The sequence below is a fragment of the Sodiomyces alcalophilus genome (genome assembly GCF_042370955.1).
Source record: "Sodiomyces alcalophilus JCM 7366 unplaced genomic scaffold ACRALscaffold_2, whole genome shotgun sequence".
Lineage (NCBI taxonomy): Eukaryota > Fungi > Ascomycota > Sordariomycetes > Glomerellales > Plectosphaerellaceae > Sodiomyces > Sodiomyces alcalophilus.
The window spans coordinates 5838646-5977768 of record NW_027263533.1 but is presented as its reverse complement, the minus strand read 5'-3'; the positions used below and the strand labels follow the sequence as shown (position 1 = coordinate 5977768).

The 139123-nt window shown below is 47.0% G+C and overlaps 23 protein-coding genes across 23 annotated transcripts; 16 read left to right on the top strand and 7 right to left on the bottom strand.

Annotated features, from left to right (window-relative positions):
• Window positions 1-36486: 36486 nt before the first annotated feature.
• On the top strand, window positions 36487-37107 carry ACRALDRAFT_1069286 (uncharacterized protein; the record flags this gene model as incomplete). The annotated part of the gene is made up of 1 exon (XM_071017652.1): window positions 36487-37107. One exon carries the CDS (start codon window positions 36487-36489, stop codon window positions 37105-37107), a length of 621 nt encoding a protein of 206 aa, XP_070878210.1.
• Window positions 37108-37565: 458 nt separating this feature from the next.
• On the bottom strand, window positions 37566-39253 carry ACRALDRAFT_2099973 (uncharacterized protein; the record flags this gene model as incomplete). Its single annotated transcript, XM_071022984.1, has 2 exons — window positions 37566-38655; window positions 38733-39253. 2 exons carry the CDS (start codon window positions 39251-39253, stop codon window positions 37566-37568), a joined length of 1611 nt encoding a protein of 536 aa, XP_070878209.1.
• A 7552-nt stretch (window positions 39254-46805) lies between these two features.
• ACRALDRAFT_2098697 (uncharacterized protein) lies at window positions 46806-49159 on the top strand (the record flags this gene model as incomplete). The annotated part of the gene is made up of 2 exons (XM_071022898.1): window positions 46806-47048; window positions 47120-49159. The coding sequence occupies 2 exons, from the start codon at window positions 46806-46808 to the stop codon at window positions 49157-49159; spliced, it is 2283 nt and encodes a 760-aa protein (XP_070878208.1).
• An 810-nt stretch (window positions 49160-49969) lies between these two features.
• Window positions 49970-51152, top strand: ACRALDRAFT_1069283 (uncharacterized protein; the record flags this gene model as incomplete). The annotated part of the gene is made up of 6 exons (XM_071017651.1): window positions 49970-50068; window positions 50163-50198; window positions 50294-50482; window positions 50564-50621; window positions 50697-50864; window positions 50938-51152. 6 exons carry the CDS (start codon window positions 49970-49972, stop codon window positions 51150-51152), a joined length of 765 nt encoding a protein of 254 aa, XP_070878207.1.
• A 44-nt stretch (window positions 51153-51196) lies between these two features.
• ACRALDRAFT_208233 (uncharacterized protein) lies at window positions 51197-51848 on the bottom strand (the record flags this gene model as incomplete). The annotated part of the gene is made up of 5 exons (XM_071022426.1): window positions 51197-51300; window positions 51342-51495; window positions 51573-51625; window positions 51700-51721; window positions 51789-51848. The coding sequence occupies 5 exons, from the start codon at window positions 51846-51848 to the stop codon at window positions 51197-51199; spliced, it is 393 nt and encodes a 130-aa protein (XP_070878206.1).
• Window positions 51849-51879: 31 nt separating this feature from the next.
• ACRALDRAFT_2041159 (uncharacterized protein) lies at window positions 51880-54081 on the top strand (the record flags this gene model as incomplete). Its single annotated transcript, XM_071021131.1, has 6 exons — window positions 51880-52015; window positions 52098-52308; window positions 52380-52597; window positions 52803-53026; window positions 53094-53405; window positions 53461-54081. 6 exons carry the CDS (start codon window positions 51880-51882, stop codon window positions 54079-54081), a joined length of 1722 nt encoding a protein of 573 aa, XP_070878205.1.
• An 850-nt stretch (window positions 54082-54931) lies between these two features.
• Window positions 54932-59339, top strand: ACRALDRAFT_1062221 (uncharacterized protein). The gene is made up of 4 exons (XM_071016555.1): window positions 54932-55573; window positions 55631-55927; window positions 55991-56908; window positions 56984-59339. The coding sequence occupies exons 1-4, from the start codon at window positions 55248-55250 to the stop codon at window positions 58587-58589; spliced, it is 3147 nt and encodes a 1048-aa protein (XP_070878204.1). The 5' UTR covers window positions 54932-55247; the 3' UTR covers window positions 58590-59339.
• Window positions 59340-81885: 22546 nt separating this feature from the next.
• Window positions 81886-82225, top strand: ACRALDRAFT_208229 (uncharacterized protein; the record flags this gene model as incomplete). Its single annotated transcript, XM_071022425.1, has 2 exons — window positions 81886-82002; window positions 82145-82225. 2 exons carry the CDS (start codon window positions 81886-81888, stop codon window positions 82223-82225), a joined length of 198 nt encoding a protein of 65 aa, XP_070878203.1.
• Window positions 82226-83790: 1565 nt separating this feature from the next.
• On the top strand, window positions 83791-88230 carry ACRALDRAFT_2098964 (uncharacterized protein; the record flags this gene model as incomplete). Its single annotated transcript, XM_071022916.1, has 2 exons — window positions 83791-84455; window positions 84582-88230. The coding sequence occupies 2 exons, from the start codon at window positions 83791-83793 to the stop codon at window positions 88228-88230; spliced, it is 4314 nt and encodes a 1437-aa protein (XP_070878202.1).
• A 1427-nt stretch (window positions 88231-89657) lies between these two features.
• ACRALDRAFT_2099743 (uncharacterized protein) lies at window positions 89658-90848 on the top strand (the record flags this gene model as incomplete). Its single annotated transcript, XM_071022972.1, has 2 exons — window positions 89658-89699; window positions 89817-90848. Coding segments are annotated over 2 exons (1074 nt in total), but the record flags the coding sequence as incomplete, so codon positions are not given.
• Window positions 90849-91185: 337 nt separating this feature from the next.
• ACRALDRAFT_1075432 (uncharacterized protein) lies at window positions 91186-92642 on the top strand. Its single transcript, XM_071018383.1, has 2 exons — window positions 91186-91486; window positions 91687-92642. The coding sequence occupies exons 1-2, from the start codon at window positions 91304-91306 to the stop codon at window positions 91942-91944; spliced, it is 441 nt and encodes a 146-aa protein (XP_070878200.1). The 5' UTR covers window positions 91186-91303; the 3' UTR covers window positions 91945-92642.
• Window positions 92643-93407: 765 nt separating this feature from the next.
• Window positions 93408-96788, top strand: ACRALDRAFT_1080702 (uncharacterized protein). Its single transcript, XM_071019066.1, has 3 exons — window positions 93408-93630; window positions 93801-96428; window positions 96506-96788. Exons 1-3 carry the CDS (start codon window positions 93529-93531, stop codon window positions 96605-96607), a joined length of 2832 nt encoding a protein of 943 aa, XP_070878199.1. The 5' UTR covers window positions 93408-93528; the 3' UTR covers window positions 96608-96788.
• A 201-nt stretch (window positions 96789-96989) lies between these two features.
• ACRALDRAFT_1062213 (uncharacterized protein) lies at window positions 96990-97944 on the bottom strand. Its single transcript, XM_071016554.1, has one exon. It carries the CDS (start codon window positions 97621-97623, stop codon window positions 97213-97215), a length of 411 nt encoding a protein of 136 aa, XP_070878198.1. The 5' UTR covers window positions 97624-97944; the 3' UTR covers window positions 96990-97212.
• A 3716-nt stretch (window positions 97945-101660) lies between these two features.
• Window positions 101661-102337, top strand: ACRALDRAFT_208226 (uncharacterized protein; the record flags this gene model as incomplete). Its single annotated transcript, XM_071022424.1, has 6 exons — window positions 101661-101773; window positions 101807-101896; window positions 101934-101955; window positions 102009-102079; window positions 102120-102261; window positions 102299-102337. 6 exons carry the CDS (start codon window positions 101661-101663, stop codon window positions 102335-102337), a joined length of 477 nt encoding a protein of 158 aa, XP_070878197.1.
• A 31-nt stretch (window positions 102338-102368) lies between these two features.
• ACRALDRAFT_208225 (uncharacterized protein) lies at window positions 102369-103691 on the bottom strand (the record flags this gene model as incomplete). Its single annotated transcript, XM_071022423.1, has 10 exons — window positions 102369-102390; window positions 102437-102527; window positions 102561-102606; window positions 102659-102767; window positions 102808-102829; window positions 102874-102992; window positions 103047-103109; window positions 103158-103521; window positions 103567-103635; window positions 103664-103691. 10 exons carry the CDS (start codon window positions 103689-103691, stop codon window positions 102369-102371), a joined length of 933 nt encoding a protein of 310 aa, XP_070878196.1.
• Window positions 103692-103851: 160 nt separating this feature from the next.
• Window positions 103852-104359, top strand: ACRALDRAFT_208224 (uncharacterized protein; the record flags this gene model as incomplete). The annotated part of the gene is made up of 5 exons (XM_071022422.1): window positions 103852-103870; window positions 103951-104074; window positions 104140-104181; window positions 104211-104303; window positions 104347-104359. The coding sequence occupies 5 exons, from the start codon at window positions 103852-103854 to the stop codon at window positions 104357-104359; spliced, it is 291 nt and encodes a 96-aa protein (XP_070878195.1).
• Window positions 104360-105701: 1342 nt separating this feature from the next.
• Window positions 105702-107834, top strand: ACRALDRAFT_2041152 (uncharacterized protein; the record flags this gene model as incomplete). Its single annotated transcript, XM_071021130.1, has 7 exons — window positions 105702-105736; window positions 105801-105833; window positions 105899-105940; window positions 105999-106298; window positions 106385-106612; window positions 106692-106728; window positions 106806-107834. The coding sequence occupies 7 exons, from the start codon at window positions 105702-105704 to the stop codon at window positions 107832-107834; spliced, it is 1704 nt and encodes a 567-aa protein (XP_070878194.1).
• A 3114-nt stretch (window positions 107835-110948) lies between these two features.
• Window positions 110949-112685, bottom strand: ACRALDRAFT_2099142 (uncharacterized protein; the record flags this gene model as incomplete). Its single annotated transcript, XM_071022929.1, has 3 exons — window positions 110949-111892; window positions 111980-112285; window positions 112430-112685. 3 exons carry the CDS (start codon window positions 112683-112685, stop codon window positions 110949-110951), a joined length of 1506 nt encoding a protein of 501 aa, XP_070878193.1.
• An 859-nt stretch (window positions 112686-113544) lies between these two features.
• On the top strand, window positions 113545-116115 carry ACRALDRAFT_1092717 (uncharacterized protein; the record flags this gene model as incomplete). The annotated part of the gene is made up of 12 exons (XM_071019626.1): window positions 113545-113728; window positions 113791-114171; window positions 114270-114391; window positions 114436-114516; window positions 114631-114781; window positions 114812-115452; window positions 115482-115500; window positions 115528-115586; window positions 115643-115704; window positions 115756-115897; window positions 115951-115986; window positions 116039-116115. The coding sequence occupies exons 2-12, from the start codon at window positions 114077-114079 to the stop codon at window positions 116113-116115; spliced, it is 1485 nt and encodes a 494-aa protein (XP_070878192.1). The 5' UTR covers window positions 113545-113728; window positions 113791-114076.
• A 674-nt stretch (window positions 116116-116789) lies between these two features.
• On the bottom strand, window positions 116790-117804 carry ACRALDRAFT_2026536 (uncharacterized protein; the record flags this gene model as incomplete). The annotated part of the gene is made up of 2 exons (XM_071020396.1): window positions 116790-117553; window positions 117672-117804. 2 exons carry the CDS (start codon window positions 117802-117804, stop codon window positions 116790-116792), a joined length of 897 nt encoding a protein of 298 aa, XP_070878191.1.
• Window positions 117805-118629: 825 nt separating this feature from the next.
• ACRALDRAFT_1048722 (uncharacterized protein) lies at window positions 118630-121403 on the top strand. Its single transcript, XM_071015556.1, has 4 exons — window positions 118630-119113; window positions 119263-120111; window positions 120199-120725; window positions 120880-121403. Exons 1-4 carry the CDS (start codon window positions 119096-119098, stop codon window positions 121139-121141), a joined length of 1656 nt encoding a protein of 551 aa, XP_070878190.1. The 5' UTR covers window positions 118630-119095; the 3' UTR covers window positions 121142-121403.
• On the bottom strand, window positions 121194-122097 carry ACRALDRAFT_2017984 (uncharacterized protein; the record flags this gene model as incomplete). Its single annotated transcript, XM_071019916.1, has 7 exons — window positions 121194-121338; window positions 121386-121601; window positions 121632-121701; window positions 121733-121838; window positions 121875-121924; window positions 121970-122001; window positions 122039-122097. 7 exons carry the CDS (start codon window positions 122095-122097, stop codon window positions 121194-121196), a joined length of 678 nt encoding a protein of 225 aa, XP_070878189.1.
• A 16284-nt stretch (window positions 122098-138381) lies between these two features.
• On the top strand, window positions 138382-138889 carry ACRALDRAFT_2033779 (uncharacterized protein). The gene has a single exon (XM_071020738.1). It carries the CDS (start codon window positions 138392-138394, stop codon window positions 138731-138733), a length of 342 nt encoding a protein of 113 aa, XP_070878188.1. The 5' UTR covers window positions 138382-138391; the 3' UTR covers window positions 138734-138889.
• Window positions 138890-139123: the final 234 nt, after the last annotated feature.

The following is a 139123-nucleotide window of genomic DNA, read 5'->3' as shown; positions in this document are numbered from 1 at the left end:
AGTTCGAACTAGGGGTCGATTACGACCTGGCTAGGGAGGGGGTCGCGGCTAGCTTATTTTAGGATATCGACATGGAAATAAGGATATATCCCTAAGGGTATATCTAACTTAATAATATAGGAGTTAATTACTTTTATTACTCTATAATTTTTAGTATAGCCAGCTTAGCTTCTTTAAGGGCCTAGGCGTAGAGTAGTTAGCTGTAAAAAGATAGGCGAGGTCTCCTACTTCGAAGCGCTCCGCTAGGAGTCGCCGATTATTTATAGATTCCTTATTCTATAGTTATTTTAAGGCTATAGCTGCTTATACGAACTCTATAGCCCCTTATAAGTGACTTAGTAGGTTATAAGCGGCGGCCTCCTTCGGGTATACGGGTATCGGGTCATGCATTTAGATAGGGTTAATATAAAACCCGTGTTCTAAGAAGAAAGGGCTTAGCTAGGTCGTTAAGCTCTTCCTGCTATTAAGTGATAACTACGCGGCGGGTAATAGGCGACCCTAGTTATCCTAAGAATAGTATATAAAGGCATAAAGGTAGGCTTAGATATCTTAGTTTAGCCTTTTAGGCCCTCTATTAGTTTAGGGGTAATAAGCCGTGCTAAGTCGTGACTTTATTATTATTATTATTATTATTCTCTTACTCCGCTATCCTAACCAGTCTAGGAGCCCGGCTTAGGCTATACGGTCCTTCTTAGCTAGCTATAGGGGGGAAAAACCCGCTTAGGTGAAAAACCCCTATACTCTCCTCGATAGGATCGGTGCCGTATCGGGGCCTTAGCGGTCCCGGCAATAACTCGATACGTATCTGGATCGCACCTCTAGTCTAGTGGCTAATAGGAAGGTAGCAGGCTAGGGATTTCGGGTTAGCCTAGGGTACGGTATACTATATAGGGGACCGAAAGAAGTCCGCGGCGGCTCCGCGTAATAGGAATCCTCCCTATATCGGGGTGGCCGGTTTTATTTACGCCTTCCTTTTAGGCGGGCGGTTTTAGCAGGGGCTCCTGCCTTTATTATACGCGCCTACCGAATTCGGCAGCCTTCTATAGCTATAGCTAGGTTAATAGAAAATTTTAAGGGCCTCTGCCCTTCTTCTTGTTTTTCCTCTTTTAACCCTCTTATCGTGATATTATAGGTTTCCTTTCGAGCCGCCCGCCCCTTTACTCCCGTCTCTATTCCCGGCTCTATACCGTAGTTACTAATAAAGCGTTAGGTGGTTTATTAATAGATTCGTTTTATTCGTGATTATTAATTTATAAATAGTAGCGCGGGTAGGAGGTCGGCGGTGATAGGGTAGGCTAACTAGAAGGGCTATAGTTAATTAAGTAATAATATAATCGATTAGTAGCGAGATAGCCGATATTAGTCTAAGGGGGTGCCGTGGGGGGGACGTATTAGTTCTAAGTTTTATACTAATAGTTACTAAGATACCGCCTAAGAAAAAACTATCTAAGAAAAAGAATAATTCCTGCTATTATAATACTAGGACTATACGGGTATTACTATAGGTATTACTAGAGGTGCCCCTTAGGGTGCCGTGGTAATACCGTTAAGTAGCCGACTCTAACTTCTAATAGATATCTTAGATATATTAAACGCCTCGGGGGCGATAAGCCCGAAGATATAAAAGTATATACTAATACTACCGGGAAAGGAGCGGTATACTATTAGTATACTAATAGTCGGCGAACTTATAAGGATAAAAGTCGGTCTTATAGTAGTGCCTTAGTAGTGCCGGAGCGGTGGTAATAGGGTTTTAATAATTAGTATAGGTTCCTATTATAGCCCTAAAGCATTAGCAGCGAGTCCTTAAGCGTTATAGGGAGTTTATAGCGGCTATTAGCGAGGGTAAAGACGGAGCGGTAGTAAGTCGTGTCCCTAGGGGTACTAAAATAATACCGCGCTAACTTTAGGTAGGCTCGGGGTCGGCTTATAGCGGCGGTGGTATTCTTTAAGCGCGCCGCTAGGCGTGCTCTCCCCGCTAGCCGCCGCCACGGTGGCGACGCTATATTAGCGAGTCTAGAGCGTTAACTAAATAGGCTAGAGGGGATAATCGCTATCCTATTAAAGGTGGCTATATATCCTTTAATGGTTTTTTAGCGGTCTCTTAGTAGTATAATGGTACTAATATAATAGGATAGGGAAGCGAGTATATTACTAATAGCGATAATACCTCTAAGAATAAGGGTAGAGAGGAGGATAACGGCGAGGCTAAGGCTAAGTAAAGGGTAGGTGCCGCTATAATACGCCCCTTCGGTACCGCCGGGGCCCTAGCTTATAGGGCCCTAGTAAATACGAAAGTCTAGATTAGGTGCTATCTTTATTTTATTTATCTCTATATTATTTATTTTATACCGGGGCGGTCCCGCTCCGGGGTCTTTAATATATAGTTTTTAGTGATTTCTAGGGTAAAGCGAAAGTTATTTAGGCGGCTAAGGCGAAGGAACTATTTCGTAATTACTTTTACCTCCTCGGGATAGTTTAGGGCGGCGAAGAGGTCCCCCTTAGTCGAGATTAGTCCTTTTATAATACTATAGAGGTCCCTTCGTGACTCCGGAGTAGTGTTTTAATACTATAGGATAATATATTTAGCTATCTCCGCCCCTCCGTCGCTATAGGGGTACCGGGCGGTAGCGAAGCCGGGGACCCTCGCTTTAAAAAGGAAGACCCTAAGGCCTAATTTCTTAGAGCGAATCTAGGTAAGGATAGAGCTTTACGACTTTAGGAGACGTTTATATCTCTAGAGGTCTTTTTTTTAGGGGTTTCGGTCCAGTTCCGCCGCGGCGTAGGTCGGGTTCCGCGTAAGCCCTATATCCCTTTACCTCTTTTTCTATTCCTTTTAGAAGGCGGTATCCGGGTTACTATTATTTACTTAGTTTTAGGCGGTAAAGGATTAGGTAGGCTAGGCGAGTGCTTACTAGGCGATATAGCGGCGTCTTAGTGCTACTAGTGCCCTTATAACGGGCTTAGAGCTAGCTAGGATAAGTCCCTTAGTTCCGGTATTTTAGTAGTTAAAAGCTCTTTTAGCTATAAGACGGGTAAGATATAGATTAAGGGGGGATATACGTCTTTTCTTCTAGGATCCGGATCGGCGTGGCCTTATAGGCTCCCGTAATAGTCCTAAGGCACTTATTCTAGGCCGAGCTAAGAGCCGTAGCGAGGCTATAGCGGGGCCTATTAGTGATTCTATAAAAAGTAGGGGTATAGTAGGAGATAGGTAGGCGGATTACGGCGATATAAAGGCGTCGGGTATCGGCGAAGCTATAGCCTTAGGCTATTATAGCGAGCCGGGTTAGGGTATAGTTCTATATCGCTAGCTTACTCTATATCTCCTTCCTATACTATAAGAAATTTAGTTTCCGGTTTAGTTATACCCCGAGGAACCTAGTTTTTATTAAGGGTAGTACCGGTATAGTGCTAAGGTAGAGGGGCGATAAAGACGGGGAGTAGGATTTTATAAAGGGTATAAACACGTATTTTAAGGGTTTAAATTAAAGACCGCTTACTTAGGACTAAGCCTTATATATCCGCTAGGCGGAGGCGAGTCGGTACCGTGTCTAGGCCTTTATACGGCTAAAAGCGATAATATTTATATTATCGGTAAAGCTAATAATAATAGTCCTCGCGGTATATTCGAGTTCTTCGTATAGGGTGGAAATATATAATATAAAGAGAATTAGGGAGACTAGGGATCCCTACGGTATACCGGCGCGGAGGGGCTATAGGGCTACCGCGTAGCTATTAAAAAGGAGGTGGACTATCCGGTCCTAGAGAAAGGTACTAGTTAGCTAGACAGTCTAGTCCGGGAATCCCTTACGCTTAAGGGACTTAAGTAGTCTAGTATAGGGAATAATATTAAAGGCCCCGTGTATATCTAGCTAGAGTATCGTAGGAGCGCCACCTAGGGCCTAGGCGGCCCTAATAGTCTTTATCGCGCGCTATATAGCCGTCTCTATACTACGCCTAGGTCTATTTCCTATTTAGCTACTAAGGAGTAGCCGGTATTCTTCCGCTATAGCTATAAAGCGGTCCGCTATAATACCCTTAAGCAGCTTTCTAATCGTATTAAGGAGGGAGATCGGCCTTTAGCCTTTCGCTATCTTATAGTCGCTTTATAAACGGCCCTCTTTTTAGATAATTATAATAATAGCGGTATAGTAATAGCGCGGGAAGTAACTTAGGGATAGGCAGGCTAAAAGGATTATAGCCAGGATCTAGTATAAAGCCGGACTATAGGCCTTTAGGAGGCCTACTAAAAAGCTATCCGGGCCGGGGGCGGCCTATGGTTTAGTTTAGCGAAGGCGGCCCTAGATATCCGCCGCGGTAACGCTTCGGTCTATATCCTACCCGGAGGGGTACTCTCGCCCTAGGGGCCTAGGATCTAAGTCTCTAGGGGGAGGGAAGAACTTAGCGTATAGGATATCTGCTTTCTTATTATAAAAGGTCGCTAGGTCGCCTTAGTTATAGTATAGCGGTAGTATAGTAAGGGGGCTAGGTGGTTAGTATCCCTTAGTTCGGGCCTACCTTTAAAGCCTTTAGAGGAGCCCGTTATTCGCTTAGGTCGAGTAAAAAAGGTAGCGCTAATACTGCCTTTTCGCTACCACGATAGCTTTATTACGGCGAAGCTCGGCTTACCTATACTCTTCCTACCTATTCCGTGATCTTCTTACTATATATCGCCTATATAGTCTACGCGCTTCTCGGGTTAGGGATATTAGCTTATTAGTCCACTACGGGCAGGGCGGGCGACTAGGGGGGCCGGATCGGCGTGGCAGGGCTATCTAGTTAGCGATAATAATAAGGTCCTAGGTTAGCTAGTTAAGGGCCCTATTAATATTAAAGGGCGTTAATAGGGGGCCTAGTTATATAAGAATCCTGGGGGCTGCCTAATAGATAAGAGAAGGTATAAATTCCTTTTAGACCTAGCGTAGGCGGTTAGGGGGGGCGGGGGGCCGTGGCGGGGCTAAATCGGCAGGGTGGTCTATGTTAAGGTAGATAGTCGCGGTTTAGGAGAGGTGGTTTAATCCGATAACCTTGCTATCCGTGCCGTTATAGCTATAGCGGAGCCCTTAGGACGCCTAGATAAGGTCGATAATACTTAGCCACCGGCCTAGCCTATACTAAGTGGTTATTCCGGGGAGGGTAATAAGGTTAAGGTTTTAGCGGGTAGTTAGTTCTAGGAGGGTACTAGACTTAAGATAGAATCCAGGGCAGCTAGCCTAAAGGGGATAGTGGAGATTAAAGTCTCTAAGAAGGATATAACGGCCCTAGGGGGGGACGCCTATAAGGTCTATAGTTAAAGGGGTATACTACGGGGTAAAGGCGGATTAATAGTTCTTAGAGTAAATTAACTAAATTATAACGGCTTAGTCGCCTACGCTAAAAGTGACCGTATAGGAGTCCCGGTAGGCCCGCTATATCCACGTGCTAGGGGGGTGCTATTTATAGATATAAAGCAGGGCTCTGCTACCTCCCTAAATTAGGAGGTACGGGGCCCTACTTAGGGCTTTTAGCCCCTTTATAAAAGGGTTAAGCCCTGGCTCTTAGATAGCTATTACGCTATACTCGGTATAGGCCCGTAACGGGAGCTCTGCTCGGGCCTATTTAGCTCTTATATTCTAGGTTAGGATATAGAGTTTTATTATTTAGAGAGGGAGGGGTCCGAGGTTAAGCCGGTAGGTATAGCCTCCTAGGTGTCTTATATCGGTGTCGGGTCGGTCCCGTAGGGGATAAGGAACGGCTCTAGTGGTTTAGAGGCCGGGGGGTGTTCGCGGGGTCTTATTAGTGGGCCGCTAGGACCGCGGCGGATAGGGGCGGCCTATAATAGGGTAGGGGAGGGGGAGGGTAAGGGATAACGGAAGCGGGGTCGCGGGTACGCCGCTTTAGTCTACCTTATAATATCGAATTCTTTTACCCGGTACTTATATACTTCTCGGGCTCTCGCAGCTTCCTATTTTTTAATTTAGTAGGTATTATTAAAGGCTTTATAGTTCCTATCGTATACGGTATACCTTCGGCTAGCCTTCGGGGCCGATACTAGGTAGTTATTAAACCTGTTCTAATAGGTGGACTTAGGTTTAGCGTAGTAGCGGCACCGCCTCTCCGTCTTTAGGTACTAGGCAGCTTTATACCTAAACTATAAGTAATTAAAGTATTATAGGAGGTTAATATCGGGGTTATAGGGCTTATATAAGTAGCTACCGCCCTTTAGTAGGAGGTTATTCTATATAAGGCTTTTTACGCCTTCCGGCAAGGTGGTTTTAATAAATAGTATCGCTATTTTACCGGTATCGTATCTCGGGAGCCGGGTCCTTGCTTAGTGTATTTTTATATCGGGGTTAGAGGTGTGTATAGATTATAGGAGCTTATTTTTAGATAGTGGGCCTAGGATCGAATAGGGGATAGCTTTTACTAAGACCGGGTAGGTACGGGTAGCTATTTTAGCTCCGGCGCTAAAGGCCTATTTAACCTAGTAGTTAGCGAAGGCGGATTACTACTACGCCCCTCTAGTAAAGGTTAGGTATATATCGCCGCTAGGTAATCTTTATACCGTTATAGCGTTATCGCAACTAATAGCCGTGTTTATAGCTTAGATAATCTTTTTTAGCGACCGGGCTTAGAGTGCTTAGTCCGGTTAATCCCCGTTTTTAATAATCAGCTCTTTATAGTATTAAGCTAGAATCACCTTACGGGGGGCTAGGTCCTATAGGGGTGCTATAGCGGGCGGTATCGCGGCCACCGCGGCCTAGGTCGGCTTTATTCCTCTTCGGAGTTCCTCTTTAATCGTACTCCGTATAGTAGCGTGGAGGTATATAATCGGGGCCGTTATGGTGCTCTGGCTATTAAGGAAGCGTAGCTTAATAAGCTCTTCTACTAGCTCCACGGCCTAATTAATTATATTCCTAGTAGCTAGTATACTTTAGATTAACGCCTTAACTTATTAGATCTTTATTCTAGGGGCCCGCGGAGCCCCCGTATCGGTCTTAGTTCGGTTATATACGGGATTACCCTAATTCGGGCGGTAGGAGTTAAGTAATAGTCGTTATCGGTGGAGGCGGTTTAAAGAGTTTTTCGGTGGTAGGCCGGTCACCACTACCCCTTCTATCGTATCCGCCCCCGCGTCCGCACTACGGCTTCTACTCGGTGCTATCACGGCGTAGAGGAGGGAGTTAGGTTCCTTCTTTAATTAGTTTCGTCGTTTTTACTTAAGTTACGTATCGGTTAGCTCTAAGTTATGATTATAGGCCTTTAAGAAACACGGTAAGTCGTTACTTAATCTCTATAAGTTTATAAAAGTATTATTAGAACCTCCTGGCTTAGTTAAAACCATAGTCGTTAACGATTAAGAGGGGTATACTATAGAACCTAAAATAATAGTTTAGGAAGCGTTCCGCGTAGGCCTCCGCTTTTATTATTTCTATCGCTTTTAATATTACTAACTTTATTAGCCTGTTTATAATCACCTATAGGAACCTCGCCCTGCCTTCGCTAGTAGGTAGTAGGTCCGTTATAAAGTTTATCGCGAGGTGGCTATAAATTCGTTTTAGTATAGGTAATAGTTTTAGTAGCCTATGCTCTATATTCCGCTACTAATTACCCCCGTTACACGGATTATAGTTATAAATAAACTTCTATATATCCTTATTTATACCGGGCTAAAAAGCCTATTAGACTATTATAGCGGTTATATTCTCCCTGCCTAGGTGGCCGCTGATAATAGAGTTATAGATCGCTTATACTAAGTATACTCTTAGTAGCGAGTCCTTTCCGGAGCTCGGAACCTAGAGACGATCCCGGAAGATTATATATCCCGTGGGGTTAAGGGAATATTCCGCGATCTATAGTTGTCAGAACACTAATATCGTACGAAGTGTGACTTATGTTTATTGCAGACTATGAAAGAGTACTAGTCTACGATGTCCTATATGTACCTTAATAGAGGGGAAATAACACTGTGATATATCTAATAGAAGTACCGCCGTATTCGGAGCAGTGCGTGACGTGGTTCTGCGAATATACCTAATAGGATATGGGGGTATTTGGGTATAAATGCCTGACACACCCCCCTAGAGCCGCAGGATTAATCCTGACGGTTCTGATTGAATTAAAGCTTAAAATCTAGGGTATTTAAGCCTAGATATTAATCTAAAGGTTAACGGCTTATTGAATAGCTTATGCCTTATTATGATCCTAAAATAGGTGGTTAAATTAACCCAAAAATAACGTGATAATTATTATATAATTATAGTTAATCTAATAATCGCGATCGCGATCGTAATCTAATCCAAACCACCGTTAAGTCGATAGTAATTAATCAGAACTAGCGTTAAGGCGGTGGTAATCGATCCGCTTAAACTAAGCCGGGAGGGCTTTTTTCTATCCTAAGTATCTTAACGAACGTAGCGTGCTTTTATAAAGGCAACGCCTTTATTATCCTATCGCTGACTATCTTATTAGTGGCGATCTAATTAATAATAATCTCCCGGCGTTATACGATCTGCCGGATCCATAGGGCCTATATATTAAGATACTTTAATTTCGATATCACCTATAGGCGCGGGCTTTCTAGTAACTAACGGGTCTGGTTATTATCGTAGTAAATAGTGATAGGGTTAACCTTAAAGGTTAACGTTAGGTCCTTTATTAAATATAGCGTCGCGATATACTGCCGGGCGGCGGCGCTAAGAGCTACGAGCTCTGCCTCTATACTAGATATAATAACGCTTATTTACTTATTCGCCTTCTAGTCGATAGGGCCTCTAAAAAGCATGGTTATATATCCCTGGGAGCTATACCGAGTCTCACGATCGTCTCTAAAGGCGGCGTCGCTTATATAAAAGAGGGCGTATTTAGCTAGGGTTTCTTCGGAATCCCGTGGCCTAAAGGATAGGTAAAGGGACCTTATTAAGTCGAGGTACTTAAGGCACCTGTTAGCGGCTTTATAATGCTCACCGGATGGATTAGTGGCGAATTCGGCTAGTCTGGAAGCAGCCTTCACGATATCCGGCCTTATTTAATAGGCTGCGTAGTTAATTAATCCGACCTTTTATAGATATAGGTAAATAGAGTCCTCTAACGCCTGCTGTTAACCGTTTGGTTCTAATGTATCGGGAAAGGCGAGCGGCGTGGTGACCCTCTGGCTAGTGGTAATATTCAACGCCTTTATCTTTTCGTTAATATAGTTATTAAGCGATAACCATAGCTTTCGGCGTTCACGATCCCTTATAACCCTAACGCTAAGGAACCACTTAATAGGACCTAAATCCCGGATCTGGAAGCGCTCTGGTAGCTGCTTAATTAGGTCTTCGGCGGCGTTAACATACTCTTTTCGATATAGTAGAACTATATCGTTAACGTAGAAGAATATAAGCAGCTTATCGCTTCTAAAGACGTAATCGTCCTCCTTTAACTACGTGAGACTATACTTGCCTAAAATAGAAGAGAGCTCCTGATGCTATAGCTTAGGGGAACGGCGCAGGCTATATAGGGCCCGGCGTAGCCGGTTGATCCCGCGGTTCGAGGGACGTGGGAGGCTTAAAAACGGTTTTAATCCGGCCTTATTAGTGACGTTTACGGCAGAGGCGGCCTATAGGATATTCTATCCCGGCGGGTCTCTAACGTAGACCTTTTCGTTAAGCCGGGCGTTCGTGAACGCATTAATAGTATTAAGTTAGCGGGTCTTTAGATCGAAGTGGGTAGTAATAGCTATAAGCGTTTTGAAGGTCCTGCCGGCCAGGGTGGAGGCGTAGGCGTTAAGGTGATTTTAAGGCTATTAATCGCCACGAACGCAGAGGCGTGCCTTGAATTTAGTGATGTAGCCGGATAGATTAACCTTATATTTAAATACCTATATTAGATCTAAAGGGCGGCTCGGAAGGGCAGAAGATAACGGCTTAATAACTTTAAAGGTACCTATCTTAATAAGGGCCTGCACCTCTTTAGAGGCGGCCATAACCCACTATGTTCTGTATAGTGACTGTATTATCTGGCCCTAATTAGACGGCTCTTCTGGTATATCGCGGCGTAGCAGCGGCTTCTTAGGTATATCGAAGCGATTAAGATAAAGGAAAGCAGAGTCGGCGTATCGTTATGGTAGCCGGCGGTTACGTTATAGCCGAGAGGAGGCTGCCGGGGTGGCAGCTAAAGATAGGGCACCCGCCGTGGTGGCCGTTAAAGATAAAGGGCTAGCCGGCGTTAAAGAGGCAGCCGGCGTTAAAGAGGTAGCCGGCGGTGGTAGCTATTAAGCAGCTGCCTTAGAAGAAGGGCTCGGGGCTGCCGTTATAGTTGCCGTGGCGGTAGTCGTTATTTTATCCTCTAGAACTAACTAACTGATCAGGGGATAATAAACCTATAGCCGTGGTGGTGCCGGCGGCGGCGCCGGCGGCAGGCGTAATAGTATCGTTAGAGTCGTCGGAATCGGAAGAGTCTTTATTCGAGTTATTATTATCGGAATCATCGTCGTCAGAGGCAGCTACGGTTGCTACTAACGTTGTGGGAGCTGGAGGCGGCAATTAGCTTGCAGCTGTAGCAGCTGGAATAGCTGCCGCAGGCGTTGATTGACGTGAAGCTGGAGGCGTTGTTGTAGGAGGGATTTTGGAAGAGGTTTTGGAGGCAATAGCAGCAATTGTGGCCGGCGTTGTGGGCGTTGTTGTGACCGAGCCCTTAGCTTGGGCTGTAGTGGCTGCTATAGTGGTAGGAGCAACCCGGGTGGCCCCTGTAGCTGCCGTTTTAGGCGGCTGTGATCGCTGTTATGACTTATCTACCCCCCCAGAATTAGGCGAGGGAGTCGAATTTTCTATTGCTTTAACAGCTGCTTCAACCTCTTCTTCTTTAACCTGTTCAACTGCTTTAACTGCAGCTGCAGCTCTCTTAATTACTTTAAGCTGTTCCGGCCTTCTAATATCCTGGAACGACTCTATTATCGTATTCTGCTACAACACAATGAATTGATCGTATACCGGTATTACTCTAATAGAAGCCAGGGCGTCCTTTTCGGTATCGTCAGGCAGATTAAGCTCTTTAAAAAGCTCTATTGCCATAGGTGGGTCCACGTCACGATCCTTATACAGGATCTTTTCGTTAAAGCTAACGTCTCTTATACGCAGGACCCTTCCAAGCTTTAGCACCTAAATCCGATATATATTAGTGCTTTCGTAACCGATTAGATAACTAATATAAGCCCTCTCCGCGAGCTTCTCGTTCTTCCGGCGCCTACGTAAATAGTTAGCAGTTAATAGATAGGCACGGTAGCCGTACCTCTTTATATAACCGATTAATAGGGTGCTAGTAATACGTTCGATACCTATCTTATTAACCTATTTACCTATATAACCCTTCGGCGACTTCTACCCGAGGTCACGGCGTGGAATCAGGTTATATAGGTATATCGCGGCGGCGATAATCTCCGGCTATATATCCTACTAGAACCCGGAGGCGATGGTAAGGGCCTGGCCGATAGCGTATATAACAGCCCCGTGGCGCTCGGCTCCGGCGTTCTGCGTGGCCGTATACGGTAATAACCTCTCGATTAGGATCCCTTTACTATAGGCCTAGTTATCGAGGTTGCTCTAAAGGGCTTGTTTATTATCCAGGCGTATCACTATAATAGGGTAGTGATACTGCCAAGCTATACGAAGCTCGAAGGAGGTGACCGATAGAAAAGCTAACTTAAGGTCCTTTAGGAAGTCCCCCACGATAAAGTGCGTATAGGGGTAGTAGTATAGTATTAGCTTTATAAGCCTGTTAAAGGACTCGTTGTTAGAGAAAAGATCGATATCTATACGCTGCTAAGGGCGTGTGGGTCGGTGGTTTAGTAGCCTTCGTGATATTAGCCTCCGGGCTTTACTGCCGGAGCAGCTCTCGCACTTAATTATAAGGGGAAAATCCTCCCCTCTAGAGACGGTGCCGCCTATATAGGCGGTCGTGATATGTTTAAGGGTATCGGCGCTTACGTGGCCTAGCCGCTTATACTATAAATAAGTATCGGCGAGGCTTATAATCGGGGCTCTTAAGCTATTAAAAAAGCTTAGTTATTATTAAGCCGTTGGTTAGAGGGTAAACTAACCTCCCACGTTCTTTAAAGGCAGGGTAACGGTCCTACCTTTTTCCTTGATTTCTAACGCCTATCTACCGGTAATAAGCGATCCTGTTAGAAGCAGGCGGAGGGCTGATATAAGGGTTATAGGATATCCCTTGATATACGCCATATCCTTTAAAATCAGCGTATACGGCTAACTATCCCGATCTTTAACTTATAGCCTTATAGTGCCGAATCCGGTAACCGGATCCGACTCTCCTCCGCCGGTATTAAACATCACGAGCTTTTCCGCGGGCCGGTAGTCTTCTAGAAGGTAACGCTTATTAGTAATATGCCTTATAGTGCCGGAATTAACTAATAGCTTATTTTTAAAGGGTCCGTCTACGGCTCCGGTTAATAAAAAGCTGTATATACTATACGATCCAGTTCTATCTTCCGAATCCGAGTCTAAAGAACCGGCGCCCCCGGTGGCCACGAAATTAGATAAATCCTTAGAAGGGTCTTTCGAGGGTAACTTCTATTAACCCTTATTTCCCTTACTTTCGGCGTCCTTTTTAAGGTTACTCTAGAACCTCTTTCGACGATCGTTATCCTAACTAGCGATAATCCGGTTATAGCGTTCTTCCGTCTCCTTAGATAGCTTAAAGTTCTTCCCTCTTCGGGCCGGGTTAATATTCGGGCAGGTCTAAATTAGCTTATAGTAGCTTCGGGTCTTCCGGGCTATACGGTAATCGTAGATAAATTCCCTTTTAGTACCCTATTAACAATCCTTTTAACGATCCGGTTACTAACCTTCTTTATCCTTTCCTAGGAACGTGGCTATATAGAACGACAACGATCCCGGCTTCCGATCCAAACATAGAGGGTGTCTATAACGTAACCAGGTGGTATATTCGTTAACAACGCTCTCGATATCCGGTAAATCGTCCTCGTCTTCCGTTAATATTATAAAAAACCGGGCTTCCGACTACTCCGGGGAAACTAATCCGATCGCGTTAAAAAATCCGTTAAGCTAGTCTATCTTTAAATCGATCGCGCGAACCTTATACGTCTTTACCTCTTTATATAACTTTCGGAAGTCGTTAAGCCAGCGTTAGTAAGGCATCTTCCTAATAGATTATATATAATCATCCTAACGGCGCTTAACAAGTAACCTCTAGGTAGCGTTAGTGGGCTTAAGGCGTGCCTTTAGGATTCGCAGGATTTCCTTTAGGTCGTCTTTACCGGCGAAGGACTCCGCGAGGCTCCGGTCTATAGTGGTGGTGATATAGTCTAGTATAGCCTTTATCGCGGCCTTTTCCTGCTTATATTCGTTATAGGCGAAGAGCCATAGCTTATACTTTTAATCCTAGCTTTCGTCTTTGCTTATAGCAGGAGGGTTAACCTTTTAGAGGCGTTTCGGATATTTAGTATCGTTAAGATCCGGATCCACGTGCTTTATAACCTTATTAGAGAGGGCGACTTCTATCACACGCAGATACCACTAGTGCTAGTCCTTAGAGGAGGTTAGTATAACCGAAGTTATCGTGACGACGTGGAAGGGTGGTTAATTGGATAGAAGGAGAAGGAGAAGGAGGAGGAGGCGGTTAAAGGGTTAGTAATAATAGGCAGGCGGACGGGCTGGTTAACGACTCTATTCGTAATAAAGCAGCACTTAAAAAGAGAGGTTCTAGTTAATTAAGAGCTTTAAAAAGAGGGCTTTAAAAGAGAGAGGCATAGAGCCTAGAACTGTTGGATCGACCGGAATAGAGTCGTTTTACCAGAGCGCCGGGCTTATAACTGTTAGGACACTAATATCGTATAAAGTGTGACTTATGTTTATTACAGACTATAAAAGAGTACTAGTCTATAATGTCCTATATATACCTTAATAGAGGGGAAATGACACTGTGATACATCTAATAGAAGTACCGCCGTATTCGGAGCAGTGCGTGACGTGGTTCTGCGAATATACCTAACAGGATATCGGGGCATTTGGGCACAAATGCCTGATAATAGTTATAGCCTAAGGGAGGGGTTAAAGCTATAAGCTCTTATAGTAATCGCGGCGAGGACTCCTTAGTACTAGGGGTCGGTCGCTATAGTCTTATCCTAAAGTCGTTAGAGGTTTTTATTTACTTTAAATACACGCTTAATAGATGTTTTCCGTATTATCGGCTTAGAGATCGTTTTTAGGATCGCGGAGTTAGGTATTAATTAAATTACCTGTCCCTATTCCTGGTTATCCGAGCTATTCTTCGGGGCGTCCTGTTTATAACAGGAGAGCGTATCCGCCACGAGGTTCTTAGTACCTTGCCGGTACTTTAGTATAAAGTTAAACTAGGCTAATTCGCCGGCCTAGCGGCTTTATTTTTCGGTAAGGGACCGTTTAGTTATAAAGTACTTAAGGGCCTTATAATCCGATAATATTATAAATTACTCGTAGCTAGTTAGTTCTGCCTTCTAGGCGAGTATATAGCTTATAATCGCTAATATCTCTTTATTATAAATAGGGTAGTTATACTCCGCCGGCGTAAGCTTATACGAGTAATACGCGACTATATAGCGATATCCTAGCTCGTCCACCTAGGACAGAATACTACCTAACGCGTAGCCCGAATAGTTAGTCTTTAATATAGTCTTACGGTCTGGATTCTATAACTATAGAACGGGTTCTATCTAGAAGAGTTATTTTAGCTCCTTAAAGGCGGCGTCTTCTTTAGCCCCCTACCTAAAAAGCCGATCCTTTTTTATTAATACTAAGAGGGGGGCCGTGATACCTATAAAATCGTAGATAAATATCCGGTAATAGTTCGCGAATCCTAAGAAACTTCGTACCCCCTTTACCGAGGTAGGGGCCTCCTAGTCGCGGATAGCCTTTAACTTCTCGGGGTTATAAGACACCCCCTTATTTACTATAACGATAAAGCCTAGGTATTTTACCGTTATTACGCTAAACTCGTACTTAGCCGGGTCTAGGTTTAGGCCGGTATCTATAAGCCTATATAACACTAACCGGACCTTCGCTTTATAGTCCTTATAAGATCTGCTAGAGTAAATTAGGACGTTATCGATATATACGGTAATAAAGTTATTAAGGAACTCTTATAAGGTCTACTTAATATAGCGTTAAAAGGTGGCGGGTACGCCGTTTAGTCCGAAGGGGTATACTAGCTACTTAAAAAGACTGAAGCGTGTTTTAAAGGCTATTTTATTCTTATACCCGGGGGCTATACGGATCTTATAAAAGGCGGCGATTATATTAAGCTTTATAAACCACTTAGCGCTAGCTAGGTTATATAGGGTCTCGGTAATTAGGGGAAGGGGGTAGCGATCCCGCTAAGTAATCGCGTTTAGGGCTCTATAATTATAGTAAAAGCATAGCCCGCCCCCTACCTTCTTTACGAATAAGACTAGCGCGGTAGCCGCTAAGCTACTAGCTTATATAAATCCCTTATCTATTAGGTCGTTAAGCGTCTTCTAGAGCACTAGTAACTCTTCCCTTAATATACCGTAAAGGGGCCTCTACGGTAAGGTTAGCTCGAGTCTATTAAGACCTTATTTTAGGGTGATTTCGTGGTCGACGCCTAGTCGGTAGGGGGGTAAGTCGTTAGCCTTATTAGGCGTAAAGAGGTCGCCGAACTCTTATAGTATATTCGTAGGGATATAGTCCTAAGGGTCTATAGGTTCCTTTTTATAGAGGGCCTTATTAATATCCTATATACTAACGGCCCGGATTAAGGCGTTGAACTCGTCTCTTTCTTTTCCTTTTAATCCCCTTCTTATTTATCGTATCGTAGCCACGAACACTAATCCGAAGACTAGCCTTACCTCGCGGATAGCTTATATATCGGCTAGTTCTTCCTCGCCTACTAGTTATAGGCTAATATCGGCGACTCTATAATATAACCTATAATTCTTTGCGTAATACATAATATCGTTATATTCTAGCCACGGTTTTCCTAGGAATATATCCTGGTCTAGTCCTTTTACTATATCGGCAAAGACTTATTATATATAGCCGCTAATCTTAAGCTTAAACGCGGCGATCCCGGCGCTAATAGCCGGCTCGGATATATCTAAGAATCCTTTTAATAGTCGTTTCTTTTATTAACTAATAATAACTAAAGTCTTTAGGTAAAGCGTTTATTTATAGTAGCGTAGTAGTTATAACCCGTATCTATAAGAGTATATATATATCTTTTATTTACTCGCGTTAATATTAGGGCTAAGTCGCCGCTAGCTAGGTATTTAAACGCCTCCTACTCCTGCTATAAGGCGGCTATCGGCTTTAACGCCCTTTTTATATTAAAGCTATTCTTTTCCCGACTCTTTATTATCTAAACCCTCCGAACTCGCGGCGATATCGCTATCTTCGGCCTAAACCTTCGCTACGTAGGCGCCCTTAGTCTTTAAGCCCTTATCCCGGGACTTATAGTTTATACGGATATATCCTTTTTTCCTATACCCCTAGTACTCCCGGTTATCGCGAGGTCGGTCCGTAATCGTGTCGGGCCGGACCTAGTTAATCCCGCTTATCGTAACGTCTTTATTAGCATTTATCTCTTGGTTCCGGGTTCGATTAGGTATATACGTATTCCGGTTAGTTAGGCGTAGGCCTTTTAGCTTCTAGGCGATACCCTAGACCTCGGTAACCTAGCTTAGGTAGTCGTGGGGTAACTTCGCGGTAACTAAGGCGCTATATAGCTTCTGGCTTAGGGCTCCCTTAAGGAAAGTGATCTTCGCTAAGTCTACCTACTCGCTACCACCTACTTAGGCGATCTATTTCTTAAATTTCGGTAGGAACTACACGAAGGTTTATTCTTTATATTATTAAAGGGAGCGGAGCGCGAGGGCCGCGTAAGGCTATTTATTTTAGTCCTTATATATACGGTCTAGATAGGTAAGGAACGATTCTAGGTCGCGGGTACCTCCTAGCCCCTTAACGGCGTAAAAGGCTAATACTACTTACTAAGCACTCCTTTCTAGGTATAAGTTAATATAATACTATATTTCGGCTCGGTTATTAAATAAGTGCTTATCTAGCCAGAGTTTATCGTGTATCTTCTACGATTAGGTAGCGTACTCTATTCGCCTTCTACTAAACTTCGCGGGTTATAACAAAGGCTTAGTATATAATGGATATAGCTCCTAGGGAACTTTGATTTAGGGGGGAGTAGAGGTTACTAGGGTAGGAGGGCCTATTACCGATTTTATAAAAGTGTTTATAGGGCTCCCTTTAAGGGGGGCGCGAGGTTAGGGGTGGGTTATTATAGGGCCTGGATATTCGCGAGGCCGTTTATAAGTCGTTAAAGTAGCTCTTATTATTAAGCTATCTATTCCTATAAGGGACTAAGCGTTGTATTAATAGCTTCGGTGATCCTTCTATCCGTCCACTTAGCTAGCTCGGCGGGGTTTATAGGACCGCCGCCGCTCAACGGCGCGTTCGTATCTGGCTTCATACTAACGTAGCACGTATGGTTCGCTAAATTCTAGCTATATAAACGGCTAGTTATAGGTTAATCGCACTAAGTAAGGCCGAATAATTATATTAGCTAGAATTAAGGAAAGGAAAGGAAAAGGTTTATAGAGAGGCGCAGGATTTACTAGGTTTATACGAATCCGCGGTAAGGGCAGCGCGAGGTCCGAGTATCGGTTCTGCGTGCTAATTAGCGGTTCCGGCCTTATACCGGAACTATATTTTCGAGGGGTTAACCCGTAATAATCGGCTCTTATTAATATTTAAATATCCAAGTACTGCTATAAGTATAGCTTCTACCGCCTAGTTATCTGCTTTCTACTATAGTAGGAAAGTTAGTTCTATATCTATAGCTCTGCTACAGTTACTACGTCTACTAGTACGATACTCTTTTTCGGCTTAGCTTTATAGTAAAGATCCTTTTTAGTAAATAATCGAGATTACTCTATCGGGTAATTATTACTATCTTACCTAGTTAGGCCGTGATTATATAAATTTATAGATATAGAAAAGCTCTTTTTTAGTAGTGGTCAGGGGTTCTATTTACAGTTAAGCTTCGGGCTAGCGGAGTTATAGGGAGAGGCTTATAGCCGAAGCGGGGTGTGTTTTAAGGTTTATAGCGGGGAGGGGTAAAACTATAGCTTATCGTGTAAGTTAGTAGCTATTATATCTACGTAGGAAAGTATACTCGGTCTAGTAGTAACGCGTTTATTTGGAATAAGGTTATAAGAGAATTATTAGGAAAAATAAAGGGAAAAAGTAGGAAAAACGGTAGGAAAAACGCTATACAAGCATAAAGAAAAGAAAAACGGCGGATAAACGACGTGTTAAACGTCTTTAAGTTACTAATATATATGTGTGTGTGTGTATCTATTTAACGCCTTGGCGGCGGCTAGTGAAGACTAGCGCCGCGTCCCGTTATCGGGATATCGGGCGGTGAGATATCTATATATCTATGCCCGGGCCGTATAGTGCTAATCGTTTAACTCTATGCCTCCTAAACCATAATAACTAACGATATCTATACTATGTTTTTAAAGAAAGTATATAAGATAAAAGAAAATTTCTGTGTCTCGCCGTATACCCTCGGGGGTCTGCGTGCCTATAGTTATCCTACTATCCACTAGTCTATCCTTCTAGCTAGTGCTCCTTCTATTCGAAGTAGTTAGGCAGATCCTATTAAGGAAGCCCGTTATATCCGCTAGCGCGGCGAAGGCCGCGCTGTTTATTAGGATCTTTATAAGGGCCTCCTAGGGGTTAAAGCGGCGAGTTTTCCTCCCGTCTTCGTAGTGCTAGAGCTTATCTAGCTATCTACGGGAGTTTCTAACCTTACAGTAGTAGGCGAAGTGCTCCGGAGTCTTTATATAGCCTTAGCTATAATAGGCCACGTAGCTATTATAATAAAACCTTTAGTAGTATTCTTTAAAGTCCCTATACCCTGTCCTTACTTAGATTAGGTGTATCAGAGTCTTTCGGGGGAGGGTTAGTTCTTTCGGTTCTCTTTAACTAAACCCTAGCTTCTTCTATATAGCCGCTTTATACTAGTATAGCCGGGACTTAGCGTGCTATTTCTAAAGCCTAGTCTTATAGCGGGCTATTTTAATAGCTTTTACCCCTACCTAGGTCGGCCTCTTATTTTCTAGTAGGATCCCCTAGGCGTATTCGCTTAAGCAGAGTTTATCCGCTTATTTATTACCCGGGATCCCTATATATCCCGGTAACCACCATAGGTAGGTCGGGTAAATCGCTACTAGGCGTTACTATTAGGAATTCTTACTACGATAACCTAGGTGCTATACTAGTAAGCCCCTGGATTACCGCTTAGTTATCGATATAATAAGTGATTTCTCCTATTCCGGGGAGGCGGACCACCGCGGCTAGTCCTCTAGCTACCCCGGTTACCTCCCTGTTAAAAACCACTATATAACGAATATATCCGCGATTAGAGATAATTTCTTTTCCGCCGCGCTTTATCGAAAAGGCCTAGGTTATATTTTAGCCTCTTTATAATCCGTCTAAGAATACTAGGGTATACTCCGGGTCTAGCTTATTAAGCCACCTATTAAAAGTCTTTATAGCTTCCTTTTTAGTCCTATTATTAAACGGGATCTTATCCTAATAGCTCCGTTCTATAAAACAGGGTCTTATTAGTCGGTATTATAGCAGTCTTATATATACTAGTTCCTTTATCCGTAGTACTCTTAAGCGCCGCGTCGGCGCCTTAGTCCGTCTTATATCTCCTCGAGTAATTAGGGAGATAGCTTATACCACGGGGTGGTCCTTCTTAAGTCCCGTGATCCGGGTTACGTACCTTTACTATAGGTACTCCGCGTAGTCTTTTACTATAGGGATTCCTAATTCCCGGTATAGGGCTAGTACCGGGACTGTTTTCTAGGCTAGGAGCACGGTTCTAATTATAGTTATCTATACTCGGGTTATTACCTTAGTTTTAGGTAGGTGTCCGGATAACGACCGGTATTATTTCCTATATATAATATTATAGCAGCCCTAGGCTAGAGCCCGGGGTCCTTCCTACTAGATCTCCGCCGCGTAGTAGGTAATAGTTAGGATATATATTAGTATAGCTTATTATAGTAGAGCTGGGTTCAGGCCGTAGGTGGCTCCGGCGAGGCCCCGTATATAGTTAGCGACCTTAAGTCCCTTCCTCGCCCACGTCTTTATATAGTCTTAGAAATTAAGGCGTTTATCTATATATATACTAAGCCACCTAATCGGGGCTAATAGCTTCCATCCCTATAAGTTAACGGTATAAGCGACTATAACCTTATAGTCGAATAAGGGTAGTTTTATCGTGGGGATCTAGGGGGTCCTCTAGTAAAAGAAGAGTTAGGCTTTGGCTTTACCATAGTCTAGCTTAACTCCATTATCTTTATACTATTAGAGTTACTATTATAGTATCTCCTCAATTATCTTTACTACTATCTTAGTATCGGTATACGCTATAATAATATATATATCATTAGCGTATCCGAAACGGTTCTCTTTATTAGGTAAACGGTGTATTTCTATAATACTAAATACGTATCCGATTAGTAAGGCCGGGGAGCCTTATAGAAGGCCTACTAGGTCTAGTAGGGTATATTCTTTAGGGCAGGAGGCTCCGAAGATCACTCTAGCGCTTTATACTAAGGTGAAGCTTTCCTATTATCGTATAGTCAGTTTATCCTAGCCTTATTTATATAGCCTATAAATAAACTAACCGTATAATACGGTATCGAATACCTCTTTTATATTATTAGTTATTATAATAACCTGCTTCCCCTATATAAGCTATAACTTAACCTTATATATTAGGATCGCTACTAGGTCGATTATAAACCGCCCTAGTAATACCCAGATATACTAAGGGTTTAGGATTTTAGCGTCTATCGCCCTATAGGCTATCCTTTTTGCTTTAATACGTTTTAGGCCTTTACCTAGTATACTAAGTAGCTAGATTAGCCTATAGCCGGCGATAAAGCTAGTATCCTTCCCTGGTTTATCGATTATTACCACCTCTCCTTTTCGGAAGGGTCGGGGGTAGTGGCCGGTTAGTCTATACGCTTCGAAGAGTTTTATAACCTCCTCCTCGGTTTCGGGCCAGATTAGTTAGAGTAGGGGGACGCTAGCGTTATTACTACCTAGGGCTATAGTATTAACCTTTACCGTATATCGTCTTATCTTATTCCTAAGGATAGGGTTATCCTCCGGAATAGCCCTAACCGGTCCCTTTAATAGGCGGTCCTATAGGTCTTCTAGGTCCGGGGTATCTAGCCGCCTAACTAGTTTTATCTTCTAAAGGAGTTCCCTCTTTCTAGCGTCTTCGAAGTAGCCTAGACCGTTATAAAAGATTAGGGGGGCGGCTATACCGTCCCCTATTTTATACTAGCCGACGATCTTATATAGTTTATCGGCGGTCTTAACGCCCCTAACCCTCTTATTTTATTATTATATATTACACTATTTTAACCTAATTATATAGGCTAGCCTTCTAGGCGATAGTCCTTCTCTGATTTAGGAGGGGGGAAAACCGGTTAGGATAAAAACCCCTCCCCTTATATAGTATAGTATAGGTGCCCCCGGGGCGGCCGCTATAATAGCGCTATACGGCCGTATATTAGCTTAGTGTGTGTTCCGGATCTTACCTCCGGTATAATAGCTAACGGGGTGTCTATTATCGGGTTTCGCCCGTGTTAAGGCGGCGCGTTACCGCTATAATGGCTCTACGGCCTTCTGGCCCCCTTTATTCCGTGTTATATAGTCGTCTTTATTACGTTCCTCCCTTATATAGTCCCCTTTATTCTATATACTTCTAGGTAGGGTACGGTTCTATTACGCTACCGCTCCGCCTATCCGTGACTACCTTCTTATAGGCGCTAGAATAGCGATCGCGCCTACCTTCCTTTATAGCCGCCTAGTTATAGGAGCCTTTTAATAGAAAAACCTTTCCTAACCTTTTCCCCTCTTCCCTCCTCTCTCTTTTTCTTTAAGCTATCTTATTAAAGTGAGTTCGGCGCCACCCTCGCGGGCAGCCTATATTATCCGTGTACCTAGTTCTAGCCCGTTTCGTTTAAGCTAACGTCTACTTAATCTAGATAACCTCCGTTATTAACTAATCCGCCGGTAATAGCGCCGATAACGCTAGTAACGCCCCCCTACCAGCTAGCTCTGCTAGTAATAAGAATATACGTTATCCGTGTACTATCCCTACGTGTATAGCGCGTCTAACTTAGGTAGGAGCTAATTCCCACGACTATCCAGGCCTCCCCTTATACTCGCTATATCTCCGCTATTATAGTTAATCTACTAGTCGATAAATACCGTAATATTACCGGTATAGGGGCTTATTATTACCGTTACGCTAAAGGAAAGAGAGGAGGCTATAAATCGGTATTAGTAACTTACCGTATAGCCCTAAACCGGTTAATATAGACTATCCGTCGTGTCCGGGTTAACGATACTACTACTATAAATATTAATTACGGGGTCGCTATATAGGCTTCTATTAATTATCTTAGACTCGCCGTGCTTATAAGGCCGTCGGTAAGCGTTAGTTACGAGCTTTACGCGCTAGCCGTAGCTCCTAGTATCGGGCTAGCGTTACCGCTAAAGCTATAGCTATAAACGATTATCCTATAACCTAGGCTTAGTTTACTAGAGTCGAACGGATAGTTAAGAATATTAGCTACTAAATAGTGGGTTAGCTTTATTCCCGTTACGTTCCTGCTATTAACCTGCCTAGAACTTCGCGATCCCCCCCGCCGCCGATCCTACTATCTCCGGTACGGAGGAAGATAATACCGATAACGACTAAAGTAAGGATAATAAGGCCTAGTTAGAGCGAGGTGCCGGTAGTAAGGCTACCTAGAGGATAGCTAAGATAGCGGGGGGTTAGCCGTGTATAGGCGCGGCGCCCTCTAAAAGACCTATTAACGCCTATACCGTTTATACCCTTCGCCGTATCCCCGTAATTATCCCTATATCGTTATTATCCCTCCGGGGTCCAGGGCTCTTACTAGGCGGAAATCCCGGAGCCTGCCTACTTATAGGAACTATTTCGCTACTGCTACCGCCCGCTTATCGTCCCTAAGGGCGCGGAGCCAGTCTGCCTTACTCCTTAGCTCCGCTCCCGCTATACCCTATAGTCCCTCCCGTGTCTAGTTATCTATATCTATATACTATAGTATAATATACTCGGCTATTTCTGCTCCCCTATCTATATAAAGGCAGCGCGGTGTTATTATATCGGGGACGCCGTATTAAAAAAGGAATTTACGGAGGCTAAGCTTCTCTGTCCGTATCTATATAAGGATTAAGCTCTAGGGTTTAGAGAGTCCCTTATATTTCCTAAGTGCCGTCTTCGAGAAGCGGGGCGTCCACGCCGCGGCTACGCTACTATATTATCGCGGGCTTATATTTTCCTATCTATACCGCTACTCGTCGCGTAGTCTGCGTCTTAGGCCTTGCCCTAGGTACCACGTCTATACTTAATCCTTTAGGTATTCCTATCCCCCCGGCGTGCGCCTGTCGGGGCCTCTACGCCTAACCCGCGTAGCCGCGTCGGCTATAGTTCTGGTTATTATTAGGAATTCCTCTATAGGGGTCCCCTCTATACGCTCCACTATTTTCGTAACTAGAAGGTTATAGTAAAGGTCGAGGGGGGGAACGCCCGCTTCCGTCTCTAGGACCTTAGTTACGGTGGCCTTATAGGCGCCGGTTACGATACGTAGGCACCACGCCTATTCTACGGCGAGCTGTTTCATAATACCTCTAGGTGTCTTACCCTTCTCTATAAGGGTATAGACCCTTTTTTATAAGGGTATAGAAAACTAGCGCTGCGTATATAGCCGTGCTCCTAGTAACACTTAAGTATAGCTTATATGCGTTTTCGATACGGTAGCCCTACGCTACCGCGGTAAGGCGGGTAAGAGCGTATTTCTATACCTAGATCTTCGCCTTAAGGTGGGTTAGGTAGGCTCGGAATAATAGTTTACGGTTAAGGATCACCCTAAGCAGGGCGGCCTCTTTTCTTTACAGTACCTATACGCCTTTAATACAGAAGTTAAGCGCCTCCGGTCTCCTAGCTCATGTAAAGTGTATTAGCTTATACTTTATGGCCTCGAATCGTAGCCTACTCCTCTCCGACTAGTCTTTGTATATTTCCTAGGCGCGTTATAAACGCGTTATTATAGCTGCGGTGTCGCGTCCGAACACGATGATGTTTGTGTCGTCTGCGAAGCCTACCACCCTCTTATTTTAGTATTCCCTGCTAACCCGTTTTACGGTTTTCTAGAAGGTATCCTATGCTTCGGTATCGTTAGGGTCGTAACGTCTACGTTTAATCGCTGCCCTATAGGCTACTCTATATTCGTCGTTCTACTATAGTTTTCTATTACTAGCCAGCCCGTGGTATTTCTTACCGAGCCATTAAAGCGGGCTTATAATAATATCGACTAGGTATTTAGCCTACCTAGTAATCGAATCTAGGGTCCTTACCTAAGGGCGGTTAACTAGCTATAGGCTATCTACGACCTCCTTCCGGATCGCGGCCCGCTTATCTATTTCTTCGGGCAGTTTATAGCAGTCCGGTCTAATAGCAGTATTCTCCGGGGTAATATATACGGTGCCAATTCATCCTATTAGGGGGTAATAGTATACTAGGGGGCCGGCCTTTACTTTTACTCTAATATCCGTAAGTAATACTATTAAAAAGACTAGGTTTATAACGGTGTATACGCCCCCCTGGCTATAGGTTACCTCTCCGGGGGTGTTATATAGGCTTAGCCTATACTATTCTATCCACTTAGTAATTTTATTACCCTTACCGGTAACCTAGGAGACTCCTGGTTCCTAGTTATAGTATCTTACGTTAAGTACCCTCTAATTATTATATTAATAGGGGGCGTTTATCCGGAGGCTTTAAAGTCTTCCTATATATCGGCATTACCTATTATACCTTAATAGATATTTAAGAAGCTTATGCTATTCACCTTAACCAGGAGCAGGTCCCTAGATCCGGGTAAGGGCGACTCTAGTTACTATAAGTATAGGCTCGCCTTCACGTATATAATAACCCTGGGTTCCTCCCCGGGGTTAGGCTATATACGTATCGGTAAGTATTTCTTATAGCCAGGAAGGTTAGGTAGCGTCTTATTCCTAGTATCTCCTTTTAGGGGCTCCTAGTATATTAGTATATTAAGGCGGGCCTTTTATACTATCGTAATACTACCCTAAGCAGCGCTTAGTTCTTATCTACGTTCTACTAAATATATATTAGAGCCGACTAGGTTATTCCGGCCCCCCCGGTGGCTATACTAGCGTCTAGGCTAACGATTCATTCTCTAGGGTTTTAGTCATCACGGCTCCGGTAATAGGGTCTCCGGCCTTTTCGGCCAGGGTCTTCTATAGCCACGCTTATATTAGCGTTAGTTTCTTATTCTACGCTAGAGTCGGGGTCTTATCGTCCCTCTTTATAGACTTTCTTTTAGGAGTCTATAGGGAGTGTTAGACCGGGTCCCCCTCGGGGGTCTTAGGGTCGTTAACGTTTATCTCGATACTGTTTTAGGTTTCCCTATTATCGCTAGCGTTTAATATCGTTATCCCCTTCGCTATTATTAATATTAGCTTCGCTAGCGTTAGAGACGGCTTTACCCTAGGTAGTATCGCTATCTTTAGGGGTATCGGCCTTATCTATAAAGGTTTAGGGCGGTACGCTAAGCTTTACTCGGAGGGCGTTACTCTTTACGCGAATCTTATTAAGCTCCGCCTTAAAGGGGGAGGTGACTTCCCTATTTACTCTCCTTAATCGGGCCGGGTAATTTAGATTATTCGCCGGGTAGGGTCTAAAGCAGTTAATATATCGGATCTTATAGGTATAGTCTTTAGTAATAAAGCTGTACCCCCTATATCGGGCCTTTATATTATAGGTATACTAGGGGTAAAAACCCTAGCACTTATCGTATTATACGATAAGGCGTTTATTTTCCTAGGGTTTTATAGTTATAAACGTCTTAAATAGGCGGAACCGATACTTTGGTTATATTTAGAATAAGATAAGCTAGCTTATAAGTCCGCTATAGTTTAGTCGGTTTTATCTCTAAACCCGTACCAGCTTAAGCCCGGTCCTTTATAGGGCTTCGTCTTTTATTATATCCTGTATAACCTTAAGGTTACCGATCTAGTTAACTACCTTATAGATTATATAGGAATACTAGACTTCCGCCCCTTATATACCTAGGACGTTAATTATAGTATTAATATTGTCCCCTACCTTTAGAATCTTCTATTTAGCTTAGGAGTTCCTCGGGTATAAGGCGACTCCGGTACGGGTATAGTTAATCCGGATAATATCCTAGTCGTCCACTTTCCGGGTCTCTATAATAGTCCGCCTAATAATTATAAATGCTTTACGGCGTTCTAATTCCGGGATAATCTAGGATAGGAATCAGAGGAAGACCCTAAGGTCCGCCTTCTGCTTTCCCCCTTATAGCTACTTCTCCGGGGGCTTTATAATGCCCTTCGGGGTTATATTCTTTTTGCCTTTCTTAACGACTATAGTCTATATCTAGGGGTTATCTTACTAGCTTAGTCCTGTTAGGGTACTAGGGGCTATACTAGCGGATATTAAACTAGGGTTAGTCTAGCCGGCCGGCTTCGTGCTAGTCGGTAGTTTAGTAAGGGGGGCCAGGGCACCCTCCTTTATCCTTATATCGGCTATAGTTCCTATAAGCAGGGTCGGGCCTTTAGTCCTAATTAGATCGATAAATTCGTTACTAAGTCGGGCTACTAGCGTTATATCGGTTTCTTTAGATACCTTCGCTTTTTCGATTCCTCCTTTAACCGCCTAAATAAGGATATTAATAGTATATCCTCGACGCTATAGCATTTCTAGGGCTTTATTTATAGTCTATTAGTATTATTTTCGGGCTTCATTCGCGAAAGTCTTATCTTATACTATTATACCCTATAGGGGGGGTCCGATAGTTATAGTAGTTAGTTACGTATAGCTAGCAGCTTAGGCGCTTAGGCCTTCTTCCGTCTAGCTATGATAGGTCCGTAGGAAGATTTTTCGTCTTTTCTAAGGGGAGGTAAGGTAGCACCGTAGCGTCCTTCTAAGGCGTTTATAGTACGGCGTAGGCGCCGTAGAGTGGTACGCGTAGTACCACTAAGAAGTGTGAATTAAAGGCTCTTAGCAGATACCCTTTTTCCCCTGTTTCTAGCGACTTCCCTAAACCTAAAGTCCAGGGTGGTGCCTAGGAGTAGGGTGGCTATTAAGGATTTAGCTAGGGAATCACCTCCTATACTAATAAAAGAGGGGGTGGTGGGTGGTAGATATAGGAAGGATATTTAAGTTACTAATAATAATAGTGACTCGTTCTGTTATGGTCGCGGGACGAGTTTACTTATAGGATATAGTCTCTGCTAATTTATATAGATAAATATAGGCTAGACTATCGGGTTAGTGTTATAGAGACGTTTATATAAACGTCAGATCGCTAGGAGAGAGGAAGAAAAGAAAAGTGAAGTTTATGGTATAGTATAGAGGCAAAACGATAGCAGACAAACAGTTACTACTATTTGCTATGCATAAATATATACGGGAGACCGATGGTCTATATAAAGGTTTTATTAGAAAAGAAGATATACATTCTAACTCTAAGCTCGTGGAGCTCTGCTATAGAGGCAGACTTTTATAAGTCTGCCGGCAGCTGACTAATCTAGCTATATACGTATATATAACTTTTGTGTAGCAAAGACTTTAACTTAAGGGATTAAACTAATCCCTTAACGTATATATAGAGATAGGGTCGGATCGGTAGTCCGTGCATGGCTATCGGTCCGACTATATGCTGATAGGTCTGCGATTATCTCGTTACACGTCGTTAATCTATAGATACAGGCAGCGCGTTCCGTTACCTTGTTATATAAAGTAAGAATAAGATAGCCGTGGTTACGTGGGCGTGGGTATAGACGTGGAAGACGAAGAGGAAGACGAAGTCCAAGACAAAGGAGTTACTGCTACTAGCTCGATTAATCGAATAAGCTATCTATTAATTACTTTAGTAAGTCCGAGCGATTAAATTAATAAAAAAAGACGTCGAAGTGGTTTACGACCGTGGTTACAAAGGGTCTATGTCTAAACTATAGTCGGAATAACCAAGTAGTATATTTTGATAAATTGGGCTACGAGTAGTAGGCTGTACGCGCGGAAGAGAGGAATCAAGCAAAAGCTGTTGAATTCGTAGAATCTTAGGATTACTGCTTGTTACGCAAAACGCGTAGGTTATGTGTATAGAACTGACTTCTGGGATTTCTTCCTGGATCCGGGGCTGGCAAAAGACCCTGAAAGATTGGGTGGCGACTGTTACGTTAACAGCCTACGCGACGGTTATCACGCCACGTTATTTACTTAAGTAATAACTAAGATATCGTATTTATAATACCTAGTATATTTTTAAGATTATTACTTATTATAAGTATAATATCAACACCCCCCTGTAAGCTGACTCTTATATAATAAGTGCAGCTTAGTCAGGTTATAGTTATAGTTATAGCGCAGTAATCCTAGTCTATCTAAGACTAGAATACATAGAGGAAAAATTTAAAAAACCTCTTCTTTTTAATTCAAGGGAAAATTCAAAAACCCTTGTTATTGTTATAGTATATTATGCAAAGGAAAATTCAGAAAAACCTTTAATATCTAGGAAAACCCGAAGGTAAAAAACCTAGTTATTCCCCTTGTAAAGAACTAAGAATACTAAGTATTAAAACCTAGTATTTTAATTCTTTAATATTATTATAAGGCGGCAAATCATACTCAGGCAACGTATTATCCTTATAACCTAGGTTCATATAACCGCAAAGAGTATTATAAGTCTCTTTTGCTAAACCCTTAGTCATTATATCAGCTATATTAAATTTCGTATTTATATATACGATTTTTATTTTATTATTTTATAGCTATTGCCTGCAGTAGTGATACTGCCTGTCGATATGCTTTACCCGTTTATGAAATTCAGGGTTTTCGGCGAGCTTCTTTGCACTCTCACTATCTATTAAGATAGTAGGAATCTCGAGAATATTATTATTATTATTATTATTTTTATTATTATTATTATTACCTCTTATATTAGAATCTAGACCTAGATTCTGTAGTATTTCTTTATATAGATTATAAAGATAGATTCCTTCTTTGGAAGCTTCTATAAGAGCCATATATTCGGCTTCTATTATTAATAAAGCAACGACCTTTTGTTTAGTTAAGGTCCAACTAACGGGGTTATTTACTCCTACGCAGTAAATATATCCTGAAGTCGAGGTTCTATCCTCGATTATATCTGAAAAGCTGGTATTAGAATAACCGTAAATACCAAGGTCTTCTTTATTACAGTTATATGAAAGACCGATATTAGGATATGTATTTATATAAGCCCAGATTCGATTCAACGCAGTAAAATGGTCTTACGAGGGATTACTTATATAGCGAGAATACTAGTTAACTACGTAAGTTATATCTGGTCTTAAATACAAGGCTAAATATAATAAAGCCCCGATTTCCTGTTAGTATTTATTTATATTATTAGTTAATGCTTATTTAGGATTTAGTACTAGGACCTTCTTATATATACAAGGGGCGTCAACCCTTTTCAGACTTCGTTTATTATACCTTTTAGGTATCTTATTAGTATAAGGCAACTGACTTATAGAAAGAGTCTTATTTTCTTTATTTATATTTATTATATAACCTAGAAAGGTATTTATTTCACCTAAGTCTTTAAGTGTAATATCTTTAGATATCTCCTTAAAGAAATAGTCTAAAGTATCCTTAGAAGGGCTTAGAGCCACTATATCGTCAACGTGGCATAAAAGAATAGCTCGTTCTTCTATTCTTTTAATTTTATTATATTTATAAAAGGTAAAAAGTCCGTTATTATATTCAGAGACCCGGTAACCTAGTTTAGTTAATATCTTAACTAGATAATTATACCAGAGTCTAGGACTTTATTTCAACCTGTACAAAGCTTTATTAAGCTTATAGAGTGTTATATAATTATTATTTTTATTTTTATTATTTTCTAAGCTATCTTCTCTTTCGAAGCCTGTGGGTTATATAGCGTATATCAGGGTATCTATATTAGCATAAACGAACGCGTTTTTAACGTCGAACTGCCTGAATTTCCAGCCGCGTAATACGCCTAGTATTAAAGCTAGTTTATAGCTTTCTGGCCGGCAGGTAGTTAAAAAGGTTTCTAGATAATTAAGACCTAGAACCTGATTAAACCCCTGAATAACCCACCAAGCCTTATATTGAATAGCTTCGCCAGAGCTATTATATTTGATTCTGAAGACCCAACAACCTCCTAGTACGTGGTAGTCTTCTTTTATTTTATTATAATTATTAGGCGTATTTCTTATATTTATTAAGTCCCAGGTCTTTCTCTTTTCGAGTTCTAATATTTCTGCTACCATCGCGTCTATCCATTTATTTTTATCTAGGCAGTTTATAGCCTGTTTATAGGTAGCTGGTTCGTTAATCGAATTTATAGTTAAAAGAAATAGGGAATTTTCTTAAAACTATAAGTTTCTAAGTATTATATCTTTTATATAATATAGTAAGTGCGCACTATTATTATAGGATATTAAATCCTTATAGTCCGGTTTTAATAGTTCTGAAGGCATTTAGACTTCTAGCCTGGTACTCTGGCTACTATTATTATTAGCCGGGCTATAGTTGATATTATTATTATTATTATTATTATTATTATTATTATTAACAGCTAGAACTTCACAGCCCGCTGCCCGGAGACTCTTTCGTCTATTATTCTCTTCTTCAGGTTAAATAGACTTAATAGAACGTTTCGAAACGCGCGAAGAAATATTTTATGAAAATTAACCGGTATTTTTACTAAAAGTGATTCCTTTATTATACTTAACGGGTTAATAAGGCCCGCGGTTAGAAACCTATTTATTATATGTCTGAGTATTAATATAAGGAGGGAGGTTATTATTATTTTTAGGCGTATAGTTATTATTATAGTTATCTAAAGAAGAGTAAAGAAACTGATTCTCTAAGATATAAACGTCTCGAAACCAACCAGTCTTTCTAGTTACTGGGTTATAAACCTTATAGTTATAGTCATTAAAACCTATTAAAGCACCTCGAAGTGCTCTTATATCTAGTTTCTTTATATTCGGGTCGTTATTTTTATAATAAATAATAGAATCCTAAACCCGTATATTATTAATATTAGGTTTCTGACCTTGTGAAAGCTTAAAGGGACTCTCATATTTAAGAGCTGAATTAGGTGATCTATTATATATATAAACAGCTAAGAGAACAGCTTCACCCTAAAGGTATCGAGGTAGCCCTGAGTGGAAAAGAAGAGCTCGAACATTTTCTATTATAGTTCTTATAACTCGTTTAATAGAGCCATAAGCTTTATGAGTGTACGGTGGCTTTATATTATGCTTTACACCTACGAAGAGGCGTTGAAAAGAGGCGTTATTAAATTCTTTTCCACCGTCTATATCTACTTCTTTCATAAAGAAGTGATATTTATTATTATTATTATTATTATTATTATTATTCTTATTTTCCACCTGAGCTTTCCACTCTTTTATAGCTATTACTACCGTCGTTTTAGACTTATCTAAGAGCAGTTATGCCTATAGAAACCGGGTGGAACGGTCTAGTATAAATAAAATCCAACGCTTTTTATTATAAGAAAGAGGTTCGATCGGTCCGTAAAGATCTATATAAACCTTTTCTAAATAGGAAAAGTCTTTATATTTATTAACTGAATCTTTATTCGTAAGTGTAATAGACTTACTCTTCTTATAGGCATCATAGCTCTGTATTTTAGTTAACTCTTCGTTAGTTATATTATAATCTTTTTTAAGAGTATTAGTATAAAGACTTTTTAAGGTAATAGGGTTAATATAACTTATCCTGTTATGCCATAGCGTTGTGTTTTCAGTTATAGAAGTAGTCCTTCGACGGTTATTACGGTCTCTTTATTTATAAAGCTCTTCTTAAGGTTAAAGAGGTTAAGGTTTCTTTATTATATTATTTCTTTATTAAGGTTTAACCAACCCCTTTTTTATATTTCTTTATTTATTTAGTTTCTTTAAAGCCTATTCTTTAAACCTCTAAAACCTCTTTATTCTAGTTAAGTCTCCTGACTGTTTCTTTAGTATAAAACCCTTTTACAGCTATTTCTTTATATTTATTATATTTATTTTTAGAGACTTAGCCCCCCCGTATAACAGTGCCCGTGCTATAGCCTAGTATAGCCCGTTATAAAGCAGAGCCGTTATATAAAGAAAGAGGGGCTCTTTATTATTAAATAATAAGAGCTTCTTATTTCTAGTAAGACCGCGAGCTTCACTATTAAGATAAGAGAGACTAATAATATTCGTGCCTATTTCCGGTATATAAAGGCACTCTTTTAAACGCAGAAGCTTTCTAGTATCCCTGAATTTTATAACGTAGTCTCCTTTACCTTATATCTTTATTTCCTTTGCCTGACCCTAACGAACAGTTCTTTTTTTGGAATTATAAGTAAAAAAGAGTCTTTTATTTATAATAATATACGCTATAGCCCCGCTATCTACATAGAAATTCAGATCTAATTTAATACTATTTTCTGCTTATATTTTATGAATCTTTTCTACTAACTAATCTATATTAAGGTTAGTATTATTTATATCTTTATTCTTAGAAGAGATAATAAATACCTGATCTATATCCATTAAATCCTGTGTGAAAGGATTAGGACGGTCTAGAAAAGGAAACGGAGGAGGGAGGACGTCTTTAAAAATAACGCCGGCCTTTTCGTTTTTATTATCGTCTTCCTATTCTTTTTCCTTTTCTTTTTCCTGCGGCTGATCCTGCTACTGATTCTGTTAATCTATAATTATATTAACCGTAGTAGACTCGTCGTTCTCCTCCTCTAAAGACGTATCTAAGGCGTGCTATTCCTTTACCTTTAGTATAAGGTTTATTATACGTTTCTCTCTTCGAGAGAGACTCGTCTTTCCTCCTTTCTTTTCCTTTAACTAAGACTTATTTACCCTATTTTAGGTATTTTTCCTTAATCCTGAATTATCCTTTATTACCTAGTTCTTAGGTGCTTTTTTAGGATAGAGAAAATAGCAGTTAGTCGGCGTATAGCCAGGCTTCTTATAGTTCTTATAGAATAAACCCTTAGTCTTTTTCCAGGGTTTTTTACTATTATTCTTCTATGATTTCGAACCTTATATAAGGAGGGTATTCGACGGCTAATCGACATTTCTTAAAGCGTCTATTAATTCCGCTATTAATTTATCTAGTATATAACTAATAATATCGTGACGGAGAGCTTAAGTTATTTACCCTACTATAGATTCGTACCTCTTATCGAGACTATTAAGAATCCAGGTAAAGATCACCTTATCAGAAAAGGATATACCTCTTTAATTTAAGGTAAGCAGTCTCTTTTATATTTTATATAAATACGCTTCCAGATTAGGGAATTCCGAAGGCGAGAGGTTAAAAAAAGCAGTCAGGACGATATAGTCGGCCTAGAATCCCTTTACTTTATATAAATCCTTTAGTTTTTCCTATACTTTTAAAGCTTCGTTTATTCCTTAAACCTAGGTTAAGGGACTATCTAAAAAAGCAGAGAGAATATCTCTAGCTACCTTTAGAGACTGCTCCTTCTGTTTTATAGAAGGATTTACTAGAAGGGGCTTTATAACGTCTTTAATATATTTTCCTTTACGAGTAAAGTAAGCGTGTATTTCTATAGTCCAGTTTTAATAGTCTATACTACCTTAGAGCTTCCGGACCGAAATTTCTTTGCCAGTCTCTTATTAAGCCATTTCCAAGCAGTAAAACAATATTTTTTATTATTTATTTAGGTTAAAATTAACTAAGTTATTTAACGATTTGTTTTTATTATTTTTATTCGTTTTCCTTTATTCCTTTTTCTTTATTACGTTATCGATAAAAGACAGAAATAAAGAATACTAAGCCAAAGGTCTGATTCTAATTAGCCTAGCTTCGAAAAGTGGGTCTAAAAGTGGGTCTAAACGGTAAAGCTATTCCTAGATCTCGCGGCGCGAAGAAAAGCGATGCTCGTATAAAGCGAATAACAGGATTTCCACGGGCAGACTTTTTACTAAAAGCTTACATACCACGTTACGATATCCTGTTATTATAGGCAGCGCGGTAGGTTAAGTGGCTTAATTATTATAGCTATTATTCGTGGATACACAATAGCTCTTATATTCAATCCACGTATTCGTTATTTTTCTTCTTTTTTAAAAAGCCCTTCGTAAAATAAAGGAATAGTATATCCGATCGTAATAAAGAGTCTTATTCCGATCGTATAGTTCTTCCGGAACAGGAATAAAGAGCTTGGCATAGCTCTTGGCAACCGTATTAGGAAGAATAAAGAGCTTTAAACCGTGGTATCGGAACGAACGGTTCGAATCGATTAGCTGTCTTCGGGAGATAAAGGAATTTCGTATAGTCGGAGATAAGGATCTACGACCGGGGGAGGATAAAGGGATAGCCTGAAAAGGCAGGTGGCCTGAAAAGACAGGGAGTCTTTTTAGTATTTCGAGTAGAATAATAGGGTAGAAAAGAGTAGATTTCCTTCTTTACTAACCCGGGCTTATAACCTTTTAATAAATTAGGCTACGAGTAGTAGGCTATACGCGCGGAAGAGAGGAATCAAGCAAAAGCTATTAAATTCGTAGAATCGTAGGATTACTGCTTGTTACGCAAAACGCGTAGGTTATATGTATAGAACTGACTTCTGGGATTTCTTCCTGGATCCGGGGCTGGCAAAAGACCCTGAAAGATTGGGTGGCGACTGTTACGTTAACAGTCTACGCGACGGTTATCACGCCACGTTATTTGCTTAAGTAATAACCAAGATATCGTATTTACGATACCTAGTATATTTTTAAGATTATTACTTATTATAAGTATAATATTAATAGTATAGTCGGAATAACTCGAACCTATAAAGTATAGGGGCTTAGATATACTAAACCAGGGTAACTTAGTATTCTGTTAATCTACCTTATAGCTCCCTTATAACGCGGCACTAACATAACTAATATCGTCCTTGCCCTTATCCTTATTCTCTTTTTAGGACTGCTCGGGGACCGGATAGTTATTTTAGCTAGTATTTTCGCTATTCGAACCTAATATTAACTCAGGATTAGAATCGGATTTAGGATTAATATATAAATATATTATACGTTGTATTATATAGATGCTGTTAGTAAAGGTATGTTTCTTAAACCTTTTTGAATTTCCTAAAAGGGTAAACCGCGAATATACCTTTAATATAATAAAACAGGGGTTATAGGGTATATACTTTATGTTATTCGGTACCTGATAGGCCATGGACATAATGCGTACCGTACCTTAGCCACCCTGTGGGGATTATGCTGCACGGGTATTAGCGATTGATTATAAATTCCGATATAAAACGACGTTTCTAGTGTTGAGGAACCGGACCCAAGGTCCAACGGCGGCGCTTGGTCAGCAGATACTAATGGGGTTGGTGCCGCGCGGGATTACCGAAGATACTAGAAACCATAGTCACCCACAAACAATGTCCACCTAGGTACCTATTTAGTGTTCATGGGTACTACAATGTACTCATATCTGGAATAGTAGGTACATAGTTGAACGAGTTCTACAATGTACACGTATATGTACTTTGTACTACATCGCTTGTACGGATAAACCAGATTAACTGGACAATGGGCATTACAAATTCAACAACAGCGTGACGGAGATCTTTCCGTCCCCATGCACGTCCATCCATCACATCATGCCCTTTTCCCGCCGTGACAGAAACTACCCGACAACTAATCAAACGCGTGATGAGGCGGGTGGATGTGGGTGGATGTGAAGGGTGGAAAGCTCTTGGTAACAACAATTACCTCCGCGTACAACCCAAACTGGGGAGGAAAGAAACCAATTGGTGTGCGTTCATACGCAGAATTTGCCGAGTCCAGGTCCCAAGTCCGCCGGTGAGGGGGTGGTCAGTTGGAAGCTGAGGCACGACTACCCGTCGGCCTTGTGGACCGAAACCCTGTGATGGTAAAGACGATTGTAAAGAAAGAGCTCAAGCAAACAGCGACGCCAAGAAGAAACTACTTAAGAGTTCGAAGTGATCCGCCTGGACCCGAGTGTTTGTTTCTCTTATACCATGCCTCCATCCCACTGCATCAAACTCCAAAGCGTTCATCGCCGGTCTATATGATAAGCATCACAGGAAACTCATTGCCACGGACATCCAAAAGACTCTACTCTGCGAGATTTTATTCCTTCTCCCTCCACTCTCTCCCAAAGCACACGACCAGCTTCCCCCGGGCTCCTCCCGTCTTAGCTCCTGCGTCTTCTGCTGCTCTTCTTGCTCGGCACGCCAGCTTCTCCCGTCAACGAGCACCTTCCCGCCCCTATTCCACTACCTCCACAACCAGCACCATGGCGAACAAGCTCTCTGCGTCGACGTTCCTTGAGTACGTCAAGAACCGTCGTACCTACTACCCCCTCTCCAAAGACATTTCCCTATCCGCCGACCAGATTGACGACATCGTCAAGGTGGCCGTCCAGAACGTCCCCTCCTCGTACAACTCGCAGTCGAACCGTGTCGTCGTCCTCCACGGCGCCGACCACGACAAGCTCTGGGACATCACCTCGGAGATCTTGAGAGCCGCCGTCCCCGACGACGAGCAGTGGAAGTCCAGCGCCCAGAGGATGGACTGGTTCAAGGGCGCCGCCGGCACCATCCTCTTCTTCATCGACCAGGACGCCGTCCGCGGCATGCAGGACAGGTTCCCCGCCTTTGCCGACGGGTTCCCGGCCTGGGCCTCCCAGTCCACCGCCATGCTCCAGTTCGCCCTCTGGACCGCCCTCGAGGCTGACGGCCTCGGCGCCAACCTCCAGCACTACAACCCCCTCATCGACAAGAGGGTCGCCGCCGAGTGGAACCTCCCTGCCACCTGGCAACTCAACGCCCAGCTTGTCTTCGGCGGCCGCACTGGCGAGACTTATCCCAAAGAGTCCAAGCCCGTCGAAGAGACTGTCAAGTCTTTCCGCTCTTAGAGAACTGCTCTTCCATGGTGGTCGGGCAGATGAACAAAATCGCATGGCTTTCGGCTGGCCATGTGTCCACCGAGGCCTAATTTGACATCTTTCTCCTTTCTTTCTTCTTTCCCCTCATCCACTGCAACTCAGCGTTAGCCTTGGTGTTCATACCGACGATTAGCTTTCTATTATACATGGTCACATGAAGAAACATACATATGCCATGAATGAATCATTTCGCGAATACGACCAACTTTACTGTGATGATACATATCCTACATGGGCCAGCCGTATTATTGTACAACATAGACTTGGTCGGCTCAGGGATCGCCGCGCCACCCCACCCCCAACCCCTTTTTCTTGTTCTTTTTTTTTGGCTCTCTCGCCCCTATTCTTTCTCGTGTTTTTAATCAACACATGGTAGACGGTAACGACCCTCACCTGCGTCGTCATCTTCTCTACCTCAATGGCTTCCTTCATTCATCATCCACCAACCCCAGAGCCTGTCCCATCTTCACCTGCTGGCCCTTTTCCACGTTCCACCGCCAACCCCCCTTGGTCTCCCCGGCCTCGGATTCCTTCTCGACCGGCGCCTCAAAGACCAGCACTATTGTGCTGCCCAGCTGGAACCCGCCCATCTCCTCGCCTCGCCGTAGCGCATGCCCGCCCAACACGCGGCTCGCGCTAGCGTACGTCGCCTCGGCAAACCCCAGGTACGGCTCACCCCGAGACGCCGCCTCCTCCGCCGCACGGTCTGCCTCCGTGTCCGTGGTGAGGCTGTTGGTGCGCAGCTCGCGGTCAAAGTTGATCTTGATGGATCCCACGTTGGTGGCGCCCACGGGCACGTACGAGAAGAAACCCCAGCGCCAGCGACCAAGAAGCACAACGCGCTCGTTGAGGGTGAAAAGACCCTGCAGCGTCCGCTGCAAGTACGGCGAGACCGAGTACAGCTCGCCGGCGAAATGGCGCCGCCGCTCGACCACCCAGTTCGCCGGCGAATGGAAGCGGTGGTAGTCCCCAGGTGCCAGATAAATCACGGCATAATACAAGGCAGTCTTAGTCCCCTGCGAGTCGAGGGGCGCATACCAGGGCTTCTCGCCCAGCGCAAGGTCCGCACGTACGGTCGAAATGGCAGCGGGAGAATCCTCCTGATCGGCTTCGTCGGGTGGCGAACCCCCCTGTATGCCGTCCGACTGGCGACCACCCGAGAGCAGGTTAGGCAAGGTGTACGAGATGCCGTTCACGCGAGCGAACTCCTCGTCCGTCTTGATGAGGTCCTCGTTTTCGGTAATGTGGCGCTCGCTCGCTCGGCCGTGCTCGCCAGGGGTGGCGCTCGGCGTCGGCGTGTGCTTCCCTAAAAGGGCATCGATGCTATATGTCATGCCCTTCACCTGTTCGATATCACCGCCTTCAATCTGACCGAACTGCACGACACGGCCATCCGAGGGGCAAAGGAGGGCGTTGGGATTCGGATCCAAGGGACGAGCACCCGGCTTGAGTGTTCGGTAGAAAAATGCGGCAAGATTCGGGTACGTGCGTAGGTCAGGTTCCGCTACCTCATCGAGGCTGTGCGAGGGTTTCATGTCAGCCCTGGTAGAGAAACGGTGGATCGTAATAAAAAGACAGTAACTGTGGAATCTTACTTGACGCCAAAGATGAAGGAGTAGAGTTTGAAACCCGGCACCCGCAAGTAGTACGGGATATCCAGCTCGTTGAATCTGCCCCATAGCCTCGACATAGCCTTCAATGGTAAGGTGGACATGACCCGGACCTGCCAGGGTCCGTCGGGCCGGATCCGGTCCCCCCCATTGGGCTTCCTGCCGGCCGCACCGGTGACTTCTTCGAGTTCTTGCTTCTCCTTCTCTCTTTTAGTTACCTTGTAGAATTGCATCAGGCCCACGAAGCCGATGCCGACGCCGATAGGTAGCTGGTACCATTGTATCTTGGATTCCCGGAGGGCAGCGCGGAGCCGAGAAGAAAAGCGCGGTCGCTGCTGGGATCTTTGGGAAAACAGTCGTGCTGAGAAGACGATCGGGTTGGACGGTCGTCGACGTGCAGAGAAGGGAGCATGCCTCCCAGAGACGCATGACGAGCACGGCCGGCGGACGGAGTTGGCGGAGAGAGTGGCTCGTACTTGGCCGGCGCCAGCGAAGAGCGAGGCCATTGTCAAGAGTAGCTCGGGACGTGGCTGGCTATTATTTATGTATCATTAGAGATGATTAGGAAATGGGGATTCTTGTTATAAAAGGACAAGTGAAAGCGTATTCCCAGCTCCCAGTAAGTGGGATAATTGACAGGATCAAGGAACACTCACAGAATTGACGTGCGATGTATTCGTAGGTACGAAATATGATGCGGAGCTGTTCCGTATTATTACGTAAAATACCCACTATTTGCCTAATCTCTACTGAATACTAGGTTAGGTAGGTACTGAGGTAATCGTAAGCATGAGTACCTAGTAGGTAATTACCTGCGCGATGGTTAGCCCAATGATTACATAACCGTGCCTGCCATAAGGCGGAGAAAGTCAGATCGTTGGCCACTCGGCCACTAGGTAGGTACTGTAGTGTAGTGTATATTGTACCATATATGCAGAGTACCGGTATTTGTACGCCCCCGGTTCACTATTTGTTGTCCACTCAATCCATTTTTGGAAGGTTACGCGACCGCGTGCATAAGCAAGATCTTGGCCGTATATGCTGCGTACCTGTACCTCACGACAAGCCTCAATCTCTGCAATCAAAACCAGATGTCTTAAGCCACCAAATCACTACTGTTTCTGCCTCTATATTCATTAACCCTAAGGTATTAAGAACATATAATATCCTTACGCTAGGTACCTTGTTATATATCACGTAATCCTGATGCCCTAGTCACGTGACCTTATTACATATCACGGAATCCTGATTACCTACTCTAAGGTGTACAGGTACATAACATTTACAGCCAAGATCTTGCTTATGCACGCGCTCGCGTTATGTCAGGACACTAATATCGTACAAAGTGTGACTTGTGTTCATTGCAGACTATGAAAGAGTACCAGTCTATGATGTTAAATATATAGGTAAAAGAGGGGAAATAACACTATGATATATCTAATAGAAGTACCGCCGTATTCGGAGCAGTGCGTGACGTGGCTCTACGAATATACCTAATAGGATATCGGGGTATTTAGGCATAAATGCCTGATATACCCCCCTAGATCCGTAGGATTAATCCTAACGGTTCTAATCGAATTAAAGCTTAAAATCTAGGGTAGTTTAAGCCTAGATATTAATCCAAAGGTTAACGGCTTATTAAATAGCTTGTGCCTTATTATAATCCTAAAAAACAACATGATAATTATTATATAATTATAGTTAATCTAACGATCGCGATCGCGATCGTAATCTAATCCAAACCACCATTAAGTCGATGGTAATTAATCCGAACCACCGTTAAGGCGGTGGTAATCGATCCGCTTAAACTAAGCCGGGAGGGCTCTTTTCTATCCTAAGTATCTTAACGAACGTAGCGTGCTTTTATAAAGGTAACGCCTTCGTTATCCTATCGCTAACTATCTTATTAGTAGCGATCTAATTAATAATAATTTCCCGGCGTTATACGATCTGCTAGATCCATAGGGCCTGTATATCGAGATGCTTTAATTTCGACATTACCTATAGGCGCGGGCTTTTTAGTAACTAACGGGTCTGATTATTATCGTAGTAGATAGTGATAGGGTTAACCTTAAAGGTTAATATCAGGTCCTTTATTAAACGTAGCGTCGCGATATACTGCCAGGCGGCTATGCTAAGAGCTACGAGCTCTGCCTCTATACTGGATATAATAACGCTTATTTACTTATTCGCTTTCTAGTCGATAGGACCTTTAAAAAGCATAGTTATATATCCCTAGGAGCTATACCGAGTCTTATAATCGTCTCTAAAGGCGGCGTCGCTTATATAAAAAAGGGCGTATTTAGCTAGGGTTTTATCGGAATCCCGTGGCCTAAAGAACAGGCAGAGGGACCTCGTTAAGTCAAGGTACTTAAGGCATCTATTAGCGGCTTTATAATACTAACCGGATAGATTAGTAGCGAATTCGGCTAATCTAGAAGCAGCCTTTACGATATCCGGCCTTACTTAATAGGCGGCGTAATTAATCGATCTAACCTTTTATAGATATAGATGGATAAAGTCTTTTAACGCCTGCTATTAACCGTTCGGTTCTAATATATTAGGAAAGGCGAGCGGCGTGGTGACCCTTTGGCTGGTCACGATATTTAACGCCTTTATCTTCTTGTTAATATAGTTATTAAGTAATAACTATAGCCTTCGGCGTTAACGATCCCTTACTACCCTAATACTAAGGAACTATTTAATAGGACCTAAATCCCGAATCTAGAAGCGTTCCTATAGCTGCTTAATTAGATCTTCGGCGGCGTTAACGTGCTCTTTTTAATATAGCAGCACTATATTATTAACATAGAAGAATATAAGCAGCTTATCACTTCGGAAGACGTAATCGTCCTCCTTTAACTACGTGAGTCTATACTTACCTAAAATAAAAGAAAGCTCCTGGTGCCATAGCTTAGGCGATCGGCGTAGCCTATATAGGGCCCGGCGCAGCCGGTTAATCCTATAGTTCGAGGGGCGTGGGAGGCTTAAAAACGGTTCTAATCCGGCCTTGTTAGTGATGTATGCCGCGGCTTATAAGATATTCTATCCCGGCGGGTCTCTGACGTAGACCTCTTTGTTAAGGCGGGCGTTCGTAAACGCGTTAACGGTATTAAGTTGGCGGGTCTTTAGATCGAAGTGGGTAGTAATAGCTATAAGCGTTTTAAAGGTCCTGCCGGCTAGGGTGGAGGCGTAGGCGTTAAGGTGATTTTAAGGCTATTAATCGCTATAAACGCAGAGGCGTGCCTTAAATTTAATAACGTAGCCAGATAGATCGACCTTATATTTAAATATCTATATCAGATCTAAAGGGCGGCTCGGGACGGTAAAAGATAACGGCTTAATAGCTTTAAACGTGCCTATCTTAATAAGGGCCTGCACCTTTTTAGAGGCGGCTATAACCTATTACGTTCTGTATAAAGACCTTATTATCTGGCTCTAATTAGAGGGCTCTTCGGGTATATCACGGCGTAGTAGCGGCTTCTTCGGTATATTAAAGCGGTTAAGATAAAGGAAGGCAGAGTCGGCGTATTATTACGGGGGCTGGCGGTTACGTTACGGTTAAGAGGAGGCTGCCGGCGTGGTAGCCGGCGCTAAAGATAGGGCACCCGCCGTGGACGAGGATAGACGGGTATCCGGCGCTGGATAGTCCGAAGATAGAGTGCTAGCCGGCGTTAAAGAGGTAGTCGGCGGAGGCAGCTATTAAGTAGCTGCCGTAGGAGTGGTGGAAGGCCCCGGGGCTGCCGTTACGGCAGCCGTGGCAGTAGCCGTTATCTTATCCTCTAGAACTAACTGATTAGGGGATAATAAACCTATGGCCGTGGTAGTGACGGCGACGGCGCCGGCGGCGCCTGCGGTAGGCGTAATAGTATCGTTAGAGTCGTCGGAATCGGAGGAATCTTTATCCGAGTTATTATTATCGGAATCATCGGAGGAATCGTTAGAGGCAGCGGCGGTTACTGCTAACGTTATAGGAGCTGGAGGTGGTAATTAGCTTATAGCTATATCTGGAACAGCTGCTATAGGCGTTAATTAACGTGAAGCTGGAGGCGTAGTTATAGGAGGGGAAAAAGAAGAGGGCGTTGTTTTAGGAGAGGTTGTTATAGGAGAGGTTTTAGAGGTAATTATAGTAGTAATTATGGCCGGCGTTATAGCAGAGCCCTGAGCTTAGGCGGTAGTGGCTGCTATAGTAGAAGGAGTAACCCGGGTAGCCACTATAGCTGCCGTTTTAGGCGGCTATAATCGCTATTATAACTTATCCACCCCCCTAGAATTAGGCGAGGGAGTCGAATTTTCTATTGCTTTAACAGCTACTGCTTTAACCTCTTCTTATTCAACCTGTTTAACTACTTTAACTGCTTCAACAGCTACTCCAGCTCTCTTAATTATTTTAAGCTATTCCGGCCTTCTAATATCCTGGAACGACTCTATTATCGTATTCTACTATATCACTATAAATTAATCGAAGACCGGTATCACGCTAATAGACGCCAGGGCGTCCTTTTTAGCGTCGGCAGGGTTAGCCAGATTAAGCTCTTTAAAAAGCTTTATTGCCATAGGTAGGTCCATATCACGATCCTTATACAGGATCTTTTCGTTAAAGCTAACGTCTCTTATACGCAGGACCCTTCCGAGCTTTAGCACCCAGATCTAATATATATTAGTGCTCTCGTAGCTAATTAGATAACCGATATAAACCCTTTCCGCGAGCTTCTTATTTTTCCGGCGCCCACGTTAATAGTTAGCAGTTAATAGATAGGCACGGTAACCGTACCTTTTTAGGTAACCGATTTATAGGGTGCTAGTGATATATTCGATACCTATTTTATTTACCCACTTATCTATATAACCCTTCGGCGACTTTTACCCGAGGTCATGGCGTGGAATTAGGTTATACAGGTATATTATAGCGGCCACGATCTCTGGCTATATATCCTACTAGAAGCCGGAGGCGATAGTAAGGGCCTGGGCGATAGCGTATATAACGGCCTCGTAGCGTTCCGCTCCGGCGTTCTATATGGCCGTATTAGGTAATAGCCTCTCGATCAGGATCCCTCTTTAGTAAGCCTAGTTATTAAGGTTGCTTTACAGGGCTTGTTCGTTATCTAGGCGTATCACTATAATAGGATAGTGGTACTACTATGCTGTACGTAACTCGAAGGAGGTAACTGATAGAAAAGCTGACTTAAGGTCCTTTAGGAAGTCCCCCGCGATAAAGTGCGTATAGGGGCAGTGGTATAGTATTAGCTTTATAAGCCTGTTAAAGGATTTATGATTGGAAAAGAGGTCGATATCTACACGCTGCTAAGGGCGTGTGGGCCGGTGGTTTAGTGGCCTTCGTGATACTAGTCTTCGGGCCTTATTGCCGGAGCAGCTCTCGTACTCTATTATAAGGGGAAAATCCCCTCTAGAGACTATGCCGCCTATATAGGCGGTCGTGATATATTTAAGGGCGTTAGCGCTTACGTGGCCTAGCCGCTTATACTATAAACGAGCGTCGGCGACGCTTATAATCGGGGCTCTTAAGCTATTAAAAAAGCTCTACTATTAAGCCGTTAGTTAGAGGGTAAACTAACCTCCCACGTTCTTTAAAGGCAGGGTAACGGTCCTACCTTTTTCCTTAATTTCTAACGTCTATCTTCCTATAATAAGCGATCCTATTAGAAGTAGTCGGAGGGCTAATATAAGGGTTATAGGATATCCCTCGATATACGCTATATCCTTTAAAATCAGCGTATACGGCTAATAATCCCGATCTTTAATTTATAGCCTTATAGTGCCGAATCCGGTAACCGGATCCGACTCTCCTCCGCCGGTATCGAACGTTATATACTTTTCCGCGGGCCGGTAGTCTTCTAGAAGGTAGCGCTTATTAGTGATATGCCTTAGCCGGAATTAACTAATAGCTCGTTTTTAAAGGCTCTAGCTATTATTAATAAAAAGCTATATATACTATACGATCCGGTTTTATTATCCGAATCCGAGTCCGAAGCAGCGCCCCTAGTAGCCATAAAATTAGATAAATCCTTAGAAGGGTCTTTCGAGGGTGACTTCTATTAACGCTTATTTCCCTTACTTTCGGCGTCCTTTTTAAGGTTACTTTAGAACCTTTTTCGACGATCGTTATCCTAACTAGCGATAATCCGGTTATAACGTTCTTCCGTTTCCTTAGATAGCTTAAAGTTCTTCCCTTTTCGGGCCGGGTTAATATTCGGGCAGGTCTAAATTAGCTTATAATAGCTTCGGGTCTTCTAGGCTATACGATAGTCGTAGATAAATTCCCTTTTAGTACCCTGCCCCTATTATTAACGATCCTTTTAGCGATCCGGTTACTAACCTTCTTTATCCTTTCCTAGGAACGTGGCTATATAAAACGATAACGATCCCGGCTTCCGATCTAAACGTAAAGGGTGCCTATAACGTAGCTAGGTAGTATATTCGTTAACGATACTCTTAATATCCGGTAAATCGTCCTTATCTTCCGTTAATATTATAGAAAACCAGGCTTCCGACCACTCTAGGGAAATCGATCCGATCGTGTTAAAGAATCCGTTAAGTTAATCTATCTTTAAATCGATTACGCGAACCTTATATATCTTTGCCTTTTTATATAACTTATAGAAGTTATTAAGCTAGCGTTAATAAGGTATCTTCCTAATAGATTATATATAATCGTCTTAACGGCGCTTAACGAGTAACCTTTAGGCGGCGTTAGTAGGCTTAAGGCGTGCTTTTAGGATTCGTAGGATTTCCTTTAGGTTATCTTTACCGGCGAAGGACTCCGCGAGGCTCCGGTCTATAGTGGTGGTGATATAGTCTAGCATAGCCTTTATCGCGGCCTTTTCCTGCTTATATTTGTTATAGGAGAAGAGCTATAGCTTATACTTTTAATCCTAATTTTCGTCTTTGCTTATAGTAGGAGGGTTAACCTTTTTAAGGCGCTATAGGCGTTTAGTATCGTCTGGATCCGGATCTACGAGCTTCGTAACCTTATTAGAGAGGGCGATTTCTATTACATATAGATACTATTAGTGCTAGTCCTTAGAGGAGGTTAGTATAACCGAGGTTATCGTGATAGCGTGGATGAGAAGGAGAAGGAGAAAGGAGGAGGAATAGATAGAGGCGGTTAAAGGGGTTAGTGATAATAGGTAGGCGGACGGGCTAGTGGACGACTCTATCTATAATAGAGCTAGGACTTAAAAAGAGAGGCTTTATCGTAGAGCTTTAAAAAGAGGGCTTTAAAAGAGAGAGGCATAGAGCCTAGAACTATTAGATCGACCGGAATAGAGGCGTTTTATTAGAGCGCCGGGCTTATAACTATCAGGACACTAATATCGTATAAAGTGTGACTTATATTCATTATAGACTATAAAAGAGTACTAGTCTACGATATTAAATATATAGGTAAAAGAGGGGAAATAACACTGTGATATATCTAATAGAAGTACCGCCGTATTTAGAGCAGTACGTGACGTGGCTCTGCGAATGTACCCAACAGGATATCGGGGCATTTGGGCACAAATGCCTGACACGTTACCTTCTTATTTGGGGTTGAGTGGACAACAAATAGTGAACCGGGGGCGTACAAATACCGGTACTCATGTATGCATATAGGTACCTTGTAAGTACCTAGGTACAACCAAGACGGCAAGACGGAGCATTTGAGGACCTTTGGTCTCCAAAACGACACGTCAACTTCCCACACCCCCAAGGTGACCTTCCGCGACGTTTAATATCGCCATCCTCTGTATCCTGCCGCTGCTGGAACCTATGGTCTTATTCCGTTCACTCGATTGTCCTTTTCCGAATGATGCCCCAGCGAGCTCGTTTCGCTACTAATGCTTTACTTTTCGTCTGACATGAACGTCACCTGTTTCTAGCGACCACGCCCCGGACCACGTGCTCCTACGATACGAACAACGACCGCAACTTCACGACTCCTTCAAACTCAAAATACGCCAGGCTTTCTTCATAAGACGGCGACAACTAGTTACAACAATTGAAAACACCATGCCTTTGGAAGAAGGGTCGAATTCCCGCCACCCGCCAGCACCAGGCATGATCGCCAGTGATCAGCTCTCAGTGAGCCTGAATGTCATTTCACCATCCACGGCTGTAGCAACTGGGCCTCCCCTGAGTTTTCCCGGCCTCCCAGCCAGCACGACCGTTCGCCAATTAAAGGAGAAGATCCGTAACCTGTTGCCGACAAAGCCTACCGATGCGCAGCAGTGGTTGATCTATAAAGGGAGGGTACTTCAGCAAGATGACGAGACCCTGTGTCAAGTCATAGGCGAGAGCACGGTAGGGACCCTCGCAGCCTCTGGCTCCAGACTTGTCAGAAGAAGCACTGACCCGTTTCTCTGGCAATCCAGATTCGCGCATACAACCTACAAACGATCCATCTCGTTCTTCGCGGTCTCCCTGACATCCAGCCACCCACAGCCCCCTCATTTCGTGGACGGAGTCCGGCTTCCAGCGAACATCGCACCTTCGAAAGTTACACCAGTTCCCTTCCTGCTTCCCGGCAACAGTCTCCTCACTATCGATTTGGACCAAGTCCTTCGCCAGGTCCATCGAGAAGGAATCAGGGCGGGGACCGAGATGCGCTCCCTGGATTTGTGGTGCCGAATGCTCCAACTTTTACCTCTCAGCAGGTACATCAGATGCAATCTCAGCTATCACAGACCATGTCTGCGTGGAATAACGGTCTGCAGAGGGAGGCCATTAACAGGGCCATTGCCCACCAACAGCTGGGTCAAACCCAGCCGGCAAGAGGGACCACGGGTTCGGGATCTCTAGGCATTGGCGAGCCCAGTAGCTCAAATCCCATCGCGACCCCTAGCGACGCTGCTGCGCGGGGCCGAACAAGCCCTGGCGCGCATCCGTACACGCGCACATTCGTGAGAGAGGGCGCACTGTCTGACGGGCAGCCGTATCGTGCTACGAATAATGAGACCTGGGCACCTTTGTCTGCGGCGGAGGTCCAGAACATACTTCGGGGCGCCGACGCCGGCCAGGCAACTCAGGCTATGACCGACGCGATGCAGCGGAGCGACCCGGGACTCTCCTCGGGGAACGCTTCTCAGGGGCATAACCCGGCAACTTCTTCAACACCCTTCTATCAGTCTCTCGGGTCTAGGGCGGGCAGCCGGGGGGCGACTCCAGACCCTACCACGCGATCAACTAGTGCGGGGGGCACAGCTCCGACAACGAATGCCGCTCATCGAGGAGCACCACCGTCTGGTCCGGAGGTCTATATTTTGTCCTCGCCCGAGGGGCCTCGAGCTCTGCTTATCAATAGCTCGTCCGAGATGTACTACACACCTGCAGGTCGCTCGCCACTTCCGCAACTCGCGTCGTCCTTCCCGCCCCTCGGAGGCCAGCTGCGACATGGACTGTGGCCTCTAAGTCACCTGGGCACACCTTCCGGTCATCATGAAAACAACACGCAGCAAGTACGCGAAGCGGCACCGTCGCCCCAAGTACCGCAGCCGCAGCCGCAGCAGCAGCAACAGCAACAGAAACAGCAGCAGCAACAACAACGACAACGGCAGCAGCGGCCGCAGGGCCCACAGCAAAATCAACAGCAAAATCAACAGCAAAATGAAGTACAACAACAACAGCCGCGGCCGCAGGGCCCACAGCATCCTCAGCAACAAAATCAAGCACAACCAGCTGCTGCGCCTGCCCATGCCCATAATCCTGCCATCGCCCCTGTCGTGGCCCAAATGTGGCCTCATTTCTGGCTTCTCATTCGTCTCGCGGTGTTTGTATGGTGGTTCACTGCACCCAGCGCCAGCTGGAGCCGATGGGCGACAGTCCTCGGTATTGCCATTTGTATATTCCTCATCAACACGGGCTTGCTCAACGGCATGTTCGATCAGGCGGCGGGACCCGTAAGACGGCACATGGACAACCTAATCCCTCTCGCCCAACCGAACCATGCGCGCAACGCAGTGCCTGCTCCACCCGGTGATGGTCAGCCGGCCATTGCGGCCGCGCAAAACACCGCTGGCCCGGATCCTATGCATGCGGCTGCGCGGATGGTTGCGGACCGGAGGCAGGCTAACACCAACTGGTTCGTGGACCAGGTTCGACGAGTGGAGAGAGCGGGTCTTCTCTTCCTCGCCAGCATTGCTCCTGGCGTTGCAGAAAGGCACATTGCTCAAGTAGAAGCAGAAGAACGGGCAGAACAACAACGCCGCGAGGAGGCCGCGGCGGCTGCGGCGGCTGCGGCAACCGAAACGCAAGGAGACTCCCAGCCGACCAATCCGGAAGGGAACCCTGAGATGGGAAGGAGTGAAGGAGACAGTCAAGATAGGGCGAGAGATACGGGTGGACTCGAACACGCGGGGCATGGAGCGGGCATTAGCCAACAGGATGCTAGGGCAGACGCGCCTGTTGCTGTTTGATGAACGAATACGTGGGATCGATCTGATTGGACGTGCACATTTTATACGACGGATGAGGATGAGAAACCCGGAGAAGTCATTTGTAAGCGTGTGACAAAAGGATGGTGTTATGGGTTTGTCCAGGGGCAGTCCGTCCGTCTGTCGCTGGTGATACCGCTGTTGATGCAGGATCTTGTTCAACCAGGCGTACATGCCGAGGCCCCATGACCACTGCTTTTCATATAGGATACCTTGGACGGAAGATATGGTGAGCCGGATAGCTAACACGAGAAATCGGCCCAGTATTTGTCATCGAACGTCTGCCTCTTGAGCTGCCGGTTTCCATGTCGTCGCTTTGGGGTGGGGAAAATGACATGTGGGGCGGAGTTTACTCAGCAGTACTGTACCGTACCCTACGAATAGGTACCGTGGCTAACCAACAGCTATGACGTGCTTGGTGTGGGGAAGATGAAGCGACGAAGTAGATTTCTAAGCAAAAGGGAGCTATTTGCCGAAGGTACCACGACCAGAGGTGATAGAGATGGATGACGGACGAGTCTATCTGCATATGAAATTGAGGGTGGAGTGAGGGGCACGGCATGACATTCGATACTACGGAGTAGTCTATATAATACGCCTATGTTAACACTTGCCTACCGAAGGCTCCCACTTCCATTCGTCTCCTCAGCTTTTGAAACATTCGACACTTCTCGTTTCCACGGAGCTCAATACAATTCAATCATTCCTCTTTTCGAGAAGAGGACATCGCAGCATTTATTAACCGACTGTATGACTGCAAGGCTTGCGCAATTTGCAAGGCATCTAACCACCATGGCCGTCCCTAAGAGCGATATCCATCTTTACACTCTCGGCACGCCGAACGGCATCAAAGTCTCCATCTTGCTAGAGGAACTCGGTCTGCCCTATAAAGTACGTCCGTTACCAGTATGGCTGGCTCACAGAAAAGCAATTGAGCCAATATACAAATTGGGGTCTGAGGCGCGGCTAACTGGGCTCTCGGCAGGTCACCAGGATTGACATCAGCAAGAACATTCAGAAGGTGAGTCCAACTTCCTAAGACCTGTCGAACCATGACCATGTCGGTCATTGGCGAAGCGGAGAAATCGGATTTGGAGAACTCACACGCCCCAACAGGAGCCATGGTTTTTGGAGATCAACCCAAACGGCCGCATCCCAGCCATGACAGACACGTTCGATGATGGGAAGCCGATCCGCCTCTTCGAGAGCGGCAGCATGATGCAGTACCTCGTCGAGCGGTACGACAAGGACCACAAAGTCTCATATCCACATGGGTCTCGCGAGTATTGGGAGGTCAACAATTGGGTAAGCCACATGTCATTGGCTCTTGCAACTTTTTTTTTAAATATATATATATATATATGGACTGACTGATGGGTGTGATAGTTGATGTGGCAGATGGGTGGCCTGGGCCCCATGCAAGGACAGGCTAACCATTTTAATCGTGGGTTCCCCAAGGTGGCTTTCGAGCCATGGACGGGCTAGAGATGGGACGCTGTGCTTACCATGGAGTTCACAGGTTATGCCCCTGAGAAGATCCAGTATGGAATCGATCGTTACGTCAATGAGACGCGGCGCCTCTACCGTACCCTCGACACGCATCTTCAAAAGTCTTCTTCGGGATACCTTGTCGGCGACCGCGTGACCGTGGCCGACATAGCCTGCTGGGGCTGGGTCGCCTCCGCCGGTGCGTCTTACCATCCCCTGTCGTCTTATCTCACGTTGAATAATTGCGACTTCAAACTAACAAGAGCGTCTAGCTTGGTGTGGGGTTGACATTGACGAGTTCCCCAACCTCAAGACTTGGCTGCATAAGCTCCTGGAGCGGCCCGGTTTCGAGAAGGGCCGCCATGTGCCAGATAGGCACACGGCCTTTGATCAGGCCAAGATGAGCCAAGAAGAAATGGACAAGCAGGCTGCGGCAGCACGCGCTTGGATCCAGAGCGGAATGAAGGAGGACGCAGCGAAGAAATGAAAACCCTGGTGACTGGCCAGCAAGTACGGGGTAGCGGTAGCGAGTTATATGCGCGCGGGCCATGACCATATCCAAGGACGAAAGTAGGTAATGGTCGCTACGTCCGAAGAGAGTGTGATGGTCTGGGATTGCTCCGCCCCCTTCTTGCCTTCACATCACGTGTCCAATAGATCCCGGCGCCAAGTCTACCTCGATGCGAATCAACGAAGTTGTCTCGATAAACACTGAGGACCAGACTTTTCAAATCCACATAGCGTGCCTCAGTGGTTGCTACAAGTGAAGCATTCGTCGAGATGGACTCTGAATCAGGATTGACCAAATCAACTCGCTGTGTCGTAAAATACTTTCCAACCACAACAGTCAAATAATAATTCAGCGGTGGACCTAAAGTCGTGGTAAAGCCGAGTGAGTGTTTTCCACGCTGAGTAGGTTCTGCGTGAAACTCCATCGTGAGGCTGCCTCAACGGTACAGACTACGCCGTCGAGGCAGCCATATGAGGAAGAGATCCAAATTTAGACGTCACGTGACCTTTATAGCACGTGACACGAACCTTGCCACCCTCCAGATTCTCCGTCAAACGCGAAACAGATTAGATCTCGCCACGGAGATCCACCGACCTACTTATCCGGCATCACTTTACAAGAAAAATAAAAGGTGGTTTTGTCGCGCACGATCCCACTCCGGACCCTTCTCATCAACAACAATCACGCTCGCACGTCGCCCACCATGTCGTGGAGAAACCAAGGCATCACCGGGTCGAATAACATCCCACTGGGGAAACGTCGCTTTGGCCCAGAAGATGAAACTGACGGCTTGCCAAATGGCGACACTGACCTCAAGCGTGGCCGCAGTCCCGAACCTCGTAGGTTTCTTCCCGCCCCCCGGCTATGCAAACACTCATGCTGCCTCGAAGCGAATTCCAAGCTAACTACATCCTTTGATAGGTGCCGAGAGCGATGGACCGCGTCGCCGTAAAAAGAGAAATCGATGGGGCGATGCGGCTGAAAATAAGGCTGCTGGCTTGATGGGCCTCCCTACGGCCATATCCGCCAACATGACCAGTGAACAACTTGAGGCGTACACATTGCATCTCCGAATTGAGGAGATCAGCCAGAAGCTTCGCATCGACGATGTCGTTCCTGCTGATGGAGACAGGTACGTGTTCCCAGTCCATTCCCCCCCTGCCGGCATGTGTTCCTACAGTACGCTGACCTTCCGCCCTTTAGGTCTCCATCACCTGCTCCCCAATACGATAACCATGGCCGGCGTATCAACACACGCGAATACCGTTATCGAAAGCGGCTCGAAGACGAGCGTCACAAACTAATCGAAAAGGCGATGAAAACGATTCCTAACTACCACCCACCCCAGGATTACCGTAGACCCACCAAGACCCAGGAGAAGGTCTATGTGCCTGTGAACGACTACCCAGAGATTAACTTCAGTATGATTGCTAACCCTCTAATCTTTCTAACTAATACGCTCCCCTCATCCCCCTTCCCACCCGATAAGAGGCAGGTCAACAGGCCATGCCTCTTGCTTGACGTCTTGCTGTTAGGACTGGCCTCGTTGTCCTCGAGGGCTCCGGTCCTCATACATTGCTTCCCATTTTGAAACGGCTACTGACACTTAGCGTTCTCCCTTTGAAGTTGGTTTACTCATCGGCCCTCGTGGCAACACTCTGAAGAAAATGGAAACCGAATCAGGTGCCAAGATTGCTATCCGAGGCAAGGGCTCCGTCAAGGAGGGCAAGGGCCGCTCAGACGCTGCCCACTCAAGCAACCAGGAAGAAGATCTGCACTGCCTTATTATGGCCGACACGGAAGAAAAAGTCAACAAAGCCAAGAAATTGATCCATAACGTCATTGAAACAGTGAGTACAACCGGTCTCCTTGCGGCGCCGTCTGTCGAGACCTTTTTTTGCTGACCCCAATATACAGGCGGCTTCCATTCCTGAGGGCCAGAACGAGCTGAAGCGGAACCAGTTACGAGAGCTGGCAGCCCTCAACGGCACTCTACGCGATGACGAGAATCAAGCTTGCCAGAATTGCGGCCAGATTGGACACCGCAAGTACGATTGCCCAGAGAGACAGAATTACACGGCCAGCATTATCTGTCGCGTCTGCGGCAATGCAGGCCACATGGCCCGAGACTGCCCGGACCGGCAGCGTGGAGCCAGTTGGCGCAACGACGGACCCGCACGCAGCGCCGGGCGCATCGGTGGCGGCGATGCGGTGGACCGCGAGTATGAGGTATGTTTGCCCGTTCCCTTTTTATCTTGATGAAATACAACTAACAGAATCGCAGCAACTTATGCAAGAACTGGGCGGCGGCTCATCCAGCAATGGGCCCCCTGCCCGTATCGAGGCTGGACCAGGGTCTCCTAGCACAGCTAACAATGACCAACGAAGCGACGCCAGACCCTGGCAGCGAGGTCCGACCGGTGGTCCGGCGCCGTGGCGTATGCGTAACAACGATTCGAACCATGAAGGAGGAGGGTCCAGCGCGTCCGCGCCATGGTCCAGGGACAGACATCGCGGGAATGATGATCACAGGGGAGGAGGTGATAGCTACTATGGCGGCGGCAGCACTGCTCCGGCCAGCCAGGGCCCAGCTGGTAGCGCTCCATGGCACCAGCCCCCGGGAACGCAGAATGGCTATGGCGGCTATCCTGGCTACTCTGGCTACGGCGGCGCTCCTCCTGCGCCTCCTGGGATGAACGGGCCCCCTCCTCCTGGACTCCCTCCTCCACCTGGCGCCGCTGGCCTTGGCGCCCCTCCCAGCATGCCCGGAAACGTCAATGCACTTATCCAGCAGTATGCAGGAGGTGCCGGCGCTCCCCCGCCCCCGCCTCCCCCTCCATCGGACAACGTCCCTCCCCCGCCTCCAAGAGACCAACCCCCTCCTCCTCCCCCGCCTGGGGCATGAGCGAGCCCTGTCGCCTTGTCGTCGCCGGGAGTGGGTAACGCCCCTTCGTTTTCATACGGCCGACCCGGTGGGCTTCTGTCGGTATAGTTGGCGCACTGATGATACCTAGGAGCCGAACAGTTTTCTTTTGATTTGCAATGCGGGAATACATGGATGTCGGCTCTCGGCCTTCGACGGGCCCAGGGGATGCAGGTCAACGGGGAGATGGTTCGTGCTTAGAGTGCAAGCCTGACAATGCCAGCTGACGAACCCGGCAAACTATGAGTGTAGCTTGTTTTGTTTCTGTATTCGTAGGTAGACTGACCAAGGCACTATAGCCCGCAGATGGATCATGAGTAAGTAGGCCCGGGTATACTAACACAGGAGTGGAGCAGCGTCTCGCATGCATTCATGACAAGGTAGTGGACGCCCGATGACGCACCAGGTGCTTTTGCATGCGCTGTAAATACCATTTGCATGCTATGCTAAACCTTTTGGTGTTAGGGGTTTACCAAGACAGATACTATCTAGGATTGTAGAAGGGAAAGCTGTCAAGCCGAAGCTTCTAGATGACCCTCCTGGCGAGCATGCCCTTATGTTACTTTATTATTGTGGTAGTAATTCACGATCTGTCCAGAGACTTGACTGTATTCCGTAAGATCCATGGAGTGTCTACGGTGTGTGAGTAGTGTACTTCGTAGATACCAAGGGCCTTCGCAGGTCAAGGAGCTTGGACCACCTGACCAAAGGCATGGTATGGTCCATATCACCTGATGATTGGAGCATCCTTACGTACATACCCCCCCTCCTTCCTACCTTACCTAGGTAGGTACACGCATGTAGGTAGGTAGCTTACAGTAATGTAATACCATCCATCCCTCGCATTCATCTCGACAACCCGTCTCTTCCATTTCTTTGCCCTCCAAATCAACCTACTCGCTATATCCTCGGACCAGGACATCTTATACCATTCCTTTGTCGACTGTATAAAAAGTGCGCGACGGGAAAGTCCCAAAGGACCAGGAAATTCCGGGGGATACCTAAAAGGTAAGTTTCCGGAATGCCCAGCGCAGGCAGTTCAAGACCACGTCCTTGCGCTTCAAGTCCTTGAACCGCGGAACAATAGCAAAGTTAGACTGCTTAGGCAGTTCCAGCGCCAGTTACGGGCGACGCATGTGCAACTGGCCATGAAGTTTCGCAATCCCTTCGGGTTCACGCCTGGGCCGGTCACTTTCTGGACCGTCGTTGTCTACGCCGCCTTTATTTTCCCCTTGGTCTACATCCACGAGACAGTGCCGCCGCCTCCGAGTTCACCAACTCCTTCTCCCGGCATCAATCTGACAGAAGCATGGCACGACCTGACCCAGATAACTAAGCACTATCACCCCTACAACAGTCGCGCCAACGAGGAGGTTGGAGATTACATTGTGCGGCGGATTGAAGAGATCCTCGAGCGCAATGGCGTCGACTGGACAAAGGAGCAGTCCGGGGGGGTTCAGTGGCTGGGGACTCCGTGAGTCGTTGCGGAATTCCAACTGGCACCGCCGCAATACAACTGACGTCTTCACAGGCACAGTGACCTCCGTCCCGAATCCCCCACGGCTGCTGCTCGGCCGCCTGCGGTCCGACGCTCATCTGGCCCCGCTGCGGCGGTTTTTGTTGACAACATCTCAAACGTCACCTGGGCTACCAGCATTGGCATGCTTGGCAATCGCATCGCCGGGTCGGGAACCTACTTTGAGGGCACCAACAAGATAGTCTACGTCCGCGGCACAGAAGACGAGGACGGAGAGTGGTGGAAGTCCGGCAAGACGGAAATGCGCGTAGTCGGCCGGGGAGGTGTTCTCGCTAATGCGCACTACGACTCGTACGGTCTCACTCACCTTCTTCCCGCTGCCGAACTCACGAGGGGCTAACAATTCATGCGCAGGGTCTCATCTGGATACGGCGCGACGGATGATGGCATGGGGTGTGTGAGTTTACTTCAGATGTTGAGTTATTTCACCACGCCCGGACAGCAGCCGAAACGTGGCATCGTGTTTCTCTTCAACAACGCCGAGGAGGACGGGCTTTTAGGAGCCAAGGCTTTTGCCTATAGCCCTCTTTTATCCTTTCCTACCACCTTTGTCAATCTGGAAGGCGCCGGTGCCGGGGGGCGTGCCATGCTCTTCCGGGCCACGGACAAGGAGGTGACGCAGTCGTATCGCAGTGGCCATCATCCATTCGGCAGCGTCGTTGCTTCGGATGGCTTCTCCCTTGGGCTTATCCGGAGTCAGACTGACTACGTTGTCTGGGAAGGTATCTACGGGCAGCGTGGACTCGACATTGCGTTCTACAGGCCTCGTTCTAGGTACCACACCGACCAGGACGATACGCGCCACGCCTCTCGTGGCAGTCTATGGCATATGCTCTCCGGCTCTCTAGCGGCTGTGGAATCTCTCTCTCACGATATCAGTGACAAATTCTCGGGGGCCCGTCCAGACGGCGACCGACAAAAGGTTCCCAGCGGATCGCCAAGCACGGGTGTTTGGTTCGACGTTTTCGGCAAGGGATTTGCCGTCTTCGCCCTGAGGGGACTATTTGCCTGGTCTCTGACTCTCCTCATCGTGTCGCCTCTGGTACTCGTCATGGTCACATTCATTTTGGCCAAGAATGATAAGCATTACTTCTTTGCCAGGAAGGTTGTCACTCATGAGCGGGATCTAGACGAGCCTATCGCACTTGGTGGCTTCAAGGGATTCCTGAGGTTTCCCTTAGCTCTAGTCGTGGCTACAGGTCTAACGCTAGCATCTGGGTTTTTGATTAAGAAGGTCAATCCCATGATCATCTACAGCAGCGAATACGCCGTGTAAGAATTTTCCTCGATGGTTTCGTCTTGCCATCTCCAGCCCTCTTTGTTTTCGCGTATCTGACGGTTGACTAGTTGGGGCATGATGCTCTCGTTATTCTATGTCTCCCTTTGGACGGTAATGAAGGGTTCCAGCGTGGTGAGGCCAAGCGCCTTGCAGCGTGGTTTCGTTCAAATCTGGCTCTTCATCCTTGGCTGGGCCATGCTTGTTGCTGTCGCGGTCTTCGCGGACCGATTCCGCATTGGCTCCGGCTACCCCATCGTTTTCCTCAATTCCGCTTTGTTTCTCTCCACCTTAATCTCCTTGCTTGAACTGTTCGCCCTACCATCGAAGCAGGAATTTGCTCGGAGCTTGCGCGACGGCCGTCAGGCTGCAGATGACACATATGATGACTCCAATACGGACGCTCTCATCGCCCCGACGCCCGGCGAAATGGAAAATACGTATTCTTCCCATGGTGGCTCTGACGAAGAGGACGATGAGCCCACCGAGAGGACCCCCCTGAGGAGCGCAGAGTCTGGGCCCGGCCAAACGACAAGGACGACATTTGGGCAAGCTTACAGGCGATCCATCTCGGCGATCTCAGATGCAAGCAATGACGGCGAGAGACGTCACGAGCCGTTCGAAGGAGAACAGCCTTGGTCTGGCCGGCTACCGACCTGGACGTGGTTCCTTCAGCTGTTAATCGTGGCACCTGTCACGATTCTTCTCTTTGGCCAGATAGGTCTTGTTATCGCTTCGTCCACTCAGGCTTCTGGGGCAGATGGAGGCAACGTCCTCTTCACCTATCTGGCAATCGCCGTATTTTCCGTCTTGATTCTGTTGCCGCTGTCTCCATTTTTGCACAGGATCACTTTCCACGTCCCCAGCGTCCTTTTTGCCGTCTTCGTGGGCACCCTGATTTACAATCTTGTCGCCTTTCCCTTTTCCGCAAACAACCGGTATAAGGTCTACTTTCAGCAAGACGTCTTCTTAGATAATGGAACGACGGCAGTGCAAATCACCGGTATAGAGAGATATGTGCGCATGATTGTTGACGAGCTGCCGTCTGCTGCCGGCAAGCCAGTCATCTGCGAGGATTCTGCTGGGAGATCTGGACTCAGTACCTGCACATACGACGGCTCCTCAGTTCCGCCCAACCTCACCGAGCGCCTCAGAGAGGGTGGGTCCACTTCCGAGGACCGATACGAAGGCCTGGTATCTGTCAACATCACCAGGCCTGACAGTGGAGTCAACAAGGCTATTTTCAAGGTCGACGCGGAGGAGTCGAAAGTATGTAAAATATCTTTCGACCAACCTGTGTCCATGTTCAATATTCGAGGCGGTGCTGGTCTAGATAGCCGCTTTGGGCAGTATCCCGACGAGGGCGTCAGCGTGCTCCAGCTCTTCCGTAGGGACTGGACAGGGCCATGGTCTGTGGACGTGGAGTGGGAGGACAATGCCACCCAGTCAGGAGGGAGCGGCGGCTCTGATGTTGAATCTGCGGTGGGTGATGATGGAGACACAGAGCTCAGGAAGCGATCTGTCCTTGAGGGCAAAGTGGAATGCCAGTGGAGCGATGTCAATATGCCTGGCACGATCCCGGCCTACGACGAATGTCTGCAGTTCTCGCCGGACTGGGCCGCCTTTTCCAAATATTCCGTGGGTTTGGTGCAAGGCATCAAACGGTTCTCAGTGTGAGACTAGTAGGTATGGGGTTCAGTCTGTCAGGAGGACACGATCGACTGCGGCATCTTACGTTCCACATAATTGTTCCGATACTACTATCTATAATATGTTTGTATGGAGTAGAGAAGCTGGCATTGGGCTTCGATAGGTGTTGTTTCCTATTCTCTCGCTACAGTTGAGTAAACGACCGACGTTCACGCTCGGCCTAGTCAGTCAGTGGGACGGCCTTATAATAATTAGGGTGCTCCGCCTCGCACCCGCAGCCCATCACGTTATCTGCGAGAAGCCGTGTTGGGAAGCTCAGGCCAGTGTCTCTACACCACATGGGCTCGCTCGAGCCAATAGGTGTTGGAAATTTGCTGTAAGCAACGTTTTGACTCTCCGGCAAGGCAGGTAGGTGTCAAATATGGGCCGGGAGATGGCAACGAACGAGATGGTCGTCCAATACGTTTCACGCGTTGGTGCTAGCGAGAAAGCGAAAGAGTCCCGCAGATCGCATACTTGAGAATGCACGCTTAAGAGTGGCTGGGCGCAGGTCAGTCCATGGTCTTGTGAGAATCCGGACGAGTTGGAAAGTTTGGTGCACTTGGTCCTTGGAGCAACTTTAACTTCAACTGGTGGTCCCGAAAATTTGGGAATATTATGTAATACCTATGTTCGATGTTTGGCGGTGAGCCACGTCACTAGCCTCAAGGAGGTCGGGTCTGCGTGTCGACGGCGTTGACTTGTGGCGAAGTGCATGTGCGGAGTATAACGTACATGAGTAATCAAAAGTGGCGATTAGGCGACCCATATCCAAATGTCATCACCAGAACCTTATTTTGGAGTACCACTATTTGCAAGCGGCCTGTCTACTATTTACAAGCGTCCCAAACCTAATTAGGAAGGCTACGCGAGCCCGCGTAGTAGTGTGTATACGCCACGATCTTAGCTATAGATATCCTGTACCGGTATGTATCACGATAGAATTTTTATAGTATTAAGATAGGCCTTAATCGCTACGACTTATACCTGATATTCTATATAGCAAAATCACACCTATTTTAACTCTTTTTTTATTATATTAAAGTATCTTAGAACGCGTTATATCCTTTACTTATCCGAAACCCGTAATCCCGGCGTCCGCCTACCCGGATAAGCTACTCGTGGCCGTTAAGGCGTATTATCGTGGCTATGGCTTTAGTGTTATAAAGTTAGGTAATAGGAGACTTACTAGCGGTATAGTCTCTTAGATTACCCTTACCTATAACCGCGGCGGTGCGTAGAGGCTATCTAAAGCCGTTATAAGAGCCACTAAAATAACTAAAATTAGATGCCTTTAGGCTACTAAGATAGTACTAATTAGGGAGGCGTGGTATTTCTTTATCGGCGATAAGGACTATTATGTTAGGTGCCGGACTACCGGTTCCCCCGGTGCCGAGTAGCCACGAGTCACGATATAGGTCTAGGCTAGCGGACGAGTTATGGAAGACGTCGGAGCGTCCGGTTAGGAGCCTAACTAGTAGGTGGTTACGTCGCGGGCCGACTTAGGGCACGAGTCGGGTTATTATATAAGTCACGGGATGGCAGTTATTACGGCTAATAGGATCCCGAGCTGGTCCGGACCTGGATAGCGTATATAAAAGAGATAGATGGCCGCCCTTAGAATAAGGAGGCTAGCGATTAATCTAACTCTTTAGTACCCCCCTACTTAACTTATATGCGATTACGTCCTAGCCACTAAGTACTCTTATCTTAATTATCTCTTTACTCTTCGCGATCACCCACTTAATATATTAATCGCTTTAACCCTTTAAGGGCGCGAGGACCGTTAAGAAGTTAAGATAAGATATCTAACCCTATTAACGAATAGGTATTTAATATTACCGAGTAACTCGAATAAGTCTATCCGGATATTAGTCTACCCGTACCTATTACTAAGGTACCTTCGGGCTAGTAATAGGAGCCGGACCTATCGTCTAAGTATAGTGTATCCGACGTTTAATAGAACTCTAAACCCGTCCGGGCCTATAACGGACCACCTAGGGAAGAGCGCCCGATAACTATATACTCGATACTAGCCCCCTTAGTCTCTTCGGCCTTTATATTCTATAAGCCGCTCCCTTTTCGGCCCCCTTATAACCGGAACCCTAAACCCCGGCCCCCTTATAATCGAGTCCCGGGAGATTAGCTGATATATAAGTAACTAGAAGAACGCCTATGTTATATAGAAGAACTAGAGAAGAAGCGAAAACTCGAATAACTACTTAAGCTTAAAGCTTAGACTTTAAACTAACTTAATAATAATTAGTACCTAATTAGCGGTGCCGTTAAACGTTTTATTAGCGGAGAGGCGGTCCCGGTCCTTATTAACTAGTATATAAGAGGCCCCGGAATATAGACTAATTAGGCTAAGGTTAACTACCCTCTCCTAAAGTAAGACGGGATATTTTAGGCTAAGTATCGGACCTTTATCTAGGAGATAAAGGAGCGCTTTATAATCGACCCTTATAGCTTCCCGATTAACGCTACTAAGAACTACTTCGTTATCTCCTACTTACCCTATTATCTTAAGGAACGGTGGTAGAATAAGGTCCGCTATAAGTATAATAGTGAATTAGCGCGGGTTTTATAGCCGGCTTTAAAAGCCTGGCTTAGTTAATAGGTCGATAACCGAGATACCCGTTTATAAGAGGTTATTATTTAGATTATATCCGAGTAGGAGTCCTTTTAGAAACCTAATAAAACCTTTTAATAATTTATCCGTAAATAGGAGACCCTGGAATCCGAGCTGCCGGAGGAACTGCCCGAGTTTTAGCGTATTTAGATAGTCCTAACTAGAGTCCACCTAGCGACCCGCGATTATATTATTATGTAGGGAGTCCTATATATATACGGAGAGCTTATACCCCTGTGCCGAAAGGCCGAAGCCCTAACGTAACCCTTAGAGAGTCGTTTCGGGGGCAGGTATTAACTATAGTATAGCCAGCGATACTAGTATAATAATCACGACTAAAGTAACCGCTAAGGATAAACAGGACCCCCTGCTAGTTAGTCCTAGGCTATAGCGTAACCCTAAGGCCCTCCTAACCTAGTATCGGGACGCGGCGAATCTAATACTTACTCCCCCTTTACTCGTCTACCTATTAAGAATATTACCTATTTTAACTGCTAGTAATAGGGCCACTATATAAGCATTTATAATAACCCTTACGTTAAGCGATAGGCCCCGAGATAGAATCCGAATAAATAGCCCGTGGCCGGTACGCGTTTAGTATTAGGCCGTGTTATAATCGAGGAATAATAGGAACCTTCCCCGCCTAAGGAGGGAAAGGCCCCTATAAAACCCGTGGAGGCCTATGTTAGTCTCCGTAATAGCGGGGGTTAGGTTATTATCCTGGTATGCTTAGATAGCGGTACCGACGGTAATATAGTGGATCGGTCCCTGGTTAGCCTAGACTAGGTTATTATAGGACCCCGATTAAAGGTAGGATAGCTGTTTAAGGGTATAACGATAAACACCTACGGAACGGTATTAAGAATTATTAAGACGAAAGGCTATTAGGGCCGTATAAAGATTTAATAAGACGAGTTCTATATTATAGACCTCGACTAGTCCGGACCTAAAATTATCCTGGGCTTACCCTAGTTAACTTAAGTTAATCCTAATATCGACTAGGTTTAGAAGATATAGACTTACCCTATTATACGCGGTGACCTAGAGCTAGTTATATCACGGCGGTAGATAAGATAAGCGAGAGGCGACGCGTAGTAGGTATTAATACTAAAGCTACTAGAGGAGGCCTCCCTTTATTTAGGCTGGATAAGCCTATAATAAGACCCGGATTAAGGGGAGTATAACCCCTTGGATAAAGAACCCCCGGATAAAGATTCCTCTGCTATCCCTTTCTCTTTACCTAACTAATATAAGGACTTTGCTAACGTATTTAATACTAAGGAAGCGGGCCGGCTACCCGCCTACTAATATTAGGACCACGCTATTAATATAGAAGAGGGGAAAATATTACTATTTAGGCTAATTTACCCCTTTACGATATAAGAGCTTAAAGCACTCCGGTAATATATTAAGGACGCTCTTACTAAGGGCTAGATTAGGCTATCTAGTAGTTTAGCGGGAGCCCCTATTCTATTTATTCTAAAGAAAGGCGGTAAGCTTCGCCTATATATTAACTATCGCGGGCTTAATAAGGTGACGGTTAAGGACCGTACCCCCCTTCCCTTAATTCACGAGATCTTAGATAGGCTATCTGCCGCTAACTACTATACTAAGCTTAACCTAAAAGATACCTATTACCGGCTCCGTATCCGGGTAGGTAATAAATAAAAGACGGCTTTCCGTATAAAATACAGATACTTCGAATACCTAGTAATATTATTTAGGCTTATTAATACCCCCGTAAGTTTCTAACGCTATATTAATTAGGCCCTATCTAGCCTTATAGATACTATCTATATAGTGTACCTCGATAATATCCTGATTTATAGTCGGGACCTAGACGAGTACCGGGTATATATAAAGCAGGTCCTATAATAACTACGCGAATAGTCCCTTTATACTAACCCCGAGAAGTATAAATTTAAGATCCGCGAGGTCGAGTTCCTTAGGTTTATATATAGTCCCGATAAAGTCTATATAGATCCCCTACGTATCGAAGCTATCTACGACTAGGAAGAGCCTAACACTATTAAGAAGATTTAAGTTTTTACCGGGTTTACCGGATTCTATAGGAGATTTATTAAGAATTACTCGAAGGTGGCCGCGCCGTTAATAGACCTAACTAAGGGGGGGAACCCCGGGATTATTGCTTTCGGTCTAGAGGTAAAGGCAGTGTTTGCTAAGATAAAGAGGTTATTTATAGAGGCACCTATTCTCCGGCACTTTAACCCTAAGTTACTAATACGTATTAAGCCCGATACGTTAGCGTTTATAATCGGCGTAGTTATTAGCTAGCTTAAAGATAGAATATAGCGCCCTATCGCTTTTATATCCTAAAAGCTATATAGACCCGAACTAAACTATAGCACGCCTGATTCTAAATTAATAGCGATTATTAAGTCGTTCCGCACCTAGAGGCACTATATTACTTATAGCTAGACTCCCGTGTTAGTCCTAACCGACTACCTAAATTATTAATATTTAATAGATAAGCCGAAGTTAAAGGCCTAGCACGCGCGCTGGCTTAAAGAAATTACTGCCTATAATTTCGAAATTAAGCACCGGCCCGGGTTATTAAACCCCGCTAATAGCCTCTCGCGGAAGCTATAGTATACCCTTAATAAGTTAGAAGTTACCTCTAACCGAGCTAAGGCCGCGGAAGAGTTTTTAAGAAAGTTTATCCTAGGATTAATTACCTTAGGAGCGGTCGCTAATCCCGACTCGCCCACGTTATACAAAGAAATTATCGAGGTATAGGCCGAAGACCTGTTTTATATAAATTAGCGTGAAGCCACCGATAACCGATAAAGGCTTAGCCCCTGGTCCCGAGATAAGTAAGGAGTTTTATATTTTTAAGGGAAGATTTTTATTCCTAACTATTATAGTCTACGCCGAAAGGTTCTATAAGTTTTCTATAATAGCCTAATTACTAGGCACTATAGGGTTAAGAGGACCGTTTATCGGATCTCTAGTTATTACTTCTAGAACCACCTATTAAAGGATATTCGGGAGTTTATCCCTAGCTGCTTAGTATACTAGCGTACTAAGCCTAGGTAGTATAAGCTATACGGTAATTTAGTAAGTCTTCCTATTCCTAAACGTCCCTTTTTAGAGATTTCGATTAATTTTATTACCGGCCTACTACCCGTGATAGGGGCCGGTCATAAAAAGGATATTATCCTAGTAATGGTTTATTGCCTAACTAAGTACTTAATCTATATCCCTATAAGTAGTGGCCTAACGGCGCCCGGCCTAGCGGACACGTTATAGATATATATTTTCCGTAGGTTTAGCCTCCTAGACGGTATCGTATCGGATAAAGGAGCCCTTTTTATTAGTCGCTTTTAGATAGCGCTTTATCGGCACCTTAGTATTAATCGCCGCCTATCCACCGCGTAGTACCCGTAGATAGACGGGTAAACGGAACGATAGAATTAGAACCTAGAATACTACCTTCGTGCCTACTACACGTTATAGTAGGACGACTAGGTAGATAAGTTAGGACTCGCTAAGTTTATATATAATATAGTATAGTATTTGGCTACTAAGAGAAGCCCCGTAAAGGCTCTAATAGGCTATAACCCGAGGGGGCCCGATAAAATAAAGTTACCCCGAGCTAAAGAGATCCGCTCTATAAAGGCGGACCGACGTGCTGCTTAGCTCGTAGCCGATTATAAGACCCTAGCTAAATTAATTTAAAGAGCTTAAGCGATATATAAACGTTACTATAACCGCGGACGGATAATATAATAGTTTTAAGTTAGAGACTATATCCTGCTTTTTATAAAGAACCTAAAGTAATATCGGCTATCCCGTAAACTAAGCGATAAGTATATCGGACCCTATAAGATTATAGGAATAGTGGGTAGCCACGGACTAGCGTATAGGCTCGAGCTACTTACCGGTATAAAGATTTATAATATTTTCCTTATCTCCTTACTCGAATTATAGAAGTTACGCGACGGCTAGCTACCGGCTTTATAGGAGGTCGCGATAGAACTATAAAAAGACGAATACGAAGTGGAAGCTATTATTGCTTATCGCTATTAAGGTAAACGGCGCGAATATCTTATTAAGTGGGTAGGCTAGGGCTATAAAGATAATACCTAGGAACCTATAAGGAATATACTAACGGGGCTAATCGATAAATACTTTATACACGTTTTAGCGACGATTACGGCACGGCGGGGACTAGATCGGGACGAGATAATAGTGGATTAAGGATATACGGAGTGCCTTAAAAGGATTTTTTATAAAAAAAAAAAAAAAAAAAAAAAAAAAAAAAAAAGAAAAGGAATAAAATTCCCTTCTAAAAAAAAAAAAAAAAAAAAAAAAAAAGAAGAGGAAATTAGTCGGTAGCGAGGCCGGTAAGACTTAGCTATAGGTTATCGTTAAGTTCCTATACTATTATATTAGCGGTAGGGGGAGGAGGAGGAGGAGGAGTAGTAGGCGAGGGGGTATCTCCGCCCTTATCTTTATCGTTGTTATTAGTCGTGGTGTTATCCTCGACTAGAATAGGGGTGGCCTTTTTCTTAGCCTTACCCTTCTTCTAGGCAGATAACGGTCCCGGGGTAAGCGTGCTATAGATACCGTTGCCGGCGTCTAGGTTAGGGAGCATTACCCCGGCGTTACTATCTACGATAGGACTAGTAACTAACCCCGTAGCGGTAATACCGCCCTAAACCCCTAGGAACTTTTTTAAGAGATCCGGGATCTTTTTCTAGGCCTTTAGGGAGGCTAATATCTCCTTTAATAAGGCTATAACCCGCTTAAGGGTATTTTATTTAGCGGTAGTAATCTTTTTATTATCGCGCTGCTTAGCCCGCACGCCTTTGCCGGATCTATAGGTAGTTTTGGCCTTATGCTTACTAATACTAACCTTTAAAATTTACTAAGCCTAGAGTATAGCTTTTTATTAGGGCTATTAGTATATAGTTAGATATAGAATAAGGTGTACTTATAAGACGGGCTTAATTAAACCCGCCGGGTCGCGTTTTAGTAGCGTCTAGAATATCCTATAAGACTTTAGCGGCGGCCTTACCCGTTATCGGTAACTAAATAACTATTAGTAAGGAATAGACTATAAAGCGGTTTATAACGGAGGGAGTATAAGCCTATATCGAGGTATAAACGATTACCGTTAACCTAATAGTAATAATATTTCGCCGATTTCTTTAAGAAAGTAGGTAAGTAAGGAGTTAAATACGGGCTAATAATAGGATACGTATTAGCGTTATATTAGCACGACTTATATAAGATAATACCCCCCTCCTTTAGATCTAAGTCGGCTAGGTAGCCGGCGTACCGTAAGTATAGAGTATAAAGGCCCTCGCCTTCGCCTATATCGATAAGTCTAGCGGTAGGCAGTATATTAGCGTTAGCGGCCGGGGTATTAGCGGCGGCGGACTTTTTTTAACGTTTACTAGGAGTCCTAGCTATACTATTACTACTAATAGCGGCGCGCTTCTTATTACTCTTAGGAGCTATAATAGTTAGACGATACTAAGATAGCGGTTAGCTTATATTCTAACCACGCGTTAAACGATAAGGGGGGAACTTATAATAGTGCGAGATAGAGATAGCTATAATAAGAGAACGAGACTAGGACTAAAATAAAATCGGGGTTAGTAATAAGATACGTAGTAGGATAGGCGGAGGAATAAATTATATAAAGCTATTATTAACTAGTTTTAACTCTATTACAGGGTAGCGCGGGATTATTTATAAAGCTAGTAATCTGATCTAATAAAGTTAATTAGAATAGGGTAAAAAAAGGAAAATAATAAGAATAGGATTATAGGAAAAATAGAATAGGATATCTATAAGGTTAGGTAGGACTAATCTTTTATCCTATTTATACGGAAGGAATAATAAAGGTAACCCTATAAAGGGAAGGAACGACCACCCTAATATTATAATAAAGGTAGTTATAGGCTAGCCTCGCTAAAAGGACTTAGGATATAATTAGGATAATAAAGCGATCCGCGAAGGACTATATCGTAACTAGAATAGGACTATTATAAAGAACGGATTATTATAAAGAACGATATTCCGGAAAAGGTAATTAGGAGACGCGATAGATAGGCTAGGATTATAGAGGGACTATTAGTTAATCGGAGGATGGAGGAGAATAGAGGAGGATAATAGGATAGTATTAGGCTTCCGGGACGGAAGCTACGGAGAGGGGGCGCCCTGTTAGGTGCCGGACTACCGGTTCCCCTAGTACCGAGTAGCCACGAGTCACGATATAGGTCTAGGCTAGCGGACGAGTTATAGAAGACGTCGGAGCGTCCGGTTAGGAGCCTAACTAGTAGGTGGTCACGTCGCGGGCCGACTTAGGGTATAAGTCGGGTTATTATACGAGTCACGGGATAGTAGTTATTACGGCTAATAGGATCCCGAGCTAGTCCGGACCTGGATAGCGTATATAAAAGAGATAGATAGCCGCCCTTAAAATAAGGAGGCCAGCGATTAATCTAACTCTTTAGCACCCCCTTACTTGACTTGCGTGCGATCACGTCCTGGCCACTAAGTACTCTCGTCTTGATTATCTCTTTACTCTTCGTGATCACCCACTTAATATATTATAACCACCCTCTACTTACGTTAAACGTAGCGGCGGCGTCGGTAACCGTAAGGCTAGATTCGTAATAAGCGATTAGAGTATCGCGGATTAAGATAATAGTCGAGTAGTTATCGGGTATAGGCAGACTAACGGCCTCTTAAATTACTACGTAACTATAGCAAAAATTTAAGTATAATATCGCCGGCGGTCTTATGCTTAGCCTATAAGATATCCGTAACTATTAATAGCAGCTACGGCGGGAGAAGTACGGCCCTTTATTATTAACGCAGTATTTCCTTAAGAGGTTAGAGGCGGGATCGTTAGGCGAATACTATATATATAAACACTTTAACCACGATATAGGCCGTATCGATATAATCTTTTAGACTTATCGAGACTGCGTTAATTAATAAAGAAAGAATCCGGAGCTTTTAAGTATAGATTATACTTATTCTATTAGTAAAAGCTCCGTGATTATTTACTATTAACTAACCTCTATTTAGGTGAATCGATTTAATATGTCTCTTTTTAAGGTCACGGGCATAGCGGCGGACCATAGCTCCTATAACTACTATTTTACCCTAGTATCGAGGGAGACTTAGGAGGCCTTTAGATAGATCTATCGCCGTATTAGAGAGGTATTCGTAACTAAGGATATCGAGTTTCTAAGTTCTATTATCACTAATTTCGATAAGGCCCTTAAAAATACGTTAAGTATTATTTTCCTAGCTATTAATTAATAAATCTATATATAGCACGTCCTAAAGAACGTTAACCTTTATATTAGAAAGAAATAGATTAGCCCTCTTAAGGGAACCAGTCTCTTCCTAGCGGGTAAGTTCACGATCTTTTTTTAATAGTTAGTCTTACTTATTATATATAGAATATTCTTTATTTATAGGGTGGGGCTATAAGGCGATAAATTTTTTTCCTATAGTATTATTAGTCCTATTATCGCTTTACTATCCTAATCTAGACTAGTATATAAAAAATTTTTACTAACCGAGTATTAGCTATATAAATAAATTTAGAATATAATAATAACGTAGAATATAACGCTAGCGCCCGCGAAGAAGACCAGGATAACGATCTTATCGCCTCTTAACTTACCCGTAATCCAGAATTCGCCGCCTTAATTACCGGCGAAATCACGGATAGCGGCTATACTAGAAGATAGTAAAATTCACGTGTTTTAGTATAGGCGCCGTCTAACGGATCGACTATAGATAAGTTTATAGATTTATAGAAATCGTGTATATACGTACTAACCGAGGACGAATTTAATAAGCACTAGGACTTATTAAAGGGACGGTTCGGCCGCGAATAGATCGGTAAGTCTTTTCCGCCGCCCTACTTTCCACCACCCTGCTATTATCTTTACTAACCGCCGTATTAGCTTTTATAGATTATCTCGAATAGACCTATCTACCGTATCGTGATTAGTTCTATAACTACGTAGTTAAGTATTTCCGTAACTACGGTATTAAGGCTACGAGTCGTATAGAGTCCGCCCACGTAGAGCTAAAGACCTATCTTCGCGGCCGCCTAGCTAATCTCGATAAGCTCTCTTCCTAGGTATATCTAATAGTAATAAAGAAGACTAAGCGGCTAAAGATTAGTTTAGCGGAAGCGGGTAGGAAGCACGCAGTAATCTATATAAATCGACCTATCGTTTCTAATCTTATTTTCGAAGTCACGTTTAAGGCACTAGAGCTTATATAGTAGCAGTATCTGGTTATAGACTAGGCGTTCAGGACTCGCCAGCCTTTTCCTGACTATATAGGGACGTTTTAGGCGTAATTCGGGCTACTATACCGTTACACGATATTATATTATTTAGAGGCTATAACCGTGCTAGAATATACTTAAGTTAACCCTTACTAGTGGGTTAATTAGAGCCTAGTATATTTATCCGTACCTCTCGCGCTATCCTATTTCTAACCGTTTACCACTTATTTTAGCCCGAAATACGATAGATACGCGAAAGAACCCGAATCCTAGATCCTCTTCCTGTCCGATTAAATCGGAATCGATTAAGGGAGCTGCCTGCTACTCGTGGCGAGCCGTAACGGCCACGCCCTCCCGGCACTTAAGCGCCCAGGACTTAGGCCACTAGGACTTAGGCGGCTAGGGCTTAAGGCCCTAGGGCTCGAAGTGGCCGCTTATTATCGTAGTATAAGAGGGATTAACTAAGGCCGCGGTGTAGGCGAATTAATCCGGTATAGGCCGTTACTATAATAGCTATAGAGACTACTCGCGCGTTATTTACTAAGCTTAGGGCCGAGATAGTCTTAGCACTTACTAGTAGGCATCGCTATATACCTTACGGGCAGGCGCCTAGCTAAATACAGTGGCCTAAGTCTTAGCAGGTATATTAGTCTACTTAACAGGAGGTGTTCTAGGCGTACACGGATATACCGCTATTAAATTAATAGGCGGCTAGAAGTGAGTTTTAGGTTACGCCGTAGCGTAATCAGTAGCCTTAGTCGAATAGTTATTTTACGATAGACAGCGATTAAGTTTAGGATATATTTCAATAAGATTATCGATTCAGAAACATATTATTTTTACTAGTGAATTTAACTTATTTAAGAATCTCAAGTCTCACTCAGACTCACTTAAAACTTAACACTATAAAAATTCTGTCGTGATACGTACCGGTACGGGATATCTGCAGCTAAGATCGTGGTGTATACACACTACTACACGGGCTCGCTTAGCCTTCCTAATTGGGTTTAGGACGCTTATAAATAGTAGACAGGCCGCTTATAAATAGTGGTACTCTTTATTTTAACCCTTCGAATACGAATATAAATAACTTTACGAATACTACTTATAAAATTTCGGAAAAATCAGATTTATAGGGGGGAATAACCGTATAAAAGGAATCTCTAGTTATATCTTTTTAATACTTTATATACCACCCCCTAGCCTCGATATAAGCCTTAACCCTCCGCGGTATCGACTTAATTAGAGCCTATAGAAGCTCCTTTTTAAAATCGTTCTATACCTTTACCACGGCCCGGCAGAGTAGCTTATATAAGGTTATCGTAGAGCCTATCTTCGTTAGAGTAGGATTCCGTAAATAGATCCTCTTTTTTAGTATTTTCTATAGGTTTTTAATAGGATTAAGATTAGGCGAATACGGCGGCTAATATAAGATAGTAACCTTATTCTCTAGACCCTATAGTAGTAACTAATTTTAAACGAGGCGCGCTTTGTGTACGGCAGCGTTATCTTAAACGAATACGCTACCCGGTTTATATATTATAGGAAGCGCTTCTTTAAGCGTGCGCTTAATAACGGCTGCTATAACGCCTCTACGCGGTATAGAGGGGTCCCCGTAAAGGGTGATTAATGCGGTGCGTTTATTATATAAAAAGCCGGCCTAGAATATCTATAAATAGCGCGAAGGCTTATTACGAGGCTAAATAATTATCAGGGACATTCTATTTAAGGAAATCGGATAGGACTTAGAGGCGTTAAGGAATATATTAAGAACCCGGAACCGGCCCTAAAGTTAATCCTAGAGATATTTAGGACCGAGTTATATTTTAGGATTATTAAGCTGGCCTAAGACCGGCGGTCTTAGAGCCTTAGGTTATTATATACCGATCCTAAGGAGGATAGTCACTAGTCCTTAAGTAGGGTATTTCCCGTTAAGTCCTAAGTTAAAGGGGCTTAACGAATAATCTTATAATTATTCCCCCCTAAGGTTAGCTTCGTGACCTATTCTTATTATAGTCTTAACGACTCTCTTTACTCCTTATATAAAACCTATAATATTTTATTCGTTCTAACCGTTTACGGGTATAACGACCGTTAAAAGTTTAAAAGACTAAGTTATTTTTTAAATCCTACTATTACCCCTAACTAATACTAAAGATACCCCCTAAGCGCACCACCACTATTTATACCCGGGATACTTCCCCCGCTACCGAAAAAGCTAAAGCCGGGCTATTAGGCGCCGATCGCGAGTAATCCCTTATACCTAAGTTAGAGAATAAAGATAGTAACCCCGAATTTAAGATTCGCGGATAAGCTAACCCGGACGCTTATAATCCTATAGTAGGACTATTACTTAACTAAGGGACCCCTTAAGTTATCCGCGTAGGACCCTAATTCGATATTAAAGACCTTAAGAGCCGCCCCCCTAGTACTCTATTATTAGCGGAACTTAACTTCCTAATTAAGTATTATAAGGACCGCCGAGCCTATAAAAAGAAGGAGAAGCGCCTCCTTACCTTTTAATAAGGGAAGGACCCCGATACCTCTAAGCGTATCCCCTAAGGAGACTCCTATAAAAGCTAGTATAAGGTCCCGTAAAAGCTCCCCGAATAGGATAGGCAGTCCTATAACTAGTTCTAGATATTTATTGAAGAAATCAAAGAGCGTTTTATACTTAATAAGGTTAAGCCGTCTAAAGCAAAGAAGATCTATCTTACCTTTACCCTGCTATTAAAGATTATAAAATCCTAATAGCGTGCCTATTATAGGCGCGTTTATAAAAAGACTAAAGGTGCTACCTAGGAGGACCTTAAGACCTTCCTAACTAAGTAATTAGTCGATAATAAAACCTATAAGATATCTATAACCGAGAAGCTATTCTTAGACTAGACTATATAGAAACCTAATTAGACCTACGCTAAGTTTATTAATAGGCTAGACTTATTATTTAATAAGGTATCCTTACCCTTCCCCGATAAGTGGCGTATATAGTTAATCTTAACGAAGCTTAATAAGCCGCTACGTGACTAGATTATAGCCGCTAGTATCCCCACTAATAGTAAGGCGTTAGGTGTTATAGCCCGATAAGCAGAGATTACTCTTTTACGTAAAAATAAAGAAAAGACGCCCCGGAATAACCGCCTAAGGTAGCCCCGCGGCGAGAAGCGTGGGCGTAATAGGGCCCCTAACAGGGCCTATACTATAACTATTAGGCCCTTTATACCTCCCTAAGGTTTCGTGGAATTAATTAAAATAAATAACACGGAAGCCCCCGGGCCCCCTAAGAGGCGTAATAATAGCGGTATTATATACTTTAGCTATAATAAAAAGGGTTATTACCGGAACGAATAGCTAAAGGAACCCTCTAAGTCAGGTTAGTCGTTAAGATACTCTAATAGTTAGAACCCGAATAACCTACCGGTTAATATAAGGCACCCCGTTATTAGATAGGCTTAGGCCTAGGAAGGGCCGCTATCTTAGCCGTTTTTTACTAGTAAGGGTATAATTAAGGCGAAGTTAGAGTTACGGTTAAGCGGCGGATAGGGCCGCCGGAGCGCTAAGCTTAATAAAGGCGCCGAGGTTAACCTAATTAACCGAAAAGCCCTGCCTCCTAACTATAGTCCCTTAGGACCACCGAAGCGACTTAGATAGGTTATCCCTAGGGTCGATATATAGTCTATCGGGTCCTTTAAGACGTATATTAAGGTTATAGATAGTTAGGACCGGACCTAGATATATCCGATTAAGTTTAAGGTATTAGATATAGACCCTAATAGGTCCTAAGTTATCCTCGGTATACCCTAGTTAGTAGAATATAACCCCGTTACCTCTTTCCGGTCCGGCGAATAGATATATCGACTCTAGTAAAAGGACCTTTAAGGTATCCCGGGTTAAAGAGAGTTAAAGAAGGCGAAGGAGCACGTATAGCTTATTATCCGCCTTATAAGGTTCGGTGCCCCCCGTATCGGCCGAGTTATCGGTATAAAGTAGAACGCCACTAAGGAAAAAGAGGACACGTTACCTAATAGTCCTTTAATCCCTATTATTTAATTAGACCCGTTATAACCTATACCCCCTATACCCCCTAACCCGACCTAACTAGATAAAGGGATCCTAGAATATCTTAATCCCGGGCCGTATTAAGAGTCGCTAGATAAGGATAAGTTAAGGAATATTATCCCCGAGTATTATTAAGAGTTTTTAGATATTTTCGATATTATAGAGGCCGGCCGTCTACCCGCCTATTAGCGTTAGGATTATATAATTAAGATAAAGGAAGGTAAGTCACCCCTATTTAGCCCTATCTACCCCCTAGCCGAGTAAGAACTAGCTATCCTATAAGAATATATTAAGGAGGCTATAGCTAAAGGGTAGATTCGACTATTAATAAGCTTTACGGGCGCCCTAATCCTATTTATACTAAAAAAGGGTATATAGCTGCGTTTATATATAGACTATCGAGGTCTTAATAAGGTTACCCGTAAGGACCGTACCCCGCTCCCCCTAATATATAAGATCCTTAACCGCCTCGTGTCCTCCACGGTTTATACTAAGTTAAACCTTAAGGATGCCTACTATCGCTTAAGAATTCGAGAAGGGGATAAGTGGAAAACGGCTTTTAAAACTAAGTACGGATACTTTAAGTACTTAGTGATACCCTTTAGTCTATATAATACCCCTACTAGTTTCTAACGTTATATTAATAAAGCCTTAAAGGGTCTTATCGATACTATCTGCGTTATATACCTAAACGATATCCTAATCTATAGTAAGGACCTTAGTACCTATTATATACACGTTAAGGAGATCCTTACGCGCCTAAGGGAATAGTCCCTATTCGTAAACCCTTAGAAGTGCGTGTTTAAGATATAAGAGGTCGAGTTCTTAGGCTATATATATAGCCCTAATAGGGTCTTTATAGACCCGAAGAGGGTCGAGGCTATTAAGGATTAGGAGGAACCCACTTCCGTTAAGAAGATTTAAGTCTTCCTGGGTTTTACTGGTTTCTACTAATATTTTATCGAAGGCTACTCTAAGGTTACTACCCCTTTTACGGACCTATTAAGGTTAGGGGGCAGACTAGGTACGTTTTAGTTAGGGGACGTGGAGAGGGCCGCTTTTAAGAAATTACGATTATTATTCTAGTTAGTACCCGTGCTACGGTATTTTAACCTAGCCCTGCCTATTCGTATAGAACCCGACGCGTCTAACTTCGTACTAGGCGCTATAATTAGCTAGTATAAGGACCGAACCTAGTAACCTATAGCGTTCCTATCTAGGAAGCTAAGGGGACCCGAACTAAACTATCCGACGCTAGATACTAAGTTAATAGCGATTATCGAAGCGTTCCGGTAATAGCGCTATTATTTAGCGTATAGTTAGACCCTAGTAAAGGTGCTAACTAACCACTTAAACCACCGGTATCTACTAAATAAGCCTCGAATTAAACCTTAACACGCCTATTAGCTAAAGGAGCTATTAAGCTTTGATTTTAAGATCCGTTACCGCCCGGGTATTTAGAACCCTATAGATAGGCTTTTACGGAAGCCGTAGCTCGTTATAGATTAGGCAGATCTCGAAGCGGAGCGGTAGAAACCCGTTAAGGGATTTACTAAGAAGTTTATTATTAGCCTTATAAGGGCCCGAGGTATACCTAAGCCCTTAGGTTTATCTAGCCTAAAGGATAAGATTATCTTTGCCTAAAAGGATAATCCCTTTTATATCTCCTTAGCATTAAAAGATAACTTAGCGGACCTATAATCCTATAACGGTTAGGGTACGGTCTACTTTAGGGACCGTCTCTTTATACTAAACCAGTTAGGTTTACGCGATAAGGTCCTCTAGGTATTTTATAACACGCCTATTATAGGCTATTATAGGTTAGGTCGGACGATTAAGAGGATTTCTGAGTCCTACTACTAGGAATACCTCTTATAAGACGTTAAGAAGTTCGTGCCTACGTGTAGTATCTATTAAAGGACTAAGCCGCGCTAGTATAAGCCCTTTAGGTACCTAGCACCTTTGCCTATACCCGAACGGCTATTCTAAGAGATCTTAATAGACTTTATAATAGGCCTCCCCCCTATAACCTTATAGGGAAAGAAAAGGGATTCTATCCTGGTTATAGTGTGTTAATATACTAAGTACGCGATCTATATCCCCTATAGCAGCTCTTTAATAGCTAAGGGTCTTACTAGTATCCTATAGGTGTATATTTTTTAGTATCTACGGCCTACCCGATAATATCGTTTCGGACTAAGGGTCCCTATTTACTAGTAAGTTCTAGACTACCCTATATAGCCTCCTAAGCGTTAAGCGGCGGTTATTAACCGCGTTCTACCCCTAGACGGATAGCTAGACGGAACGATAAAACTAGAACTTAGAGTATTTCCTACGGGTATTCGGTGCCCTATAACAGGACGACTAGGTTAACTAGCTACCCCTGGCCTAGTTTACTTATAATACGGTATAGTATTTAGCTATCCGGTAAACCCCTTTTATTACGCTAATAGGTTTTAACCTATACGGACTATACGATATATAGATATATAAATCGGGTAAGGTTCGCGCCGCTATAGCTAAGTAAAGGGTAAAGCACCTTATATTAAATCGTAGGGCTATAAAGGTCCTTATTAGGAAAGCCTAAACCACCTACGAACGATACTATAACGCTAGCCGGGCGGCCTAGCGTTTTAAGATTAGCGACTATATACTGCTATCCTTAAAGAATATTAAGTAACGTCGCCTTAATAAGAAACTATTAAATAAGTTCCTCGGCCCTTATAAGATTACCTCCGTAATAGGTTAGTATAGGCTCGCCTATAAGCTATAGCTCCCGGAGTTAATAAAGATTTATAATATTTTCCTGATTTCGCTCCTCGAACTATAGAAGTCTCGGGATAGCAGGTCGCCTACACCCGTGGACGTCGAGGTCGAACTATAGGAGTCGGATAAATATAAGGTAGAGGAAATCCTGGCCTATCGCTATAACAGGAATAGGCGGGAATACCTTATTAAGTAGGCCGGGTATAAATATAAATATAATATATAGGAACCACGAAGATATCTCCCTGATACGCTTATCGAGGAGTATTATAGTCGGAAGAATAAAACCAGTTAATAGCGTCGTCGTTGCCCCGCAGGGACTTTTCTTATTTAGGTCTAGGGAAGTAAATAAAAAAAAATAGAAAAAGAAAAATCAAAAAAAAAAAAAAAAACGCTAACACTACCCCCCCCCGAATACCCCCTAGCCCGAACCTAACGACCGCCACGAGGAGTCCTTAATTAGTTCTGGCCGGTTTTTTTACGAAGACCGGCTAACTTCGAATTTTATTTAACTAACTAGCCTAGATAGCGGGCGATAGTAGTAAGGTGGCGCTTTATATAAGCAGGAGCATCGCGCCTTTTACGCTTAGCCTCCTTTTCCTCCTCCTAGCGACGATACGCCACGGGGTCGAACCCCTTATTATCCCGAACGTATTTCTTTATAGCCTTAAGGGCCCGATATAGCTTAGTTTAGACCCGATAGGCCCGGCACTTATATATATTAGCGGTACTCTTTATAAGGATATTAGGTCGACTTATAGACGCCTAGTCGTCTAGACTATTACCGCCCTGTACGGCCGCTACTAATATCTTCTATAGCTTCTTAGCTACCCGCTCTGCCAGTAATAAAAGCTATATATCTAGTTAGTAACCTTAGGAGCGGTTAAAGTAAAGGGGACTATAGCTATATAAACGTACTAACTCGTAGTCGCGGCTATTATTATTATAATAGTAATAGTATTTATTAGATACCTTATTACCGCGGCAGGGCCGTATAGTAATAGGACTAGTAATATTATCGCTATATAATACTAGGGAACCTAGTATACGGGCGTACCGCCTATAAGGAGCATAAAGCTCTAGGCCCGACCTAACTAAGATAATAGGATATACCGGTATCTTAATACCGTCGCTATCGCTAAAGTCCGAGGGTCTATCGCTAGACCCGTTTATAGATAAAGCGAACTCCGATAATAATAACCTATCAGAGTTAGCTTCCTTATCGTTAAAGAGGGTGGCTTTATCGGCACCACCGCTTATAACGACGTCCTAACTAATATAGTTAAGAACGCCCTTTAGGTTATTAAGGGGCTCGAGAATACCCTATAGCGAGTTATCACGCCCTAAAGGGAGAGGGTCGGTCGACTTAGTAACCGGAGTAGCCATAATAACCGGCTTCTTAATAGTCCCGACCGATATAGCTTATTTAGCTAGAGTAGCCGCTATGCCCGGCTATTTAATAGCTTTATCCTCTAAGGAGGAAGAAGATAACGAATCCGAGGACGAATCCGATAATAAGTCCGATAAGGAGTTAGACTGCTACTACTGCTGCTACTACTGCTACTACTTAAGAGTAGCCGCTATAGCCGCGGCCTTAGCCTTAGCCTAAGCCCTCTTAGCGGCCCGCCGTGCCTTTTTCCTAGCGGTCTTAGTTATCCCCTTATCGATAACCTTAGGTGCTACCTTAGTGGACTTAGTGCTGACCGCGTCGGACTTTATACCGGCCTTACTAGACTTCTTAGGTTTACCGGCCGCGCCGGACTTTTTATGCTTCTTAATTAAAGCTAGGGGCGCTATTATATAATAGTGGTCTGCTTTAATACTATAAGTTAGCCTAAGGTCCACGCGAAGGGGGTATAACACTTATAGGATAGTGATAGTGATAGTGCTGATAATAATAATAATAATAATCTACTATGATATTAGCCGAGTCCTAAGCCGCCCGCGATCCTATACGCGATACACGGAACCACGCAGAGATAATACATACCCTAATAAGGAGTCGATAGGATAAGTCGCTGCCCTTATTATAGACGGGGATAGATAACTTACTATAATAGCGATACTATTATTATTATTATAGATAGGTAAATAAGAAAGGGTAAGGAAAAGGAAAATAATAAGATAAGTTAGGTAGATAGAAAAGTCCTATATTAGAATAGTCGTATAACCTAATATAGGCCCTACTTATATTATTCCTTCCCCTTTTACCTAGATACGACTACCTATTACGGGTTTCTATAATACGGTTATTTAGTTAATAAAGGATATACCTAGGGTGCTATTATAGTATACGCGTTTACGGATAGGCTTTATTATTATTAATATTCACGATAAATATCACGACTTATTATCGACCGGCCTTAAGCTGGATAAGCCGTAAAAGGGCGACGAAGGAAATAGAATAAGTTCTTTTATTATTTAGGACTATAGCGTAGCGGGCCTTATCTAATAGTGTTCTTTATATAGGCTTTTTAGGTCGCCTTAATAATAGTGGTAGTATAAAGGAATTACGAAAGTAATAAGGGTTATAATTCACTACCGACCTAATATCTGCTTTAGAGTTATAGTTTATTCTAACTAGAGCCCTTTATTAGATAGGGCCCTAGCCAGAGTGCTTAGGGCTTTATTATAGTGTAGTCGCGGTAAGGGAGATAAATAAAGGAGACCTAAGAGAGTTATGCTTTGTCTAAAGATAACTAGGCCTCTCGGTTTATAAAGACTACGGTTATACTACGCGAGGTGGATAGGATTAATTAGAGGGATAGGATAGGTTAAGGGGGATAACTGGTTTAGCTTTAGGAGGATAAGGAGGGAGTGGTGGCCCTAATAGGTAGAGTTTAGGCCGGCCTATCCGTCCCTAGGTCAGGGTAGATTAACGAACAGGCCGGACTAGTAACGGCCACCGGCTCCCGTGGATAGGAGCCTTAGAAGGAGGGGCGTGATATTGGGGATATTCTATTTAAGGAAATCGGATAGGACTTAGAGGCGTTAAGGAATGTATTAAGAACCCGGAACCGGCCCTAAAGTTAACCCTAAGGATATTTAGGACCGAGTTATGTTTTAGGATTATTAAGCTGGCCTAAGACCGGCGGTCTTAGAGCCTTAGGTTATTATATACCGATCCTAGGGAGGATAGTCACTAGTCCTTAAGTAGGGTGTTTCCCGTTGAGTCCTGAGTTAAAGGGGCTTAACGAATAATCTTATAATCATTCCCCCCTAAGGTTAGCTTCGTGACCTGTTCTTATTATAGTCTTAACGACTCTCTTTACTCCTTATATAAAACCTATAATAATAATATCCTATTAAAGTCGCTTTCCCTATAAATTTATTAGTAAAGGTATAAAGTCTTAATAAAATTAACTTATAGAACGGCAGAAAACCTATTTCTGCCTCTGCCTATCCCCGCGCGCGATTATGGTTTTATCCAAAAAGATAACCCGTTTCCACTACTCTAGGGGCTTAGAGGCGTGGCGTAGGCACTATTCTAACCGTATTTATACATGCCTTAGAGTTAGGGTCGGGCGGCGTAGGGCGCGGAAATAGTTAAAGCCCTTTAAATAAAGGTATTATAATAAAATAAGTTTTAAATAGGGAAGACCTAGTTAAACCTTTAAATCTATAGGTGATATAAAAGCGTTAGTACCGATAGTACGTATAATACACCTTTTTTAGTACGTATTAAGGGCCTGGGGGCGGCTAGACCGTGGTCTTAATCGGGCTGATATTTATAATTCGTAGCGGCGCGCGATACTAGATACTAACCCTGGTGATATATTGAATTTGATCCCTACCTCCTTTTAACTAAGCCCACTAAAATAGGCGTGTGTAATTAGGGTCCGTTTATAAGGCGAATGCTTAACGCACGGCGTAATTAGGGGTATTTTCTGATTTTTAACGAATTTTTGAAGTTAAAGGGTTGATGGTGTTAAAGGAGGAAAACGCGCTGTAACGCGTTGGTGGGGTATTTCTAATCGTCAATTTTGATTACCCACTGTACATACGACTATATCAATGCGTAAGGTCGCGTTAAAGTTCCGTCAGCGCGCATAGGCTCCCTCCCACCAGACTTGGTTCCAGAGGATGCATGTCTTGATCGCATTTGCATCCGCCCTGGGAAAAAAATACAACGTACAGGAAAATCTGTACGACAGCATCGCACAGGAAATAGATGCTTGGCTGACTGCACGGTATCAATCAACCTGGTATCATCACGTCAAGTCACTTTATGTCGCCACTGTCGATATGCGCGTTTCAGCAGGCCATGGGGTCGATGCTCTGCTCCCATTGCTGATATGCCGTCCCTTATCGTCGGGCGAAGGGACTGACCTCCCTGGGGTAAATAACGACGACAGTATATTGGAATTACCCACGCCGGAAGCCAGAGCTCATACTGACTGGATAATTTGCTTAAAGGCTGGCCAGGGGGTTACTAGCCAACGTCAACTGCATTCCGTATCATAAGTGGTTGCCCTGTTCATGTGATGTGATCAGAAGGCCCAATAATTATCGGCATGCCATGCCATGTTCTGAGCACGACCGGGCCTAGCCGCCGGCCGGAACAGTTGGCGATGCAGAACGCGAAATCCAGCTTAAGCCCAGGAGCCGCCTCGGAATCCACTTCTCCTAAAGCGGCGAGGATCGAAGAAAACATATGCAGCGAGGTGGGAACTTACAAAAGTGCTTTTCGATCATTGGACAATATTTATGAGGTTTTGACCAATAGTTGCCAAGATGGTACGTCTTTCCGAGCCTCACCTTGACACGATCGACCTGGAGTATTCGCACACAACTCTAGTGTACACCAGATATGTACTTATGTACATTACTTCGTAGTCCGTCCCTATCACAATGTTTGACCCGCCACGGGCAACAAGCGCCGGCCTGGGGTGTCGCTCATTTCTCCTCTCCCCCCATCTCTTATCAAACCAATGTTGCAGAGCACTTGGCAATAAATCCTTTGCTGTCTGTCTGTCGCCGTTATACGCCTTGGTTGGCTTGAACCGGACGAGCTCTGCGATGTTGCAGGGGTGGGGCAGATGTGTGTGTGTGTGTGGGAAGGGGGGGGAGGCGGACGGGCGCCGCGGCCCTTTTTAGTCTGACGAAGCCAACACCAAGGTGACGACTTGTCCAAGGTTTTCTAGGTACTCTTCAAAGTCAACTTATCTGGCCGTTGCCATACGGCAGTTCGTTTGCATCGCAAATCAAGACGTCTCGATAGCACGATTGGCACCACAGTTGGACGATGAGTTTGTGGCGATGTTGTCAAAAATTTCAACTTTGTTGAGGGGCCAATGGTGACTGACCATACATACAATAGCTCACCCGCTAGAGGTGTGCCGATGGACGAATGCGTAGATCAGTGCCTCTTCCTGTTAGGGGAAAGGGGGAGGGCGGCGGCGACTACGGGTACGACGGAGCCGAGACATTAAGGAACACGGCCAATCGGAGATGGTAGAGTCAGCATTGCATTGAGGGCTACGTTGTACACTAACTCGCAGATAAGAGTTTATTCGTACAGATGGGATATTCCAATGTTTACTTCGCGTCACTTTGTCGCTACTTTTTGTTCCGCCGGCTTTGGCTGGACGACTGACGGAGAAAGGGGTGATGGACCAACCTCCCGTCCCTATCCGGTCTCGACTTTGAATGTATGTATATACCTAGGTGTACATACCGTAGGCAGATTCGGTGGTCGCCTTTTTCCCACTTTCCCCGCTGATAGGTAGCCGAAGGAGTCACGATCTATGGTGTAGGGCACGGAGCACTTAGTGGACAGTTCATCCGTTGCAGTCCCTACCAGACTCGACTCGGGTCTTCCTTCCACCAGGATCCAACTTTATCCTCCTCCGTATTCCCTCTATCACCACTTAAACAATCCATCTATCTTGTCTACCCTTCGCTTTATCTACTCTTCCTCCAGAGATATATTCCTACTTAGGGATTTAACCACCGCGTCTTTTCGCCTTTGCGGGCTGTGAACTTTTGTTACTCCTCTGCATCATCCTTTTGTCCATGACTTCCCGCGGATGATCTTCTCCTCGGCCAATTCCTCTTCCCCAACCCCTGGACATCTCGATGGATTTTCTTCTTGTCCTGGACCAAGTATTATATACGAAGTACTTACTAATAAGTGTACGACCTTACGGATCATTACTTGCTGTGCTAATAAGCAAGGCGCTAGGAATCGCCCGCCACAGCCTCAACGGCCTCTTTTAACAGTGGCCAATTCTCCTATCATCTCTCCAGGGAAAACCAAAAAAAAACCAACGACCACTCTAAACCAGGGATTGCTACCCAATGACATGAGCCAGGCGGCACTTTTGAACTCTCATAGGACGACCATGAATGCAGCTTCCAGGGACAAGAATGTCACAAACGACTGTGTTAATCTGCATGGCGGCGCAGCTGTGCGTACCATACATACTGGTTACTTCCATGTCGCCAGATAACTGCGCAGGCCGGCATATTGTGCTTTTCGCTTGATGCAGCCAAGCCAGTGGAATACTCAGCGGTACGGTTCTCCGTATATATGTGTACCGCAGTGGAGTAGGGAGTACGGATACTCGGTCCCACCGATCACCATGGTCTCTCCGCCTCCGTCGTCGCCTGTTGGACAAACCGGCCGGCCAGGCGTGTCTCTTTAATATTTTTTCTTTTTTTCCCACCCCCTCTATCCCTCCACCCTTTCGTCTTATTCCCCAGCCACTATGCATGGCACGCATGGGTGTGCATACAGATTGTTCCGGTATTCGTGAGTCAACTCGCTGGCAGAACACAGCCGATCTACTGGACCCTGTCATGATCTGTTTATCCAATCCCCAAGCCCATAACCGGCCTCTCACTCCACGGAAAACACCCTCAACTGGACGCCCTCCTGCCTGGTTTGCATGACGAGACGTCGTACGTTGTACATTACATATACGTTACGCGCGCAAAAGATGGCATCGGGCCCTACCACCTCCCCTTCCTCTAGACCCTTGCAAGTCTCTTGAAAGGGGATACGGCGGAAGAAGTCATCTAAATACTACTACTGCTCTCTTATCCGCCTTCATCACTTTCATCTCAGGCACCTGTGTCTTATTTTTAGATTTATTTTTTATTGTTTTCCCTTCCCGATTTCCTCTCCTTCCGGTTCATACTATTTTTTTTCCGTGATTGCTATCTGGTCAGTTGGGCCCTTGAAGACGGGAGAACGTCAAGGAGCGTGAGATCACTATTGCACGCTCAGTACTCAGAAGAGATTCGGTTCACTCTTTGGCCGCACAGCAGCCGCAATGGACTCCTAAGACAAAGTGGACTATGCTCGAACTATCCCACCCTTATCCTCTCCTTGCCTCCAACCCCAGGATACCATGGCGGCCATCAGACCGGGTCAAGGACTGCCTCGGAGGCCCAACGACTTTGCGAGATCACGCGCAAACGGCGTCATGCCCGACATGGCGGCAGCTTCTCCGTCATTCACACAGCAAAGCGGAGAAAATTTCATACCGGAGCAGCAACCGCAGTATCAGTCCAAGATACCCAATCTCAGCAAGCCGAACGTCACATCCTGCCGTCCCTCGATCCCTACTCCATCCGGCCGGCCAGCCGGAGCTCACCAGGCCCAGGCGCGCAGTTCTCATGTCACAACGTCGACGTCAACCATCGCCAGGCCGTCGTCCCCTGACGAAGCCTCCATGTGGTCTCGGAATATCCTACGGAGGAAGAAATCCCTGGTTCCTCGGAACACCACCCATTCGCGTGACCTATCCTACACCACCTCCTCGAGAACAGGTTCCACGTCTTCCCTCCCTCGTTCCCAGGCCTCGCACGAACACCACCCATCTAATCTGCACCTGGATTGCGGCATCACTGAATGTCCAGTGGAAATCCCAGTCACACACACGGTGGAGCCACCCAAGACCGAAGCGCACACGGTCACCATCTACCCCGAACTTGACCGTTACAGTGTTATCGTGCCTGGCCCTGCCGCCTCGCACGATGGGCCGAGCATTGAGCTTCCATACAAACTAGCCACGCAAGATCTTCCGCCCCCGACTCCGGCCTACTCGGGAACAAGTAGCAGTCAACTGAGTATCTTCAGTGCCAGCCCTTCTACGAGGTTCTCCGAGTCTCCCGGACCGGGACCATATAGTCGTGACACGACTCCGACTTCCATGTTATCACAATCACCGGGCATGGCTTGCCCCATGCGCTTCGCACCTCAGAATAAGCAGAGACAACTCAGTCCGGTTCTGGCCAGGCTACCCGTCACACGCCGAAGAGCTGGTAGCGTCTCGAATGAGGCGGCTTCCATATCCGCGGAACCCCAAGGCCTACCGGCTGTGCGTGAGTCGTTGACTTCTTCGTCTTCAAGCGCTACATCTCGGGATGGAAATAGGACGAGCAAGGGGACCGGCCAGAAGAAATTAGTCGCTCAGGAGCCCCCCGTGCCACCACCGCGGAATGCGTCTCAGCAAGGTAAGAGAGGACGAGACGAAAAAGGTCAGATATCATCTCTGGAGCTAGCCCTGCCGTCCATGAACTTCCCACCCTCCTCCAGGCTCCCACTCTCGCGCAGGCAGAACTCCAGTTCTGGTCGCACGGGAAAGGGAACCCATCCCATCCGTCCCAGCAGGGATGGAGTCTCGAACCCGCCGTCTCAGCTGTACGATCCTCCACCTATTATCCGCAGCAATCTTTCTCCCATTTCGTTGGGAAACGAGAGACACAGTACTGAGGCTCAGGTCATGGATTCCGAGTCCCAAGGAGTCTCGTCGCACCCATTATTCCATAACCAAGGGGAGAGAGCCCCTCATATCCCGATGGCTCCGAGGGAGCCAAAGCCCGTTTCGCGCTCCGTGGTGGGCACAACTTCAAGTCAAGCGGAAAGTGGCCACTCAACCCCTAACCGGAGCCCGAAAACCTCTGCATTCAACACTCGGTTTCCTTTTTTTGGACGACGGGCCAAGACCGCTGACCGCGAAGTGTCTCAAGTCGAGAAGAAAGATAAGCGCCCGCGGAAGGGACCAGCTGCTGGCACAGGCCACGAAGGGTACGGGCGACTTGGTGCTACTCGGAGAAGGAGTGGCGGTTCCTTCGGTGCAAGCCACGGGAATATTGGTACAGGGGCGTCACAGGAGAGTCTCAGCAGCAACCATCCCATGGATCCGTTTCTCCTGGAGCGCATCAATCCCGTTATCATCTCCGGAGGAGAAGTCATCGACAACAGGAATGCGAGCTCAGGCCTCGTGCGAACCGACAGCAGCCAAAGCTCACTACTGAGTCGCCCAAGCCTGGAATCCAGGGGAGAGTCGGAGATATCAACTACCTCGAGTCCGAACCGGCCCGCTGCCTCGAGGACGCCGGCTGTTCGGCGAGGTCCGAAGCTCGCTGTGGATCATCGCAGGCCGTCTGATAGCAGTGATTCGGACGCACTAGTCATGAAGTCAACGTTGGCTTTCAGGAGGTCGGTCCAGAGATTGAGAACGTCTCCCGATCAAGCTCCGTTCCGAGTTCCCAAGCCCATCAACACGTCTGGAATCACATCCCCGTCGGTCACCAGTATAGACACTAGCGTGTTCTCTGACGATTCTCATCCGGGGGTTGCGAAGGAGGCTGACCGTGGGCGCCCAGCAGCCACGTCTCCCCGAAAGCTGACGAAGAGGGGGCGATCACCACGGAGTTGGAACCCTTTCAGCCGCACAAAGCAAGCTCCCAAGACGAAAGATCCCGAACCGGTGGCTGCAACAGTGAAGGTCGTTCAACAAAAGCCCATGTCCATGCCGTTTTACGCCATGCTCGACGGCTCGGAGCCAGAAGAAAACGAAACACTAACCGTGGATGACGTCCTACGAGACACATATGTTCTAGATACGCCACTTGACGTCCCGACCCCACCGGCGCTTGGCCCCAGGTGTCTTCATACTACTTCGTCTCGCTCAGGGAGCGGCGCGATCGGCGGCCTCTCCACACGAAACCTGTCAGCTCAGGAGAGACCACTGCAGGATGAGGCAAATGGAAAGCAAGCAGCCGAAGACGGTGTTTCCGAGGGATACCCACCGGAGCCTGTTGTCAGGCGCGGCCCGGGGAAGCCGAGCCGGTTGCCTCATGTCGGAAGAATACCCAAGGTTGTCAGTACCAGGGCGGATTTTGCTTCGTCGCGTAGCTTCTCTCGGCCATTCAACCGAATCAGCTGCCAGAAGCCACTTTACCCGACGGTCGTAGACTCCGAGTCGATCGCAACAGGTCCAAGCCAGCCAACATCTTCTACTCCGCAGCTCACCAGGGTGATATCCACGGCGCCTGGCGCAGAGTCTCAGTCGGCTGTGCAGTGTCAGGGTGCAATGATCAAGGCGGACGAAGAATTCCTCGCTTTTTCCCCAAACCAGAGCTACGACGGGACGAGTTCATCGTCCGGCTGCTCCGACATTCCCCCCCTGGCTAGTACTATGGTTTGTGTCCCAGATAACGCCGGTCCGCTGGTAGAGGACGAGATATGGGACGAGTATAACGACTTGATCGAAGATGTCCCGTTGCCCACAGCTCTGCCTACGGCGTCTTCAATGGGAATACCGTTTCACCCCGAGAGCTACGATAGCAGCGTGTCAAGAAAGAATACACAACTTCTCGAATCTCCCACCATCACGCAATCACCAGCTACGAGCTTCCAGACCACCAAAGGGGTGGAAAAAAAGAACACTGCCACAGATTCCAGCACTGAGGGCATCGGGACCGCATTTGCAGCCAAGTCCGAGGATACACCAGGTGCACCTTCTTCCACCTCAGAGCCGGTGCTGAACCGCAAAGCCAGTGACCACCCCGATCAAAAGCCCTCGAGCCCATCCCAGCGGAGGGACAGCGGCGCATCTCGCGTTTCGGGAAAATCGGGCAGCAGCAGCAGCAGTTGTAGATCATCCGGCGATGAGACGGCCGTTGCGCAAGTCAATCTCCGCATTGGGTCCATGACAGTTAGCAAATGGCTCTCGTTCGGCCATGTGCTCTTCAGCCCAGCCAAGGACGAGCTTGCGCCCGACGTCGGGTCGCTCAAGAGGCGGCAGTCCATCCTAGTCATCGACGGGCTTGGAAACGACGACTGGTCGTTCTACGCAGCAGAAACGTATCCCGCCGCCAACTTTTTCAACATGTCTCCCCGGGCACCACTGTCACCCGAGCGCCGGACTTCGACCAACTTCCCTCTCAGCCCACCCAACCACCACCAAGTCCAATACGTCTCCCATCTGGACAAGTTCCCATTTGGGCCCGAAAGCTTCACGTCGGTAGTGTACCGTTTCCCGACTGCGGCCCCCGAGTCTCACTACCGCAACATCGTGACGGAAGCTCGACGCGTGCTCAAGCCCGGTGGCTACATCGAGCTCTCCATTCTCGACGTCGACCTGAACAACATGGGCAACCGGGGCCGGCGGACAGTACGGCGGCTCATCAAAGAACGTATCCATGAGAAGTCACCCGAGATCACTCTCAGCTCCGCTTCCGATCTCATCCTGCGTCTGCTTGGGGAGAAGGGCTTCACTGATATCAAGACTTGCCGCGTCGGCCTTCCCGTAGCGAGCATTGTCCAGAGGGCCCCGGGCGAAGGTACGAAGCCGACGACCCGTGGCGCAAAGGGGCCGAGGGACCAACGTAGCTTGGCCGATATGATGAACGATAACAGCGAAGCGGCCGACGAAAACATCACCAAGATGGTGGCCAAAGTGGGTCGCTGGTGGTACAGCCGCTGCTACGAAAGCGCTGCTGGTAGCGGAACCACTGACAAGAACAAGAGCATATGGGACGATCGAGCTCTGCTGGCCGAGTGCGAGGAATGGGGGACAAGCTTGAAGCTGATGGTGTGCCATGCTCGTATCCCTGAGAGGACGCGTGTGGCGAGCATTTAAAGTTACAGCGGCGATAGGACAGCACGGCTTCACTCGCCAGACACGACTGCTTGTTCGAACGTATTGGCGAACCAGATGATTCCGAGGCCAGCTCAGCGACAACTCAAGGACTCTCAAGGCTTCTACCTCGCCGTTCCCTATTTATACACTTTCACACTTTCACACTCTCACCCCATCTTATATCACATATCCGGAGTACACCGGCCGGTACGGCTACGACACAATCCCCTTTTACAATCGGCTGGGCAGTTGGATCTCGGTTTGCCACTGGTTGGCTTTTTCGACACTCCGTTTCCGATTCATGACACGATCATGATCTCTTGGGCTCGACTCAGAAGAACGACCAGGATGGGTTTTAATATTTCGACGGATGATGGACGCGAGGCTGGGCCGTCGCACCTCTTCCATTCTTCTCTTTTTCTTCCTTCTTTTCTTATTCTCTTCGAATCTCGCCTGGCTCGCAGGCGATGGTACATGATCCCAAGAAATGTCAGCGCGTAAACTCGATGGGTTTATGGAAACGGATGCTCTTCGATACATGACCAACGAGCCAGGTTGCAGGAGGGGAGTGACGGATAGACGTTCGGCTTTGGGGACGACGCATGGTGAAATGATTACATGTATAAGCGAGCGGTTTTTGATTGTTTTATTTTCTTCTTCTCTTCTTTTCTTCACGAATTGAATGCGTCCCACGATGTAACGGATGCAGCGATGCAGCATGGCATGGCCCGAGATACCCTCCTACCGTCAATACCTATCCTGCTTTAATCACTTATATAACGCTTATTTTTTATAAATACTGCGAGCATCTCAAACTTCCTATGCACACAGAAGATATTTAATGCGAAGGCAGTTGACTTCACTTTACTTCCATGTTCGCACGACGGTGGATATGTAGCTGCCAAGTATGATGTAAGTACCTACCGTCAGAAACCCGTGGGCAGTACGAAGTACAGTACGGATACCGATCCAGGTACCTGTCGACCCACTAAAACTACCTTCGATGATGTACACTATGGGCCGCCGTTACTTGTGGCTTTCGCAAACCGTTTTCGTTTTCTCGTGTACATCAATGATGCTTTCCAGGGCCTACAGAAGGAGCAAAGGCATCTCAAGTGCTGTCCCAGGACCCCTTCTTCAAGCACGGTACTCTTCCAACGTCGTGCAAGGTGTGTTTTCCCTGTCTACGGCCTCGGTTCTTTTCTCCTTGCTCACGGCTGGATGGCGCAGAACACGATGTGATCCTTTTTCGTCAAAAAGGACCAAAAAGGTTCTCGAAACGCATCATCTCTCCTCCCATACGTCCGGAATCTGAGATCAAGATTGGCTACGGGGCGACGGTTCAGGGATCCGATATCATCGGAAAGAGCCTACCCAGCGCCGTGACAGATAGCAAGGGCAAGAACGTACGGCTCCATGAACTATCGCTCGGCCAATATGTGACGAACACACCACGCGTAGCGACACCGGTACGGATTTCCTACTCGTAAAAGAAATACCGAAGGGGGGGGGGGGGGGGGGGGGGCAGACCAATTCGGCCCATGCCAAATTACTGGGTTTGTTTGTCTGACCACAGGACGGAATAGATCTACCCGCAAGATGCGACCCTAATCGTGTCCATGCTAGACCTAAATCTCCCTGTCCCTGGGGAGGATCCCGAGGCCGATGCGGCACCTCCCGTCGAGATATTCGAGGCCGGTACGGGCATGGGATGCCTCACACTACACCTGGCGAGGGCCCTCCACGGCGCCAACCCACCGGTTCCGCCAGAGCTACGGAAAGCACTCTGCGCTGCGCCCTACGCCAAGGGCCGGCTGCTTAGAGACACAGCGACCGACACGTCTCCGGATCTGGGGCCGATGCCGCACGAGCTGGACTTTTCGTCACCGGACCTCCAAGCCCAGCTCGAGACGTACCTCTCCCGGCGCCGCGCCGTCGTCCACACCCTAGACATCAACCCGTCCACAAGCCGCCAGGCGCACGGGGTGATCCGGAAGTTCCGCCGCGCACAGTACCTGCTCGACATTGATTTCCACGTCAGCACGATCCGGTCGTATCTGGAGTCCCGTCTCGCCCAGAGCGGGGGCGAGCCGTTCCTCGCGCATGCCGTCCTCGACCTGCCGTCGGCGACCGAGCACGCGGACCTCGTAGTTCGGTCCCTGCGGCCGGACGGGAAACTGGTCATGTTCACCCCTTCGATTACGCAGGCCATCGAGGCGGTCGTGTGGGCGGAGGAGTCGACCCAGCCGGTATACATGGACCGCGTGATTGAGCTGCCGTCGTCGACTTGGTCGGAAGGGTTCCACGACGGCGTCGGAGGGCGGGAGTGGGATATCCGTAGCGTGATGCCGCGGAAGTACGCTCGGGAGAGCGGCGGGGAGACGGTCCCGGAGAAAGACCAGGATGAGTCGGAGGAGGAGGTCGGGAAGTCGAAGAAGGCCATTGTCTGTCGACCCAAGGTCGGGAACCTTGTGGGCGGCGGGGGTTTCCTCACCATTTTTACCCGCAGGATGGTACACCAGGAATGGGATGACAATCCTCGGGAATCGCCTGGCGGAAAGTCCACAGATGACCCCTTAGGCTACGGAGTAAAGGAGGGGTCGGAACGGCTTGAGTGAGCATCAGGCATGATGCTGTTCGCTTTATGCCATTGGAAGCATGTTGTAGTAATTGTATAATATCTGTAACTCTAGAAGCTTATAGACAAGACAAGTCGACATTAGATTTGCGACTGCAGTAGTATTTCAAAACCTTTGATTCAAGTCGGGATGGTGTTGAGGTATGCGGCCAAGACCATCGCCGTCTCGTCATAATAGAGGGGTACAAACGAAGTATTACACACAGTAGGTATTTAAGCTTGGGGCTACCTTATTTTTAGGTACCCAAGGTAAGGAAGGTGCTTATGGTGTGTGCGTACTGTGTCGACACAGCGTTTCGAAGTGACGATAAGGTACAGCCATAGTACCACCTGCTCTCACATTGGACATGACGTTAGGCACACCATAGTCCTAAGCAAACTCCAACACGATCACTTACCACATACCGTCGTTGCGTATTACACCAAATAGCCAACATGGAGATCATGGAGAACGAACCCCTACAAGTTTCCATACCCCTTCCTCGGTCTCTCGACACTCGCGTATACATCCACCTCACCGTCAGAGCCAAATCCATCACCCTCTTCCTGACAACCAGAAGCGAAGATGAGCCAACCACGCCACCAGCCATGGGCTCGTTCGTCTATGCCCTACCCGACGTAAGTACTTATTGCTGTCGCCGGACTTGTCTTTGTCAATGTATCAACGGGGCAACATACGCATACGGGTGACCGACCCGCTGAGCATTTCCTCAGTTGGGACTTGTGCCGCGTTGCTCCTGAGTCCTAGCTGGACAAGCTGACCGCGGACCAAAAAAATAAAATAAACAAAAAATGTCTAACGGGTGGTGAATCCATAGCGCCTCAACCCTACCCAGCCCATCTCGACCGCGTTGTACTCTCACGAGCCGACGCTCGAGTTTACCACGCGCATAGCCAAGCTCCTTGCCCGGCGCTCTGGCATGCCGGTCTACGTCGGAAACAGTGCCTCCTTCGCCAACTGCCCCGAGGGCGGCACTGTCGAGGAGGAGATGGACGTCTTTCAGCGGGTGGTCGGCGTAGTGGGCGACAGGCTAAAGCATGTCAAGAGAGACCCGCCCCTGATGGACGGCGCGTAAAGGAAAGAATCTCCCCGGATCTGGAGCTTGGTTTGGTTGTTCTGTCTCCTGCCGCAGATTTGTTTCTACCTTTTTACCCCCTGCGATTCGGGAGACGGGACCTCTCGTCTCACGCCAACTGCTGGCAATCAGGAGGCACCTGGATGGAACAAATGGCGATTCAACGGGACCGGCTCGGTGCGACGCCGAGACCAGACATGAGACAGGGCAGTTGCTATGACGATACAGACCCCAAGGCTCGGCTAAGCACGCATCAAGGGCGATGTTTTTCACCTAACATTCTTTTCAATGGTCGACCCAAGGGGAAACCTTGGCGCCAACTCTGGTGATCAGATATCTGAACATCTGCTTGTTACGATGCCATATCATGAGAACCCATCAAAATCCATTTCAGCCAGGGAAAGAAAGCGACATCAGCACACGGATCAGAGGGCTGGTATAATGATGATGTTGATAATGGCAGAGACAGAACTATGGGCCGGGAAGGGCGGGTTACACCATCTACGAAGTAGCGGCGGCTGTGGGAAGGGAAGCCGCAATGCCGTTTGCCGTCAGCCACGGCATATGTCTCCCAACAGGAGTGTGGGAATGGGAACAGGCAGATTAGATGGGGCGTAGGCCACTCGCCCTGACAATGCCAGGCGGTCAAATCCTAATCTCATTTCGATGGATACGCGTTACGCTGCGCAGTTTGTCGCCTGCTCGGATTGCCCTGACCCGTTGGCCCGTTTTCCGTGACAGTGCCAATGGGATGGAGTTGATGGTACATATATCCGTACACACGCGAACAGGATGAGAAGCCGCTTTCTTGTTGCACAGGTTGTCACCTCGTTACGTTTTCCCCTTGGGGAGCACGACTACGGGTGAGAACCTAGGCGGTCGCTCTATTTTTCCAGGGCAAAGACGCTGCGCTGCGCTGCATCTGTATCTGAACAGCTCAGCGTTGAAAGGCCCATGGACGTTGTGTGTACGTAGACGTTCGTAGATGGTCCACGTACTTCGTAAATGGAACGTTTTGCGCCTTGGTTAGCTGTGACCTTATGAGTCCTTACGTTGTCGTCTAAAATGAATTGATTTGCACGGTAATTCTGGCTACAGCAGTGTACTTCGTGCCTTCTCAGGGTCGTACTCCCCTAACAATTTCGCTAGAACCCCGCCAACAGCATTCGCCATCATTGCATTTCCCCGTATTACCTCATGGAGGTACCTGGCTACGACAGGGACGACAGGTAGGACCCCGGGCGGTCACGGTCACACCCACCAAACTGCCACGCCCACCCACTTCAGATAGCCCGCAAAAAAAGGAAGCAGACCAAGAACCCCCACCATATTCAACAGGTCGCAAGCCAGAACATCCAACGCCGCCCGCACAAAGCGACCAACAGCCTCTTTGTAGGCGTCTACGCCAACATCCATCTTGAGGCTTTCCTCATTCGCCCATCGCCGGCTCGAATATATACACATATATATATATATATATATATATATATATATATATATATATATATATAAACATCCTTACGAGCAGACGCCGTACATCGCCCGCCGCCTTTAGTCCGTCTCTCCATCACCCCGCGCCCAGACATGTCCTGGCAGCCAGCCCCGGAGTCCTTGAGCCAGCTCGCCGTATGTCTCAAGGACTCCCTGAGCGGCTTCGACAAGGCAGCGCGCAAGCAGGCTGAGACTGTAAGAAACCTTTTGTCTTTCAGTAACGAAACCATGAACAGAAGAGAGAGAGAGAGAGAGAGAGAGATGGAGGGAGAGAGAGGAAAAACATCACCATATAAATTACTTTGCTACACATCCATCTCTCCACGTCGCAGTAACTGACTCTGTCCTTTCGTCCCTGCCGCTAGATGCTTGCGCAAGCCAAGTCGTCGCCCGATATCAACAACTACCTCGCCTACCTTTTCTCGAGCTCCGATGTCCCCGCTGGTGTACCATGCCGACCCGAAGAATACCATCTCGTCCGGTCTGCCGCCGCCATCATGCTCAAGAACAACATTCGGTCCGGCTACAAGCAGATTCCCGAAAACAGCCTGGCCCTCATCAAACTTGCCGTGCCCATGGGTATTCAGGATGCCCACCCTCAGATCCGGAGCTATGCCGGAAACATTGCAACCGAGATCATAAGCAAGGGTGGTCTCCTCAGCTGGCCCGACCTGCTCCCACAGTTGTTGAGCTTGCTCTCCAACGAATCCGGCCAGGTCTCCAACGCGGCCCAGGAGGGCGCTATGGCAGCCATGGCCAAGATCTGCGAGGATAATGCTAGAGTCTTAGACCGCGAGGTCAATGGCGAGCGGCCCCTGAACGTCCTCCTCCCCAAGCTCATCGAGGCCGCCAAGAACCCCCTGCCCAAGGTCCGCGCCCAGGCCCTCACCGCCGTCAACGTCTTCATCCCCCGCAAGTCCCAAGCGATGCTCAACAACATCGACCTATTGTTGAGCCACCTCTTCGTTCTCGCCAGCGACAGCAACCCGGACGTCCGCCGCCAGGTGTGCCACGCCCTTGTCCAGCTCGTCGAGGCTCGCTCCGACAAACTGAAGCCCCATATCGGCGGCCTCGTCGAGTACATCGTCGCCCAGCAGCAGAGCGACGACGAGGACCTGGCCTGCGAGGCCGCCGAGTTTTGGCTGGCCGTCGGCGAACACGACGACCTGTGGAAATCGCTCCTGCCCTACCTCGACAAGATCATCCCCGTCCTCCTGGAAAGCATGGTGTACAGCGGCGAGGACATCGCTCTGCTGGGCGGTGCCTCTGACGACGAAGACGAGGAGGACAAGGAAGAGGATATCAAGCCGGCTTTTGCCAAGAAACAAGCTGCCAGAGCGGCGGCGAGTGATCCGGAGGCCTCGGCGGAATCGGCGCAGAATGGAAACAACAACGCCTACGAGAAACTTGCTGGTATGGACGATGATGATTTCGAGGACGGGGAAATTGATGATGACGGGGATGAGAACCCCGATGAGAGGTGGACCGTCCGGAAATGCTCGGCCGCCGCTCTCGACGTTTTCGCGCGGGATTTCCAAGACCCGGTCTTCACCGCCATTCTCCCCTATCTCACCACCAACCTCAAGCACGAGGATTGGCCGCGCCGTGAGGCGGCTGTCTTGGCTCTCGGAGCCGTCGCCGAAGGCGCCATCAACGCCGTCACCCCGCACCTGCCCGAGCTCATCCCCTATCTTCTGACCCTCCTGGAGGACCCCGAGCCCATCGTCAGGCAGATCACCTGCTGGACGCTCGGCCGCTATTCCTCCTGGGCCGCTACCCTCGACGATCCGAACGCCAAATCGAGATTCTTCGAACCCATGATGGACGGTATTCTGCGCAAGATGGTCGACAGGAACAAGAAGGTCCAGGAAGCCGCGGCCTCGGCCTTTGCCAATCTAGAAGACCAGGCTGGACAGGTCCTCAAGCCGTACGTCGGTCCCATCCTGCAGCAGTTCGTCCTCTGTTTCCAGCGCTACAAGGACAGGAACATGTACATCCTCTACGACTGCGTCCAGACCCTCGCCGAGCAGATCGGTCCCCTCCTGGCGCGCCCCGACTTTGTCGACATCCTGATGCCGGCTCTTATCGACCGGTACCAGAAGGTGACCGACCAATCTCGGGAGCTGTTCCCTCTCCTCGAGTGCCTGTCGTACGTCGCCATGGCCCTGAACGACTCCTTCTCGCCCTATGCGCAGCCGATTTTCTCCCGCTGCATCAACATCATCCACGCCAATCTGGAGATGGCCCTCCACGCAACCAACAGCCCCGGGGTGGAATCGCCCGACAAGGACTTTCTCGTCACGAGTCTCGACTTGCTGAGCGCCATCATCCAGGCGATCGAGGAGCGGAAAGCCCAAGAACTGGTGGCGGGATCGGTGCCATCATTCTTCGAGCTCCTCACTTTCTGCCTGGAAGATCCGCAGGATGACGTCCGCCAGTCCGCATATGCGCTCCTGGGCGACTGCGCGAGATACGTCTTCCCACAGCTCGAGGGCCACCTGCCGAACATCTTCCCGATTCTGCTGAAGCAACTGGATTTCGACAACATCGTCGACGAGGAGATGGACAGCGGGTTCAGCGTTGTCAACAACGCCTGCTGGTCCGCCGGCGAGATTGCCATGCAGAATACAAAGGCGATAGTGCCCTTTGTTCCGGAGCTGCTGCAGCGCTTGGTCGACATTATATCGAACCCCGGCGTCGTCCACGCCGTCACAGAAAACGCGGCCATTGCCCTGGGCCGGCTGGGCCTCCACAACCACGAGCTGCTGGCGCCTCTCCTGCATACCTTTGCCGAAGACTTCCTCAACGTCATGGAAGGGGTCGAATCGTCCGAGGAGAAAGCCACGGCCTTCCAGGGCTTTACCATGGTGGTGGGCCAGAACCCGCAGGCAATGGAAAGTGCCCTTCCCCAGTTCTTCGTCGCAATCGCAAGGTACAGGGATCTGAATCTTCAGAACCCCATCAAACAGGAGTTGCATGATGTCTTCCAGAATGTATGGTGGCCCCCCCCCCCCCATCTGATCACACCGCGCGTAGCGGGCTCTTCTCTCGGCTAACTCGTATCCCCTAGGTGTTGAATCTCTACCGTCAGCTCATACCGTCTTTCGACGACTTTATCGGGCAAATGCAGCCAGCGGATCGAGAAGCCATCCGTACACACTACGCCCTCTAATCCTTGGGGCCAACTTTGAAATCGAATACAGCCATTAGATGGCTACGTCTTGAGCACGCCAACGATCAAAAGCGACCGCGTTTAGGAGCAACAATACATGGCAAATTTCATCTGTAGGGGGTGGGGGATTTCGGTGAAGGTGCATTACCAAAAGATTTCGTGCTTTTGACGGCGTGTCTGGGAAGGTGGGAAGCATGCAAGGATGCCATCTTCCGGCATTCGGCCGGGGCAAGAGCCAGGAACTAGGGGCCGAGGGGGTTATACGAATGTGATGGGTCATGAATACACATTGGGAGCGCTCGTGGGCTAGATTGGGTCCCATCCTCGGTGGTGCTTGGGGAGGATAATACGACAATGGCACAGCTGTTCGGGGGGGGGGGGGGGGGGGGGGCACATTTTTGACGGGGAGGATCTCGAAAAGAGGTGTGCGGGAGGAAATATCAAGGGCAAGGCGGATGGGAATGTGCCGCCAAGACTGGGTTCGGCCGGTCAGGGAAATGGGAGCGATCTCATCGGGAGAAACGCTTGAAGCGTACGTAGATAGCTATCTTCTTTGCCGATTGGCTTGATCTTGTAGGTAGATTGACGGGCTCAGGCTGCGCGGCCTATACAAACCGTTCTGCGTATTTTCGAGCAACCAGCAGTACCATCCTCCCAATCCCAATGAAGAACAGAAGAACAGGAGAATCGGGGTATTGAGTAGACACACACACACATAGGCGCTCTTGATGATATTCCTCATAGGAGGTACTGTAACTCGGAGACCGGCGAGGGTGATGACTAGGGTCTTTCAAAGCATATGAACAAGACGGAGGTAGAAAGCCTGATACGCGGATCTTCTCCATTCGGAGCTTCTCTTGTATGCCAGGATATAGACTATCGTCATCTAACAGGTTATCGGCAGAACTATGCACTTCGTCTCCGAGGTCTTTTCCCTTCAGTCTCCTAGTTGTGTATTTATGCTTCGTTGTTGTAGTGTGAGTGGACATATGGAGACCAGTGACCATCGTCCCCATGTTCCGAATAGTCCCAAATTCCAGAACCAGTCCCAACCAGTTCCGATATGAATCTTCGGGAGAGGAAGCGTCCCAGCCGATGATGGGTTGGGGAGTCCACTAAGACTCATACCATTATGACGCGTGCGGCAGCCGGTCGATGAGGATACTACCTGGGAATATGTGAATTGGTACGTCGGGTCGTTGGCCATCTTGGCTATGAAGTGGAAACGCGACTCGGCGGAGAGATGCCGTCACATCACGACGCGGTAGTCACGGGGACCCATACGACTGGTCACAGAGGGGTGTAAAGCTTCGGTTTCTAGATTCGTTCAGTCTGGCATTCAGTAACGGTGGTAATTGTTAGTCAAGATTCTCTCGTCGGATCCGAGAGCGATTTCGGACCTGAAGGAAGACTTGGCGCTCCTGAGTTCCAACGGTATTTCCGGGGGGGACCTCACGCCATATGACGATGTTCGCGTGTGGTGGGAGGCCGAGTGCGCAAGGGTCCATCACACTGGTGATTGGAGAAAGCCGAGAGAATGGATAGTGTGGGGATTTCGTTTGCAGCCGAGGTTCGCTCCCAGATAGTGTACATACAACGTAGTGCGTAAGAAGTTGATAAAAAAAAAAAAAAAAGGAAAAAAGGAAAAGAAAAGTCGGCAGAGCTTCGGGGGACAAAATGACAAAATGGGGTACGTAGTCGGAGGATTTCTGTCGCTCAGCCGTTGCCAAGGCCAAGCCGGCACCGTTGACTTGGTTTGAGTTAAAAGCTGATCGAGTCGAGAGTCTGAAAATGCCGACTTTCACGTACCCAAGACTATCGCTACACCCACCCCCTTGCAAGACGGGAAAATCTACGGTAGAAACCGAAGGATGTACGTAGAATAACTCAACATTAGGCCGTCTTACATATCTTTTTGGTGGGATAATTGTACCATATTTTGCGGTCTCGATGACACGTTACCCGAAGGAAAGGGGGGCCCATGTCACACGTACGAAGTACAAGACAGCCACACGGTCACGCCGATGGATGGTTCAAGCATGTCCGAGTACGCTGTACGCATGGTCAGGACCTTTATGCAAACTCCGTATGTGTCCAGTATGCACCCAAGGACACTATGAGATGGTAAAGTTTTTTCAGAGGCACTTCACCCTGCTGCCGCGGAACGTTCGCGTAGCGGCTTGAAAATCGGTGTTCTCCACTCAAGCCCAAGAGCGTCGTCCGCCGATGGGAAACCTTGGAACTTCCTCACGTGGATCAGTCGGAACAGAACCCAGCTTGGTTGGGTATATAATTTAGCCCCGATGAGGATAGATCGCGGGGTCAGATATTGGTTTAGGTAATTAGTATCCAATGCCGTACATCGCAAGAGGCAGACCGGGCGAACGGCCGTTGTTGTAACACCGTTTTGATAAAATAAACGCAAAATCAGCAGTGGCTGCTTAAGTTAGGAACGGGTTTCGGCAAAACGACGTCATACAAGCAAACCCGGGTCAATTTGGAAATACTTTTAGTACCACTACTCGTCCAATCCATAAGTTTCACCTTAGTGGTTCTTGATCCCACGATATCGTCTTAGTTTGGAATAGCCACGATGTGCCGAGACCTGATATTGAGTACAAAAGGACGGACGATTGGATTAAGCGATCTATCAAAGGGTCAATGTATACTTAACCCGCGTGTTCTGTCGTTCTGCCGTTCTGTCCCCCACCGGTGCTCCGTCCTCACGTGTAACGGCTGTGAGCCACCATTGCCGATCTGGCTGGTTTGTTTCTTTTCGTTTCTATAATTAGCGAAAGAATACCAGGCCGGATGCATGCCAAGCTGCGTGGAAGGGGCACTGCTGAACCTGTGACCAATGCCCAATATACACTGTACGTTGTACGTTGTATGTGTACTGTGCACGGAGCATGTTGCCAAGTTGCTGCATTATTATGGGCCTGCCACGAATAACCCTGGTGCTTCGTACGGCGGCATTCAGCTAGGGCTTTTGTTGAAAATACAACGTATTTCGTATGCGACTGCTGTAGCATGCTCTATTTGGCCTGTGGATTTGTTCCCATAGAAGTACCTTGAAAGCCCTCGGGCTTATTACCGCCGAATATTACCACGCACTTGAAAGAATCAAGGTATTTATGTACAACGTCCGTACAACGTACCTAGGTACGAACACGTCGGACTGGTCCGCCTTCCCATGGGAGCCCTACCAATAACTCCTATTCGTATGTACGCATGGGACCTCCATGCTGAAATCCCATGGTGTTTATATAATACACGATGGAGAAATTACTCCGTACCATCTAGCGTCCAGTCCGCTCAAAGATGCTATAAACATACTAAACACACAACGTACTTCAAAATCGTGAACCTATAGTGGTATCAGAATAGCATGCAGATACAGTAACGTAATCACCACATTCAAGTAGAAGTGGCGGTGGTTCAGCCCCAATCCCACGCCAGGCGGCGCATTACCAGACGTCGAGACGCAGATTTGTCTTCGGGTTGATGATCCCTCGAGAAATACATATTCGTACTGACCGGCGGACGCAATGTCCGAATTTTATAATTCCCAACGGAACGGTCCAAGGGACTTTTAAACCTGTTTCCAAGGGAGACTTTCTCAACTCTGTACGTTGTATGTTGTGAAGACTGCAGTACGAATACAACGAATGTGCACTTTTTTTCCTTACTTTTTTTTTTTTGCCAGTCCTGGCTGTTGTCACCTCCTTCACCCCCCTGGCCTTGGTGTTTCGAAAATAGAAATGTTCTATACCGAATAAAGTATGGCGTACTTCATAGGTAGACAATCTGATCCCGGCTATCAATATGCCAAGACTCTATGTGAATGGCCGACAACGACAGGATTGGGTCTGTCCTGACATCCACAGCCACGTTGGTCTCGCCTTATGATTGGGGGTCGAGCAGCGATGGAACTGGGTTACTCTGTGCTTATTGGTGGGTGACTGCCTCGTCTGGCTATTTTCACACCGAACGTCATCATTCCCCACTCCACTAAAAAGAAACAAAAATAATTGAAGACGTAAAAAAGACGAAGATACATCAACATAGCGACAGTACGTTGTACAGCTCTTATCACCTAGTCAACGAGCATATATGTCTATTTGGCAACATCTGACTTATCCCGTCTTCCGTGCTGTCGCAGGCTCTGAAAACAATGCGTACATAAATCCAGGTTTGAAGGACGAAGGACGCACGTCGACCCGACTTGCCGACATAATAAACCAAGAGAAAGGAATGTTTCACAGAACAAGACTGTAAAATCCGTCGTTGCGACCGTCGTCGAAATGAAGTGCAATAGTCACTACTTTTCCCAGAGTTTCCCTCCTCTAGCTCGGATGGCAGTTTGGAAGACGTGCGTCGGCCGTCTTGTCTCTCCCCTGTCTTTCTCTCCCTCGCCTCGGTCCTCCGAGGGCTTGCATCTGGCGTCGTACGGCCGGGAGTCGTTTTCTGGAGACCGCTATGACTGCCGAACGTGGTCGTCACAATTACTCTACACCCGCTGTACCCCGGCTGGCCACAGTGTCCTTGCAGGCGCCGTGGCAGATGTAGAGGGTCCTACCGGTCATTTCAATTTCAAGGGGGTTCCAGTATCAGGTCGGTACGCACATGGATAAAACCTCGGTCGTTGGCCAACAGCCTTCAAGCAATCGGGCAACGCGACCGATCCCTCATCCTGCAGGGAAGTTCGACAATGAAAAGGTGCAACGAGGCCAGTAACCAGGTCCGGCCGACGTCCTTCATCCAGCATACGGTGAGATGTCATGCGGAAAAAAGTCATCGAATCATGCAAATCAAAATAGACCAGAACATGTCCCGGTAGTCCACATCCATTGCTGTGATGGACTGTAGACGATCTCCCATTTGGTGGGTTCCTGAACTCGTCGACGAACAATCCGCAGAGATGGCGGACGCTCGAATCGCACAACTCCTTTTGAACTTATACACTCGATAGAAAAAGGGGCCGCACTGTTCATGTCGTACCTAAGAACTCCTTCTTTGATTCTGCCGCCTTCCACGAGGGAGCGACGTTAGGATGCCGTCTCTATTTCCGATCACGCAGATCCCGACCATTTCTCGAGATATCCCTGCCGGGATTAAAGTTGTCTCGGTATCACCATGTCGAGGAAAGCTCGGCTGCTTGCAGAAGTGACTCCCTATCTGATCATGGGTTTGGTGGAGTGGACAAGTTGACAGCCCAATCGCCATCCTTCTCAATGACAGCCTCGCCGGACTCGAAGACCTCCAGGATCATCTAATTTATATGGTAATGTCGGCGGTGTGTTTAATCGTCTGAGGATGTTTGAAGGAAATCTCATCAGATGCTTCAAGTGACTCGGAAGAAGGTCGACGGGGCCCTAGGCCACATGACGCTGTGCCACAGGCATCTTGCGCAGTTATCCATGAAGCCACCGAGGCTTTCTACTTGAATCCGCACTCAACGGGAGCTTGCACGTAGTCGCCATAAAAAGATATAGCATCGCGGTTTTCCTAGGATGCGAGATGTAGCCACTCGGCACTTAATTCTCGCGTTTCTATGTCTTCGTGATGACCAGAATGAATCCACAAGATGCAAGTTCACCGGCCCTGGCCAAATGTTGGTGACCTACTTTGCAGTACTTCCAAGAAGCAAGAGAGTTGATTAGCAGCACTTTAAGCTGCCCAGTTGCACAGACGACACATGTACTTGGTGGAAAAAAAGCCTCAAAGTAGGTCAGTCGGAACAGACTGTTAAGTTTCGCTCTTAGTCGTCGTGTCCCGTGTCACTTGCATCAGCAGGGGCGACGAGACTAGCCTACCATGATTATCCACTCAACTTTGCCTGGGTAGCACCGGAAGCAGGTGTAAAAATGCAAGGGAACAAGCGCCACCACTATTACTTCTTCCTCGCAGCGATTTGCGCCTCATTTTTGTCATGATTTTTAAAGAAGGGCACTTCGGCCAAATTCCTCGGGATGTGTAAGTTCAAGCCAGGCGCCTCGCTAAGATGGGCACTAAGCACAAAGGCGGTCTAACGGCCGCCGGCCTCCAGACTGTTAGGTAATTGACTTTTCCGCTTTGCCGCACCTTGTCTGATCCTTGCCGCACCCTAGGCACATACAGGCGCCCCGATTGGCTCCCCGACCTGTACGTCCCACAGCAGCTACAACGTACACAGCCCCAATGAATAGCGGTGGTGTCACCTACTGTCGTAGTAGAAAACCGCTGTTGGGTCAATGAGTCGTCGAGTAAGAATAAAGCGCTTGAACGAAAATGTATACCGACTGTAATGTTCATACCATATACTCTTAGTGTCGTCGGTTCAGTGATGGCGGGGCTGGAAAGAATATTACTCGATGCTAAGCGCGTCCCCTCGCCGCCCGGTACCCTATGCACTACGCTGTACGTTGTATAGAAGATAGCTCCTTACGCGTACCCGTACCTTGAGGACTCGGTATCGCAACCCATAAAAGGATCAGATGGGTTTTCTGCGACTGATGTCTGACTTCAGTGGTGTCTAGTTCAATGGGCCTTACTCCGAGCATCCGGCCACGAATGGGGCGCCTGGAGGCATGCGGAGACTGAGATCATCCCAATCATATCTCGGTGCAGTTTGGAATGCTCTGTCGGCTCCGTGCCTTGGTAGTTTTGTCGTTTCTCGTTAGACTCTAGAGATGCTGTGTCGGTACTGGTCCACGAGTCGGAGATACTAAGGTAGGTACCCCGTACATGAATTGAGTTGGCGTGGCGCTTTCCTAGCCCAGCGCCCCGGATCCACGGAATATCCCACTTGAGACGGGAAAAAGAAACACAAGAAAAGAAAGAAAGAAAAAGGAAGCCGGCAGTGAGAGATGAAGTCGCGAGTCTCTCCTCCCACGCTAAAAAGGAACCCATGTTTTGATAGGACGGGCCCAAAACTGAGTGTAAGCAAATCACTGCCACCATTTTTAGGTGCCGCGAACAAAGTTTCTCGCCAGCTGCGACTCCGTCATAATGATACGTTCGTTTGGGCGATAAGACCATAACGAACACTACCGCAAGTGTATGCATCCTAGGTACTTCCCAAAAAGGAGTACAGCAAGAGCATGTATGCTCCAAGCCTTAAGGGACGCGATAGTTAAGGGGCGTTGTTTTTTAGGGGAAGATCAGCGCATTAGTACCTCTCTGTTTGGATTAGAGCCCTTTATCGCGAGCGGCAGATTGGTGCCGGAGAGAAATACACTACAAGAAGGTTAATAATGGCATTGATGGACCAAGTCATCAGCCGTGATGCCTCGGGAACCATTTGCCCGCCCTAGTTTTCCCCGGCCGACCAAATCGCCACGATGATGACCAACTCTAGATAGTAGATTGTCCGCCCATAGTCAATACTCGAAACGGGGAAAGAAGCAAAGGAAAGAAACAGTACTGCAATTTCACCCTTGTCGAGAGGTCATCCAAAGGACCACGAGCCCTCAAATTCACTACTTCGTACACTAGAAAAGCTCTGAGCTCTGGGCACTTACTTCGTACACAAAACTCTCGCCTACGCTAAGATACCGTGGAAACGCCACCACCAAACACCTGTATTATCAAACGTGTGTCCCGGTGACAATGCGCCCTCCAGGCACCCGGTCCATCTCGTGGTAGTGGAGGCGAAAATTACATCTGAATTGCCTACGACGCTGGGTGTATTTCGTTCGCTCAGACGAATGCGTACGTACGTACATATGATTTTATCACGATGATGCCTCCCCATGTAGCGGCTACCAGTAGATAGAGTGGCCAAATCATCAGATCAGAACCTACTGGGTGATGAGAATTGTCAATTTTCAATGCCAGTCGGGGCTTGCCACGGATGCATGTTTCGTGGGGGTCTTATGACCGGGAAGGGCTGAGATGGTGGTGTTTGGGTTGGGCTCTTGCATGGCTTACAACTTGGATCAGGCAGTCCTGTTGAATACCTTTGCTTCTGGCATTGCTGCATTGCTTTTTCACAGGGCATTCCCCCCGTACGTAATTTACCATGTTCAAAGTAAGAGGTATTGGCATGATGATAGGTAGGAGTGCTCTGAACCTATCTGGACACACGCGTCTCACACCACCCACCTCATCCGTCCACGGCCAAGACCCACCAGCTAGGGTCTCAGGCGCACCTGGTGTGCATGTGCTTTCCAGGTCTTGGCCCATGCGGGGCATTCCTAGGACGGTACTTCTTCCGCTGCTGTCTGTCACTCCTCTCACTCGGTTGACCCTTCGGTGTATTTAAGTATCCAGCTTCCCCAACCCTCTGCATCGCCCTCGTTTTTTCCGCAGCCACATCGTTTGCTCGACATCATCAGCGTTGCTGTCTCTCGCTCGCCTCCCGCCCACACTCGCTCCCCCCTACCCACCTTTTAGGAAGTCCTCGTCGACTCCTGTCATTCGCTTTTGCGTTGCAGTTTTTGTTTTATTTTGTTCTTTGGTTCAGGCATAGAATCCCTCCCCTCTTGTACTCGACCGATCTCGTTGCAGAAAGTCCCCCCCCAAAGTAGATCCATAGCGACAAAGACCTGGCACCGTCGTATACATCTCGAGTCGACATCAAAGCTCTTTGCTCTAGCTACTGTTACGAGACATTGCAAAGTTATTCCCGTTGCAGCCTATAGCAGCCACCGACACCTCTTCGCCATAGAGGCTTCACGCAGCTCTGTTGCAAGCTTTGATGCGATAAATTAAGCCTCGAAGACACACCACCGCACACTCTCGCTTTCTACAACACCAGAGAAGACAACGCCGGAGGAGAAACAAGCTAGAGGAGACGGAACGTTCAATTCACATTCTCCATCAGCATCACGGAACAGGGACAGCGCTTGGCTTTCCAGATTCCTATCCAAAGCTAACATCAGGTCGATCTGTGGATTACCACTGTCGCTCTCGCTTTTCATCTCCTTGTTATTCCACGACGCTACGCTCGCTACCTAATACTCACCTTATACACGGCCCCTGTTGTCCGTGTATACTTAATGTGAGTCTTCTTCTTCCAGGATGGGACATAGTGGTGTACCAAGCACCTGCGGCTGACCTCTTGCTTCGTTCAGTTCGCTTCTCGACCATTCCGAAACAAAAGAAGAAAAAAATGGCTGGTCCTGGTGGTGGCCCTCCTCGTCGAAGGTATGGCCTGCTTATCCCTCGAAAGTCTAGGCAGGAAAACTGACTAACGTCGCCGTCGGTTTAGCCATACAAAGTCTCGCAAGGGCTGCGATACCTGGTATGTATCTTTTACATGGTACACGGTGGGAGCGTTCAATCTCGGCTAACCCAGTTTGTGTGTAGCAAACGTCGACACATTCGATGCGACGAGAGCTTCCCACAATGGTGAGTCGATTCTCTTGCTTCAACCAGCTCCGCTACGCCAGCTAACTTTGGAAATCAGTCGCAACTGCACGAAGCACAAGATTCGGTGCCCCTACAATGACATGCCTGCGCCTCACGGACGCTCTGTCACCCCCGACAAGCCCGATTTGCTGTGGACAAACGAAGTCGTCGAGTCCATCAAGGACTGGCGCCGCACCGGCATCTTCCCCTTCCGCGACCTCAACATCAGCTCGGCTCCTAACCCGGCCAGCTATACGGACGAGGAACTCAGGCTCATTTACCATGTTGCGTCGATTTGCAACCAGATGGAGTGTCTGGGTGCCAATGGTTTCACCATCTGGACCCGCCATATCCCAGCGTAAGTGCACAACAAAACATGGCGCTTCTCGCCAACCTACCAAATTTCCCCAGGGGAGAAACCAGAGGACTGACCTCAGTGGGCAGCATCATCAACCTCGGATCAACGCATCGCTATGTCATGGAGTCGCTGCTAGCTTTCTCGGCTATGCACATCGCTTCCCTGACCGACTGTCCCATCGTGGGCAACATGGCATATGAGCACCGTGGCCGGGCCCTGGGAGGTTTGCAAAAGGCCGTCAGCACCTTCTCGTGGGAGACATCGGATGCCACCCTCGCTGCCTCGCTCGTCCTGTCGTGGCAAGCTACTGATTGGTGAGTTTCCCTTGTGCTAAGCCTTGCGCTCGGTCGCTCGGCCGGACCCTTGGCACGGCTCACTAACGTGATGTTACAGGCGGAGCTGGACGCAGCTGATGCAGGGAACCTCTTCGGTAATTATTTGCCCTTTCCGGCGCCGGGAAATACAAGCGCTTTGTGCGACAAAATAGGCTAACATATCCGGTTGTAGGTCATTGATGCCATGGGCCCTTGGAGCCGGAATTCGCAGTTCTACGACCTCATCAATGAGACGAGCACCTACCCAACTGCGCCCCCTTCCCCCAGCCCGGAGCACAAACCGAGCCAGCCGCGCAAGGAGGACCTCGATGCCCTTACCCGGACACTGCAGCAGTTGCAGAAGGTCGAGGCGTACCTTAAGCAGCGGAAAGCCGACTCCAAGCAGATCCAGCAGCTCATAGGCTTCCTGAAGGGCTCTCGGAAAGTCAGTCTCAACCTATCGGTGGGTGACCAGTTCGAACGCCTGCGGCCGCTCCGGACGTGGCTCTTCTACCTGCCTGTCATGTGCCTCCAGGAGAAGGGAGTCACGCCCACCTCGCTGGTCACCATCGCGTACTACTATACCGTCGCGCTCCTCATGGAACGTCTTTTCCCGGAGATTGGGGCTGCCTATTTCGGGAACCTTTCCATCGGACCAGTGGAGGACATCTACCGTCGCCTGTATTCCATCAACCTGTCCAATCCACACGATACCGACCTCCACACGCCCTTCAAACTGATGCAATTCCCCATAGAGACGGTTACAGACTTCCGGTTTCGGATTGGCCTGGGTGAACCTGCACATTCACCGTGGTTCTCCCCGATGCACCACCCGCACGCTCCAGGCTTCATCGCTGGGGACCATCTTGCTCTGCCCACAGTAGCTGAGGCATCACATTTGCCGTACGGCAGCAATCCGACCTTTAGCTACAGCCAGGAGTCTCTGCCGATGGTCAGCACCGAGCCGCCGTCGCCCGCTGCTGTGAGCCCGTTGAATTTGTCGGTCTATCCCAACCAACAGTATCTCGGCATTCCTTCTCCCAGCTACGGCGGCTACAACAGCCCGGCCTCGTCCACTTTTGAGGGTTCCGTCAACTACAGCGAGTCGGACGACTACGGGACGTACGACGTGAGCGGCATGCCACCCGGTCACATGTTCTGCGGGTCACCGAACGGCCATGGCGTCGGGTTCGTCTCGGCTCTCCAGCCCGTGTGGAATTAGAACCTTGCCGGCCCTTGTGCGATTGTATCAGCCCGGCTTGGGCATCTGACTGGGCACGATGATCGACCGCCGGGCCAGAATCACAACGACTCCGACTCGACAGCGTCCGTCATTGTTTCGCCATCCCGAACAGCTCGGCATGATGCTCTTTCCGATGTGCCTATTCCCGTTACAGGCATCAATAGCGGCTCGACAACAACCTGGATCTGGATGCAGTGCCAGCCAATGCACTTCAACGCCTCTCGCCTTTCACCCACAAGCTGCCTTGCTGCCTTGCCTCGAGGCCATACTGAAACGAAACCAGAGCAGCCAAGCGCCGCACATGTCCTGTGTCAACAAGCGGAGCGCATTTAATGATTCTAACGGTCTTTGTTCTTTTTTTTCCTATTCTTTTTCGATCGCTCAACCTCATTCTTACCGTACCGTTTATTTAATACCTTGGGACGCCAATTCTACGCCAATGTACGACCACACTCCTTTGACGATACCCGCGAGGAACCTGAGCTAGACTCGGGCAGACCTTTGCACGACATTCCTTTGTACAACAAATGCACCTGGACGCCGACTTCCGGATACTCACGACACTCCTTACTAGTATTATACATGATACGCCACTTTAGACATTCCTTGACGGACACACCGGACGAATAACGATACCCAACTTTGCATATCTCTATCTGCATATACTCACTCCTTAATGACGACATTACGATTCGGGGACCCGGAAATACCACCGAAATCTATAGACATCACATGCGCTCCTTACGGATGGTAGCGAAAAAAAGATATCGTACATTGGCCAGGTTAGGACTTGCTTTTTGGAACCGAAAAAACAAAGCATCGGTGTGTCAGCTTTTTGTTTTCGGCGAGAGCAGCCGTCTGACCAACTAATCGGCGTTAAGTAATCATTTTTGCTTGGTTCTTCACGCGGACGGAAGAAACATTTGGCATTGGACGGCGTTTAATGGGTTTGATTTCTCGCAATGACAGAGCGTGCATATTTGGCATTGTTCTTTTTTTCCAAAAAAAAAGTTATGGCATGGGACATGGAAAGCAGATGGTGGTGAGGGACGGACTCTCATGTCGGGGATGTTCATAGTTGTCCGCGTTACTGTACGACTTTCAGGTCATCTTTGACTGCGTCGTATCAGTTGAGGAAGTAATATATAATAATATAAGTACAACTATGAGGAGAGAAAGTCCTCCCATCAGTTCTTATGTGCCCAAATACTTCGTAGTTTCCGTTGTTGTCTCTCAACCGAGAATACAAGGTAGGTAGGCAGCCTGAAATCATTGGCCTTATGTACGTACACGCGACTAGGTGTGTATACAATTCCACGGGAACGTACATGTACTTCGGAGCGGCAAGTCGGTGGAACCCAAGTTTATCCGTGTTCGAGTGCGCCGAGACCGGCGTGGCCTACCGAGTACATCCATCCATCCGTCCGTCATTTGACCCAGTTACCTCCAGAGAATATTGACCGTCTGGGTACCCTTTGAAATGATTTAGAACAGAAAAATACTCGATAATATTCCGTCCTTCTCTCGTCCCGCCCACTCCCTATCCATCTGCTTTGCTTTCCGGAGGAGTCGCCTGTCCCGTCGGTCCGTCCAGGTTGCTTTTATGCAAGGCCCGATCTTGGCGTGTTACGACAGAGGGCACGAGGCGTATCTAGCTCCTCACCCTAGCTTCGTACCTACGTCCGTCCAAGGGAAAAGCTAAGAATAGCCAACGCCCCCCTTTGTCCGGCGCGCGGCATCGTCCCCCTCCCGAGTCCAATGTCGCCCGTTCCAAGGCTGGCCAAGGAACTTAGGCTGGTTGATCGAGTAGTCTACGTATTCGGGCTGTGCTGTGAGTGTACGATGTACGACTCCAAAAAGCAGAGCATACGTGGGTTAGACTAGTGGGGAATCTGGGCCCCTCGAGGGGCCGGCGATCGACCATTGTTGTTTGCTGGTGGTTGCGGTTCTTATTGTGGTGGTTTGTGTTTACCGGCTGCCACCGCCACATGGGTAAGAGATGACGCACGAGGAGCACTACGTGCGCCTAGTCGTGAAATGGAATTGAGGTTCACATGGAGCGGGGGAGATGAGAAGGCGACGGAAAGAATGCGAGGCTAGGCATATCAAGGTTTGATTCTTCGAGGAAGGAAGCAAATGGACCAGACCGACCAGATGGCCATCTATCCATCCACTTTGGGCCGCGCAAAGTTCAATTACCAAAGGAGTCTACGAAGTAAGGCCAAATGGAAGTGCCATTAAGCCACCAAGCCACCAAGCAACAGCCACTTCGTAATGGCAGCCCAGTCTAACGGTAGTTGTCCTAGAGCCGCCCTTCAGCCCTCTTCCATCTTTGTAAATCCCGAGGCGCCCGTAGGCTGGGAATCACGGTCTGGGTTGAATCTTACCGAGGTCCTTGGGGCGAGAATCTCTTGATGATCGACGGAACTAGCCCGATCACGTAGCATAGTGATGGGTGCTGAGTTATCAGCCTTCAGCTCTTTAGAGCAACAGAGAAGATGGAGGTTCGAAAGAGACAGGATCGAGACTCTGGCGGGAGGGCTGGTGCTTCCCAAGACGGACTCGCCACGATTATGGGGTGACAGGCACATAGCCACCTGCCACAAAGACGACACACTAGAAGGCGCGATCTCGACTTCCTGCTACAGAGTAGCTACGCGTGGACATGTCCTGTTATCAGTACATCCTGTGCACTCAAACGAGATGAAAGCAAAGCCAGGATAGGGAAAGGAAAGGAGAAAGCAGCGTCGTTTCAAGTTCAAGGTATGTGTGGCGCTAGCAACCCAACCAACAACCCAATGTTCCTCCGTATTGATCGTAATCCATCATCCGCTAACCCGAAATCAAAGGGACAGGAGCCACCCGAAAATAACCCGAAGAAAGAGTCTCAACTCCAGTTCGCCTTGGTGTAATGAAGACCCGGTCCGAAGTACATGATGGCCCGGTGATATCAATCAATTCTTCTGGCAACTCCAAATTACTTGCTTGCTTTACGCCGTCAATTGTGGTTGGTATACGCGTCTCGTGGGGGGCCCGCGATGCCGTGACGGCTCGCCTTCGCCGCTCTCCGTAAATGGTGTCTCAGGTTTTTCTTCATTGAGCGCTGTGCGATCGAGATCGAGAAATGTGACGGCTGATCCCAGGCCTGTTGCCCAACGCATTCCCGGCCCCGTCCCTGATAGCGTCGCTGTAACTGGGTATCGGCGGGTGGGAGGGGCCGGTGGCAGCAGCCGCCGAACTCCCACGGCTCCTGTTGACCACTCGGATGAGGGGAGCGTTGTCGCTATCGGTGCTGTTGCGGCGACTTCCTGCTTCCGATTGCTCCGGACTGGTGTACTCGGGAGGTGGGTTGAGCGCGTCCTGCATGCCCAAGCCAGCCGCTTGTTCGTTCTGTCGGGAATGGACTGCAGGCGCGTTGCTGCTGGACTCGCCTCCATCGTCGGTGGGGACAAAGTGCGCCAGTGAGATGTCAGTCGAGCTGGTGGTGGGGCCGGGGCTCCTGGGGGGTAATACCCTGAAGTTGCCACTCCTCGTTCGCGCATGACCGTGTGCTGCACTCAACGTCTGCCCGGCGGCGTCCCGGGAAGACTGAACAGACTGGGAGGGAACGCGGTGAGTCTGAACGGCGTGGCTACTACTGCCCGAGTATCCGTCCTTCCGGCCTGCTTCCAAGAGTATGTCGCCCTGCTCGGAGCCGTAAGGTGGAGGGGGCGCCAGGCTACCGGTCATCGGGGCGAGGCCCCATTTCTTGACATTGGCCTCGATGAAGACGAATCCGGCTTGGCCAAAGTTGACGTGAACGCTGCAGGGGCCATTCGCACCCACCGCCGGGAAGAAGTTGTGAGATTTGAAACCATGTACCACGTCCTCCAACTTCCTGCCGTTGCGAGTGAAGAAGATGCTTCCGGTCCGTGGTCGGTAGCCCACGCCTATAACGTCGCCCTGGACATAAGCGGGTGCATAAGGTGTCGGGTTAAAGGGTTGATTGAAGCGGCGATGGCCTGTCGACATGTAGGCGACAGAGTACTTGTGATATCCTGTGCGACACTCAGGTCAGCCATACCATCGTAGAAGCCGCCCGGCAGCGTGGGCGGGCATACGGAGTCAATCATTTGACAACATACCTGGAAGCCGGAATAAAGGATAGGGTTTGGTGGCCATTCCGATGCTCAGCAGCGTGTTCTCCGGCTTATCAAATATCTTGGCTTCCCAGTAGTAGACCTCGTTTTGCTTCGGTACGGGGAGATTGCTCAAGACGGTGCAATCAGAATCGAAGAATTCGATCTCTGTCCGACCTTCGACGAAGCAGTTTGCGATTTCCAGCTCGGGTTCGAATTCCCAAGCCGAAACTCCTTTTTCTTGGATGGCGAGGTATTGGGAAAGAGAGATATCGGTCTGAAGGGATTCGGGGGGGTTGGCAGCAATGAAGGCTGGAGAATCGACATGGACATCGTCAGCAATAGAACTGGTCATATAAAGTGGATGACCCTTCGTTTCGTTCGCTTTTCCTTCGAGAAAAAAAATCGACGGGCAAAACAGAGAGGAAGGGAACATAAAATGAGGATTGACTTTACCCTTGGCTCGCAGGTACTCGGTCCGCTGGAGGTCGTCCATGGTCTCGAGTGCCTCGGCCTCCTCGCGCGCGAACGCCTGTTCGTCATCGTATTCTCCCGGGCGTCCTATGCGGTCAAGGAAGATTCGACCAGTGTTTGTGTATCGGAGGAAGTAGATGACAAGGAAGATGATGGCGAGGAGAATCGCTGAGCCGAATGAGGAGAGGAGACCGATGATGACGCCGTTCAGAGCTGATTTTGGAGGGGTGGGCGCCATGTTGAGCAGAGCTTGTGATGGTGGATGAGACGCAATAGAAAAGAAACGAAATGAAATGAGGGCGGACGCGAAACGATGTGGCGAGGATTCGACACCGATACCTGCCGGGTCTGGTTGTTGCAAGGTGAAGCGAGGGAAGACGGCTGGCGTCACCGCCGTAAGCGTGGCATTCGTTGCGTGTTTGCTAAACTGGCTAACGATAACGACGAAACGGAGAATCAAAGGAGTCGTTTGTAGGGAATGGGAAACTGTTCAACGAGTCGAGGAACCAAAGAATTAGAGGAAAACGATGGAAGATCAGAATGGAAGATGGGTAGTCGACGTCAAAGAGGTTCAGTGTGACGACGGTTGTTGCTTGGACCGGGAACGGACGATGGAATGGGCGTCAAAGGTGGAGACTGGTAGCCCGTCCCGCCTTCTCGTTACTTCATTAATGTTTGTATAGAAGATGTTTTATATATGCATAAGGTCCAGGCTGACTTTAATGCATATGATAGGACATGGTTTGCTTATTAATGACTTCTCTCCACTATGTTGGTACATTGTACGTCATCATGAGCTGGTCAGCATGAAAGTAGTTGTACTCAAACTTGCTACCTAGGTAGGTAGGGAGCATGTACGAATAAGGGATATGTAGTACGTTGTACTATTTAGCACGTAAATTCCACTTTAGTGTAGAACGGGCCTTGCCACAAGGCTTACCTAAGTCCTTACGAAGTACAATTTTCCTAACCTCTTCTATAGGACCCACTAATAGAAAATAAGGTTTATTACCTAAGTATTATATTGGTAATTATACAGGATGTCACGAGCTTTTAATCGTACGTAGGTACATCCACTTACTCTACCTAGTTTCAAACAATAACATCGCTCTAGGTAATCATCACATCAAACCAGGCCGGCCGGTTGAAACTCCCGGTTGAAGGACTTCAACCGCGTGCCTAAGGAGACGTGCTTGTATTCGCTTGCTCGCCTTTTCCCCGAGTCTAATGCAGACATAAGGATACATGGGGGGATGGGGAATGCCTCAGGCAGTTGTTTGGGTTCGTACCTACTTTACCAAGTTATAGGGCTGAGAGATGCTCGGTGGCTTATATATGTGTAGGTTGGCGACATGGATTAACGCGAGCAACGGCCCAAAGGAGAAAGGGGCGCTGAAAGTGGGTAGGGTGAGGTGACTCGCGTGCGCGCAACGACTACCTTATGCGAATTCCGCGATTAAGAACTCTGGCTTCGTAGGATTGACTGAGTTGATCCGTAGATTGGAGCAGGCCAGGTTGATGTTGGTAGTTTTCTTGGATACTCATCCCCGACCAAGTGGGATCCATAGAAGCCAACACCAGATGCCCCTGCGTCCTTACGCAGAAGAAGAAGCGGGCGGATAGGATAGTATGGCATTCATTGTTCGTCAAGATGGTGCTTCGTCTATTGGACTGATGGGAGCACAGTCGACATCTTACACAGCCCGCCTCCGTAACTCTGCACCGTGGGCTTCTCCCATCTTCTCACAGAGAAACCAATAAAACTTCGTAACACTTATCGCCCAACCCTCCCTGTTCCTCTTCTAAACGTGACGGTCGTCAGTTCTCGAGAAACCCATATTCAAACTATCCCCACCCGAACTTTGACGCGCACCATCCTGGGAAGTCCTCGGCCCAGGTCACAGGTGCCTTTCGTTTCTCGGATCACTGGGCGGTCTCATCAAAGTTGTATAAGGCGCCGGACAGAGCTTCTATTCCCACATGCTGAGCTGATATGTTTCATGGCTTTCGCCCCAGCAAGCCCCTCTCACTCCTTCCCATGTACACCACCGCGAACTTTAGCACATCTTGTCTACCTCATCTTGAACTCCTCTTATATCCCCGCCTTCCCTTGCTGATATCTTAGGTTTCACTTCGACAGCCCCCGCGTAGTTTAATATCAATACAGTCGGAACAACGACAAGATAGGCCCCTCGTCATGAACTCTCTTCGCATGGTTCAGTCCTATCCTGCCCGCATCTTCCTCTGGGCGACGTCTGGCCGCCCTCGCTCCTTATTTATATCCGCCCTTCCCTCTCCCCTCATCCATCATCCCACCCGTCCATCGCCATATTCGTGCCCATCAGTTCTTCATACCTAGGCCAGTGTTCCAGTATCCACTTACACCAACATCATTCTACTATCCACCTACACCAACATCATTCGCGCGACCTCAAGCACTCGTTATCAAACTTCGAACACATACCGTCGTTCCCCAGTTAATATGCCTCCCGAGCCTCCCCAGAGATGTCGTCAGAGACACGGCTTCGACCGGGTCAATGGCCATTGCAAGCATTTCATCCTGGGGCGCTGCAATCGTAATAGCGACTGTCGTTTCTTGCATCCGAGATACATAAAGGACCACCAAGGCGAATACCATCTTATTGGTTATGAGAAGACAGTCTGCCACCGGATTCCCTGTAAAAAGAGGATCATTGGGGACTTGAAGAATCTCAGCTTCAGCGCCGACCATTGGCTCGATACAGTGAACACGGACGTGTTTGTTCTTCCCACCGGCAGGATCATACCGAGTCACGGCTGCCCCGCGAATGCGAATTGCCGAGACTGCGTCCATCGAAGGGCCGTCAGGGAAGGCAGGATCAAGGAAGTCGCAATCACAGAGGTCCCTGATGAAGTCCTCCAGAAGACGGAATGCATCCCGACCAGCCGACGCGCCACTGATCCGACCCCGGGTCCGAGTGAGGTTCGAGTTGGGGTGAACCCACCTCTCAAGGACCGCGGCAAAAGTGCACCACCATTGTGCCGCATGTCCCAGGGGCCGTGGCCGATGGAGCGTTTTCGTGAATGGGACTGAAGGAGAGTGGCACGATGGTGAAGACGCGGAATAAGGAGAGGGTAATGAGAGACATGGAGAGATTTGGTGTTCAGTTGTGTTCTTAGCTATGTTAGTGTCCTTGTTCTGCTTTCGGTCCATAGCGTATTCCATGAATCTGGGCCATGTTATGTGGTATCATTGCTATTTTCTCCATGTTCTTTGCGTGTCTAGGCACCGTCTACCTTGCGCAACGCTGCCTTGTGTCCCATGTCAGCATTCCGAAATGCGACGGGCACGCGGCGCTGGTGACTCACCTCTAAGCATGCATGCCTCCTACCGTCGCGGTGTACTCTACCAAGGGCAGCTCAAAAAGCTTCTATTCTGCACAATGGTAAACGTTGCGGCCGAATTCAAGTGTAGGTCTCAACGTCTCTATAAATGACACTGCATCTCTGTCTCACGACGCTGGGTAGATTGCAAAAAAAGACCATTGCACATGGGGCTCGTGGGGCTCTACTACCCTCCTCCTATCGAAACATCACGCTGCGTCTCCCTAGTCGTCAACCGGGTGTTGAGTACCTTGCTATCGACAAGACACATCGCTCTGTCGAGTCTTGTAGTTCTCTTCCGATGACAAAAGGGATGGCAAAAGAAAGGTTACCAGGTACTGGGTGCGTATGTCAATTCTTTTCTTTTTCTTCTTCCCCTGATGCCGCGACGTTCCTATGACCACACGATGGTGGCGTGTTTTGAGGATGAAACAAAAGACCACTGCAATCAAGTGTATCCAGACGCATCTTGAGCCCAGAGAGTGTGTAGGTAGAGACGCACTTGAAAAGGAGCCAGGACAGCCACTACTGAGAATTTGCGCGCCGCGGGAACAAAGAAAGTGGGTACAGCGACAGGAGTAGGTCGAGGCAGTGTCCGTCTTATGGTATCGAGGCGGAGAAAAGCTGTCTTGTCGCGCACTTGTGATTCTGCCCAGGGGAGGACGGGGGAGAAAACCGTGGGTCGCCTCTGGATATTTGTAGCAAACTTGGGTCTGATAGGAATCTCGCCGCCATCGTATTTCTGATTGATGTTATCGTGTCTGCCTGTGCCTCGACAAAATGTCGTACTCCCGGGTCGCGGGGAGAACCTGAACGCCGATCCATCGGATATATCCCTCAGGAGGGTTACACCCGCATTAAAAATATATCATCCCCTTCGACCATGTCATCAGCAATCGGCCACCGTGTTTCCCCTCTGTTACCCTTGCGTGCGGCCAGAGATGACGGAAAACGTGGGGCGGCCACCGCCCGCGGTGACCTAGGAGGCAGCAGCGAAGCGTTTCGCGCGAGCCTCCAACTTGGCTTTCTCGGCGGCATCCATTGCGATTCCACCGCCCTGCTTCCTGGGACCATCTCCGCCTGAATTTCCTCCGCCTTGCTGACGGCCGCGGCCGCCTTTGAAGCCCCGACCTCTCCGGCCATTTCGCCCACCATGATCGCGTCGCTTGGAATCCCGGGCATCCTGTTCGCCGTCTCCACCACGGCCTCGCTTCGGCCTGCGCTCTGGTAGCGCCGAGTCGAGGCTGCTGGCCAAGTCGCTAGCATCGATGCCAAAGCGCTTGGCACGCTCGGCCTTCAGTTTGGCCTCCTCATCGACGGGATCGTTGGCAATACCGAAGCGCTTGGCGCGTTCGGCGCGCTTTCGAGCTTCCTCCGACGCGTCGGTCGCATCGAGATGCAGAGCAAAGTCCTCCTTGGGCTTCTCGGCTTCGGCTTCGGCTTCAGTCCCAGCCTCAGCCTCAGCCTCAGCCGCCTTGGGCAGCTCGGCGGCGCCGGCGGCATCATTGCTCGCAAGTACTGGAGCGTCGGTGGCAGGGTCAGATGTCGTTTCGGTCGCGGCCGGTGCGGGCACTGAAACCGGCGCGGGCTCGGAATTCTGTGCGGTCGCTGGTTCGTTGGCGGGCACAGGAGCAGCGGCTTCGGTGGCGGCAGGTGCAGCCTTGGAAGGGGCCGATTCCTCGTCCTCGGACCAGTTTATCTCATCGTTCGCGTCTGTCGTGGCTGGCGCAGGTTCAGGGGCAGCTGTGGCGCATGATTTTCATGCATTTCATTAGTCGACAAACCCGGCGCTATCGGAAGCCAGCCCTAGGCGGGTATGAGGCTGGAAGGAAGAAACAAAAAAAAACATGACGCGACATACAGGGCGGCGCATTCTCCTTGTCGTTCTCGATGAGGCGAGCGATTAAGTCGGCCTTGTTACCCGTAACCGACAGATTTCGGCCCTGCAGAAGCTTCTTGAGCTCGGGCACCTTCATGGAATTGTAGTCGGCCATTGCGATATGATGAGATCCGTGTTGGTGGTTGGGTCTGTTGGCTGTGTTGGTAGGATGTCGAAGAGAAGAAATCCGAGTTGATGCGTCAAGCGGATGGCAGAAAGGTGAGAGTATTGAGAGCGACGGATAGTGTAATGGGGACAAGATATAAATGGGAATCAATACAGCGAAGTTTGACAATACAAATAGAAGAAGAAGACAACGAGCGAGAAGGAAGATTAGAGAGGAGGATTCTTCGTCAGCTTGACACGGGGGTCCGCAGGGTAAAGAGAGCACTTGCCAAGGTGTACGGCAACTTCGTAGAAGTGGACGTGGAAGCGCGTAATTCAGAGGGATGGACAGCAGGGCACGGACCAACAATAAGAATTGAATGATGTAAGGCACCTCAGGCAAGGTACGTGACTAAGCAAAGTGAAGAGTCAATTTACCTAGGTACCTGTGTTAGCCAAATACCTACTTTGTAGGACATCCAGAACAATCAAAGTACAAAGCATGATGTGGTATCCAAGTAATTTTATTCACTGATCAGGTCCGATTTATAATACCTGTAGGTAGGTAACTTAACATGGGCGCACAGGTGTCTTCAAAGAAGCAGAGCCAAGGAAGCGACTTCCCCGGACGGTCGTTTTTATCGAGCTAGAGCGGAGCAAGAGCAAGGGAGGTTCCAGTTGGCCCACATGTGCCATGAGAAAAAGGTTCTCGACTGCTACCTCTAGGTACCTAGGTACCTGGTAATTATGGAGTAACTACCTAGGTACATCGCGCAAAGCATCGCCCATGGGACCGGACCGTCTTGCACTTGATACTGCCAAGTGTTGGACAATGTTTTAGCAACGACACCCGAAAACTTTGTCTCTTACTCTCCAGTCTCGATTTCTCTGCGTTCTTGATTACATAGTCCGCATCTCCAAGTTCTATCTCGTCAGCCTCGCCGACTTCTCTTGGACGGAGTGTTCCCAGTACATAGCATTTTTCGCGACTTGAAAATAACCAGGACGTTGACCACGGCCACAACCACGACTACGAACCAGTTGATCCTCTCGTGGTATCGCTCCACCGTAACGGCATCTACGTAGATGGCCTAGGTCCAGGCTTCAGAGCGACACGGGCTCTTTCGAGTCGGCTGCTCTCAACCTTGACTACCTCGTCTCGCGGTCACCTCCTCTGCTTGGGCCACATCCCAGGTGGCTTCCTAGTAGGCCGTGTTCTCTTTGCGAATTTGCGTCGAATGCGAAACAGTTTCATCGACCATCTGCTGAGAAGCCGCTTAATATAACCACGGATTTCCAAAATGATTACACGACGCATTGTGAGTTTTTTTTTTTTTTTGGCTCCGACGTATTGCATCCTAGAGTCTGGTAATCGCCACCAAGAACTGGACTATCCCAGTCTCTTCTCGTGTGTGCCGGGTCCTTCATAGTTCGAGCCTAGAAAACTGACCCCTTTCCATCATGATAGGTCCGCGCCCTCTTCCAGCTCGCGGTCGCCAGCGTCTGCAGCTTCTTCTTCATCGTTTTCCTCGACCGCAAGTTCCGAGTCCTCCCCAATGTCATCCACAGCTACATGCCCCAACACAACCATGGCTTGATAGTCACCGACGTCACCATTGCGCATTGCTCGGCCATGAATCCGTTCGCCTCGTGTAAACTAGACCCTGATAAATGGCAGCGTATCGAAAAGGACCTTTACCTTGGGAAGAAATGGGCCAGCCACGCTTATTTACACGTCGCCCGTAAAAAAGAGGAGGATTTGCTTGCGGATGATAAGATCGTACTCGATGTCTCGGTGGGGAGGCTGGACCCGACCAACGCAGGCGTCCAAGGCAGCGAGGAGGAGAGATGGGAAGCCCGGCCGCTTGGCCTCTGGGTGAAACGAACATCCAATCACAGACTGGGCGATTCCAAAGAAACGGTCACCTCGGTCGACGTCTTGTTTGGCGATGACGCCGCCGAGGCCCGCGACGGCTGGTCAATGGTCGGGGGGACACCTCTGCTCCTGTCCGGGGCTGACGATGTCCTGGCGCCGTATGTCACTATCCGGCGCGGTATCCAGAAGGTCCCAATAAAGCCCCAGCCGCGCATCCCCGATAATGGGAAGTTCAGGATCATGCAGATCGCTGATCTCCATCTGAGCACCGGCGTCGGGAGATGCCGCGATGCCATCCCCGACAGCTACAACGGCGGCGAATGCGAAGCTGATCCGAGGACGCTCGAGTTTGTGAGCAGAATTCTTGACGAAGAGAAGCCCAATCTGGTCGTTTTGACGGGTGACCAAGTCAACGGGGAGACGGCACCTGACGCACAATCGGTACGTGACACCTATCTGTGTTGGATATGTGTTTTGAGATTTCTCCTTTTTCTTTGAGGACTGATTATGCTGACTGGCCCGTGACAGGCCATCTTCAAGATCGCCCAGATCCTGATTAAGCGCAAGATACCCTATGCCGCCATCTTTGGCAACCACGACGATGAGGGCTCTCTCTCGCGCGGGGCCCAGATGGCCATCCTCGAATCTCTGCCGTATTCTCTTTCCCGCGCAGGCCCGGACGACATCGATGGCGTCGGCAACTACTACATCGAAGTCCTCGCCCGTGGGAAGTCGGGTCACTCGGCTCTGACGTTATATTTTCTCGATTCGCATGCCTACTCGCCCAACGAGCGCGTATACCGCGGCTACGACTGGATTAAGCCGAGCCAGATTGAGTGGTTCAAGAATACGGCAAATAAGCTCAAGAAGAACCACAAAGACTATACGCACACGCACATGGACCTGGCCTTTATTCATATTCCGCTCCCGGAATATCGTGACTCTGACAACTACATCAAGGGTGACTGGCGCGAGGCCGTGACGGCACCTAACTTCAACTCGGGATTTCGCGACGCTCTGGTAGAGCAGGGCGTCCTCATGGTCAGCTGCGGACAGTAAGTTCCCATCCCTCTTCCGCTGTCTCTCCAGAAAAATCCCATTCCCGTTGCTTCCAACCCGCAACTTGACCTTCCTTGATTCGCTGGGTACTGTGTTGGCGTGCCGGCCAAATCGTTGCAAGAGTCACAACAGGACTGACCCACTTTCCAGCGATCACGTCAACGATTATTGTTCTCTCTCCACCAACGAGGACCAGAAACCCGCGCTGTGGATGTGTTACGGGGGAGGTGCTGGCTTTGGCGGCTACGCAGGGTACGGCGGCTATCACCGTCGCGTACGCCTGTTCGACGTCGACATGAATCAAGCACGAATCCGGACTTGGAAGAGGCTCGAATACGGCGACATTGAAAGTCGCATCGACGAGCAGATCATTGTGGATGCGGGGAACCTGGTGTTACCGGAACAGCATTGAAATGTTTCCTTGAAATTTCTTTACCTTGGCAGCTTGCCGCTCCTTGTAGGAATTATGGGGGCTTCAAGGAAGTATTGGCGTTCGGATGCTCTTTACCCTGTTTGCCGGAATGCGCATGAGGGATGTATTTTTGATATTTGCGGCCGCAATTCCAATCGAGCTGCTCCTGTACTTCATACCAGTTTTCGCGTCTCATTCTATGTACCATGTTTGTCAAGTCCTCATAAAGTTAAAGAGGTCTTACATGATATCTATCCATGCTTCCTGCGACAGCTTAAGGTTGACTAGGCGGTGGGTTCGCGAAATGATCGGCAGCGGGTGACGCAGGTTTGATCGATGTCTGTATGTAAACTGAAACAAATCCTCTTTCTTGCGCCATGATGTCGTCTTATTCACTTCCGGAGACCACCATGAACACCGTTTTCCATCTTCCAGGCTCGTTGCTTGGCTACTTGGGGGACTTTGCTTTGACTCTGGCCAGCACCTGCACTTGAAGCCGGGATATACGAAGTACGAGTGGTTTGCGCACATACCGATGTACACTGAGCGAACGAAATAAGCTGAAATATGGCAAGGTACCGCACTATCCACTATTATATGCGAAGTCGTTTGATATTGACGGTGTCCCTCGTGGAAAGGTCTCCGAAGTGGGGGTGGGCCCTGATGCGTGCGTGGGGGTGAAGGCGGAAATCTTCCGCTACAGTGTACGTCCTAGGGGTTTAATTAGCCAGACTAGGCGGTTATGGTTTATCTCAGCAAGCTCAGACGTTTTGATTCTAGGCGCTGATTCGTGGTGTACATAGTAACATAGTTCTGCTTAAGTCACACAAATGCAAAAAATGCACTTAATAGGTGTAAACCTGAGCCACACGCCATAAAAGGTATTATCAGTGTGACAAGAAGCTGTGATCAACCGAACCGAGCTGTAGAGATACGATAGATTGCCTTGATTCCATACCTTAGGCTTATAGGAGGCTAAGCTATATATAGGCTGTGCCTTGGCTAAATATAACCAATAGGAATCCCCTTCCAGTAGCCTGTTTTATCCATAAGCCATACTAGCTCTAGTAGCTAATAGCCTAGGAGCTCGGAGTCCTAAATCCGCGCTGCGTAGCCGTACCAGTGCAACTATATTTATATAACCCATTTAGTTATATAACACACCCCCTATTTCGAGCTGTTTATTTAAAAACACTCGGAATATGCCTAGGCTGGAATTATACTATAGTCAAAATAGCTTTAAAGAGCCGTTTAATAGAAAACTATAAAGGAAAATAGGTTTAAAAGAGATATAAAAATAATATAAAAGAAATAGAAAGGGATAATTAGAATAAAGTAAATAGGCAGCCTAGAATAGTAACCTAAGAGTAATATAAGCTAGAGGTTAGTAGGCGGCTCGTTATATATAATTTTCGTAGCCCGGCGGCCGAAATCGAGTTCTTTTAGTTAAATAACCTTCTTATTAACGATTTTTAACGGTTTTTAACGATATTTCTTTATTTTTTCACTTCCCTAGCTCTTATTTTTTTATTCTATTCTCTCGCTATAGTAAGCCGAGCTCGAAAACGGTTAGAAGAGCTATGTAAGTGCTAATAGGGATAGGCTCCTAAGAAGAATAATGCCCCGGCTAAAAAGGCTACTAAGAATACTACCGTTAAGTTAGGTCGGGTCTCTAAGCCCGTTAAAGTAAGTTAATCGTTAATAGGAGAGTCGAGTGCTTTTTACTAATTAAGCTATAGAAGAATACCCGTAAGGCCGCTAAAGATACTATTAATACCGCCGCCGCCGCCGACTCCTCCGCCGCCGCTACCTCCACCGCCGCCGCTAACCCCGATATCGCCGCCGAGGGCTCTAGCAGCTCGGTAACCGCTCCTAAGGAGCGATTTTCGGCTAAGAACCCCCCTCCTGACTTTGTAGGAGAAAAGTTTAATACGCCCTATAAAGGGTGTGTTAAGGCCTGGATCGCCGGCCGTGATAAATTTATTCGGTGTGTCTCCGTATATAGTATCACTAAGCGCTACGAGAAGTGTTTCTTAGGCGGGCATAAATACCACCTATAGTAAGCGTTATTTTATCGAATAGAGCTAAGCAGAAGCTAATAAGCATAGCCCCTCGGTTATAGTCCTTATAGCCCGCCGCGCTGCTATCGCCGAGAAGGAGGTGGCTAAAGAGGTTAATATTAGCGTTAATAATACTATAAGTTCGCTCCTGGACTATAGTTAAGAAGCTATCTTCTGACTTTTATAGCTTCTTAACCGTCTACGCCTAGCCCTACGCTTATTCTAGGATTTATTTAAGTGCCCCGAGTATCCCGAGATTTTTAAGCCGGCCTACTAGGCTCCTATCGCTCTAGGAGCCGGTATAGTAGCGGCCGCTAGTGCTAATCCTAAAAAGAGGATTAAATACTATTTAATAACCGCTATTAAGGATATTTTTAGTATAGTGGACGAGGCTTATAAAAGCCGGGTTAGCGGGGCCTCCCGTAGTGTCACCCCCTTTACTCTAAATAAGCAGAACTAAGCTAGTAGAGAGGAGGCGCGGGCCGATAAGGCCGTTATTATTAAGGGTGCCCCTAAAGGTAATAATATTATTATCGAGGGAGGTTATAATATTATTATTTAAGTATTATTAGAGTGGTTTAGTTATCTATTCCGGCTTTAGCTAATAAAATCCTATCCGTTACTACGCTACTCTGAATTCCTAATTATCGCCCGCTAACTAGGTTAAGATATACTTTAAATTACTTAAACTTTTAACGACTAAGGGCCTTCGTGAGCCTATTTACCGGTATCTCGGCGGTTAGTAAGTAGATGATTTAAAAAGCTCCCTTTTTATACTCTTAACGTATTTATAAGCTTTGAATATTAACGTAACGAAGCCTGGTCTTAATTCGGGCGCGCTCTTCTACTATAAGTCGAATCGTCTAGCAGTTATCGTAGGCTATCTCCTAGGGGGTCCCGGGGTTAAACCGTATTTCTATAAACAGCTATTTTAAGCTTATAGTCTCTTTCGTAGTTTCCTGTAAAGCGAGCAGCTTAGCTTCTGTTAAAGAAGTCGTGATAGTCGATTATCTTAAGGCTTTCTAAACCACTAAACCGCCGAATAGGCTAACGAGATAGCCTTATAAGGAACGCCGGGTTTCGAGGTCGTTAGCGAAGGATACGTCGCTTATAATCACTATAGCCTACGTTACGTAGCTTAAATCCGTGCCGTACTGGATTATTAAGTCCCGTGTTACGTATAAGTAACGAATAGCTTATTCCACGGCGTTTTAATACTCTTTCGACGGGTTAGTTAAGAACCTAGAGAGCGAGGAAGCAGAAAACGCGACGTCTAGCCGTAGTATCACTACTATATAGAGTAACGAGCTAACCTTCTCCTAAAAAGCCTTAATCTCCTATAGTATAGCCTGGTCCTCCCGCTTTATAAGCTCTATAGCAGGGATTAGTATACTAGGATATATATTCCGATCTGCTTAGTTAAAACGAGCTACGATCTTTTTTATATATAACTTATACGATAAGAAGATCTTTTAGTTAGGTCGGTCTTAGATAATACGTATACTAAGAAACCACTCTACGTCCCCTTTCTTAGAGAGCTTATATTTATCTTTTAATCCCTTAATAGCTATAAGAGCTGCGTATAGGCGGTCCTAATAGTAAAGGAATAGAATATCGTTTATAAAGAACACCACGAAGGTATCGCGAGCTTTTAAAAAGAATAGGTATGGTTCTTCCTTACTATAAACTAAACTAATAGATTCGAGTATAGTAGTAAGGTCCTTATACTATAAAAGAGGAGAATCGCGTAGGCCGTATAAGGCTTTATCGAGCTCTAAGCTAGTCTCGGGCTTCTTAAAGCTATCCGGTAACTAATAGATAATAGGCTCGCCGTCTTTACTTTTTTCGGCGTTAATAAAAGCGTTAACGACGTCGAACTGCTTAATTTCTAGATTAAACTATACTATTAAAGCCACTACTACGCGGAAAGACCAAGAAGCGAGCGTGGTAGTATAGGTGCCCTCGATTATAGAGCTTACCTATAAGTCTCCTTGAATAATAAGGCGCGATTTATATCGCTTTAAAATACCCTCCTTATCGAAAACGTATATAAATACCTATATTAGGGGAATTAGCCTCGTAGTGGCCTGGTTCCGTGGGATCTCTCGCCACGTCTTCTTTTCGAGTAGCTTATTCACTTCCCGATAAGCTGCTTCTTTAAATTATAAGCCTATAGGATATAAGTAAAGGTCTTTTTAGTGCCTTAGCGGAGTCTTAAGGTTATCGCGATATATAGGGTTATCGCTTTTAGGCTTTAATAAAAAGGAAGAAGTCTCTGCCTATTTACCCTTAGTAGCCGCTAAAAACACTAAATAAAGCGTTAGAACGCTAGCGGGATTAGCTATGATTTCCTCTCCGAGCTGATTAGGTATTAGAAAGGTAAAAAAATACTATTATCCCGCGAGGACTGGATCCTTATCTGGTTTTATCGTATAAGTCTATGGATTTATCCTTATAGCTTTACCCTTAGCCCTTAGTTACGCGATTCTGGAACTTCTACGCGGGGGACCACTTAGCGGCGGCTAAGGCGCCGCCCGCCGTTTTAGGGTGTATATAGGCTTCGGTGCTATAGAGGTAATTAACTTAGTTAAAGGGGTTAGGGTTAGGCTCTCCTCCTATCCCTGACTCGGCTTAGATACTGCCTTATTAGGGAGATAAGGCCCGTGAACCTATAAGTCTAGCTCTAAAGTCGGTTTAAGAGCTGGTTCCGGGTCGTGACTATCCGGATAAGGTTCGGGAGAAAGGCCTGGGTCTAACGTGTACGGCGCCGGGACTGTAGGAGCCTATAGGATTAGGACCTCGGAAAAGTCAGAACCGATCGCCGTAGCTATAGATAAGCTGCTTTCGATTTCCTAGAATTATACTGGTTCCGGGGAAGGTCGAGGGGTCTAAAGACTAAACTGGGTCGGTGTATACTAAGCGGTAAAAAATAATATACTACTCTTAATAGTAGCTAAGTCGCTTTATTTTCCGGATAGAGCTGCTTATATATACGTGTCTGCTACCCCCGAGCTTGTAGAATAAGACTCGGAAATACTAGAAGGGTCTATTTACGAGATCCAGTAATTATCTAATAAGTCTTCTTCCTTAATTTACACGATCTACTTAGAAGTCTCCCTTATAGGCAGCGCCTCCGAGCTTTCTATATTTTACTTATAGAAGATCTGCTTATTAAAACTTATATTACGTATAGAAATCACCTTATCTAGTAGCAGAACCTAAATCCGGTAGATATTATAAGCTACGTAGCCTATAAGATACCCGATATAGGCCCTAGGGCTAACCTTAAATCTCCTTTTATCTTTACCTGCCTCCTTATCGCGGATTAATAGATATACGCGGTACCCGTAGGCGTGGACGCCGCTCTAATCCGGGCGCAGGTCGGTAGTATACTCTTTAATCGGAATCGGAGCTTTATACCTAAACCAGATATAAAGGAATTCGACTAGGGATTTCTATTTAAGCCGCTACGACGGGCTTATATTATATAAGTATACTACTGCTTTTAACGCTTCCGGCTATATCTTTGCTAGGAGACCAGCGCCGTTAAGCATAGCGTTTATTTTATCCGTAATCTCCTTAATAAGGCGTTCGATACCGCCGTTCGGTTCGTGAGTATAAGGGGGGGTCGTTTCTAGGTCTATGCCCTCCACTCCGCTCTAGTGCCTATAACACGACTTTTTACCTAAAGATAGTAGGCTAGGCTTATTATCGGAGCGTAGTTTATAAATCGTAACCTGGAACTATCTCTTAACCCACCTCTCGAAGCTAAAAAGAACGCGGAATACCTCGTCTACTATCCTGGACGGTAACGTTATAACGAAGGTCTAACCGCTATATTTATCCCTAAGGAAAACGGCCCACCTATCTCCGTTATAGCCGCTCGGAAAGTCCCTAATATCCTATAGGACGCGCTAAAAGGGGCGTGGTAAGCGATTCTCTAACTTCCGGCGTAAGATAACCCGAGTTTAGTAGGTCGTCCTGCAGGTCTTATAGTTATACCGCTCGGTTCTAGAAATCTATACGTTTCGGGCGTTCCTAACCAGCGCGCGGAGCGCCTCTAGGCTAAGATAACCTGCCCTTAGATACTATAGATTCTTGATATCGATACGGGGACGTAGGGGGTCGTAAAAGGGACGAAAGCGTGGCCCTAGTCGGTAAGCTACTACCACGAGTAGCTGGATAGGGTCTATACGGATCGGTATCACCCCCTAGCTTTTAGGGCCTAAACGGGAAGAAAAGAAGTACGAAGAAAGGGGCTTATATTTAAGGAAGGTAAGGTTATATCGACGGCTTATCTTTAATAAAATCTCGCTCTTTTTAGGAGTCCCGTAGCGTAGGGAGTAATCGTACCCTTAGACCTAAATCCTAACCCTTTATAGCAGAGCCTTAGAGACTATATTCGTGTAAAACCCTTTAATAACAGCCACCTTTTTTAGCGTTAAATCCACCTTCGGAGCTCCTCTAGCGCTATTAAAAATCCCTTATAGTACTCGGGTACTATAGCCTAAGATCGGAAAGAAAGTCGTGCCGGCCTTGATATATTCGCCGTTAGATAGGATGAACGTACTAGGCTCGAGGAGGTTAAGCGAGTTTACTAGATAGGTAGCTCCGTAGTTATTAAGCAAGGTGCTCTTCGAGAGCGGATATAAGCTAGGCGTTATAATAGTGAAAACCTGCGTAGCTTAGTGCTCTCCGTAGATTATATCGGGATCTAAAGTGACCGCGACGATATAACCTGGATAGGTGGGAGAGTTACTGCTTTTCGATAAATCCGCTCTAGCGGTCTAGCCTAACTTTACTTAGTTTTCACGGAGCTGCTTCTAGCATAACTTCTAGTATTCTACTCGGATCTTATCGTACCGGGCCTTATCCAGCTCGACCTTCGGGTCTAGGCAGCTACCGGTAAGCGCGTATTTTAAATAGTTATAATACATAGGCTTCTAACGGTATAAGCGCTAATAGGGGTATTCGTAGGACCGCCGACCCCCTTATCCGCTATCCTTTAGTTAATCGGAATAGCCGCCGAGTATAGTATACACTGCTAAGCCGCTATAGGCGTTCGACTTCGAATCGTAGATAAAATCGATAAAGGACTAGCTATAATCAAGGATCTCTGGCTAGATATTCTTCCTACGATAATCGCCTAATTCGAGTAGCTTAGTAGAGGACTACTAGGGCGTAAAGCGATATATAGCTAGCATAAACTCGCGGATTACTAAAATCTTGTTTACCTCCTTCTATCTATAGTTTCTGGCGCGCGATAATTAACGGATCTAAGCTTCGTACTAAGCCTCCGGCTTAGTATTTCCGCGTTAGGCGTCGCGTAGAATAGATCGGTAATCGTTCTGGATAGTCGATAGGATAGCGAGCTTGCTAGGAGCGTAGGCGTCCTTAAGAGCTTTAAGCAGCTAGCGAATAGTGTAGCGACCCTCGCGGACCGTGGATATAAGCGGCTCTGCCCGCGTTACCGAGATAGCTTTAGAGACAGCTATCTCGAAACCGGCGACGTTACTAATCTTCCGGATTAGAGACAGGATTATTTCGAGCTTCCTAGTAAGGGGTTAGTATTCCTTTCTCTTTAAATCCGAGGACTATAGTGCCCTAAGCAGAGCTGCTTCGACCTTATTATCGGATAGTTACTTAACGACTTCGCCGCTATGGGTCGTAAGACGCTCGCGGATCTTGTGCTCGGAAATAGGATTAAGCTCTGGCAGGATATCGTTAGACTGATTAGGCTTATCCGGATCGATTATATACTATATTTCCAGCGTGCGAGCCGCGCCTCTAACTATAGAGTATTAGTCGATCTAATAATTCGAGTATATAAGCTTAGGCATATCCGAAGCGTTAACCGCGTAGTCGATCTCCAGGGTATAGGCCATAGTGCTTAAAAACGGAAAAGTAAGCGAGGTGTAGGTGTAAAGGAGCAGGTGATATATAATAGAAGTGGATAGGGGATAAAATAAATATAGGAAAGAGACGAAGGAATTATAACTCGGAACGGTCTTTACGATCAGTGGAAGTTACTGGTATACTGCTACCACCCGGGCTTATAACTATGATAAGAAGCTATGATTAACCGAACCGAGCTATAAAGATACGATAGATTGCCTTAATTCTATACCTCAGGCTCGTAGGAGGCTGAGCTATATATAGGCTATGCCTCGGCTAAATACAACCAATAGGAATCCCCTTCTAGTAGCCTGTTTTATCCATAAGCCATACCAGCTCTAGTGGCTAATAGCCTAGGAGCTCGGAGTCCCAAATCCGCGCTGCGTAGCCGTACCAGTGCAACTGTATTTACATAACCCATTTAGTCATGTGACAGTCAGGACACTAATATCGTACGAAGTGTGACTTGTGTTTCATTGCAGACTATGAAAGAGTACCAGTCTACGATGTTAAATATATAGGCAAAAGAGGGGAAATGACACTGTGATACATCTAATAGAAGTACGGCCGTATTCGGAGCAGTGTGTGACGTGGCTCTGCGAATGTACCTAACAGGATATCGGGGCATTTGGGCATAAATGCCTGACACACCCCCCTAGAGCCGCAGGATTGATCCTGACGGTTCTGATTGAATTGAAGCTTAAAAATCTAGGGTATTTGAGCCTAGATATCAATCCAAAGGTTAATGGCTTGTTGAACAGCTCGTGCCTTGTTGTGATCCCAAAACAGTGGTTAAATTAACCTTAAAAACAACGTGATAATTGTTATATAATTGTAGTCAATCTGACGATCGTAATCGCGATCGTAATCTAATCCAAACCACCGTTAAGTCGATGGTAGTCGATCTAACCGCTATTAAGGCGGTGGTAACCGATCCGCTTAAACTAAGCCGGCAGGGCTCTTTTCTATCCTAAGTATCTTAACGAACGTAGCGTGCTTTTGCGGAGGTAACGCCTTCGTTATCCTATCGCTGACTATCTTATTAGTAGCGATCCAATTAATCTTAACCGCGCCTTATTAAACGATCTATTAGATCCATAGAGCCTATATATCCAGATGCTTTAACTTCGAGGTCACCTGCGGCCGGGGGCTCTCTAGCAGCTGACGGGTCTGATTGTTGTCGTAGTAGATAGTGATAGGGTTAACCTTAAAGGTTAACGTTAGATCCTTTATTAAACGCAGCGTCGCGATATACTGCCGGGCGGCGGCGCTAAGAGCTATGAGCTCTGCCTCTGTACTGAATATAATAACGCTCGTTTGCTTATTCGCCTTCTAGTCTATAGGTCCTTTAAAAAGCATGGTTATGTATCCCTAGGAGCTGTACCGAGTCTTACGATCGTCTCTAAAGGCGGCGTCGCTTGTATAAAAGAGGGCGTATTTAGCTAGGGTTTTATCGGAATCCCGTGGCCTAAAGGATAGGCAGAGGGACCTCGTTAAGTCGAGGTACTTAAGGCACCTGTTAGCGGCTTTATAATACTAACCGGATGGATTAGTGGCGAATTCGGCTAATCTGGAAGCAGCCTTTACGATATCCGGCCTCGTTTAATAGGCGGCGTAGTTAATCGATCTAACCTTTTATAGATATAAGTGGATAAAGTCTTCTAACGCCTACGAGCTATTCGGTTCTAATATATCCGGAAAGGTAAGCGGCGTAGTGACCCTCCTGCTAGTAACGATATTTAACGCCTTAATCTTTTCGGTAATATAGTTATTAAGGGATAACTATAGCTTTCGATATTAACGATCCCTTATAACCCTGATACTAAGGAACCACTTAATAGGACCTAAATCTCGGACCTAGAACCGCTCCTGCAGCTGCTTAATAAGATCTTTAGCGGCGTTAACGTGATCCTTACGGTATAATAGTACGATATCGTTAACGTAGAAGAATATAAGCAGCTTGTCGCTTCTAAAGACGTAATCGTCCTCCTTTAACTACGTAAGACCGTACTTGCCTAAAATGGAAGAGAGCTCCTGATGCCATAGCTTAGGGGAACGACGTAGGCTATATAGGGCCCGGCGTAGCCGGTTGATCCCACGGTTCGAGGGGCGTGGGAGACTCAAAAACGGTTCTAATCCGGCCTTATTAGTGATATATAAAGCGGCTTATAAGATATTCTATCCCGGCGGGTCTCTAACGTAGACCTCTTTATTAAGCCGGGCGTTCGTAAACGCGTTAACGGCATTAAGTTAGCGGGTCTCTAGATCGAAGTGGGTAGTAATAGCCATAAGAGTTTTAAAGGTCCTGCCGGCCAGGGTGGAGGCGTAGGCGTTAAGGTGATTTTAAGGCTATTAATCACCACGAATATAAAGGCGTGCCTTGAATTTAGTAACGTAGCCGGATAGATTAACCTTATATTTAAATACCTATATTAGATCTAAAGGGCGGCTCGGAAGGGTAGAAAACGATAGCTTAATAGCTTTAAAGGTGCCTATCTTAACAAGAGCCTGCACCTCTTTAGAGGCGGCTATAACCCACAAGGTTTTATATAGTAACCGTATTATCTGGCTCTAATTAGACGGCTTTTCGGGTATATTATAGCGTAATAGCGGCTTCTTCGGTATATCAAAGCGGTTAAGATAGAGGAAGGCAGAGTCGGCGTATCGTTACGGTGGCCGGCGGTTACGTTGCGGCCAAGAGGAGGCTGCCGGCGTGGTAGCCGGCGCTAAAAATAGGGCACCCGCCATGGCGGTAGTTAAAGATAGAGGGCCAGCCGGCGTTAAGGAGCTAGCCGGCGGAGGCAGCTATTAAGCAGCTGCCGCAGGAGTGGTTGTGGTAGAAGGGCCCGGGGCTGCCGTTGCGGTAGCCGTGGCAGTAGCCGTTATCTTATCCTCTAGAACTAACTAATCAGGGGATAATAAACCTATAGCCGTGGTGATGCCGGCGGCGGCGCTGGCGTTAGGCGTAATAGTATCGTTAGAGTCGTCGGAATCGGAGGAATCTTTATCTAAGTTATTATTATCGGAATTATCGGAGGAATCGTTAGAGGCAGCGGCGGTTGCTACTGACGTTATAGGAGCTAGAGGCTCGCCCGGAGGTGCTGGTTAGTGGGTAGCTGTTGTAGTAGTAGCTGGTGGAATAGCTGCTGTAGGCGTTGATTAACGTGAAGCTAGAGGCGTTATTATAGGAGGGGAAAAAGAAGAGGGCGTTAAAGAAGAGGGCGTTGTTTTAGGAGAGGTTTTGGAAGAGGTTTTAGAGGTAATTATAGCAGTAATTGTGGCCGTTGTGGTGGTAGAGCCCTGAGCTCGGGCGGTAGTGGCTGCTATAGTGGAAGGAGCAACCCGGGTAGCCACTATAGCTGCCGTTTTAGGCGGCTGCGATCGCTATGACTTATCCACCCCCCTAGAATTAGGCGAGGGAGTCGAATTTTCTGTTGCTTTAACAGCTACTGCTTCAACCTCTTCCTGTTCAACCTCTTTAACTGCTTTAATAGCTATAGCTCTTTTAATTACTTTAAGCTGCTCCGGCCTTCTAATATCCTGGAACGACTCCATTATCGTATTCTGCTGCATTACTATAAACTAATCGTATACCGGTATTATACTAACGGTCTTTAGGGTATCCTTTTCGGCATTATTAACGTTAGGCAGGTTAAGCTCTTTAAAAAGCTCTATTACTATAGGTGGATCTATATCGCGATCCTTATACAGGATCTTTTCGTTAAAGCTAACATCTCTTATACGCAGGACCCTCCTAAGCTCTGGCACCTAAATCCGATAAATATTAGTGCTTTCGTAACCGATCAGATAACCGATATAAGCCCTCTCCGCGAGCTTCTTGTTCTTCCGGCGCCCACGTTAATAGTTAGCAGTTAATAGATAGGCACGGTAACCGTACCTCTTTAGGTGACCGATCAGAGGGGTGCTAGTAATACGCTCGATACCTATCTTATTAACCCACTTATCCATATAACCCTTCGGCGACTTTTACCCAAGGTCCCGGCGTGGAATCAGATTATATAGATATATCGCGGCGGCTATAATCTCCGGCCATATATCCTACTAGAAGCCGGAGGCGATAGCGAGGGCCCGGGCTATAGCGTATATAATAGCCCCGTGGCGTTCCGCTCCGGCGTTCTATACGGCCGTATTAGGTAACGACCTCTCGATCAGGATCCCTCTGGCGTACGCCCAGTTATTAAGGTTGCTCTGAAGGGCTCGTTTATTGTCTAGGCGTATCACTATAATAGGGCAGTGATACTGCCTTACCGTACGCAGCTCGAAGGACGTTACCGATAGAAAAGCTGACTTAAGGTCCTTTAGGAAGTCCCCCACGATAAAGTGCGTATAGGGGCAGTGGTATAGCATCAGCTTTATAAGCCCGTTAAAGGATTCGTCGTTAGAGAAGATATCGATATCTACACGCTGCTAAGGGCGTGTAGGCCGGTGGTTAGGAGTGCGCCGTGATATTAGTCTCCGGGCCTTACTGCCGGAGCAGCTCTCGCACTCTATTATAAGGGGAAAATCGTCCCCTCCTCTAGAGACGGTGCCGCCTATATAGGCGGTCATGATATATTTAAGGGCTTTGGCGCTTACGTGGCCTAGCTGCTTGTGCTATAAACGAGCGTCGGCGACGCTTATAATCGGGGCTCTCGAGCTATTGAAAAAGCTCTGTTATTATTCCGTGGGTTTAAGGGCAAACTGCCCTCCTATGTTCTTTAAAGGCAGGGTAACGGTCCTACCTTTTTCCTTGATTTCTAACGCCTATCTGCCGGTAATAAGCGATCCTGTTAGAAGTAATCGGAGGGCTGATATAAGGGTTATAGGATATCCCTCGATATACGCTATATCCTTTAAAATCAGCGTATAAGGCTGACGATCCCGATCTTTAACTTATAGCCTTATAGTCCCGAATCCGGTAACCGGATCCGACTCTCCTTTACTGGTATCGAACGTTACGAGCTTTTCCGCGGGCCGGTAGTCTTCTAGAAGGTAACGCTTATTAGTGATATGCCTTATAGTGCCGGAATTAACTAATAGCTCGTTTTTAAAGGGTCTATCTGCGGCTCCGGTTAATAAAAAGCTGTATATACCGTACGATCCGGTTCTATTATCCGAATCCGAGTCCGAAGAACCGGCGCCCCCGGTGGCCACGAAATTAGATAAATCCTTAGAAGGGTCTTTCGAGGGTGACTTCTATTAACCCTTATTTCCCTTACTTTCGGCGTCCTTTTTAAGGTTACTCTAGAACCTCTTTCGATAATCGTTATCCTAGCTAGCGATAATCCGGTTATAACGTTCTTCTGTTTCCTTAGATAGCTTAAAGTTCTTCCCTCTCCGGGCCGGGTTAATATTCAGGCAGGTCTAAATTAGCTTATAGTAGGTGCGGGTCTTCCGGGCTATACGGTAATCGTAGATAAATTCCCTTTTAGTACCCTAACCCTATTAACGATCCTTTTGATCCGATTAACGATCCGGTTACTAACCTTCTTTATCTTTTCCTAGGAATATAGCTATATAGAATAATAACGATCCCGGCTTCCGATCTAAACGTAGAGGGTGCCTATAATATAACCAGGTAGTATATTTATTAACGACGCTCTCGATATCCGGTAAATCGTCTTCGTCTTCTTCCGCTAATATCATAGAAAACCGGGCTTCCGACTACTCCGGGGAAATCGTTCCGATCGCGTTAAAAATCCGTTAAGCTAGTCTATCTTCGAATTAATCGCGCGAACCTAATACGTCTTTGCCTTTTCGTATAACTTACGGAAGTCGTTAAGCCAGCGTTAGTAAGGCATCTTCCTAATAGATTATATATAATCGTCCTAATAGCGCTTAACGAGTAACCTCTAGGCGGCGTTAGTGGGCTTAAGGCGTGCCTTTAGGATTCACAGGATTTCCTTTAGGTCGTCTTTGCCGGCGAAGGACTCCGCGAGGCTCCGGTCCACGGTGGTGGTGATATAGTCTAGTATAGCCTTTATCGTGGCCTTTTCCTGCTTATATTCGTTATAGGAGAAGAGCCATAGCTTATACTTTTAATCCTAATTTTCGTCTTTGCTTACGGTAGGAGGGTTAACCTTTTTAAGGCGCTACGGACGTTTAGCATCGTTAAGATCCGGATCCACGAGCTTCGTAACCTTATTAGAGAGGGCGACTTCTATTACACGCAGATACTACTGGTGCTAGTCCTTAGAGGAGGTTAGTATAACCGAAGTTATCGTGATGGCGTGGAAGGGCAGTTAATTGGATAGAGTAGGGGTAGGAGAAGGAGGAGGAGGAATAGATAGAGGCGGTTAAAGGGGTTAGTGATAATAGGCAGGCGGACGGGCTAGTAGACGACTCTATCCGTAATAGCAGGGCTTGAAAAGAGAGGCTTAATCGTGACGATCAAGAGCTTTAAAAAGAGGGCTTTAAAGAGAGGTAGAAGAGGGAGAGGCCATAACGCCTATAACTATTAGATCGACCAGAATAGAGGCGTTTTACCAGAGCGCCGGGCTTATAACTGTCAGGACACTAATATCGTACGAAGTGTAACTTATGTTTCATTGCAGACTATAAAAGAGTACCAGTCTACGATGTCAAATATATAGGCAAAAGAGGGGAAATAACACTATAATACATCCAATAGAAGTACCGCCGTATTCGGAGCAGTATGTGACGTGGCTCCGCGAATATACCCAACAGGATATCGGGGCATTTGGGCACAAATGCCTGACAGGTATATTGACCTGGTATTTCTGGGATGCCTAGAATAAACGTCTGAGGAACGAACGCAGAGCTAAGCGTAGTCGACGATCGCTTTGTATAGGGAAAATTTTAAGACTCTGTTTTTAAAACGTAACTAAATAATAACAAAAAAAGATATCACCTTTCTGTTTATCGTCTAAGATAGAGAATTAATCGAATATAAATCCGTTTTATTTTTAGCTTTATACGGCCTTAGCTTATATCTGCCTAAATACCCTATCGTGAAATCGAGTCGACGATCGCACCCTGCTAGCCACGACGACCCCCCTCTATCTTCGCTCACACACCAGATATCGCGAAGTAAATTATATCTTAAGGATCGTTAAGCGTAGGAGAACTTAGATGGTAGGTTTAATCGAGCGACCGGGCGGTCCTTTAAAGGACCTTCTTAAAGGACTTGATTGACGATTGAATCGAGCGACCGGGCGGTCCTTTGAAGGGCCCGGATTGACCTGATTGACGATTGAATCGAGCGACCGGGCGGTCCTTTAAAGGGCCCGGATTGACCTGATTGAATCGAGCGACCGGGCGGTCCTTTGAAGGACCGGATTGACCTGATTGAATCGAGTAACCGGGCGGTCCTTTAAAGGACCGGATTGACCTGATTGAATCGAGCGACCGGGCCGTCCTTTTAAGGGCCTTAAAGGACCGAATTGACCTGATTAACCTGATTAGATTGATTAGCCTAAGTCTAGTTAAACTGGGCGATCGGGGCAGACCTAGAAAACGATAATATCGTGGTTGTTTATAACGTGATAGAACCAGCGATCGTTGACTACGATTATCTTTGCGTTCGTGCCTTAGACCTCCCTGCGGGAGAGAACACGATAAATAAAATAGAAGCCTCTGATTGGCTAGATTGCCAAAACGGACCCATATATACGTACCACACCGGTAATTCTGCATAAATCCATTTCCTGTATGTACTACGCCACACTCCTCTCCCCAGGGTGGTCTGAGCTTGCTGAGATAAGTTATGGTGCAATTCGACGACGTACATACTCGGTATACGTTGTAATTACATCCGTCATGTTTGAATCTAATAATATGGCTGCCTTATAATTTTTTAATATATTTTCTAAAACCGAAGAGATGGACCGGAAACGGCCTGTCGCCATGGCCTCCCCAACGTGTCTGGAAGCGGCTAAGGCGTAAGCCGCAAAGGTGGGACTCCAACGTCACGTCAAGCTTATTACCTAGATTACACCACGCGACGACTTCATACTACCCCAGGTACAGGACAGCGAAACGATTGGCGCCATCTTCAAAAGGTACTATACCTTTCGTTGCAGTCAATGTGGAGGAGACAAAGGTCCTCACCTACTCACAGAGGATATACATCCATCTAACCCCGGCACGAGAAGAACAACAGCGAAAAGGAGAAAACGGGAAACGAAGTCGACTCCTAATGTCGTATGGAAGGCGCATCACGCAAGTATACGACAGGACTTTGGGAAACTGCTTGTGCTATCAATAGAGCTTTCCATCTGTCTTCTCTCAGGGAGGGGTCTACTGGCTTACCAGAACCACACCGTCCTTTGATCAAGACATTGTCGGGAAAATATCAAGAGCCCTCTAGATGGTGAGTTCTCAGGGGTAAGCTAATAGATGGGCAATAGAGAATCTCGACACGTGGTCGCGCAGAAAAGGGCTAAGACAGTACTGAACGTCGGCGATTCAGGGTAACTCCCCGCTTACTATGAGCGGTTGATTTGGGTCGTTCTGAAGGGGCCCGGCTGCCGTGTTAGAAACACGAGCGTTGTTAAATCTCACATGCATCAGTTTATACTTTGTCGTGTTCACATCGGTTTCCCTTAAGCAAGCTTTACTTTGTCAACAAACTTGATATACTAGCAACAATACTAGTACAGGGTTAACATGGCTTGCCTTTGCATACATCGTCATTATATCTGTCTGCTTTTCTCTCCCGACTCTCTCTCCCCTAACTTCCGTCTCGTCGCACGTTCTTATAGCTTGAAATGTACCTTGTTATCTTGTTCTGCTATAACGGAAGCTATCTATTCTAGGGAGAACATAACACCTAGTAAGTCGCGCCTCTCTCCATCGTCTTACTTGCCAGGTATCTTCCAGCGGAACGCTGGATCGAGTAAAGCACGGAAAGTGCGAACGAGCGACACGTGGAGCTGATTTCAACTGATCAAAAAGCGCGCTAAGACCACGCTAAGAAACGCCACAAAATTTGGACATTTTTGATTGGTTCAAATTTGTATGTAAGTCGAGTGCCAATTGGCCGACGAAAATTATGACATAGGAGGCTTTCCGTTCTTGCCAATTCGAATTTGGCTGTCTCTAGGGGGGTCCCAGGGGGTCTCCCCCTGGAAAGCTCCATGCAATGGCCCCCGGAAAGAGTGCGTATTATTAAGCATCGTTCCGCTGGTATTTCCCTCGAAGCGAGTCTTTATCGCTTCGAGGGATAAGTATCTTTATGGACATGGTTCTGACTGGTCTGGAATTCAGACTTCTCGACTGCGTACATATACAAGTAGGCGCTCTTGCGCTCCTTGCTACTACTTTATACAATACTATGACGAGCAGTCTTGAGCCAGCCACGCTGCGACGAACCATCACTAGTTCCCTTGTTCGCTTAAACCACGGTCGCAAGATGGATCACGAAGAACCTCACCAAGCCCCTAAACAGGAGCTCTCCTTTCAAGAGCTTATGGAGCTCGACTACCCCGTTGGAGATGACGGCCGTGAGCTATATAGCACTCCAGAGGCAACTCCTGGTCGATTTATACTAGGGAGTCCTACCAGCCTGTTGCTCCTACTATCCCTGATCTTCCTGCCCAGGGTGTCAAACAGGGCACGTTTGGCCTTGACTCTTCCGAAGAGTTCTTATTCAAGGCTCTTAACAACCACCTTATAGGCCACAGCGATGAGCCTTGCCGGGCCGCCGAGCAAGGCGCAGAATTGCACCAGACCGGGGCCGAGAATTTGTCGGCTGGCATGCATTCGCATTCGTCTCTTGCCAGTCAACCGCATCTTCCCGAAGACGACCAGCAAGACAATACAAGGGCTAACGCTCCGTCCGGCTTTGACCAAAAGCCTCATAGGCCCGATCACGGCTTGATGGGTCAAGGCCATTGGATCCCATCCAGCCTGGCAGATACTAAGCAGTTTCATAGTGAAGTGTATGAAAGATTTGGCTTCAGTCCCCGATAACCCGTCACTGACAGGTACTGCTGGTAAGATAGATGACCTGCCCCAGTGAGCTCTTGGGGTAGCTGCCTTTTTCCGAAGTTTCATAGGTTTCTCC

Bases quoted from the DNA above. Each gene is read 5' to 3' on its own strand.
- ACRALDRAFT_1075432 (XM_071018383.1), top strand. From the start codon at position 91,304: ATGGAGATCATGGAGAACGAACCCCTACAAGTTTCCATACCCCTTCCT. The intron at 91,487-91,686 runs GTAAGTACTTAT...GTGAATCCATAG, and splicing joins TCGTCTATGCCCTACCCGAC to CGCCTCAACCCTACCCAGCC.
- ACRALDRAFT_2033779 (XM_071020738.1), top strand. From the start codon at position 138,392: ATGACGAGCAGTCTTGAGCCAGCCACGCTGCGACGAACCATCACTAGT.
- ACRALDRAFT_1062221 (XM_071016555.1), top strand. From the start codon at position 55,248: ATGAAGTTTCGCAATCCCTTCGGGTTCACGCCTGGGCCGGTCACTTTC. The intron at 55,574-55,630 runs GTGAGTCGTTGC...ACGTCTTCACAG, and splicing joins GTTCAGTGGCTGGGGACTCC to GCACAGTGACCTCCGTCCCG. The intron at 56,909-56,983 runs GTAAGAATTTTC...ACGGTTGACTAG, and splicing joins TACAGCAGCGAATACGCCGT to TTGGGGCATGATGCTCTCGT.
- ACRALDRAFT_1062213 (XM_071016554.1), bottom strand. From the start codon at position 97,623: ATGGGGACGATGGTCACTGGTCTCCATATGTCCACTCACACTACAACA.
- ACRALDRAFT_1080702 (XM_071019066.1), top strand. From the start codon at position 93,529: ATGTCCTGGCAGCCAGCCCCGGAGTCCTTGAGCCAGCTCGCCGTATGT. The intron at 93,631-93,800 runs GTAAGAAACCTT...CCCTGCCGCTAG, and splicing joins CGCGCAAGCAGGCTGAGACT to ATGCTTGCGCAAGCCAAGTC. The intron at 96,429-96,505 runs GTATGGTGGCCC...CGTATCCCCTAG, and splicing joins TGCATGATGTCTTCCAGAAT to GTGTTGAATCTCTACCGTCA.
- ACRALDRAFT_1048722 (XM_071015556.1), top strand. The intron at 120,112-120,198 runs GTACGTGACACC...GGCCCGTGACAG, and splicing joins CGGCACCTGACGCACAATCG to GCCATCTTCAAGATCGCCCA. The intron at 120,726-120,879 runs GTAAGTTCCCAT...CCCACTTTCCAG, and splicing joins CTCATGGTCAGCTGCGGACA to CGATCACGTCAACGATTATT.